This window comes from Scyliorhinus torazame, chromosome 25 (assembly GCF_047496885.1).
Source record: "Scyliorhinus torazame isolate Kashiwa2021f chromosome 25, sScyTor2.1, whole genome shotgun sequence".
NCBI lineage: Eukaryota > Metazoa > Chordata > Chondrichthyes > Carcharhiniformes > Scyliorhinidae > Scyliorhinus > Scyliorhinus torazame.
In genome coordinates this window covers 21,594,286-21,738,464 of record NC_092731.1, presented here as the reverse complement: position 1 = coordinate 21,738,464, position 144,179 = coordinate 21,594,286, and the positions used below count along the sequence as shown (strand labels likewise).

Below are 144,179 nucleotides of genomic sequence, written 5' to 3'. Positions count from 1 at the left end.
CCGCCCGCGGATCGGTGGGCCCCGATCGCGGGCCAGGCCACCGTGGGGGCACCCCCCGGGGTCAGATCGCCCCGCGCCCCCCCCCAGGACCCCGGAGCCCGCCCGCGCCGCCTGGTCCCGCCGGTAAATACCAGGTTTGATTTACGCCGGCGGGACAGGCAATTCCTGGGCGGGACTTCGGCCCATCCGGGCCGGAGAATCCAGCGGGGGGTCTCGCCAACCGGCGCGGCTGGATTCCCGCCCCCGCCCAATCTCCGGGAGCGGAGACTTCGGCGGGGGCGGGATTCACGGCGGCCAACGGCCATTCTCCGACCCGGCGGGGGGTCGGAGAATGACGCCCCATGTGTGCCCTGTCCTTTTATATGGGTAGCCCCCTTGTGGTAGTGTCACCTCTGGATGTCTTGACTGCCCATTGGTCATGTCCTATCTTACTGACCTATTGGTTGAATGTCTGTGTGTCATGATGTCTCTGGTGCTCCCTCTAGTGTTTATTTAGTCTTAGTGTATCTACATTAACCCCTTGTGAAATGAAATGAAAATCGCTTATTGTCACAAGTAGGCGTCAATGAAGTTACTGTGAAAAGCCCCTAGTCGCCACATTCCAGCGCCTGTTCGGGGAGGCTGGTGCAGGAATCGAACCGTGTTGCTGGCCTGCCTTGGTCTGCTTTAAAAGCCAGCGATTTAGCCCAGTGTGCTAAACCAGCCCCAGATCTGTATTTGCAGTGATGCACTGTATTTACAGTGATGCATATCACCACACTATCTGCCCTCATTGAGACGTATTAAAGGCCCCATGGATGGCACTGTTGAAGAAGAACAGCTCTTTCCCGTTTCCAGGCCAATATGTATTCCTCAACTAAAAAGAGATTATCTGCATCCAGAGTAATTCAAGATAGTGGACACATTCCCCACATATTCCTCCCCTTTCCCACTGTTTTCCCCCAAATTTTGCTCCATTGTTTTGGTCAGTGAAACCTTCAACAATCTCAAACATCAAACAACCAAATGACCAATAAAATAATGAGGGGCATGTCATGATATCCATATTAGCATATCATGGTGCAATCACACACACACACTGATGGACAGGTCGACGGACCAATCAACACACACACAACATCGCAGCCAATCACCAGTGAGAGCACACGCACCATAAAACAGGGAACACCACAGTTCCCGCTCTTTCTACCAGGAGATAGCTCAGAGCACAGAGCTCACAGCGTGCCACTCAGACATAGACCATGTGCTGAGTGCCTCTCTAAGATAGTGCTAGGGCTGGGTCCACAGGTTAGCTGGTGAAGTACGAACCACAGCCAGAAGTTAACAGTTGTTATTATACAGAATAATAAAACAGAGTTGTACCATCTACAACCGTGTTGGTTCGTTTGTCTATCGGAACACCCAACACGACAGGGCACAGATAAGGTAGATAGTCAACATCTTTTCCCAAAGGTAGGTGAGTCTAAAACTAGAGGGCATAGGTTTAAGGTGAGAGGGGAGAGATACAAAACGGTCCAGAGGGGTAATTTCTTCACAGAGTGGTGAGTGTCTGGAACGAGCTGTCAGAGGCAGTCGTAGAGGCGGGTACAATTTTGTCTTTTGAAAAGCATTTGTACAGCTATATGGGTAAGATGGGTATAGAGGGATGTGGACCAAATGCGGGCAAATGGGAATAGCTTAGTGGTTAAAACTGGGTGGCATGGACAAGCTGGGCTGAAGAGCTTGTTTCCATGGTGGATACCTCTATGACTCTATGCTCATTGTCAATTACTGTTTGTAAGGTCTGGCTGTGTGTCAATGAATAGCTGTGTTTTTTAAATAAATTTAGAATACCCAATTCATTTTTTCCAATTAAGGGGCAATTTAGCGTGGCCAATCCACCTAGCCTGCACATCTTTGGGTTGTGCGGGCGAAACCCACGCAAACACGGGGAGAATGTGCAAACTCCACACGGACAGTGACCCAGAGCCGGGGTCGAACCTGGGACCTCGGCACCGTGAGGCTGCAGGGGTAATCCACTGCGCCACCGTGCTGCCCTTGAATAGCTGTGTTTGCAATGGCAAGTGCATTTCAAAAGTACTTAGTTGGATGTGAAGCACTCTCTGACGATGCGAAAGGTGCTATATAAATGCAAGCCTTTTCTTTATGTGCCTCAATGATTTGAAGGTGGCATGCAAAGGAAGCACACTTTGGGCTCCTTGCTGTAGACTTGGGGTGGAGACCGGAGCTCTGCCTCTGGGTTGGTATCTAAAGGGGATACACTCTTGCTGTGCGGGTGTACCCCGCTCATGGTATGGGGTTGCGAGAGCCCATGTGACCTCGCAGCATGCACATAGGACCAACCACGCTTTCAGCTGGCTACAGTCACAGAAGGACAGTTCACATCCCGGCCTGTCCAGATTGATAATGGGCCTGAGAACTCCCTCACCGTGTTCTCCAAGAGGAGTGGGTGAAGATACTACAACAATATTGTGAATTTATCAGTAGTGGAATTTTGTTGAGCAGTTGGGTGCTTGGCCGGGAACAGGGACGTTTATTATACTCCCAAAGCGATATTTAGTCCGAGTGCGGTTTATTTTTTCAGTGACAGCGCTGTGTTGTATTTCTTTGTCTGAGTGGAATAATTGAAAGCATGCCAGGCTGGAATACTGAACCCTTTGTCCCATTCTTATAAACAGTCATTCAAGGTTCCTGCTCTGGCCTACACTTGCACACAGAGCCTCAGTGATGTGCAACCTGCTGCTATGACAACCTCTGGCTACAGCACCAGACGTGGCAACACTTGAAGCACTGCGACTGTTGAAAATGATGAACTATGACATTACTCTCCACCAATCGGTAAAGGCACTTCAACAATGCAAGAGGGCTGGGTCAAAGCATCGAGGTCAACGAGGCCTACCCACTCGGACCGCCTGACACTTCAGCAGCGCTCACCCGTGAGGTGAGGGAACTTTCCGAATGGCCCTCGTTGGAGACTTTGGTCTCCTCTGTTTAAATTTGCTGTGGTGTCCTTTTAATACAGACAAGCACAAACTGAATGATTCACTGGACTATGATCATTAATCCAGACACACTGGTTGTTTTGTGCAGAAATACTGTTCTCATCACTGCTGGGGAATAGTATGTGATGGGGGAAAAAACTCTTAAGTGGATCTATCAGAATAAAACAGCAAAACATTCATGGAGCCATGTGTGGTCCCTTTAAGAGTCCACCTGGTACAGTATAACTCGAAACATTCTCTAAAATCCTGCTGAAGACAATCAGATGATCTGTTCTATTTTATGTAGCAGTGTCAATGTGGAAATTCAGGGTGTTCCAATCACAATGTTAATTGGATTGGAAATTTGACTGAAGATCACGGTGGATTAGAATCCAGTAAACGTGATCCAAAGAGTGGATCCCTCCAATCAAGTTTCCACTCCTGTGTCAGCTGACAACGCTGCAGCTACTGGTGGGCTCTAAGATCAAGTGCAGGATCAAACCTGGTTTGTCTCTTTTGTGGGGACAATGAACTGGGTTCAATTTGAATTCGAAGTGGCTCTTGGCGCAAAAGCGAGGTGATGGATCGGGGCAGCGGTGGGCAACCTGTGGCCCGGGGGCGGGGGGGGGCACATGCGGCCCATCGGGGTTCTGAGTGCGGCCCCCACGAGACATTTTGTTGCCCACGGGCGGGGTCGCCACATTCCGCTGATTTCCGCCCGTGTCGTTTTTTTCCTGCCAGAATGGCTGAAGTGTTTCGCCCGTCAAGCGAGGGCGAGTGAAGCGAGGGCGAGTGAAGTGAGGGGCGTGCCGATTGCTCACAACATTGACTGTGAGAGCCGTGTGCTCCCTCTCTGTCCAAAGTGTAAACATTTCTTTCGTTTTTACTATTTGAAGTTGATGATAGCTCCATTAACATATAAATGGTTGAGCATTTTCTGCAACAAGTTATGAAATAGTCGGCGTGTTTAAACGTATTTAATATTATCCATGGAGTCATGGTGAGTGACCAAGCCCCAATTTCAATCTTGTGGCCCACTGAAATGAAGGAGGGACACTTGTGCGGCCCACTCACTAACCTAGGTGGCCCTTCACTGAATTAGGGGCTTGCCCCGTCCGTCCAGTCTGTGCATTGGCTCAGTAACTCTGAGAAAGGAATAAAAACTTTAAAAAATAAAAGGGCCTCCTGGACAAAAGGCAGCCACGTCTTTGCTGCCAAACTCCAGTTCCGGACTTCTACGACCCCTTCACCAGACGGCTACATGCTGACCGGCCTCCCACTTCTGTTGCAGCCTGTGTTGCTGGCCCAGCAAGTTCCCTCCTTTGTCCCACCCTCTCCTCTTGTTCCTGCGGTTGCAGGAATAGTGAGTGTGTGAGATTCAGAGGTATCCCTGCAATTGAACTGAGTGGGGAAGGCTGACGGCAATATGAGAACATGTGGATTTCACCCAATGAACTCCTTCTCCGGGTCCCAGGTCCTCAAAGTGATATCACTGAATCCTGATTGGCTTGCGGTCAGTTAGTCACTGCTTGGGTGGCTGGCTCAGCTGCCTGTCCAGGATTCTGAGTTACAAGAGTGGATGCAGGGTGTGCAGGAGGTACCCGGGGCACTTTTAACCACCGAGGATGCTTACACAGACATAGTTGGAAGGGTTAAAAAAAAAACTGAAGTATCCGCTTGGATTAGGCCTCGTGAAGTTGGGCCTGGATACACAACCTCAATGACAAGAGCGCAATAATTGAGTCAATTCTGACTCTTAAAGCGGACATTTACTGTATTAGATACACTTTAAAAAATAAATTCCAATTAAGGGGCAATTTAGCGTGGCCAATCCACCTGCCCTGCACATCTTTGGGCTGTGGGGGCGAAACCCACGCAAACACGGGGAGAATGTACAAACTCCACACGGACAGTGACCCAGAGCCGGGATCGAACCTGGGACCTCAGCACCGTGTGGAAGCAGTGCTAACCACTGTGCCGCCCAAATTAAGTATTTTTAACTGTATTCATTTGACGCGATCCAACGGCAACGCTGTGCTGGAAAAGCAGCTCACTGCGGCAGAATGTGGCTGATAAATGCTGGGAGACCCTGCCCACGGGATCCACCCGCTCGCACGCCTCGCGAGATCTAACACAATGGGCGGGATCAAGTTTTGGAAATCTGCATATCAGAACGAGGCAGTCAGCATCACTTTAACGTGCAGATTCCCGAGGTACCTGAGGCTTTGGGATTCAACCCCTTCCCCTCAGAGGCCTCAGCACTGGTCCCCACAAACAGGGACCAGACGGATTGGCACTCGTGGGGGTCTCCCAAGGGATTGGAAGCCCCCAGCTGCATGCCCTTTGGGCAGGGTGGTGCCCTGACAGTGCCACCTGGGTGCCAGCATGTCACTGACAGCTGGCCTGGGCACTTCCTGGTTGGCGGTGCCAAGCTGGCATTTATTGTGAGTGGGCCGGGATGCCTGGCATGGGGGGGGGGCAGGAACCTTCCCATAATGTGTTTGGGGGGGGGAGAGAGAGAGGTGGTGGGGGGGGAGGGGGGGTGGGGGGGAGGAGGGGGGGGGGTGGGGGGGGGGGAGGGGGGGGTCAGAGATCATTTTGGGGCCTCGGAGATCGGGACATCATTTTTAAATCTCTCGCTACACTGGGGAGTTCTGGCGAGCGGACCTCCCCGCTGTACAAAACTGACCCATTGTAATGTCGGAAATGTGGCAGCCATTTTGTGCATAGAGAGTTGTCACACACAGCAATGTGATCTTGACCGGAACCTGTAATGTGTTTTTGTGACGTTGGCTGAGGGACAAATATCAGTCAGGAGACTGGAGAAAACCGCTCCGCCTGTCTATAAAACAATCTTTCACACCACCTGAGGCAGCAGGTGGAGTCTCGTATTTCATCTGCAGGGCGGATTAGCTGCAGTTAATTCCAGCGATTATTAAACTGTTCAATAAACTACAGGTGGCTCTGTCTAAACTTTTTTTATTTGTTTACAGGATGTGGGGATCCCTAATTGCCCTGAATATTAACACATGAACCAAACTCAGCAAAGGCAGCGCTTACAAAGGCTGATCGTGACTTTTGAAATATAGACCAGCATCGCAGTGCCCCCTGCTGAGTGTCCAAATGAGGATAACTAGCATTCAGAGTGCGCAGGACAAATTCTGTGCCCAGGACCAGGTCATGTCATATGATCTTCATGTATTTTGCTACTTCCACCAGGCTGCCCACGAGAACCAGGCAGGAAGTGCAGGGGTCTCCTGAGGACCCACACATCAATCACTTTTCCATTTTGGGTGCTGGTAAGGGGGTTGGGTCCTCGGAGGAGTGCAGTCAGAGACTGGCACCATGGGCAGCTCAGCCGGGCAGGGGAGGGAGGGGAGGGGGTGTGTAGGAGTAATAGGTGAGGGCAGCACGGTGGCACAGTGGTTAGCATTGCTGCCTACGGCGCTGAGGACCCGGGTTTGAATCCCGGCCCTGGGTCACTGTCCGTGTGGAGTTTGCGCATTCTCCCCGTGTTTGCGTGGGTTTCGCCCCCACAACCCAAAAGATGTGCAGGGTAGGTGGATTGGCCACGCTAAATTGCCCCTTAATTGGAAAAAGAAATAATTGGGTGCTCTAAATTTATAAAAAGAAAACAAAAAAAGGAGTGATAGGGGGTTCATTAGTGAGGGGAGCAGAGAGTCGAGTCTGTGGCTCTCGCCGTAACTCCAGGATGGTATGTTGCTTCCCTGGTGCCAGGGTCAAGGATGTCATGCAGTGGCTGCAGGACATTCTTCTGCGGGAGGGCGAACAGCCAGAGGTCATGGTCCACATTGGTACCAATGACGTAGTTTGGAAGGGGATGAGGTCCTGAAAGCAGATCTCAGGGAGCAAGGGAAGAGATTGTAAAGCAGGACCTCTAATGCAGTAATCTCAATATTACTTCCAGTCCTCTAGGCTAGTGAGCATTAAAGAGGAGATTTGAGTGATTGAACACGTCTTTTCCGTATTCATTCATGTGATGTGGACATCGCTGGCTGGGCCAGCATTTCAAAATTATATATTTTTTATTAAAGATTTTCTATTTTTACAATACATTTTCCAACAAACCCATATTCCCCCCAGTAGATAATACACAAACCCCACAAGGCACACTCCCACTTTCGCTTTCTCTCTCTCTCTCATACACACTTACCAATCTGGCTCTCAATTTTTTCCAATTAAGGGGTAATTTAGCATGGCCAATCCACCTACTCTGCACATCTTTGGGTTGTGGGGGTGAAACCCACGCAGACACGGGGAGAATGTGCAAATTCCACACGGACAGTGATCCAGGGCTGGGATTGAACCCAGGTCCTCAGCGCCATGAGGCAGCAGTGCTAACCACTATGCCATTGTGCCGACACTCTCTCTCTCTCATTCACACTTTCCCACCTCTCTCTCTGTGCCCATGAGGCAGCCTCACCCTGGCTCCATGTTGGCCTCACCCCGGCCCTGAAGTTGACCTTCGCCCCGGCCCCCGAGTCACCTACCCCCACCAGCTCTGAGTGGCCTCCCCTCCCGTCCTGTGGCTGCGGCCTACCTCGCTCCGCCATCTGCTCGCTGATGCGACCATCAATTCACACGAGATGATTAGTAGAAGTGAACAGTGGCTTTAATAAGCTAGATCTGTGCCTGACTGCGACTGCACTGTACTGAGTGCCGCCTACAGGGTGCAGAACTATATACCACCCCCTAGGGGGCGGAGCCACAGGCGGAGCCCACAAGGGCATCAACATAATACAATACAGTGGTGAATTGTAGCAGCAATACGTTCACCAAATTCGCCTTCACTCGTGCCCTTGCCGGTGTCTTTCTGTCCTAACTTTGTCGCTGTTTCCAGGCTGTCCAATCAGAGGCCGGCCTTTCAGTGACCAGTCGCCCTACCAGCAGCCAAATCAGTGTGAAAGCTGCCTTCAATTGGACAGCTCAAAGGACAGCTTTTTTCAAATTTAAAATGGCTAGACCTCCTGCGGAGCCCCACGGAACCTAGTTTGGGAAATGCTGAAGTAGAGGTTTGGTGAGACCTCACCTGAAGTATTGTGCTCAGTTCTGGTCTCCTGAGGGCAGCACGGTGGCGCAGTGGTCGCACTGCAGTCTCACGGCACCGAGGTCCCAGGTTCGATCCCGGCTCTTGGTCACTATCCGTGTGGACTTTGCACATTCTCCCCGTGTTTGCATGGGTCTTACCCGCACAACCTAAAGATGTGCAGGGTAGGTGGATTGGTCACAATAAATTGTCCCTTAATTGGAAAAAATGAATTGGGTACTCTAAATTTATTTTTAAAAAGTTTTAGTCTCCTTATCTAAGGAAGGATATATCAGCCAAACGGGGAATGCAACTGGGAATGAATCCTGGGATGGAGAGAGTGTGGTCTGAAGCAAGATTGAGGACTCTGGGCCTGTATAATAATAATAACCTTTTATTGTCACAAGTATGAAGTTACTGTGAAAAGTCCCTAGTCGCCACATTCCGGCACCTGTTTAGGTAAGATGTTACGGGAATTGACCCCGTGCTGCTGGCCTTGTTCTGCATCACAAACCAGCAGTCTAGCCCACTGAGCTAAACCAGCCCTTGTTGCCCAGAGCTTCAAAGGATGAGGGGTGACTTAATTGAAACTTGCCAAATTCTCACAGGGCGGGTGTAGATGTTTCCTCTGGGTGGTGAGTTTAAAACCAGGGGACATGAACTCAGGATGTGGGGCAGGTGGAGTAAAACTGGGATGAGGAGGAACCTCTTTGCTCAAAGGGTGGTGAATCTTTGGAATTCTCAACCCCAGTGGGCTGTGGAAGATTAATCATCGCGCACGTTCAAGGTGGAGATCGAAGGGCGGCACGGTGCCGCAGTGGTTAGCACTGCTGCCTATGGCGTTGAGGACCCGGGTTCGATCCCGGTCCCGGGTCACTGTCTGTGTGGAGTCTGCACATTCTCCCTGTGTCTGCGTGGATCTCACCCCCACAATCCAAAGATGTGCAGGGGAGGTGGGTTGGCCACGCTAAATTACCCCTTAATTGGAAAAAAATGAATTGGGTACTCTAACTTTATTTTTAAAAAAGAGATCGCTAGATTTCTGGAGACTAATCCCGGGATATGGAGATAGAACGGGAAAGTGGAGCTGAGGTAGATGATCATCTGTGATCAAATTGAATGGCTGAATGGCCCCTCCTGATCCTGTGGATGGCTCTTTGTGGGAAATGTTAGTTACAGCGATACACTTCAATATGCAATTTCAACCTGGAACAGTACATCTTAGCGTCACAGTGATTCTCTCCTGTCTGTGTGGCATCCCTTAGTGTCATTGATTGCTGATGAAAAATGGAACATGTCACAGCGGGCGGCGAGGGGAAAGGACAGGGAGCAATCATCTCATTGGTTTTGTATCAACCATGATTTCACAAGAAAGGGAGAGAGAGCTGTTAATTACATTTCCTATCTGCCTGGGTAATCAAAGTAATTTGTATCGATTATTGTCCCGTTGAGAAAGAGGTCAGGATGTTCTCTAATGTTTGCCATTTGTGGATGGTCTATCCTTGATCAGAACGCGTATGGAAATTGGTTGAGGCCACATTATACTCTGGTTGGGCTTCCATATTCCAAAATGATACATAGGCACTGGTGAAGGAGCAAAAAAGACTAATCAGGACAATATACGTGTGATGATAAGCAGATTGTCATCTGTATTGTCACACGTATATAAATCATAATATATGCATAACTGTTGTAGTTCCAGCATCCAACCACCAGGTGGGGTGAGTACGCAGACACGTGACCATATGTTCCAGGAGAAGGTATGAGTAAGGAGTTGGTAGCAGTCAGAAATTGGAGTAGCTCTGTAGTATCTGAGTATAAGTTAGTGTTCAACCATTATTTCCAACTGTATTAATCTTAGACATTTTAGTAATCCATTAGTGTAGTGTTAGTAATAAATAACCGTGTTTATAAAAAAAAGTCTAATGTTCTTTGTTCAATACTACAATATCAAGATTCAACATCAACTCAAAGATCTCGGCAGCACGGTGGCGCAGTGGTTAGCACTGCAGTCTCACGGCGCCGAGGTCCCAGGTTCGATCCCGGCTCTGGGTCACTGTCCGTGCGGAGTTTGCACATTCTCCCCGTGTTTGTGTGGGTTTCGCCCCCACAACCCAACGATGTGCAGGGTAGGTGGATTGGCCACGCTAAATTGCCCCGTAATTGGAAAAAATGAATTGGGTACACTAAATTTTAAAAGAAAAAAAAACTCAATCCAAGATCATTACAATCTGAACTGAGAGGTTGTGAAGGCGAGGGGAGGGATTCATTGTTGCTAGTCCGCCCCGGAGAATTTGGGTGCCGTCCGCTGGCGGCCAGATTCTTTCATCCCGCCACTTGTCAATGGAACCACGCGGTCGTTGAACCCGCGGGTGAAGGTGCTTTGCTGGAGAAGTTTGGCCTAGATCTTTTTTTCTCTCGGAAAGAGGGGTGACCTGATAGAGGTCTTTGAGACTCTGAAAGGGTTTGGCAGAATCGGGGGCAGAGAGGTTGTCTCCAGATACAAACAGAAGATAGTCACGGATAAAAGCAATGGGGAGTTCGGAAGAAACTTCTTCATAGAATCCCTAGAGTGCAGAAGGAGGCCATTTGCCCCATCGAGTCTGCGCCGACCCTCTCTGAAAGAGCACCCGACCCAGGGCCACTCCCCCGCCTTATCCCCACAACTTCACTAACGGGCAATTTAGCATGGCCAATCCACTTAACCTGCACATCTTTGGACTGACCCTTAGAATGGTTAGATTGCAGAACTCATTTACGAATTTAAGGCAAAACATGTGAGGGAGAAGGAATACAAGGTCACGCTGGCAATGTGAGAGGAAGAGGGTTGAGGGGAAGCTTGTGTGTTGCATAAGTTACACCATGGACCTGGAGGGCTGAGTGACCCCCATTCCGTGCTGAGATATAACAATCTGTCCATGTTGTGGTATACTTGCTGAAGGTTTTCTCCCTACTTTCCTGCTCACTTAATCCAGTCACAGAATCACAAAAAAATACAGTGCAGAAACGGCCATTCGGCCCGTCCATCGATTCTGCAATGCCGCATGAAAGGCACCGGATCTGCCAATCCTAATCCCATTTGCCAGCACTGGGTCCTTAGCCTCGAATGTTGTGACGTGCCAAGTGCTCATCCAGGTACTTTTTGAAGGATGTGAGACAACTCGCCTCTACCACCCTCCCTTGCATGCGTTCCAGACCATCACCACCCTCGGGGTAAAAACGTTTTTCCTCAAATCCCCCCTGAACCTCTCGCCCCTCACCTTGAACTTGCGTCATGGTTTATGGCCTTCGGGCCCAGTTCCCAGGGACTTGGACAGCTTGTATTATATCGATCCAAGGTTCAGCTAAAGAGATGTGAAAAGAAACAGTGGCCAAGATAGCTGCTCCTAGCCGATTCAGAGAGTGGTTAAAGGTATCAGTTTAAGTTAAATATCAGCCCAGAAACTTCACGTAGGTTCACTTTGCGGTAACTCCCGCAAAATTCCACCGGCAACTAGGAGGCCTGAAAAGTCTTTCAGGGCCAGTGTCCAAATTTATCTGCCGATTTATCTTGGTATCATATATCTATTGTACACTGGTGTCCTAACCAATGAAAGTAAAGTCGACTTGGTCCCAGATGACCATAGGATGACCTTTGAGGGGGGAGAGCTGACTGGTGGTGATTTAACCTGAGGTTCACCACACCTCAGGTGAGGAGCGAGGTTGAGATAGAGGTTGTTGAATAACCTCAGCCAGTACGGGAATTGAACCCATGCCGTTGGCCTCGCTCTGCATCACCAACCAGATGTCCAGCCAACTGAGCTAAACCGGCCCCAATATCCTATAGTCAACATCACCAAAAACAGGTACAAAAATCAGCAAGCGCTTCTTCACCCAAGGGGTAGTGAAAATCTAGAGCTTTCCCAAAAGGAAAGTGGCTAAATGTGAGATTTAAGACTGAGATTAATACATTTTAGGGTGGCACAGTGGTAAGCACTGCTGCCTCACAGCGCCAGGGACCCGGGGTCCATTCCAACCTTGAGTGACTGTCTCTGTGGAGTTTGCACATCCTCCCCGTGTGTGCGTGGGTTTCCTCCGGGTGCTCTGGTTTCCTCCCACAGTCCAAAGATCTGCAGGTTAGGTGGATTGGCCATACTAAATTGCCCCTTAGTGTCCAAAAGGTGAGGTGGGGTTATGGAGTTACAGTGCTCTTTCAGAGGGTTGGTGCTGACTCGATGGGCCAAATGGCCTCCTTCTGATTTGATTTGATTTATTGTCACGTACCGAAGTACAGTGAAAAGTATTTTTCTGCGGCTGAGGAACGTACACAGAACGTGCATAGTAGACAAAAGAATAATCAACAGAGAACATTGACAAATGGTACATTGACAAAGTAGTGATTGGTTACAGTGCGGAACAAGGGGCCAAACAAGCAAACAAAGCAAATTCATGAGCAAGAGCCGCATAGGGCGTCGTGAATAGTGTTTTTACAGGGAACAGATCAGTCTGAGGGGGAGTCGTTGAGGAGTCTGGCAGCTGTGGGTAAGAAGCTGTTCCTATGCCTGGATGTGCGAGTCTTCAGACTTCTGTACCTTCTGCCTGACGGAAGGGTCTGGAAGAAGGCAATGCCTGGGTGGGAGGTGTCTCTGGTAATGCTGTCTGCCTTCCTGAGGCAGCGGGAGGTGTAGACAGAATCAATGTGGGGGTGGCAGGTTTGTGTGATGTGTTGATCTGAGTTCACCACACTCTGCATTTTCTTGCGATCTTAGACCGAGCAGTTGCCAAACCAGGCTGTGATGCAGCCGGATAGGATGCTCTCTATCGCACATCTGTAGACGTTTGTGAGAGTTGATGCAGACATACCAAATTTCTTTAGCTTCCGTAGGAAGTAAAGACATTGTTGGGCTTTCTTGACTGTTGCATCAACGTGAGTGGACCAGGCCAGACTGTTGGTGATCCCCAGGAACTTAAAGCTATCGACTATCTCCACTTCGGAGCCTTTGATGCAGACGGGAGCGTGTGTCGTGCAGCGCTTCCTGACGTCGATGATCAGTTCCTTGGTCTTTCCATCATTTAGAGAGAGGTTGTTTTCGGTACACCATGCAACCAAGTGATTTATCTCCCTCCTGCAGTCTGATTCGCCATTGTTTGAGATACGGCCCACCACAGTCGTATCATCCGCAAACTTACAAATTGAGTTGGAGTTAAATCTTGCCACACAGTCATGTCTGTATAGGGCGTACAATAGAGGACTGAGCACACATTCTTGCGGGGCTCCGTGTTGAGGACTATTGTGGAGGAGGTGCTGTTGCCTATCCTGACAGATTGCGGTCTGTTGGTGAGGAAGTCGAGGATCCAGCTGCACAGGGAGGGGTCAAGTTCAAGATTGCGGAGTTTGGTTATTAGTCTTGTTGGGATAATGGTGTTAAAGGCGGAGCTAGTAGTCTATGAACAGCAGTCTGACGTAGGTGTCCTTGTTGTCCAGGTGTTCGAGTGTTGATTGCAGAGCCAGTGAGATAGCGTCTGCTGTGGACTGTTTAGGGTGGTAGTCAAACTGCAGCGGATCGAGACCGTCTGGAAGGCTGGCAGTGATCCATCTTATGACTAGCCGCTCGAAGCATTTCATGATAACAGACGTTAGGGCCACCGGTCGGTAGTCGCTGAGGCACGCTACCTTGTTCTTCTTTGGTACTGGTATTATGGTGGTCTTCTTGAAGCAGGTGAGTGCCTCAGAGCGGAGGAGTGAGGTGGTGAAGACATCTGCAAATACACTCGCCAGCTGGTCTGCGCAGGCTCTGAGTGCTTGCCCAGGGACTCCGTCGGGGCCCGTCGCTTTCTGTGGATTCACTTTCAAGAAGGCAGCTCTTACCTCTGAAGTTGTAATAGTGGGTATGGGTGTGTCCTGGGCTATTGGGGCGGGTGGCACTGATACATTGGCTGACTGCTCAAAGCGGGCATAGAACTTGTTCAGATCATCGAGTAGGGACGCTCCAGCCCCAGATATTCCAACTGGCCTTGCTTTGTAGCCTGTGATCTTGTGTAGACCCTGCCATAGTCGTCGTGGGTTAGTGTCGTTGGCCTGGGACTCTAGTTTGATGCGATATTGTCTTTTTGCATCCCTGATGGCTTTCCGTACGTCGTTCCTGGATTGCATATAGAGGTCAGGGTCGTCAGACTTGGACGCTTCCGTCCGGAGCGTCAGCAGGGAGTGAACCTTTTGGTTGAGCCAGGGTTTCCGATTGGGGAATACCCGTATTGTCTTCTTTGGTACACAGTCCTCGACACACTTACTGATGAAGTCTGTGACGGTGGTTACGTATTCGTCCAGGTAAGTTGCTGCGGTCTTGAATGTGGACCAGTCCACAGTCTCCAAGCAGTCGCGGAGGATGTCCTCAGATTCCTCGGACCAGCACTGCACGGTTTTCTTGACTGGCTCAGCACGCTGGAGTTGCTGTTTGTAAGCCGGAAGTAGGAATACCGACTTTGTGATCGGATTTGCGAAAGTGAGGTCGGGGAATGGAGCGGTAGGCTCCTTTGATGCTCGTGTAGCAATGATCCAGGGTGTTTGCCTCTGATGGAGCAGGAGATATGTTGATGGAGTTTGGGTAGGACCTTCCTGAGGTTGGCCTGGTTGAAATCGCCAGCCACGATTGTCAGGGCTTCGGGGTGATTTGTTTCTTGGTTGTTGATGGTGGAATATAGTTTGTCAAGTGCTTTCTTCAGTTCCGCCTGGGGTGGGACGTAGACAGCTGTGATGAGTACAGAGGTGAATCCACGTGGGAGGTAGAAGGGGTGACACTTCACGGTTAGGTATTCTAGGCCTGGGGAGCAATGGCACGCTAGGGTTACCACATCCGCGCATCAGGGGGTGTTGGCCAGGAGGTAAACACCCCTGCCTTTCGGCTTGTCTGAGGCCTTCGTGCAATCCATTCGGTGGATTGAAAAACCTTCGGGTTGGATGGCGCAGTTGGTGTGGCTGGAGTGAGCCATGTCTCGGTGAAGCAGAGCACACAGCAGTGTCTCACTTCACTCTGGGAGGTGAGTCTAGCGTTGAGGTCGTTCAGCTTGTTCTCAATCGCTTGGACGTTCGCCAGGAGTACGCTGGGGAGAGGAGTCTTGAAGCCGCGTAATTTAAGTTTCACCTTCAGGCCGCCGGGTTTTCCCCTCTTCCTGGGTCGACGGCTGCTCTTGGATGGCAGGGCTGGCTTTGCGTAAGGTAGGTGATTGCATTCGGAGGGGTCGTGGATGGTGGCTGTGTCAGGGTCACTGCAGGGGGTTGTGCGTGGGCCGGTCTGGTCTCGTGGGGAGGTGAGGTTGTGTTCACCTTTCGGTGGGGACGGGCGGGTAACTGTCGCTCCAGGGTTGGCTCGGGCATTTTGGCTTCGCTGGCGAGGCCCTGCGCCCCCGCACTGTAAGGATTCTATGAAAAACAGAAAATGTTGGACAATCTCAGCAGGTCTGACAGCAACTGTGGAGAGAGAATGGAGTTAATGTTTCACATGTGGACAACCATTTATCCAATTGCTTTTTGTTAGAACTTGCTGTGCCCAAATGTCACCATGGCGATTACACTTCTAAAGCACATCATTAACTGCAAGGTGCCTTTTGGCATCTGACGATCATGAAGCAACCTTTTTGATAATATATTCCGTCGTCTACATTTAAAAAAAATCGTTCATGGGATGTGGGAGTCGCCGGTTGTGCCAGCATTTATTGCCCATCCCTAATTGCCCTTGAGGGGTAGTCAAGAATCAACCACATTGCTGTGGGTCTGGAGTCACGTGTAGGCCAGACCGGGTAAGGATGGCAGATTTCCTTCCCTGAAGGGGAACATTAGTGAACCAGATGGGTTTGTATAACAATCGATAATGTTTCTTTTGAAATCTTTCAATTCTAGATTTAAAAAAAAATTAATTTAGCGTATCCAATTCATTTGTTCCAATTAAGGGGAAATTTAGCGTGGCCAATCCACCTACCCTGCACATCTTTGGGTTGTGGGGGCGAAACCCAAGCAAACACAGGGAGAATGTGCAAACTCCACACGGACAGTGACCCAGAGCCGGGATTGAACCTGGGACCTTGGTGCCGTGAGACTGCAGTGCTACTGTAGCCACCTGGGTTGGCCACTCCCCGACTTAAAATGGAGATCCGCAAAGACTACAGGGAAATTCAGCCAACACAGGCAAAAACCAGCAAGTGCAAAAATCCTGTGTATTAGAACTTGCAGAAACCCAGACAGCACGGAAACTCACAGCCATCTGCATACTAATGAGCGATCCCCGGGAACAATTGAAACATGTAAGGTGAATAAGGCCAAGCCAGACTCCTCGGCGCCAGCAGGAGCCAAGACAAAGGAAGGCCATCGGACACTCAGGGACCGCCCAGCGATCAGGGAACAACTCCAGTATTGGAGAAATCGATCCAAGTGATCGGAACGCAGTCCAATCACTTGGAACCAGGTCAGGGGTCCGCCCAAAGGAGCAGGAAGCCCCTGGGGACTATAAAATAGAGTCACCAAGTTCAAATTGTCCTTCTTGGCAGGGTCACTCAGCAACTCGAATCAAAGACGCTCTTTGGTCTGCCCGAAACTTGCTGATCTTCCAGTGCAAAGAGCTGTCCTCGACCGAGTGTTGCAGACTGGCACATTCCAAGGTCCAGGACTACGTGCTGAGGGACGCACTCAAGCTTGGGGCAGCTGCCGCCAAGGCGCAATGGGGAAAGACCACTGTGTCAGGTCTTACCAGCAAATGTACACCGAGGGGCGGGTAACAGTGTAAACCCCCCTCGGTCTGGGCCACCAACACTCCAATGTATAAAACAAACACGACAATGTAAATGTTTAAGAAGGAATTGTAACGTAAAGAGCGATATGTGTGTAAGGTTATCAAAATTGAATGGAAGAAAGTCAAGGGAATGTGTAACTCTGATAGAAATGTACAGTCAAGACAATTCAAAATGTTCTGTAATGTTTATGATAGATTTTATGAATAAAGTATATTGTTTTGAAAAAAAAACCCTTGACAGTGACCTGTCTAAGCTGCCGCATCAACCAAGTAAGTCCCCAGTCAACGCTCGCTACGAGATAGGCGCTCCTAGCTACCAGTCTATACCAGCTTTTGAATCCCGCAGACTCAGATCGAACAAAAGGCCATTTGTTCCCCTGACCTGGTGGGCCAGTTCAAAGCTATGTATAGGCCTATAGTATAGAGATAGTCTAGTAAGTAGAGTTTATGCATGAGTAGTGATTTATAATAAATGTGTTTTGATTTGAATCTTACTAATTGGCGTGTTGAGTTATTGATCAGTACTTGAACTTGAACCTCATGGCGGTATCACAAAGATACCTGGTGACTCTAGAGCAAAGGTTATAGAAACAGAGCAAATTAAGTAAAGATACAACGGGCAACATTTAAGAGCCAACCAAAAGTTAGCAACACTACCACTGCGCCACCGTACTGCCCTTCAATTCCACATTTTTAATGAATTCAAATTGTGCTTTAAGAAAATAAAATGCACTTACGACCCCAAGAATTTCAAAGCTCTTTAAAGTCGACTTGGCATTTTCTGAAGGACTGGAACACAGGGAACAAGTAAGATCGCACAAACAGCGAATTGGGAATGCCTAAATAATCTGTCTTTAGTGGTCTTGGTTAAGGCATAAATCTTCACCGGGAAAACTCCCCTATTCGCCTTTAACGTAGTGTTGTTGGATCTTTGACATCAGTGAAGTGGAGTACAGGCCACTCAATCAGCAGGAGGGTAACCCAGCTCCCAGGGGGAAACGACAGGGTATCCACCAAGGCACAGAACTCGACCCATCCCCAAGCTCCCATGCACCAGGGAGACCAGAAAACAAAACCCAGTCTCTCATGAGGCCCATCCCAACACCCTTAAGAGAGGGACATCCCCCGCCGCAGGGGGCAACAGGATAACAGCCAGAGGACCGGGCCTGGCCTAGCCCAGCACCAAACGACACACAAGAAAGTATACCCCAAGGGTCTCCAGCACCCCCCCAAATCCCTGCACCCCCATTGAGCCCGCACCCTGCCAACCCCGTCCATGGCAATGCACCACAAGAGGATGATTATTCCAGTACCAGCCAAATGGGGGCCTCTACCCAAGAAGAAGAACCATCAAGGCACCCAACAATTAGGTGCCCTGGGATGGAGGGCTGATCCCTTCCCCCTGGCACGGGCACAGAAACAACCCCCCCCCCCCGCCACCACCACCACCACCACCAGGCCGGACAGAACCAATGCTCAATCAGATGAAAAGAACAAGAAGGGAACCTCCAAAGATGGGACATCCAGCCTAGCTCAAAACAACCACCGTCGCAGAAGGGATATCCAGAGCAATCCCCTTCCTCAACGACCCGGCCACCACAGTAGCCCCAAGAGAGGAACACCTAGAGAGACCCAAACAGAGGAAGGCAAAAAAACTTGGTCCTCCCCAGCAGACAACCTCTGCCCAATGCCAAATAAGGATAAAAACAGGGATTCTCATTTGAAAGAACGTTAAAAATGAAAAGAAAATACACAAATCCAAAAGAAAAGCCCGAAACAGATTAGTCGTAACTGGGGTGGGGAGTGGGGCTATCCTCCATCTCAGTGAGGACTGAACAAACCCTACCCACTGTGGTAGTATCAGGTATTGCAGTACCCGAGAGGCTGTAGACCATGGGGTAAGCCTAGCAGCTTACCATTGGCTGTTTGGTATGTGGCTCCGCCCTGACAGGCGGGGTATAAGAACAGGTGCCGTCCCAGCAGCCTTCATTCTGTACCGAAGCTGCTGGGGAACAGATCTAGTCTAGTAAAGCCTTCAGTTATGATACAACCTCGTCTTTGAGTTTAATTGATCGTGCATCACCATATCCACTCACCCCGCCCCAGTTCCACGCATCCTCTTCATAACCAAACGGAGTAAAACTGTGCACAAATCACACTTCGCATAACTGACTCAAAATGACACAGGATAAGGATAATCCAATCACAGGCCATCACGCTTACACTTCGCACTCCCCTACAGGACAAAAGACAGCAATAAAATGTCAGCATGATCACCAGGGAGTTGTGATCAGGTTTATCAAGAACTGCAGGGCAAATTGTAGGAAAAAGACATCTTCCGTGACACACGAGAAGGAAAAGGATCAGGCAGAATGAACAAGCACTCTCCAGGATTTCTCAAGGATTCTATTGATTTAAACGCTCGACACCATCACTTCCACCCTGCCGTCTCTCTGATGCCCAGGCTGTGTACAGCCGCGGCCCCGGCCGGGAGGAATGACCCGACCCACTGGGCCACCTCCAACCCGTCATAACAAGCATTGAGAGTAGGACGAAACAGGACCAGTGGTCAGTGGGCTCTACCGACCCCTGGCCTCGAAGATAGAATACGATGTGCTCCAGCGAATCTGATGCACCCAGACTCCAAATCAAGATTACCAAAGCATGCCGGCAGCCATAGAAATTAGCCACGAAACTGGGGATATCTCCCCACTTCACCTTCAAAATATTGCCACCAAATCTTTTACATCCTCCTAAACAGTCAGGTGGGGCCTCAGTTAAAAAAAAAAGAGGGCGGTGCGGTGGCACAATGGTTAGCACTGTGGCTTCACAGCTCCAGGCCCCAGATTCGATTCTTGGCTTTCGTCACTGTCCAGTCTGCACGTTCTCCCCGTGTCTGCGTGGGTTTCCTCCGGGTGCTCCGGTTTCCTCCCACAGTCCAAAGATATGCAGGTTGGGTGGATTGGCCATGCTAAATTGGCCTTGGTGTCCAAAAATGTTGGGTGGGGTTACTGGGATAAGGGGATAGGATGGAGGTGTGGGCTTTAGCAGGGTGCTCTTTCCAAGGGCTTCCGCAGACTCGATGGGCCAAATGGCCTCCTTCTGCACTGTAAATTCTGATTCTATGATATTTACTACATACCAGGGGTAGACAACATGAGGCACAGGGGCCTCATGCGACCCATCGGGGTTCTGAGTGGGCCCCCACGAGATTATTGTTAACCGTTGCCCACTCGCAGTGTTTCCACATTCCGCTGATTTACATCCGTGTAGTTTTTTTTTCTGCCGGTTTGGCTGAAGTGATTGGCCCGTAAAGCGACTGTGAGTGAAGTGAGGTGCGTGTTGATTGCTCACAACATTACTGTGAGGGCCGTGCTCTCCCTCTGCGTCCAAAGTGTAAATATTTCTTTTGTTTTTACCATTTGAAGTTGATGACAGTTGTTTTTTTTTAAAATATATTTTATTGAAATTTTTTTTCCCTGAGCAACATTTTTCCCGCTTACAAAACAAACGAAACGATAACAATAACAAAACAGAAATTTTAAACTTTTTAACAATAATAATAATAATAATACACAAGTAACAAAACCTCACACTCTATTGACCTATACTCAACTAAACCTCCTCCACCCCCCCCCCCCCCCTCCCCCCTGGGTTGCTGCTGCTGGTCATCTGTCTCCCCTCTAACGTTCCCCTAGGTAGTCGAGAAATGGCTGCCACCGCCTGGTGAACCCTTGAGCTGATCCTCTCAGGGCAAACTTTATCTGCTCCAGTTTAATAAACCCCGCCATATCGTTTACCCAGGCCTCCAGTCCGGGGGGTTTCGCCTCCTTCCACATGAGTAGGATCCTGCGCCGGGCTACGAGGGATGCAAAGGCCACGACATCGGCCTCTTTCGCCTCCTGCACTCCCGGCTCTTCCGCAACTCCAAATAGAGCTAACCCCCAGCCTGGTTTGACCCGGGCCTTCACCACCCGCGAAATCACTCCCGTCACTCCCTTCCAATACCCTTCCAGTGCCGGGCACGCCCAAAACATATGTGCGTGGTTTGCCGGGCTCCCGCCACACCTCCCACATTTGTCCTCCACTCCAAAGAACCTGCTCAATCTTGCCCCCGTTATGTGTGCTCTATGTAGCACTTTAAATTGAATCAGGCTAAGCCTGGCGCATGAGGAAGAGGAATTTACCCTGCTTAGGGCATCAGCCCACATACCCTCCTCTATCTCCTCCCCTAATTCTTCTTCCCACTTTCTTTTTAGTTCGCCCACCGACTCCTCCCCCTCTTCCCTCATCTCTCTATAAATCTCTGACTCCTTGCCCTCTCCGACCCACACCCCTGAAAGCACCCTGTCCTGTATCCCCTGTGTCGGGAGCCGCGGAAATTCCCTCACCTGTTGTCTAGTAAACGCCCTCACCTGCATATATCTCAAGAAAGTCCCCCGGGGTAACTTATACTTTTCCTCCAGTGCTCCCAAGCTCGCAAAAGTCCCATCTATGAATAAATCTCCCACCTTCCTAATTCCCAACTGGTACCAGCTCTGAAATCCTCCATCCATTCTTCCTGGGGCGAACCTATGGTTGTTCCTGATAGGGGACCCCACCAGGGCTCCCCGCACCCCTCTCTGTCGCCTCCACTGTCCCCATATGTTCAGTGTTGCCGCCACCACCGGGTTCGTGGTGTACTTTTTCGCTGAGAGCGGTAGCGGTGCCGTCACCAGCGCCTCTAGACTCGTCCCTTTACAGGACCTTCTCTCCAGCCTTTTCCACGCCGCTCCCTCACCCTCCATCATCCATCTACGTATCATTGCCACATTGGCGGCCCAATAATAATCTCCCAAGTTCGGTAGTGCCAGTCCTCCTCTGTCCCTACTGCGCTGAAGGAACCCCCTCCTTACTCTCGGAACTTTCCCTGCCCACACAAAGCTCGTAATGCTCCTATCTATTTTATTAAAAAAGGTCCTGGTGATTAAAATAGGGAGACATTGAAATACAAATAAGAACCTCGGGAGGACCATCATCTTAATTGCTTGCACCCTGCCCGCCAGCGATAAAGGCTGCATGTCCCACCTCTTAAAGTCCTCCTCCATTTGTTCTACCAGCCGTGTCAGATTAAGTCTGTGCAAGGTTCCCCAGCTCCTAGCGATCTGAATCTCCAAGTATCGGAAGTTTCTTTCCACTTTCCTTAGCGGTAAGCCTTCTATCTCTCTACTCTATTCCCCTGGATGTATCACATATAATTCACTCTTCCCCATGTTTAACCTATAATTCCCGAAAATTCCCCGAACCTCCTCAAAATTTGCATAACCTCTATCATCCCCCCCACTGGGTCCGACACGTATAACAATAGGTCATCCGCGTATAACGAGACTCGGTGTTCTTCTCCCCCTCTAGTCACCCCTCTCCATTTCCTGGAGTCTCTCAACGCCATGGCCAGAGGTTCAATTGCCAATGCAAACAACAATGGAGACAGCGGGCATCCCTGTCTTGTTCCCCTATATAATCGGAAATACTCCGATCTATGTCGACCTGTAACTACGCTTGCCGTTGGTGCCCCATAAAGTAGTCTAACCCAGCGAATAAACCCGTTCCCAAACCCAAACCTCCTTAACACTTCCCATAAATACTCCCACTCCACCCTATCAAATGCCTTCTCTGGGTCCATTGCCGCCACTATCTCTGCCTCCCCCTCCACTGAGGGCATCATTATCACCCCTAATAGTCGTCGCACGTTAACATTCAATTGTCTCCCTTTTACGAACCCTGTCTGGTCTTCGTGCACCACCCCCGGGACACAGTCCTCTATCCTCGATGCCAGCACCTTTGCTAGCAATTTGGCGTCCACGTTCAATAGTGAAATAGGTCTATAGGACCCGCACTGCAACGGATCTTTGTCCCTCTTCAAAATTAGTGATATCGTCGCCTCCGACATCGTTGGGGGGTAGAGTCCCCCCTTCCCTGGCCTCATTGAATGTCCTCGCCAACAACGGGGCCAACAAGTCCACATATTTTCTGTAGAATTCCACCGGGAACCCGTCCGGCCCCGGGGCCTTCCCTGCTTGCATGCTTCCCAGTCCCTTAATAACCTCGTCCACCTCAATCAGCGCCCCCAGGCCTGCCACCGCTTGCTCCTCCACTTTCGGGAACCTCAATTGGTCCAGGAACTGCCGCATCCCCTCCTCTCCCTCTGGGGGTTGAGACCTATACAGTTCCTCATAAAAGGTCTTAAACACCTCATTTATCTTTCCTGCCCTTTGCACAGTGTCTCCCCTTTCATCCCTAATTCCTCCTATCTCCCTCGCTGCTGCCCTCTTTCGCAGTTGGTGCGCCAACAGGCGACTAGCCTTTCCCCCATATTCATACCTCCTCCCCTGTGCCTTCCTCCACAGTACCTCCGCCTTTCTGGTGGTCAGAAGGTCAAACTTGGTCTGGAGTCGTCTCCTCTCCCTGTACAGCTCCTCCTCCGGGGTCTCTGCAAATTCCCTGTCCACCCTTAAAATCTCCCCCAGTAATCTATCCCTTTCCTTGGCCTCTGTTTTCCTTTTGTGGGCCCCAATAGAAATCAGCTCTCCTCTGACCACCGCTTTTAGTGCTTCCCAGACCACTCCCACAGGGACCTCGCCGTCGTCATTGACCTCCAGGTATCTCTCAATACACCCCCTCACTCTTGCACACACTCCCTCATCCGCCATCAGTCCCACATCTAATCGCCAGAGTGTTCTCTGCTCCCTGTCCTCTCCTACTTCCAGGTCCACCCAATGTGGGGCATGGTCCGAAACCGCTATGGCTGAGTATTCAGCTTCTTCCACCCTAGAGATCAACGACCTTCCTAAAACAAAAAAATCTATCCGGGAGTACACTTTATGGATGTGGGAGAAGAAGGAATACTCCCTAGCCCTGGGTTTAAGAAATCGCCATGGATCCACTCCCCCCATTTGGTCCATAAACCCCTTAAGTACCTTGGCCGCTGCCGGCCTTCTTCCAGTCCTTGAGCTGGATCTATCTAGCCCCGGGTCCAGCACCGTATTGAAGTCCCCTCCTAAAATCAAATTTCCTGCCTCCAGGTCCGGAATACGCCCCAGCATCCGTCTCATGAACCCCGCATCGTCCCAATTTGGGGCATACACATTAACCAACACGACCTCCATTCCCTCCAGCCTACCACTCACCATTACTTATCTACCTCCACTATCTGCTATGATGTTCTTTGCTTCAAATGCCACTCCGCTGTTCTTTGCGTCCAGTCCTGAGTGGAACACCTGTCCCACCCATCCTTTCCTTAGCCTAACTTGGTCCGCCACCTTTAGGTGCGTCTCTTGGAGCATAACCACGTCTGCCCTTAGTCCTTTCAAATGCGCGAGCGCTCGGGCCCTTTTTATCGGTCCATTCAGGCCTCTCACGTTCCACGTGATCAGCCTCACTGGGGGGCTACCTGCCCCCCTCCCGTGTCGACTAGCCATTACCTTCTCTAGGCCAGTCCCATATCCCGCCTCCGCGCTCCCGCTCGCTCCCCCAGCGTCGCATTCCGCCCCCGACCACCCACTCTTTAGCCATTTCCTTTTGGATTTCCGCAGCAGCAACCCAGTTGTCCCCCCCCCCCCCCGCTAGATCCCTATCTAGCTTGATTGCTCCCCCCATATCACTTCCGTAAGTCAGCTGACTTCAACTGACCCCGGCTACTCCTGCTCGCTCCTCGACCCCCCCGGTGTGAGGGAACTCCCATCCGCCTTGCGCCTGTTTTCCCGCCTTATTCTTTCTGGCGCGGGAACATCCCTTTAACTGACCCGCCTCTTATGGCGCAGCTCCCTTTCCCCTCCCCCTCTCTTTCCCCATTCTCCGACTATGTCCCGCCTTTCCCCCCTCACCGGCGCCCACATTTCCCCAGTGTCCCCCCCCCTTCCCTGTTTACTTCTCGATTAACTTTCACCATCACATTAACAAAAACAATAATAACAACAATAACAGTTCCCTGCAGCATCAGTCCCTCAGTTCCGATCCAGTTTCTCTTCATTGATGAAGGACCATGCTTCCTCCGCCGTCTCGAAATAATAGTGTCTCTCCTGATGCGTGACCCATAGTCTTGCCGGCTGCAGCATCCCAAACTTCACCTTCCTTTTGTGCAAAACCTCTTTGGCTCGGTTGAAGCTCGCCCTCCTTCTCGCCACCTCCTCACTCCAATCCTGGTAGATCCTTACCACAGCATTCTCCCATCTGCTACTCCGCACCTTTTTAGCCCATCTCAGGACCTCTTCTCTGTCCTTAAGGCGGTAGAATCGCATGATTATCGCCCTCGGTGGTTCTCCCGCTTTTGGTCTTCTCGCCGGAATCCGATTTGCCCACTCCACCTCCATGGGGCCCGCAGGGGCCTCAGCACCCATCAGTGAGCTCAGCATCTTACTTGCGTACGCTCCACAGTCCACTCCTTCCACACCGTCCGGGAGACCTAGTATCCTAAGGTTCTTCCTTTGCGCTCCATTTTCAAGGGCCTCAATCCTGTCAGCACACTTTTTATGAAGTGCCTCGTGCGTCTGAGTCTTAACCGCCAGGCCCAGGACCTTGTCCTCAATACCCGACACCTTCTGCTCCACCACGCGAAGCTCAGTCTCCTGGATCTTTAAAGTCTCCTTAAGCCCCTCAATTGCCTGTAACATCGGGGTCATTACCTCCTTCTTCAGCAGATCCACGCACCGTCTCACAACCTCGTCCTGCTCAGGCCCCCATGTCGCCTGCGATTTCTCCGCCGCCATTTTGTCCTCCACTCCCTCTGACCTTGTGGTTGAAGATTCTTCGGGCTGCAGCCGCCGCCGCCGGTTTTTCCTCCGTCGTTCGGGGGGGGACTCCCTTCCCACGCACCTCGCACCGGGTTTTTCGGCCGGCAAAGTCCCCGTGGGGCTCTTAAAAGAGCCCGAAGTTCCGTCGGAGCTGGAGCCGCCGAAACGTGCGGCTAGTTCATTCCCGCCGCAACCGGATGTCGATGACAGTTGTTTTGATATATAAATGATTAAGCATTTTCTATAACTCGTTATGAAATATTTGGAGTGTATTAAATGCATTTAATCTTATTCATGGGGTCATTTCAATCTAGCTGCCCACTGAGATGAAGGAGGACCACTTATGGGGCCCATTCACCAGCCTGGGTCAGTGGTTCCCAACAAGTGTGCCATTGCAAACTCCACACGGACAGTGACCCAGAGCCGGGATCGAACATGGGACCTCGGCGCCGTGAGGCAGCAGGCGGCACTGCGCCACCGTGCTGCCCTACCGTTGTGCTTTCTTGGTCGTAGCACCGACGTGGGTGGACCAGGACAGGTTGTTGGTGATGTACACACCTAGGAACTTGAAGCTTTCAACCATCTCCACCTCGCTGGAGAGTGCTCTTTTGGAGGAGGGTAGGTGCAGACTCGATGGGCCAAATGGCCTCCTTCTGCACCGCAGGGATTCTATCATCCCTGCTATATGCGTTCAACGTGCAACATGCAACCCAAGAGGGGCTCCAAGCCCTGGGTGCACACTGTGGCCCGTTACCCCATTCGTGCATTTTCACTCCAATGCATTGGCTGGGTCACAGCATTTCATGAATGAAATCGTGCTGGAGTGAGCGGGGCGAGAAATTATGAATGGCTTCCCTTCCAGCCAATCAGAGCGGAGGTCGCTGGCAGGCGTGGAGCCTGATCGGAGGAGGCGGGGCGAGCGGACGTCTGCCGGTGACGACAACGCGTGGCGGGCCGTCACGCTGGACGGCGGGAGGAGGCGGGAGCGGCGGCCATTTTTTGTTCCTCTTCAGCCCCTCAGTCGTCGTGCAAGGCTCACCGACGGCAGCAGCGGAGGATGGCGGGCAGACACCAGGCCAAGCGCTTCAGGTTCGATAGGGTGAGTGACCGCGAATCTGTAACCTCTTATCCGCTCCCGGCTTGGAAGCGCCTCCGCCAGCACGTTGTTGGAGGCGGATGGCGAGAGCTAACGGTCGCCATTCTCTGGCCTTCCCCAGGGAGGCTGAACAAAGGAGGCGTCCAGGCCCCTAGGCCGCGGCTGTGCACCCCTCACCAAGCCCAATGCAGCTGGGGAGTGGCCTGAGCACCGTTTTGAATAATCTTTATTATTGTCACAAGTAGGCTTACATTAACCCTGCAATGAAGTTACTGTGAAAATTCTGTAGTCACCACACTCTGTTCGTGTACATTGAGGGAGAATTCAGAATCTCCAAATTACCTAACAGCACCTCTTTTGAGACTTGTAGGAGGGGGAGAACGTGCAGACTCCGCACAGATAGTGACCCAAGTGGGAATCGAACCCGGGACCCTGAAGCTGCAGAGCAATAGTGCTAACCAATAAGTTTACAGTGAAAGCCCTATCACCACCTGAATGTCAAATGCATTCTTATGTCTCCTTTTAACTTTATTGCCCCTCTGCCTTCATCCCTTATTGGGAACATTTGTAATCTTTACTTCTCCCGGTTCGCTGTCTCGTTTCACCACTCCCCCTCAATCTCTCCATTTATTTCTCCCGGGCTTTTGTCCCTTTTTGTGTTTTTGCAAGATTTTGTCTTCAACTCTGGTGGGCATCTCCAAATCCCAAAGAACCTGGGATCTCTTGTGCATGTGTCAGCCAGGAGACAATCATAGAATCCCTACAATGCAGAAGGAGCCCTTTCGGCTCTTTGAAAGAGCACTCCGCCCAAGCCTACTCCCCTGCCTTATCCCAATAACCCCTTAACCTAACCTGCGCAACCTTGGACACTTAAAGAGAATTTAGCCTGGTTAATCTGTGCATCTTTTGACTGGGAGGAAACTGGAGCACCTGGGAGGAAACCCACGCAGACACTGGGGGTGGGGGTGGGGGGAGCGTGCAAACTCCACACACACACCCAGATCCCTGGTGCTGTGAAGCAGCAGTGCTAGCCACTGTGTTCGAGGGCTGCACATGCAAGGCTTGGAATCTGAAACATGAATGCGCCGGCTGGAAATGGCCATGCTTGTGCAATTCTGTTTTTTTTAACATTGGTCATGCGTGTGGGCCTACTAGATATTGAAAATTCCGAACTGCGTGTGTGCAGCCAGTTACCAGTCGGTGCATGAAATTTAAATTACTGGCATAAAACAATCTGAACCACGCATGTGCGGCCCACTCCCAGCCATGCATGCGTGGGAGGCCTGAGGTTCATCGGGGCTTGGAGATGCTGGCCACGGAGCTGAAAGCGAAGATTGAATTTAATTTATTTAGGTGAAGGTTGGCATTGTGGCAGTGGTTAGCGCTGCTGCCTCACGGCGGTGAGGACACTGGTTTGATCCCGGCTCCGGGTCACTGACCGGGTGGCGTTTGCACATTCCCTCTGTGTCTGTGTGAGATGTGCAGGTTGGGTGGATTGGCTACGCTAAATTGCCCCTTAATTGGGGGGGGGGGGGGAATAATTGGGAACACTAAATTTAAAGAAAAGTTTATTTACATGAATGTGTAATCATTTTGAACCTTATTTTGCAGCAAGCTTGTGGGACCTTTGCTGCGGCACACCAGTGCGCTGCGGTGGTTGTGAACCTCTGGCCTCTGAGTCCCAACAGTCCCGTTGATGTTTAGTAAATAGTGGTTAGTACTGTTGCTTCACAGCGTCATGGTCTGAGGTTCGATTCCCGGCTTGGGTCACTGTCTGTGCGGAGTCTGCACGTTCTCCCTGTATCTCTGGGTTTCCCCCCACGAGTGCCGAAAGACGCGCTTGTTAGGTGAATTGGACATTCTGAATTTTCCCTCAGTGTACCCAAACAGGTGCCGGACTGTGGCAACTAGGGGCTTTTCACAGTAACTTCATTGCAGTGTTAATGTAAGGCTACTTGTGACAATAAAGATAATTATATGCTCAAAGTGACCATTTCCTTTTATGCCTCTACATACCATTCTGTTTTAAACAATTTGTAATTTCAATTGCGTGGTTTATCCTTTTTCATGTTAAACACTCTGGTTTAAATGCAGGCTTTCAAAAATCTTGCCAAAGTAATTAGCCTCTTCTCCCCTGGGTGATGGAGGTGCAAAAATCAGATCTTGTCCCTGCTATTATCTCCATTTCTGGTAGTTGTGGTGCCACCTGTGGAAATTAATCGACAAGGACCGCGATTTGAACATGTCTGGTTATTTTGGAGAGGCATCATCCAAGAGGCAATGAGATAAGCACTTGACACACTACATCATAGGCTATGGAGCAAATGCGAGAAAATGGGAGACGATGGGCCGAAGAGCCTCTTGTGTTGTGAACCACTTAACTGTTAAATCCAATGCTATCCTTGCCTCCTGAAACATATGTTTCAGTGGTGTTGGATGTTCATTGTAAGTGGAAACTTGTGATTAGCACTGATGAATGAGCTTGAGGATAGCTTTTCCTCTTGATGTGAGTTTTGGTCTCTATTGGATACAATGCACTTGGAGAGGGTGTAACAAAGGTTCATTCATTTGATTCCTGGGATGAGAGGATTGCCTTGCATGAGGAGAAATTGATTAATGTGCACCTGGCATTTATGGAGCTTTAAAAGGCCAATTGAAACGCGATTCCGGTGGGCTGGACGGTGGCTGTTTTTCCTGGGTGGACAGTTTAGAGCTTGCGGCATAATCTCAGGACGTTTTAGCCTAAGGAAAGAGACGTTTCTGCATTCAGAAGTTATGAATTCTCTACACCAGAAGGCTCGTGGAAGGTCAGTCCTTGAATATATTCAAGGCTGAAGTCGATTGATTTTTTGACAGAAAGGGATTTGGGGAATATGGGGATTGGGTGGGAAGTTGGAGTTAGTTGGGAATGAGCCATGATCTTTTACAGTAGTGTCTCAGGCATAAGGCTGCTGAAAGGCCTTCTCTGATTTTTCCTTGCCCTTAACTTGAGGGGAAAATTTTTGCTCCTGATTAAGGCCTTAAATGCAAGCCCGACTACACAGGGCTACGTAATATGGATGGTTTCTTGCCTTCGCCCACCAGTTTTCCCACTGGCTAATACTGTGATGCTGTTTGGGTGCTACTTCGCTTTATACTCTTTTGTGGAAGTGGCCACTTGTAATGTGAGTTTAGGCAGTGAATGGTGGCTGATATTTGACACCGGAGTTATTTTTGGGTACTATGCCCAACTTGTACGCACAAATGTCAATCAGCGACAGGGTTGGAGAGTGGGAAAGTGGATCATTCTCTCTCTCTCTCTCTCTCTCCTTCCCCCCCCCCCCTCTCTCCTTCCCCCCCCCTCTCTCTCCTTCCCCCCCCCTCTCTCTCCTTCCCCCCCCTCTCTCTCCTTCCCCCCCCTCTCTCTCCTTCCCCCCCCTCTCTCTCCTTCCCCCCCTCTCTCCCCTTCCCTCCCTCTCTCCTTCCCTCCCTCTCTCTCCTTCCCTCCCTCTCTCCCTTCCCCCCTCTCTCTCCTTCCCCCTCTCTCTCCTTCCCCCTCTCTCTCCTTCCCCCTCTCTCTCCTTCCCCCTCTCTCTCCTTCCCCCTCTCTCTCTCCTTCCCCCTCTCTCTCCTTCCCCCCCTCTCTCCTTCCCCCCCTCTCTCCTTCCCCCCCTCTCTCCTTCCCCCCCTCTCTCCTTCCCCCCCTCTCTCCTTCCCCCCCTCTCTCCTTCCCCCCCTCTCTCCTTCCCCCCCTCTCTCCTTCCCCCCCCTCTCTCCTTCCCCCCCCTCTCTCCTTCCCCCCCTCTCTCCTTCCCCCCCCTCTCTCCTTCCCCCCCCTCTCTCCTTCCCCCCCCTCTCTCCTTCCCCCCCCTCTCTCCTTCCCCCCCCTCTCTCCTTCCCCCCCCTCTCTCCTTCCCCCCCTCTCTCCTTCCCCCCCTCTCTCCTTCCCCCCCTCTCTCCTTCCCCCCCTCTCTCCTTCCCCCCCTCTCTCCTTCCCCCCCTCTCTCCTTCCCCCCCTCTCTCCTTCCCCCCCTCTCTCCTTCCCCCCCTCTCTCCTTCCCCCCCTCTCTCCTTCCCCCCCTCTCTCCTTCCCCCCCTCTCTCCTTCCCCCCCTCTCTCCTTCCCCCCCTCTCTCCTTCCCCCCCTCTCTCCTTCCCCCCCTCTCTCCTTCCCCCCCTCTCTCCTTCCCCCCCTCTCTCCTTCCCCCCCTCTCTCCTTCCCCCCCTCTCTCCTTCCCCCCCTCTCTCCTTCCCCCCCTCTCTCCTTCCCCCCCTCTCTCCTTCCCCCCCTCTCTCCTTCCCCCCCTCTCTCCTTCCCCCCCTCTCTCCTTCCCCCCCTCTCTCCTTCCCCCCCTCTCTCCTTCCCCCCCCTCTCTCCTTCCCCCCCCTCTCTCCTTCCCCCCCTCTCTCCTTCCCCCCCTCTCTCCTTCCCCCCCTCTCTCCTTCCCCCCCTCTCTCCTTCCCCCCCTCTCTCCTTCCCCCCCTCTCTCCTTCCCCCCCTCTCTCCTTCCCCCCCTCTCTCCTTCCCCCCCTCTCTCCTTCCCCCCCTCTCTCCTTCCCCCCCCTCTCTCCTTCCCCCCCCTCTCTCCTTCCCCCCCTCTCTCCTTCCCCCCCCTCTCTCCTTCCCCCCCTCTCTCCTTCCCCCCCTCTCTCCTTCCCCCCCTCTCTCCTTCCCCCCCTCTCTCCTTCCCCCCCTCTCTCCTTCCCCCCCTCTCTCCTTCCCCCCCCTCTCTCCTTCCCCCCCCTCTCTCCTTCCCCCCCCTCTCTCCTTCCCCCATCCTCTCTCTCTCCTTCCCCCATCCTCTCTCTCTCCTTCCCCCATCCTCTCTCTCTCCTTCCCCCATCCTCTCTCTCTCCTTCCCCCATCCTCTCTCTCTCCTTCCCCCATCCTCTCTCTCTCCTTCCCCCATCCTCTCTCTCTCCTTCCCCCATCCTCTCTCTCTCCTTCCCCCATCCTCTCTCTCTCCTTCCCCCATCCTCTCTCTCTCCTTCCCCCATCCTCTCTCTCTCCTTCCCCCATCCTCTCTCTCTCCTTCCCCCATCCTCTCTCTCTCCTTCCCCCCCTCTCTCTCTCTCCTTCCCCCCCTCTCTCTCTCTCCTTCCCCCCCTCTCTCTCTCTCCTTCCCCCCCTCTCTCTCTCTCCTTCCCCCCCCTCTCTCTCTCCTTCCCCCCCCTCTCTCTCTCCTTCCCCCCCCTCTCTCTCTCCTTCCCCCCCCCCTCTCTCTCCTTCCCCCCCCTCTCTCTCTCCTTCCCCCCCCCTCTCTCTCTCCTTCCCCCCCCCTCTCTCTCTCCTTCCCCCCCCCCTCTCTCTCCTTCCCCCCCCCCCCCTCTCTCCTTCCCCCCCTCTCTCCTTCCCCCCCTCTCTCCTTCCCCCCCTCTCTCCTTCCCCCCCCTCTCTCCTTCCCCCCCCTCTCTCCTTCCCCCCCCTCTCTCCTTCCCCCATCCTCTCTCTCTCCTTCCCCCATCCTCTCTCTCTCCTTCCCCCATCCTCTCTCTCTCCTTCCCCCATCCTCTCTCTCTCCTTCCCCCATCCTCTCTCTCTCCTTCCCCCATCCTCTCTCTCTCCTTCCCCCATCCTCTCTCTCTCCTTCCCCCATCCTCTCTCTCTCCTTCCCCCATCCTCTCTCTCTCCTTCCCCCATCCTCTCTCTCTCCTTCCCCCATCCTCTCTCTCTCCTTCCCCCATCCTCTCTCTCTCCTTCCCCCATCCTCTCTCTCTCCTTCCCCCCTCTCTCTCTCTCCTTCCCCCCCTCTCTCTCTCTCCTTCCCCCCCTCTCTCTCTCTCCTTCCCCCCCTCTCTCTCTCTCCTTCCCCCCCCTCTCTCTCTCCTTCCCCCCCCTCTCTCTCTCCTTCCCCCCCCCCTCTCTCTCCTTCCCCCCCCTCTCTCTCTCCTTCCCCCCCCCCTCTCTCTCTCCTTCCCCCCCCCCCTCTCTCTCTCCTTCCCCCCCCCCTCTCTCTCTCCTTCCCCCCCCCCTCTCTCTCTCCTTCCCCCCCCCTCTCTCTCCTTCCCCCCCCCCCCTCTCTCTCTCCTTCCCCCCCCTCTCTCTCTCCTTCCCCCCCCCTCTCTCTCTCCTTCCCCCCCCCTCTCTCTCTCCTTCCCCCCCCCCTCTCTCTCTCCTTCCCCCCCCCTCTCTCTCTCCTCCCCCCCCCCTCTCTCTCTCCTTCCCCCCCCTCTCTCTCCTTCCCCCCCCCTCTCTCTCCTTCCCCCCCCTCTCTCTCTCCTTCCCCCCCCTCTCTCTCTCTCCTTCCCCCCCCTCTCTCTCTCTCCTTCCCCCCCCCCTCTCTCTCCTTCCCCCCCCTCTCTCTCCTTCCCCCCTCTCTCTCCTTCCCCCCTCTCTCTCCTTCCCCCCTCTCTCTCCTTCCCCCCCTCTCTCTCCTTCCCCCCCTCTCTCTCCTTCCCCCCCTCTCTCTCCTTCCCCCCCTCTCTCTCCTTCCCCCCCTCTCTCTCCTTCCCCCCCTCTCTCTCCTTCCCCCCCTCTCTCTCCTTCCCCCCCCTCTCTCTCCTTCCCCCCCCTCTCTCTCCTTCCCCCCCTCTCTCTCCTTCCCCCCCTCTCTCTCCTTCCCCCCCCTCTCTCTCCTTCCCCCCTCTCTCTCCTTCCCCCCCTCTCTCTCCTTCCCCCCCTCTCTCTCCTTCCCCCCCCTCTCTCTCCTTCCCCCCCCTCTCTCTCCTTCCCCCCCTCTCTCTCCTTCCCCCCCCCTCTCTCTCCTTCCCCCCCCCTCTCTCTCCTTCCCCCCCCCCTCTCCTCCTCCTCCCCCCCTCTCTCTCCTCCTCCTCCCCCCCTCTCTCTCCTCCTCCTCCCCCCCTCTCTCTCCTCCTCCTCCCCCCCTCTCTCTCCTCCTCCTCCCCCCCTCTCTCTCCTCCTCCTCCCCCCCTCTCTCTCCTCCTCCTCCCCCCCTCTCTCTCCTCCTCCTCCCCCCCTCTCTCTCCTCCTTCTCCCCCCCCCCCCCCCCCAATGTGAGCCAATTCAGCCAGTCCGTGGTTATCTGTGTGGCTACCCCACTGCAATTGTTTTAGCTAAGCCTTTGAAGGGGGCAGCATAGATCATAGAATTTACAGTGCAGAAGGAGGCCATTCAGCCCTTTGCGTCTGCACCGGCTCTTGGAAAGAGCACCCTACTTAAGCCCACACCTCCACCCTATCACCGTAACCCAGCAACCCCATCTAACCGAAGGGAAATTTAGCATGGCCAATCCACCTCACCTGCACATCTTTAGACTGGGAGGAAACCGGAGCACCCGGAGGAAACCCATGCAGACACGGGGAGAATGTGCAGACTCCGCACTGACAGTGACCCAAGCGGGAATCGAACCTGGGACCCTGGCGCTGTGAAGCCATAGTGCTAACCACTATGCTACCGTGCTGCATGACTGTAATCTGTGAGATGTTGCCTTTAATATTGCGATGATTGGCAAAACTGGAAAGGGCTGCATAACCACCGGTTGTAACGAGTGATCAGATTAACCATTTAATTGAAGAGAACATTTTCATTGAGTAACTGGATTACTGTGAAATACTACAATGATGAACTATTGACCCATTTTTGCTTCAGGATGGTGGGATTGATGACCTCAATAAGATTTCGCCTTCCGCAGTGATACATGTCCGTGGGCTGTTGGATGGGGTAGTGGAGGTTGATCTCATGGAGGCTCTGCAGGATTTCGGCAATATCGGGTATGTCAAAAGGACAATGTGAAGTGGAATACTGATCTGATGTAAAATATCTCCTGCTGAGACTTGAAATTCCTGCATCGACAATAGGAAGAACGGGCAGCCTTGATATTATATACAGGTGCTGTTACTTGAAATCTGGCAACTGCTGATTATAGCATTTTCTGAACTTGGAAAGGAACAGAGTGGCTGTTTTTCTCCTTTTTTGAGTGACCTTTCTGCTTAGCTAAGACCAGATATTAGAATTCTCAGCATTATGCTTTTTCTTTAAACGGTTATGGACGAGGTGTTTTCAGAACCTCAAAATGTATCATGGAGTTCAACCAACCTCTCCCTTTAATGTATTTGTTGTTTGGCCTAGCACACGACTTGTTCCCTAGGTGTGGGATTACAATTAGGAACGCGTGGGTTTTTAAACACAAAAGAATGTTTATTCTATGAACTCAACTTAACATCTTAAATAAACATTGGATCTCTTAACACCCCTTACTTCAAAGATAACTCAGAAAATATTGCAACAGTAAATAATTCCGTAAAATGTTCCTTCAAACTTCCAAGAGACTTAACACCTTTAAACAAAATCACATCAGGTTAAAAGCTTTACTATTATGAGTTTAAATCACCCAACTGATCCAGAGACAGTCTTTCATGGCAGAGATCCAGCTCACTGAAAAATACAGACACTCACAAGCTCTTTTCAAACTGCAAAAACAAAACTGTAAAATGGCTGACCTGAGCTCAGCCCCACCTACTCTCTGACATCACTGTCTTCGTAAAGGTACATTGCTTAAACATCCATGTCTTCAAGGTACTCTCACATTACACCTCCCCCCAAGAAAAAAAAAACCATCAACCATAAACCAAGATGGTTTCATTTTTCACTTTTGCACCATCCACTAAGAAATGCACATTGTAAATATACATTTTTATTTAAAGAAAACAACACACTCAAACAGGTATAATAATATAGTCCATTTTTCTTTGTTCTTCTTCCTCCAACCGAAATCCTTTTCGATTGACAGTCTCTTTGAACAAAGTCTCTGAACAATCCATCCATTCCTCTACATCTCGGCATTTCTCTTCAGAATCAGATAATTTAGTTCAATCTGACCACAGGGCCCCTTGCAATTCTCCAATACAGGAGCATTGGTGATCACAGCTTTAAGGCAGTCAAATGCCTGTTGAAAGTCCGCTGTCCATTGAAATTTTTTAGGTTTCTTTAGCAAGTCCATCAGTGGAGTAATCACGCCCACAACTCTCTTGCACAAAGGGTCGATCAAATTCATTCATGCTAAGAGATTGCATTATTTCCCTTCGTCTTGAAGGTATCGGAAACCCCGCAAGTAAAGTGATTTGGGCTTCTCCAAATTCACTTTCGGCTAGGTTCATCACCAAACCCGCCTCCTGAAGTCGACCGAAGAACTCCATACGATGTTTTAAATGTTCTTTCAATGTCTGGAAGTTGGAAATAAAAGCAGATTGTCCACTTTCTCAATGCAATCCTTCAATGGTGGGGCAGGATAAGAGTCCATTCTTGTAACTGCATTCACCTTTCGATAGTCCACACACAACCTTTGGGTACCGTCTGGTTTAGGTACCATCACTATGTGTGAGCTCCATTGGCTGCAACCCACTTCAATTATGCCATTCTTCAGCATACTCTCAATCTCTTTGTTAACCTGTGCCAATTTTAAAGGATTAAGTCTATATGGATGTTGTTTGATAGGAACAGCATTTCCCACATCTGCATCAGATACAGCCATTTTAGTACTTCCCAATTTATCTCTACATACTTGCCCATGTGATATCAATAACTCTTTGAGGTCAGTTCGTTTTTCCTCTGGAAGGTAACTTAACAATTCATCCCAATTTTTAAGAACATCCTCATTTTCCAATTTAATTTGAGGTATGTCAACTTCACAGTCATCTGGATTTGGTTCATCGCTGAGTTAGAATCATTAAAACCTCCTTTTTCTCTCCTTCCCTTTCAAAGTACCTTTTAAGCATATTCACATGACACACTCGGTGAGTCTTCCTTCTATCTGGTGTTTTTACCACATAATTCACCTCACTTAATTTCCTTTCAATCTGATACAGTCCACAAAACCTAGCTTTTAAAGGCTCACCGACCACTGGTAACAACACTAAAACTTTATCTCCACTGGCAAAACTACGAACTTTGGATTTCTTGTCCGCTACCCGTTTCATCACATTTTGTGCAACTTTCAAATGTTGTCTAGCCAATTCACCTGCTCTATTTAATCATTCCCTAAAATTTGACACGTAATCCAATAGTGTAATTTCCGATTTCTCACTCACCAATATTTCCTTAATCAATTTAAGTGGTCCTCTTACCTCATGACCAAAAATTAGTTCAAAATGACTAAATTTGGTAGACTCATTAGGTGCATCCCTAATTGCAAACAATACGAATGGGATTCTTTTATCCCAATCCTCTGGATAATCTTGACAATACGCCCTCAACATTGTCTTTAATGTCTGATGCCACCTTTCTAATGCTCCCTGCGATTCTGGATGGTACGCAGTTGATTTAAATTGTTTCATTCCTAAGCTATCCATAACTTCTTTGAATAACTTTGAAGGAAAATTTGATCCTTGATCCGATTGAATTTCTGTGGGTAGTCCATACCTAGTAAAGAATTTAAGTAACGCCTCCACAATTCTTTTAGCTGAAATATTACGTACTGGAATGGCCTCTGGAAACATAGTAGACGCATCCAATACAGTCAAAAGATATTGATTCCCACTTTTTGTTTTAGGAAGCGGTCCTACACAATCGATTAGGACTCTTGTAAAAGGTTCCTCAAATGCTGGAATGGTATTAAGGGCGCTGGTTTTATCACTGCTTGAGGTTTCCCTATCACTTGACATGTGTGACATGATTGACAAAATTTAACTACATCTTTTATGTAGTCCAGGCCAATAAAAATATTTCTGGATTTTAGCTTGAGTTTTCCTTATTCCCAAATGACCTCCCACTGGTACCTCATGTGCAACTCGCAGCACCTCCTTTCTATACCCTACCGGCAATATTACTTGATGAACTTCTGCCCACTTTTCATCCGCCTGCATATGTACAGGTCTCCATTTTCTCATCAAGACCTAATTTTTACGGTAATAACACTCTGGTATACTCTCAGATTCCTCTTCCGTATATGCTTTCTGATATATCCGTTTTATTTCTACATCTTTCTGTTGTAACTCCGCCAATTTTCCTGAACTAAAAATATCCGCCTCATCCTCCAGCTGTTCTTGTTCTTTTTCAACCATCTGATCAAAAATCGTTTCTGATAATTGCACTTCAACTTCATCTTCACTCTTTGATTTCTCCTCTTGTCTTAACCTGTGACTTTGCGACCTTGTTAATACACAATCCGGTAAAATCCCAGGATATTCGTCCTTCAACACTTCAGTTGACTGATTTTCCATTGGCTTATCAACCACAGCTGGCATCACTCCCACCTGCGATCCAGCTATATCATTACCCAAGATAAACTATCCTGTCCAGGAATACAGTTTATCTGTTACTCCTACTACCACTTCACTATTCACTGGACTTTCCAACCTTACCTTATATAATGGAACGCTACTCCTCTCATCCGGAATTCCACATATCACCACTTTTTCTGGCAACATTCTTCCCAAACTACATAATTCCTCATCTCTTACCATTAAAGATTGACCGGCCCCTGTGTCTCTTAAAATTGTGACTCCTTTACCTGCTCCTCCTGATACACACGAGTAAACTTTGCCCACACAAGTAAATTCTTTAAAGACATCTGGCACCTTCTTAACAATTACTTCTTGAACAGGCTGTACAATCATTTGCACCTCCTTCGCTTCACTGGGCTTTCCTTTACCACTCTAACAAACCCCACTGTCTTATCCTGTTTTACCACATCAGCCTTCCCAGTGCTTTTCTTCAACCACCAACATTGTGACTTTACGTGGCCTAGTTTATTACAGTGAAAACATTTGAAACTTTTCATTTCGTTTCCACCCTCCTGGATTTCTTTTTTAATCTGAGGTACACTCTTTATTGTCTCCCATCAGATCACCTTTACCTTTACCAATAGAGTATTTCTCATGTCCCCAGTTTCTATCCCTCACCGGCTGAAACTGATGTCGGAAACCAATCTTTGATTTATGAATTAATTCATAATCATCTGCCATTTCCACTGCTACTCTTGCAGTTTTAACCCTCTGTTCTTCCACATGAGTTCTCACTACATCAGGAATTGAATTTTTAAACTCCTCCAAAAGTATAATTTCTCTGAGAGCTTCATACGTTTGGTCTATTTTCAAAGCCCTTATCCACCTATCAAAATTACTCCATTTGAGCCTTTCAAACTCCATGTATGTTTGACCAAATTCATTCCTTAAATTTCTAAATCTTTGTAAGCTTCAGGCACCAGCTCATATGCACTTAAGATGGATTTCTTCACCTCCTCATACGTTCCAGATACCTCCTCCGGTAGTGATGCAAACACTTCACTAGCTCTACCTACCAGCTTTGTTTGAATCAGTAACACCCACATGTCCTGTGGCCATTTCATTTGTTTAGCTACCGTCTCAAATGAAATGAAAAAGGCTTCCACTTCCTTCTCGTCAAACCTTGGCAATGCTTGGACATATTTAAATAGATTCCCACCAAGCCTTCGACTATGACGCTCTTTCTCACTATCCTCATCACTATCATCCAACTGTACGTTTCCCTTTACGTCTGCCAATTTTAACTGATTGTCATGTTTCATGGCCATTTTCTGAAGTTCAAACTCCCTCTCTTTATCTTTTTCCCTGATCTGTGTTTCCCTTTTTCTTTTTGTTCTGCTCGGGCTATTCTTTTCTCCTTTCTTCTCTCTTTTTCTTCTTTCTCTTTTTCCCCTCTCACTCTCGTATTCAAGCCTCTTTAATTCTTTCTCATGTTCCATTTGTTTAATTTGCAACTGAATTTTTGCCATTTCCAACGAGTCAAACTCTATCTCAGGCAACTTAAATGCTTACCCACTGCCATAATTAGCTCATCTTTTCACATTTTGTCAGGTAATGTTAACTGCAATGTTTTTGCCAAATCTAACAGTCTGCTTTTCGTTTCTGTCCGTAAAGTATGTGTGACATTCTCCAGCCCCCAAAACTTCTGAGCCTCTGAAAGAGCCATTGTTCACAACACTCTCCCCACTTAAACTAAAATACCACACCAGAAAAGCAACAATCCTTCACTCTTTAAGTTCACAAAAGCCAATCCAATAGATAGACTTTTATCCCCCTCGAGCCCCCAATTGTTATGGGCGAGGCGTTTTCAGAACCCAAAAATGTATCATGGAGTTCAACCAACCTCTCCCTTTAATGTATTTGTTGCTTTTCCTAGCACACTGCTTGTTCCCTAGGTGTGGGATTACAATTATGGACACGTGGTTTTTTTAACACAAAACAATGTTTATTCCATGAACTCAACTTAACATCTTCAATAAACATTGGATCTCTTAACACCCCTTACTTCAAAGATAACTGACAATATTGCAATAAATAATTCCTTAAAATGTTCCTTCAAACTTCCAAGCGACTTAACACCTTTAAACAAAATCACATCAGGTTAAAAGCTTTATTATTATGAGTTTAAATCACCCAAATGATCCAGAGATAGTCTTTCATGGCAGAGATCCAGCTCACTGCAAAACACAGACACTCACAAGCTCTTTTCAAACTGCAAAATGGCTGACCTGAGCTCAGCCCCACCCACTCTCTGACATCACTGTTTTCTTAAAGGTACACTGCTTAAACATCCATGTCTTAAAGGCACTCTCACATGACAAAACCAAATGTTTTATTGAGTTCATCTGAGAACAATACAGCGCAGAAGGAGCCTATTTGGCTCATTGAATTTGCATCTGCTCTTCAAAGAGCAATTGAGTTATTCGCCCTCCCTCACTCTTTTCCCCATATCCCTGCATTTTGTTTCTCCTTTAATACTGAAGATTACACTTTTTAGTGTTGAGCTTGGTCCATTGGGAACACTCTTGCTCTGAGTAAGGAGGTCAGTAGTTCAGCCTCATTCCAGAGACTTGATTGCATACCTGAGACTGACAGTTGTCAGAGAACGCTGCACTGTTGGAGGAGATGCCATCTCACAGGTGAGACATGAAACCAAGGCTCTGTTGACCCCTTGGTTGTTTGCAAATGTTCCATGGCACAATTTGATGAACAGGGGGTTCTTTACAATGTCCAAGCCAGCATTTATACCTCAAACAACATCACTAAAGCAGATTATATAGAACATAGAACAATACAGCGCAGTACAGGCCCTTCGGCCCACGATGTTGCACCGAAACAAAAGCCATCTAACCTACACTATGCCATTATCATCCATATGTTTATCCAATAAACTTTTAAATGCCCTCAATGTTGGCGAGTTCACTACTGTAGCAGGTAGGGCATTCCACGGCCTCACTACTCTTTGCGTAAAGAACCTACCTCTGACCTCTGTCCTATATCTATTACCCCTCAGTTTAAAGTTATGTCCCCTCGTGCCAGCCATATCCATCCGCGGGAGAAGGCTCTCACTGTCCACCCTATCCAACCCCCTGATCATTTTGTATGCCTCTATTAAGTCTCCTCTTAACCTTCTTCTCTCCAACGAAAACAACCTCAAGTCCGTCAGCCTTTCCTCATAAGATTTTCCCTCCATACCAGGCAACATCCTGGTAAATCTCCTCTGCACCCGCTCCAAAGCCTCCACGTCCTTCCTATAATGCGGTGACCAGAACTGTACGCAATACTCCAAATGCGGCCGGACCAGAGTTCTGTACAGCTGCAACATGACCTCCCGACTCCGGAACTCAATCCCTCTACCAATAAAGGCCAACACTCCATAGGCCTTCTTCACAACCCTATCGACCTGGGTGGCAACTTTCAGGGATCTATGTACATGGACACCTAGATCCCTCTGCTCAGCCACACTTTCAAGAACTTTACCATTAGCCAAATATTCCGCATTCCTGTTATTCCTTCCAAAGTGAATCACCTCACACTTCTCTACATTAAACTCCATTTGCCACCTCTCAGCCCAGCTCTGCAGCTTATCTATATCCCTCTGTAACCTGCTACATCCTTCCACACTATCGACAACACCACCGACTTTAGTATCATCTGCAAATTTACTCACCCACCCTTCTGTGCCTTCCTCTAGGTCATTGATAAAAATGACAAACAGCAACGGCCCCAGAACAGATCCTTGTGGTACTCCACTTGTGACTGTACTCCATTCTGAACATTTCCCATCAACCACCACCCTCTGTCTTTCAGCTAGCCAATTTCTGATCCACATCTCTAAATCACCCTTAATCCCCAGCCTCCGTATTTTTTGCAATAGCCTACCGTGGGGAACCTTATCAAACGCTTTGCTGAAATCCATATACACCACATCAACTGCTCTACCCTCGTCTACCTGTTCAGTCACCTTCTCAAAGAACTCAATAAGGTTTGTGAGGCATGACCTACCCTTCACAAAGCCATGCTGACTATCCCTGATCATATCATTCCTATCTAGATGATTATAAATCTTGTCCCTTATAATCCCCTCCAAGACTTTACCCACTACAGACGTGAGGCTCACCGGTCTATAGTTGCCGGGGTTGTCTCTGCTCCCCTTTTTGAACAAAGGGACCACATTTGCTGTCCTCCAGTCCTCTGGCACTATTCCTGTAGCCAATGATGACATAAAAATCAAAGCCAAAGGTCCAGCAATCTCTTCCCTGGCCTCCCATAGAATCCTAGGATAAATCCCATCAGGTCCCGGGGACTTATCTATTTTCAGCCTGTCCAGAATTGCCAACACCTCTTCCCTACGTACCTCAATGCCATCTATTCTATTAGCCTGGGGCTCAGCATTCTCCTCCACAACATTATCTTTTTCCTGAGTGAATACTGACGAAAAATATTCATTTAGTATCTCGCCTATCTCTTCAGACTCCACACACAATTTCCCATCCCTGTCCTTGACTGGTCCTACTCTTTCCCTAGTCATTCGCTTATTCCTGACATACCTATAGAAAGCTTTTGGGTTTTCCTTGATCCTTCCTGCCAAATACTTCTCATGTCCCCTCGTTGCTCGTCTTAGCTCTCTCTTTAGATCCTTCCTCGCTACCTTGTAACTATCCATCGCCCCAACCGAAACTTCACACTTCATCTTCACATAGGCCTCCTTCTTCCTCTTAACAAGAGATTCCACTTCCCTGGTAAACCACGGTTCCCTCGCTCGACGCCTTCCTCCCTGTCTGACCGGTACATACTTATCAAGAACACGCAGTAGCTGATCCTTGAACAAGCCCCACTTATCCAGTGTGCCCAACACTTGCAGCCTACTTCTCCACCTTATCCCCCCCAAGTCACGTCTAATGGCATCATAATTGCCCTTCCCCCAGCTATAACTCTTGCCCTGCGGTGTATACTTATCCCTTTCCATCATTAACGTAAACGTCACCGAATTGTGGTCACTGTCCCCAAAGTGCTCTCCTACCTCCAAATCCAACACCTGGCCTGGTTCATTACCCAAAACCAAATCCAACGTGGCCTCGCCTCTTGTTGGCCTGTCAACATATTGTTTCAGGAAACCCTCCTGCACACACTGTACAAAAAACGACCCATCTATTGTACTCGAACTATATCTTTTCCAGTCAATATTTGGAAAGTTAAAGTCTCCCATAATAACTACCCTGTTACTTTCGCTCATATCTAGAATCATCTTCGCCATCCTTTCCTCTACATCCCTAGAACTATTAGGAGGCCTATAAAAAACTCCCAACAGGGTGACCTCTCCTTTCCTGTTTCTAACTTCAGCCAATACTACCTCGGAAGAAGAGTCCCCATCTAGCATCCTCTCCGCCACCGTAATACTGCTCTTGACTAGCAGCGCCACACCTCCCCCTCTTTTGCCTCCTTCTCTGAGCTTACTAAAACACCTAAACCCCGGAACCTGCAACATCCATTCCTGTCCCTGCTCTATCCATGTCTCCGAAATGGCCACAACATCGAAGTCCCAGGTACCAACCCACGCTGCCAGTTCCCCTACCTTGTTTCGTATACTCCTGGCATTGAAGTAGACACACTTCAAACCACCTACCTGAACGCTGGCCCCCTCCTGCGACGTCAAATCTGTGCTCCTGACCTCTATACTCTCATTCTCCCTTACCCTAAAACTACAATCCAGGTTCCCATGCCCCTGCTGCATTAGTTTAAACCCCCCCAAAGAGCACTAACAAATCTCCCCCCCAGGATATTTGTGCCCCTCAGGTTCAGATGTAGACCATCCTGTCTGTAGAGGTCCCACCTTCCCCAGAAAGAGCCCCAGTTATCCAAAAATCTGAAACCCTCCCGCCTGCACCATCCCTGTAGCCACGTGTTTAAATGCTCTCTCTCCCTATTCCTCATCTCACTATCACGTGGCACGGGCAACAACCCAGAGATAACAACTCTGTTTGTTCTAGTTCTGAGCTTCCATCCTAGCTCCCTGAAAGCCTGCCTGACATCCTTGTCCCCTTTCCTACCTATGTCGTTGGTGCCAATGTGGACCACGACTTGGGGCTGCTCCCCCTCCCCCCTAAGGACCCGGAAAACACGATCCGAGACATATCTAGTAGACATACCGAACAACTAGATTATCTAGTTGTTTATCACAATGCTGTTTATAGGGCCTCCCATGTACACAAACTGGTTGTTTCCCATGATACAATAGTTGATTGTAGCTTTAGGGAGACCCGAGTTCAGGTGGCAGTGGTACTGTCACTGGACTAGTAGACCAGAGACCCAGAGTAATGCTCTAGGGACCCAGGTTCAAATCCCACCACTGCAGATAGTGACATTTGAATTCAATAAAAGTCTAATGATGACATGCAGCCATTGTCGATGATCGTAAAAACCCACCTGGTTCACGCATATCCTTTAGGGAAGGAAATCTGCTGTCCTTATCTGGTCTACATGTGTCTCCAGACCCATAGCAATGTGGTTGACTCTTAACTGCCCCTTCAAGGGTAAATAGGGATGGGCAATAAATGCTGGCACAACCTGCAACACCCACGTCCATGAACAAATTTTTAAAAAAAAAGATGCTTTTATAGATGCAAATTTTCTTCTTTAGGCTACTGAAGACTTACATTATGCATTACAATACTGAATGCCAAATTAAAATTAGATGACATAGTTAGGATCAAAGCATCCTGTTTAACTCAGAATGGTAACTAGATAGAATTTTATGACAAATGCTTCTGAAGGAGGTTTTATTGTATCTCGCTTATTTAGGTGCCTTCATCACTGTATGACTGCTTGATGGCACAGTAAACATCAATTATTTGCGACCCCCTCTATCGCAATTTTGTTTACTCGCACAAATGTGTGTTTGCTTTGAACTGAGTTTCATGGTCCCAAAACTCTCTCATCTACGGTTTAGAATACTGTTCCCATGTTAATGTCATGTGGTGACTGCGTGTGGCGATACTATGCATGCTCAAGTTCACCGTTCACAATTTCGCGCAAAGCGGGAACGGAACCCCGCAAACGGCAGGAGTTTGCTTTACTCCTGTGCAAAAAAAATTTACATTGGTTTGATGCGTAAAGATGATGCTTGCACATTTCAGGGCGATGTTTAGCATCGGGACTTGATGCAGTGAGTTACCATAATGTCGATTCATCTTTGATCAATTTTGATTGCGATGAATATTACGCTAAATGCTGGGGCTTAACTGAGCCTAGGTTTCTCAACCCAGTTCCTAGTGAGTGGCAGCTAGCAATTAAAACATTTTAAGAGGATAAATGCTTGCTAAGGGAAATGGGAATGTTGGAGGATCAAGTAGATGGTTGGTGTCAGTGTCAGTTCACGTGCTCAGTACGGCATCGAATGAAAGCTAGTGCTTGAATAATTGGACAGGTTTTATTCCCTCAGTGATTGCTTACTTCGGATGCAGATTGGTGAGCTAACCTCATGCTCCACAAAGACAACCTAAATGTTTTTAAAGTTTCCAGAATCCAGCTGTTAAAAACCCTTGTGCTTGGTTTGCAGTTGCGTGATGCTGATGCCGAGGAGAAAGCAAGCATTGGTGGAGTTTGAGGATATCGATGGTGCGTGTAGCTGCGTGAACTATGCAGCGGATAACCCGATCTATGTTGCTGGACAGCTGGCCTACGTTTGTTTTTCCACAAGCCAGAAAATTGCCAGACCAGATGAAGATGATGACGACTCTAAGAGCAATAATGTCCTGTTGATCAATGTTGGCAACTCCATCTATCCCATCAATACAGTAAGTTTAGCAGACGCTAATAATGAGCTCTTATGATGAGCACTCCCAACATAGTGCTTTTGCGTAGCTTTCCAACAAGTGTTTGAACGTAAAGAAAATGACCTAAGGTGCTTCACTGGAGCATTATAAAACTAAACACTGAGCCAATAAAGGAGATTATTAGGTCAGATGGTGGAGCAATTATTTTTTTATAATCTAATTTATAACTTGGGGGACGCAAGGTCAGAATTAGAGAGTGCGGGTATCTGAAGGATTGTCGGGCTGGAAGGTACAGATATAGGGAGGGGCAAAACCATTGGATGGATTTGAAAACTGAACAAGCACGGGTGAAAGCGGAGAAGGTTTGTTGCAAGTTAAATGTACAAAAGGTAAGATGTAAGAGCTTGGCCGGGGCTTATTTTTTACTCGTTCGTGGGATGTGGGCATAGCTGATGAGGCCAGCAATTATTGTTCATCCCTAATTACCCACAAGGTCGTGCTGAGCTGCCATCGTGAACCGCTGCAGTCCCATGTGTTGTAGGAATGCCCGCAGTGCTGTTAGGAACGGACTTCCGGGATTTTGACCCAGCGACAGGGAAGGAACAGCGATTATAATTCCATGTCAGGATGGTGTGTGGTTTGCAGGGGAAGTTAGTTGGAAGTGACGCTGTTTCCATGCATCTGCTGCTCTTGTCCTAGATGGTCGAGGTTGTGGGTTTGGACGGTGCTGTCGAACAGTGTGTTGGAATTGTCAACAAGTAATGGCGGCTTCAGTGAGGGTCTCAGCAGCAGATTAACGAGACATGCAAAGTTGGACAATGTTACGTAGGTGTGGATGGACGGCCTTAGAGATGTGAAGTCAGATGCTCATTTCTGGATAAAATGTAACACCAAGTTTGGGAGCAGACTTGTTAATCTCAGGCTGTTGCCAATGAGAGAGGTGGAAGCAGTAGCTGGGGAGCAGAGTTTGGAACTGATAACCAAACAATGAACATAGAACATACAGTGCAGAAGGAGGCCATTCGGCCCATCGAGTCTGCACCGACCCACTTAAGCCCTCACTTCCACACTATCCTCGTAACCCAATAACCCCATCTAGCCTTTTTGGTCACTAAGGGCAATTTATCACGGCCAATCCACCCAACATGCACATCTTTGGACTGTGGGAGGAAACCGGAGCACCCGAAAGAAACCCATGCAGACACTGGGAGAAACTGCAGACTCCGTGCTGACAGTGACCCAGTGGGGAATCGAAGCTGGGACCCTGGCGCTGTGAAGCCACAGTGTTAGCCACTTGTGCACACGTGCTGCCCACAAATGGATTCAGTTTTCCAAATATTTACTTGGATGAGTAGAAATCTCCTCCAGTACTGGACATTGGATAAGCAGCTAACTTGGCAAAATGATGCTCTGGTTACAATTAGATAATTAAGAATGGATCCAATTAAGAGCAGTTCCACCCAGTTGGACAACAATGGAGAGGCATTGGAGGCAGATGGATTGAGAGGCGATAACATATTCAATGATTTTTGGTCTTTCCAAAGAATAAAGCTGAACAAGTAATGTCCCAGTTGGCCTTCTTTCCCTACCCCATTGCTGCTGATGCTACCCTGCTTTACGCCCCAGAATCTTGGTGCCACAGCTCCCAGTAAACTGGAATAATATGAGCAATAATGTTAGGCAAAACTTTACATTTGTCCCCGAAGACTCCCAAGGTAGGTGCCTATGAGGCTGATAAACCTTTTAAAGCTCTGGCCAGGCTACAGCAAGGGGATTGTTGGAAGTAATTTATATCACTCGCTTTAGGAAGGATGTGGAACTCCTTGAGGGTGCAGTGGAGATTTACCAGTTTGCTTCCAGGGAGTTGATAATTTTAGCTATTGCATTATGTTGGCAAAACTGATTCTCCTTGGAGCAAAGGAGATTACGGAGAGACTCGATAGAGGTGTGCAAGGCTTGATACAATAGACAAGACAAAAAGAGTTTTATTAGCTGACGATCAATGATTTCAAAAGAAAATTGGATCAGCGCTTGAAGCAAATAAACATGTGCGGCTACAGGGTCAGAGCAGGTGAATGGGACTTAATGGAATACGCAAGAGAGCCGGCGTGGACTTCATGGACCACATGGCCTCTTGTGCCGTAAATGACTGACCCTGTCCTGTTATAATTGCCGCCTTTTTATTTTCAACCTCAGCTCGCTAATTGTAGTGGTTTGTTTATTTGTCTGTTTTCTGGGAAGTGAGAACTGCTTTAATTGCAGCCCTGTGAAAACTGAAAATGGTACAGCGCGTTTTAAACATTCACCCCTTGTTTTTCAGGATGTTCTGTACACAATTTGCAACCCATGTGGGCCTGTTCAAAGGATTGTGATCTTCAGAAAGAATGGAATTCAAGCAATGGTGGAATATCCTTTAAATTCGGCTTTGAAGCAGAATGTTCGGGGGTGGGGGGAGAATAGAAATAGGTAGACTAGCTGCAAATGTAAAAAACGGATTGTAAAAGCGTTTACAAGTACATGAAAAGAGTGACTAAAGTAAGTGCTGGTCCCTTAGAGGCAAAGACAGGAAGAATTTTCATAGATGCGGAGATGGCAGACATGTTAAACAAATATCATGCGACTATCTTTACAGTAACAGACAAATTTACCGATCGGAGCCGGAGGTTAACCCAGGGGCTGATGTGTGAGGAACCTAAACTAATTCATCAGCAGAAAAAGCAGCGTAAGCGATTAAAAGCCAACAAATCCCAAGACTTCATGGTCACGTCCTAGGATTCTAGGGTTGGTGGATGCACTGGTTAATTATTTTCCAAAGTTCCCTAGATTCTCGAATAATCCCAGAGGGTAGAGTTGGTGAATACAACACCGCCTTTCAAGAAGAGAGGGATAGACAAAAAACCCAGGGGGCTACAGGCCAGTTGCCCTGATAGTAATCTTTTGAGAAAATGCTAGAACCTATTATCAAGGAGTTGCAACAATGCGCTTGGTATGCCAGAAAAGGAGCTCAGACGCTGAGACCAGTTGTTTGCTCCCGTTGCACCAGTATTGACCTGGAACACAGCAGGAATTTCAGCATCTGCTTGGGACACTCTTATGGTGCATTTACCCACAAAACCATGGAGGGGAGCTGTTGAGCTTCTGAGTTATGGCTGAAAATGTTAATTGTGTCACTTTTTTGTTGTTGAATGTATACGTGTGTATTTTCCTTCATTCACCATACGTTTGACACTGTTCAAAGTGCGCAGAAGGCTAAAGCATCTCTCAATGGTGCTGATATTTATTCTGGATGTTGCACTTTGAAAATAGAATATGCGAAGGTACGTGTATATGGTAGAATACAGCCTGCGTACGCGAAAAGATTGCGTTGGGTAAACCGCATTAGAGCCTTCAAGTGCTTGGTTTATTCTAATTGCTGTGGATTACTGGAATCTGTTCTGTTATTGAACTGCTTCCTCCATGTCCCCATTCGTTCATTTTCCCTTACTCCTCCACTTCTTTCCTGAAGCTGGTGAGTCCTTGGATCTGGTTTTAAGGGCAAGTCTCCAACTGCTTTCCCCAAATGGATATTCTGTAGGGCATGTCGCAGCTACTTGAACTTTATCCTGCCCTCTGGCACATGCTTTCCAACAGGTTGATGTACAATGCCAATGAACAGCATGTTGCCTGTTTTTAAACTCTGTACTGAGGCCAACTGCAGTGCCAGTTTTTATTCTTTGGGGCGTGGATGTCGTTGACAGGGTCAGCATTTGTTGTCCAATCCTAATTGCCCTTGAATTGAGTCGCTTGCTCGGCCATTTAAGAATTAAGAGTCGGTCGCCTTGCTGAGAATCAAGAGTCACATATAGGCCAGACCAGGTAAGAATGGCAGATTTCCAGGAGGGGGAACATCACGCGGCGCAGTGGTTAGCACTGGGTTTACAGCGCTGAGGACCTGGGATCGATCCCGGCTTTGGTCACTGTATGGAGTTTGCACATTCTCCCCATGTCTGCGTGGGTTCCACCCCCACAAACCCAAAGATGTGCAGGTTAGGTGAATTGGCCATGCTAAATTGCCCCTTAATTGGAAAAAAATAATTGGATACTCTAAATTTATACTTGGGTTGATGATTACTGTGATTGCTAATTGGGCTGATTGCTAGTCCAGTGACTTTACCACTGTGCCACCATCTCACCAGTTTCTGTTTCAAAACAATCTACGAATTCAGCACATACCAGAAATTGGTTCTGGGACTTTATGGCTGTGTAGTATGGTACTGTTCTGTGCTTTTACCGCAGATATTGGTATGTTAGATTAACCTCTGTTCTGGGGTTACCTGTTTCGGTGGCTAATTCATTTGGTAGGCTGAAATGGTAATTAATCTCAACTCTGGATGGCAGCAGCCCTGTTCAATGAGTTGCATAGCTAATTGTGTGGATTAAATTCTTGGGCAATTGGTGATCTCTCAATTGACTAATTTTCTTTGTGCCCCTAATAAGACACTTTACAAAATATTTTGAAAAATAAATTTAGAGTACCCAATTCACTTTTTCCAATTAAGGGGCAATCTCACTCGTGCCTGACACTGTGTTGCTCCTCACCCCCTCCGGGGGACTCCTGGAATCCGACACATCATAATTGAAGGTTCTTTTGTTTTTCTGCCTCTGTGTAGATAGTTCAAGCAGTGCCCTATTTGGCCCCCCTTCACCAGCACTCCGATTACCCCCCCCCCCCCCCCACACACAACCACCACCACCCTCCTTTCCTCTCTCTCCCCGCCACCCCGTCCTTTCCCATCTGTTGATACAGATGCCAGGGTATCTGGTCTCTCCAGCACAAAGTTTAGTGCTTGTACCATTTATTTTTTGTAGAAATGTGTTGTGAACTGTTTTAATAATCAAGAGTACCCTCCCCTCCCCTCCCTGTACATTGGTACTGAGGGGAGGGTACCCTGTTTCTCCAACACAAAATTAGTGTTTGTACCGTTTGGCCTTGTATATATTTTTTACTGCTTTAATAAAAAGATATGGCCAATCCACCTGACCTGCACATTTTTGGGTTGTGGGGGTGAAATCCACGCAAACACGGGCAGAACGTGCAAACTCCACACAGACAGTGACCCAGAGCCGGGATCGAACCTGGGACCTCAGTGCCGTGAGGCAGCAGTGCTAACCACTGCGCCACCTTGCTGCCCCCACTTTACAAAATATTATACGGTTATCACCGCCCCACATGTTGCTCAGGGCGGTGTTCATGCCCAACCATGTTTGGCTGCTTCATCAATGACGTTCCCTCCAGCATAAGATCAGAAGTGGGTCTGTTTGCTGATTGTTGCAATGTTTAATGCCATTCGCAATTTCTTGTATACTTGAGAAGTTTGTGCCCACATAGGGCAAGAAGGGTTGTCCAAAAAGAGAATCTAATCATCTCCCCATGTCATTCAGTGGCATTACCATTGCTGCATTCCCCCATCTTCAACATCCTTGGGGTTACTGTTGCGCATAACTTTTTAAAAACATAAATTGAGTATTCAATTTTTTTTCTTTCAATTAAGGGAACACTTAGCGTGGTCAATCCACCTAGCCTGTACATCTTTTGGGTGAGACCCACGGAGAATGTGCAAATTCCACACTGACGGGCCAGGGTGCTAAATTGCCTCTTAATTGGGAAAATTAAAATATATATATTATATTTCTTACAAATACACTTCAGAGACTGGGAATTCAGCAGTGAGTAACTCAGCTCCTGGCTCTCAAAAGCCAGACTGCCAGTTAGGAGGATGATGGAACATTTTCCTGTTTCCTGGATGTGTTCAACTCCCAACAATATGTAAGAAGCCAACATCATCCAAGATACAGCAACCTGCTTGATCGGGAACTAGCAACGAGCCCTATTAGTAATCACCGTAATCATCAACCCAGACTAATGCTCTGGGGTCACAGGTTCAAATCCCACCATGGCAGCTAGCTGGTGGAATTTAAATTGGATGAATGAAAAGAATCATAGAATCCCGACAGTGCAGAAAGAGGCCATTTGGCCCATCAAATCTGTGCCGACCCTCTGAAAGAGCATTCTAACCGAGGCAAACTCCCTGGTCCTAGCCCCATAACCCTAACCTAACCTGCCCATTTCTGGACAGTGGGAGGAAACTGGAGCACATGAGGAAACAGGGAGAACATGCAAACTCCACACAGTCACCCTAGCCCGGAATTGAACGCGGGTCTCTGGCGCTGTGAGGCAGCAGTGCTAACAAGCTAGTATCAGTAATGGTGGCTATCAATGATCATTATTGGCAAGATACTTGCATTTCAAACATGACTTTTAAAAAAAAATCTTGTTTTACTAAAGTAAAATTCACCTGGTTTGGTCTCATTGAATTCACTAAAAACTGGAAACGGGTATGTAAATCTAATAGCTCGAATTTTGCTCGGAGTTGCTTTCTTTTTTTTAAATATAAAATTTAGAGTACCCAATTAATTGGAAAAAATTAAGGGGCAATTTAGCGTGGCCAATCCACCTAGCCAGCACATCTTTGGGTTGTGGGTGCTAAACCCATGAAGCACTGGCCGAATGTGCAAACTCCACACGGACAGTGGCCCAGAGCCGGGATCAAACCTGGGACCCCGATGCCGTGATGCAGTAGTGTTAACCACTGTGCCACCGTGCTGCCCTAAGAGTTGCTTCCTAAGGGAACTGTATTGCGCTTGTACCTCCCTGCTGGAACCACTCTTATGAGGGGTGTTGATTTCATTACCATTTCATAAATGTAACCATTTTGCGAAATTGATCAGGAGCAGATTTCTGCTATTTTAGAGCCACCTTCTACAAATTAGATTTGTTAGTCCAGACAATTCTATTTTCTGTTGCAGCCGACTCGTTTGAATGTCTTTAAGAATGATGGTGACACCTGGGATTACGTAAACCCTAACCCTGGTAGACCAGGTAAGGTCATAATTAGTCTCATTGCTTTTCTCTCTTGTATACTTGCTGTTGCTTTCTGCTTTTATTCAGTTTTATTTCTTGTTTGCAAACATGTGCCAGAACCTCTGACCTTCAGCCACACTTAATTGGCAGGCTGTGCTAAAAATACCGTGCGCAGTGTCTTTGTATATGTGGAATGCAGGATTGCAAGCATCTGAAGTAGGCTTGGTCCAATAAAATGGCAAACCTGAGATTTTTGAGCAAGGTTTTCGGTTGACTTTTTGTAACTTTGTCACCTTAGTTCCTCACTTTAAGACAGCCTTCTGTTTTGCTAAGGTTGAGGTGACTTTGTGGTTGTCTCCCATTCCTGATGGTCAGATGAAGAGAGGTCTGTCCTTGATAAACCTCTCACCCTTGTGTTAAAATCTCTTCTTCACCTCGCTTTAAAAATCTGCTACACACCTATACGAGGTCTGCACTCCACTGATTTTGGCCTCTTGTGCTTCTTCCATCTCCTTCATCCCACTTTTGGATGCCCTGCCTTCGTAGCTCTGAAATTCCTTCCATAAATCCCTAAGTCTTGCATAGGAACCCTTTCTGGCTCAGTCTTTTGTTCCTTTCAACATCTGTTCCTTGGTGTGCTGTGAATGTCTATCTGAGTATTTGTGAATTGCCTCAGGACCGCGTTTTTTACATTTGAGGCACAAAAGTGTCACACCAGGGTTAAATTTGACTGAGAAGCTGAATGCAGGAAGGAAAAAATTCTCTTCTCTGTCCCTTTCCTTTCTGCGGGCATCGACTCGTGTGTTTCCAGGACGTTTTGGTGTCATTTTGAAGCGACCCTTTCTTGGTGTGTATTTGTGGCTATGACGCGCTAGCTGAGCTGGTTCCATTTCTTCTTGCATAACTTGGCTTCGATAATTGGGCAGCACGGAAGCACAGTGGTTAGCACAGCTGCTTCACAGCTCCTGGGTCTCTGGTTCGATTCCCGGCTTGGTTCACTCTGTGCAGAGTCTGCACGTTCTCCCCGTGCATGTGTGGGTTTCCTCCGGGTGCTCTGGTTTCCTCCACAGTCCAAAGATGTGCAGGTTAGGTGGGGTGGGATTTGAACCCAAAACCGTCTGAATGAGGAGAGCACTGCAAACTGAGCCACAGGTGATAGTTTTGTGTACAAGTGTTTCCTAATTTCATCCTGAAAGACCTGGCTACATTTTTTTTTCCCGACAGTGGCCACAGACCTGGATCTCCTCCCAGCTAAAATACTTCCTCTGCCTGCTCTTTCCCCATAACTATCTAAATTCCAGGGAGTACAATCCTAGTTTGTGTGCGCTCCCTTCTTAATTCTTTTTCCTGAGACAGCAGGAAGAGCCTGACTGATTGCCGTACTTCATTATCGTCAGTCCTGGAGTAGAATACTATAATTTAGATTCATTCTGTTTAGTTGCAGTATTCAAATGAGTAGCAAGCAATGCCGCATCTTTGTTCCACATGCACAATCAATTCAATTGTTCTGTGGCCCTGTTTTGAAGTTTAATATCTAATTGCTAATGCATCAACCTGGGCCCTAAAGTCATTAATAGTGGTTGGAGGTCAAAGGTTACACCTTGAATCTGCACTCAGCTAAGCTTCCAGCACCCTGGTTTAAGAGTAATAGTGGTGGTCTGTTCAATGTTGGGAATGGAGTTACCCAATCTTGCCACATTTAGGGTACTTAGTTTAGGATTGGTGTGAGCAAGGTGATAACATTGCTAACATTCGTGCACTCCCCATAACTGCAATTTAAGTCTCCTTTCAACTTTTTGTGCATAAATATACTTGTCCTCATCTATTCACAGCAATCTTCTGCTACATATATCTGTAAACCGGGTTCCAAGTGAATTTAATGAAGTTATACTGACATAGACTTTAAGGTACTTGTATAGCATTTAAAGTGGTGCACCCAGCAATGAACCATATGTTAATACATTGCTGTCACCCAATTGTACACAAACCATTATACTTTGATATTGTACTGAAAGGCTTGTTGCGTGACACTTTATTCATAACTTCCATGTTCCTCTAGTCTCTACAGCTACCAGTGAGACTTGCAACCACCAGTGCTTCATACTAATGTGCAGTGTGAAATATTCAGTAAACAAAACCCAAATTCGGCCAGGCCGACTTTTGGTGGGTGCTTGTCCATGTTTCAATGGATTGTACAAACATTTCACGCTTGTTATTGGCTCAACTGATGACCTTTGTTACAACGCTGCAGGATGCTGCTATTGAAGGGTGGGATGGTGGTAAAATAGATGCCGACTGACCACCGAGTCGGTCTGGTTTACATTCTACAATGAAGTGCCTTGTGCCCTGCAATTCTAGCGCATGTTAATTAATACACCTCACTGGGCTCATGCTTCTGACAATCTTGAAGCAAGTCAATACCTGTGATGAAGTTGCGAACTCATGTAAACGTAAATATTTTCATGTATGGGAATGCATAGCAAAATACTAATCGATTTGCTCTTTTATTCCCAGTAAATGGTCGATGTAACCTTTGATTAACAAATTTACACTTCAAATCATTGCATTGACTATTAACCTTACCATTAATTTTAACAGACTCTGCAAATCCCTGCCACTCAATTAAGTTTGACATATTACATTTATTTCAAGACTTATAAATTCAAAAGCCTGGTGGCTTGTTCTTGCTGTGCGCCTGTGTCAGATATCTGGCTGATGACCATTCCCCTACATGCTCTATTGCAAAGCTATTTGTTAAATTATTGCAATCCTAAAATAATAACCAGGAACTGTTGTGGTGTTTCTTCTACATTTGTAATTTCCACAGGACTGAGATCACTGACAAATGTGCTGATCTGAGACTAATTAATAAGCTTTTTCGTAATCTGCAAGTGATTGTTGCACCATAAAAAAAACCTACAATATCTAACTCCGCTCAATGTGATTATTATATGTAGAGGTATTTAATGACTAGCAATCTGGCGAGCATCTGTTCCTTTCTTCCTATCAGTTCACTTGTACTGTGAAGTCAGGAAGCTCATTTTGTGAGTATGTGAATACTCTTATCTCAGTTTTTCCTAAGCTTCCTTTCACCAAATCGGAGCTGCAATTTCCTCATGGATTCCGGGTTCTCATTCAAAACCTGTCAGCGCATTAACCAGTCACCTCATTGCTATTCTGGGTGTAAATACTCTGCACTCTGTTTCAATATTATTATTACTGTATTCACATCTAACCCATAAACAGTCATTTTCAAGAATCTTGCACTGAAAATATAACTTATAAATTAATGTATGTATGATGCTATTTTCATGTCTTTCCTTTACTATGTACAAGCTGAGATGTTACAGAAGCATCTTTTGATTTTACATGAATTTTGTCTCCGGAAATGAATAACAAGCTTCAGTTCACATTTTTTCCCCTGACCCCTCTCTCTCTCTCTCTCTCTCCTGTTCCCACAATAGTACTGATTGTACAGTGATGTTTAATTAATCTTTTTAAAAAATAATTTCCTCTAGATTGATTCTTTCATGAACAAAACCATCTCAGTGCCACAGGAACACTGAACGCTTCTCTCCATAGACGAGTATGCCACGTATTCTAGGGTTGAATCACCTTGTTTACGCTGCTCTTTCATTTCAGTCAACTGGCATTTCTGTCCATATAGAGATTGGGAAGACTGATAAACGGGGATTAAACAGCTACTGTGTTCTGTTTGATGTTAGCTTTATTTAGCTGCTATAAACTAAGGTGGTAGATGTTTGTGGCATAGCAGTAGTGTCCCTTTAATATTGTAAGTCCTATAATCCCTTTACTGAAAACTTGCCTGCAATTGGAAACAAGATCCTAATATGGTTTCTGGTTTATGTTGATTGTTGTGCTGAATCTTGGATTTAAAAAAAAAAAATGAGCCAGCCATTCCCAGTGTGTTAACCAGAAATCGAAGGTTGCTGGGAGCTTACCCTTTTCATACAGCGAGCCTTCAGCTTTTTCTCAACAGTCTCAATTCACTGACTACAACACAAGATGTTCACTTCTATACACCATTATAATGATGATCGTTACCATCGCTGGACGTGGACTGCACGCACAAGTTGTCACGTAGCTAGTACTGTGCTAAAGGAGAGGGACAATCCACCTGATCACCATTGTACTCACAAGAAAACACAATGAATGAGGAGGCTCGTCAAGTTGTCGAAACCATGAAACACCTGAATAATTTCACCTCAAATATGCCCTGTTTTACTTAATCTTGCTCACCAACCTCTAACAAGGTGAAGACACTGAAATCATTCCTCTCCCAAGCCTTTTCTGCCCGTTAGCTTCAACAACAACAACAAAACAATTGACACTTTTTCGCTCTGCCTGGTGTGCACTGAAAGTCCACATTCTGTCTTCCACTAAGTACTCCAAACTTACAGAATCTATGAAAGATACCAGTTCCTTCCACTGGGCAAACCAATCACCTCGGCAGGAGAAGTTACCTATGACCTGGTACAGACAGTGTTAAGGGTACACGAAGAGCTGGAGGGTACTTAAATATTAAAAACCGGAATAATCAAAACTTTTAAGCAACTCTGGCTGCTTTATCATTGGATTGAATTTTTTTTGGTAAATTTTCTGTCTGACACAAAAGGGGAACATGTTGCTCTATTTATACAATATCGTTTGAGAACAACGGTTTGAAAGTCCTATTTAAATATCCACGTGAAAGGAGGTTATATTAAACAACAATTCTTTCATTACCTCAGCTGGTTGCTATTTTTGGAAATAATTTCTTAGCTGGTGTGTAGGCACTTTCATGTGCTAATCTGAAATGTGTGAAATAAGTACCACAACGCCCATTTAATTATCACAGGATGTATCTGTGTACAAAACAAACCACTTTTGTTTTTCAACCTTTCACTCTTTCGCAGAGGACTAGCATTTAAGGAGACATAATGGGGCCCGAACACTGACCCACACAAGGTTTATATGCAAAATGGGTCACAGCTATATGCCTGAAGTGGTTTAAACATGGGGTAGTGGGAGACATAATGAAATAAATCAAAAAATTGGGAATAGTTAAAAGGCATGGAGAGAGAGATACGTGGCAGAGTAGTATAAAACAGCAGAGCAGATTGTAGTAGTCCAGGATCTTGGTGGGGGGCAGGTGGGAAAAGCAGGCCGACACCAAGAGTGCTCACCCTGCCAAAGCACTATTTCAATGGTTCCCGACCCAGGCATTGACCTGCTTTGCCCTCCTGCACACCAATATCAATGCTGGTACACCATTCCACACCTCTAGCCAGAGAGGGAGCTCTACTTAAAGTCTGAAGCTGCTCTTCATAGGAGTGGGATGCCCACATATCGAGATATGGAGCTGTTTCTTGAGCTTTTGTGACCTTCATTGGAAGCAAGGAGGTGGCCATGGATAAGAATGGGATAATAAGTTTAGTTGTACCCGCAGACAGCAGGATTGTTCAAGTACTCGCTACACCCAGTTTCCCTTGGTGCAGAGAAGCAAATGCATAATGTTGACTTGGATGAAGTACATGTATATTGTTGTTTCACCAGGTGCAGTGTTTGGGATCTTGATCAGTGGGAGGGTGTTGCGCCTCCTGTGCTTGCATGGGACAGGTGCCAGAAGAAAGGCAACTTGTGTTGGGGGTGATGGGGGAAATGAATCACCCCTATATTAGTCCAAAGATGTGCAGGTTAGGTGGATTGGCCATGCTAAATTGCCCTTAGTGTCCAAAATTGCCCATAGTGTTGGGTGGGGTTGCGGGGACAGGGTGGCGGTGTGGACCTTGGGTAGGTTGCTCTTTCCAAGAGCCGGTGCAGACTCGATGGGCCAAATGGCCTCCTGCACTGTAAATTCGATGAAATCTATGAAATTAATGTTTGTGCCCCTGTCTCAGCAGTACTACTGACTGAGAAGATGAAAGATTTGTGCTCTTTGCTGAATTAAGTAACGGGCAGTCGTGGGAGTTGTTACAGTCCAGTGTCGCATGCGCTGGAGTGAGGAAAGCTGCTGTGGGCCGGTTTAAACATGGTCCCACAGAATTAGATGAACTTCATTTCATGGTGGCACTAGTGGGTTTTACATTGCATTTCTGTTTCCACTCTATACACGCCTTGAATGATGACTGTCACGTCAAATCCCAAATACTTTGCCAGATTGTTTACTAAACTGTTCTCATCTATGAGCCTCCTTGGCTTTATACAATACAAATTCAACCACCATGGCTCATTTATAATGTGGTCACGTGTGTACAACAGGGGTGAACCTTTTTTCTTGATTCTGCATTTCTCTGGTGGCATTTGCACCTAATGAGCTGTTTTTTTTTCTCCTACATTAACACTGATCTCCAGGATCAATTCCCTCTGCATTAAAAAAAAAAAAACAACAAGTTTGTTTTCGAGCATTTAGGTGCCCGTATTATTTTACTTGGAGCTACGTCGTGTTCAAGTGTTTTGCAAGGCCAAGTGGGGGGTGGAATGTGTCAAATACTTTGAGTTCCATCCCTGAGATAGCAGCCAGTTAGTGATTCTTATGCATTTGTAATAATTTCTGTCTTGAGGTGCTTTTTTGAGATTATGTAGCTTCTTTTAAGGTACACAGACTAAGTGTTCACAGTGACCTTTAATGCCTAAACTGAATTATATAACAGTACGAAGTCTTGCAACACCAGGTTAAAGTCCAACTGGTTTGTTTCGATGTCACTAGCTTTCGGAGCGCTGCTCCTTCCTCGGGTGAATTTGGGATTCACCTGAGGAAGGAGCAGCGCTCCGAAAGCTAGTGACATCGAAACAAACCAGTTGGACTTTAACCTGGTGTTGTAAGACTTCGTACTGTGCTCACCCCAGTCCAACGCCGGCATCTCCACATCATGAATTATATAATTCAGCCAAACAGTTCTGGGCTGTGGGCCTCCAATATGGAATGGTTTGACAGATATGTGCTTCTTGAGCCCTGTAGTGGAGCACATAGGCGTAACTGAGCAAACGTGTTAAGTTATCTAAAGGGTATTGGGAGGGGGGGGGTAAAGGCATACTTAAACCCATTTTAATAACCCACCTTCATGTTATTGTTGGCTTATTGATGTGATGGGATTTGTCACTTCAATATTTTACCTTTTTTTTCTGCAGCTATATGCAAGATATTTGGATATTTTGAGTGTAGGAGGGAAATACTTGAGGCATATGTTTCTCCTTCCACTTCTGTTTCCCAGTTCTGAATTAGCCTCGGATACACCCTGGAGTATATTTGTTTATCTTGCCCAAGTAGCTATTTGCCTTTGAGCCTTGATAGCTACCATGAATGTCAGCAGGCAACTCAACTGCATCACAGCCAAGCCTCAACTTGCCCTTGCCCAACGCCCAGTCATTTCAAACGGAGGTTGCGGGGAAAAAGTGGTGAGTGAGACCCCTGACCAATATCCTTCCTGCTCCTGTGCAGGTGCTGAAGCTCAAGTGTCAGACCATCTGGTGCTGTCCCAACTAAAATAAACTGATTACAGACAGGGCATTTACTATGTGGAATCGGCTCATCCATTTGAAATCTTGCAATTTTGGTTTGGCTGAACTTGAATTCAACAACATTCTTCAGATATGGTCACTGGCCATGTTTAATCACTGTTGGACCTGTTCATGATTAGTCATCTAGCAACATAGATACATTATCAAGTTTCTAATTCTATTATACTTTCTGGAAACTGTTCTGAATCATGGCCCACAGTGCCTGTTGTCTACTGAATGGGAGCATTTGCATTTGCATAAGCTATCGTCACTAGTTAGTTTAAAAGGAATATGTAGACACGGCTCACTTTGTATACAACGGACACCACTGCGGAAAATGTATACACAAACTTCCAAATGAACCAACAGCGTGTTGGGAATGCTGCTACCTGAGGGCTCAAACACAGAAGAACAGCTTTTCTTAAGTCACTTCTCACACTCTCTGACCTGCAGTCTTTCAGTGTTGAAATGTGTTTCTTCTGTAATTTCATCTGTGTGCTGTAAGCTTTTAAAGTGCAAATAAAGAACTATGATGTGTAGAGAATTCTTTCTAATTGTGATCCTTTGCTTCTATGGTGTTCATTTACTGTAAAATGTATGATGCAGGATTGAAGTTTCAAGCCTGTGTCGAATCAGCTTGCAACCGTATGTTTGATGGAGAACCATCTTTCAAACTGCCATTTGTTGCTGTTGAGGCATAAAAGTGGTAAGATAATGTTCACTTGGACCTTGTGCCCTAGCACTGCTGTAAGTAGATTCATTTATGTATTAGTTCTGTCTTCCTTTGTGCAAACTATGGTCTTGATGTATATACTTTTTAAATGACTTTGAATAACTATTTAGTATTACATGCTTGGGGAAATCTATTTAATCTAGTTCTGAAAGTGGGACCTCGTGGAACAATTTTTTAGTATTTTATTTGTGCCAAATGCGATTTGCTTGTTAAGATTTTTTTTCTATTTATGTTCCAGAGCCTTCAAATAAACGTTCAAGATTGCCCGCCTTGCTAGGCGATGCTCCATCTAGCTTTGGTGAGTATAGGTGCATGAAAAAAATCCCACCGTTTCCCATTTTTCTTTAAAGAGCCTTAATAAACCTTAAAAAGAAATGTAGTGCCTTATCCGCTATGATGTATTTTCTCGTCTTGTTTATTATGTGCCTAAGCCAGTGGCTGACCAAACTTGCCCCACTGCAGGTTCCCAGGCAAAATGCTTGATTTGGTCTCGAATCGATGCCTACGTGAAAACGTTGCCTCCATCCTTGTTAAAGTTTCTTAATTTTTAGGGAAGCACGGTTAGCATTGCTGCCTCATGGCGCCGAGGTCCCAGGTTCGATCCCGGCTCTGGGTCACTGTCCATGTGGAGTTTGCACATTCTCCTCGTTTGTGTGGGTTTCGCCCCCCCCAACCCAAAGATGTGCAGGGTAGGTGGATTGGCCACGCTAAATTGCCCCTTAATTGGAAAAAATGAATTGGGTACTCAATTTATAAAACAAAAAGTTTCTTAATTTTCCATTATGCTGCATAAAAGGGTCTTTTAAAACAAATTAGATATTGGTGTTGATTTGTAGACCAATTAAATAACTGTCGGGGTCCTTCGAGATACTTTGTCGCAGGCTTGTGCAGAGCCTAAAGCTTAGCCAATTGGTTGAGTCTAATACTTAGTTAAAACATCAGTTGGAATCCAAATTTTTAATTGTTTGTCGATGTCTCAGACTTTTACTTAAAACTTTAAATGGTTAGCTATATTAATCTACGTGCCTGATTTTTGATGTGGGGTTATGATGGCCCCATTCTGTTGTGGATTGTGGCGCTCTAACCCAATTGATGTGGCATGTGCTTGGATTTGGCAACCGGTCAGAAGAGGATACAGATGATCGGTTGGACCTCCGATGTAAAAGAAAGGATGTGTTTTTATTGGGTCCTCCAATCACCCCAAATGTCCCAGATTTTGTTTTCTATTTTGTATATGTGGTGTGTATTTTCTTGGCCGTCAGAGTAATTTGTTCTAATTTAAATCACTTCAGCAAGCTTTTGTGAGTTTTAAAAATTGGGCAGGCCATTCAGCCCATTGAAACTGTCCCACCATTCAGTCAGATCATGGCCAAAGGTGTTATGGTATGCTGCAGCCACCGTAACAGCTTTTGTATTCGCCGTATAAAATAAAACTTAAAAATGTTTAAAGGATGTCTGTATTGGGTGTGGCATAAGACAACCATTGTATGCATCATATCCTACAAATAGCAAGATCAATAACCAGTTAATTGGTCACGTAAATGTTGCCCATGAGAGCATCCTGCTTTTCTTTAAAAGAAGAAAGTATCATGGGATCTTCTACCTGCTCATGCTTAAACACCTCCTGACAATGTAGCACTTCCTCAGTACTTGGTGTCAGTACAGTTATGTACTCCTTATCTAATTTAGATACAGCCACTGACCCAAGCTTGACTCATAATTATGACCATGTGGTTCCAAAGAACCAACGTACAAGGTCAAGGCCAGCTCTTTTTGTCTTAAATTGGCACATTCCTTTATTTCAGTAGTTTTCCTGAACGTGCTTTTGTTTTGCATTAAAAACAGGTCATGGCTACCCTCCTTCATCGTACCATGGCTTTTATGACGATGATGACTATGCTCCACCACATCATTTCGAAGGCAGGGGAATGGGTGCTCCACCGCCACCGCCTCCAGTAGGAGGTCCTCGTAGGGGTCCACCTTCACGGCGCTACTCATCTCCTCAGTATGGTGCTCCAGCTCCTCCACCTCCTCCACCTCTACCACATGCCGATTATGGTCCTCTGGCTGATAGTCCAGTGCTGATTGTTTATGGGCTAGATATTAAGAGAATGAACCCAGACAGAGTGTTCAATGTCTTCTGTCTTTATGGCAATGTGCATAAGGTATGTTTGCACTGACGTTGATGTATGATTTTTTTTTCAAAGCCAGAAATTGTTGTTTGCTCTTAAGCTTGCAGTCTCTTATTTCCCACTTTTTTTGAGGCTTTAAAATCTTAAAACTGCACTGTCATTTCTGTTGGACTGCTGTGACATCTCGCATTTATCAGTGAAGAAAGCTGCCATAAATTATGTAATATATTCTGTATATTATTGATCCCGATTATGTGTGTGACCGTGGGCAAGTTTGTGATAGATGTACTTAGAAGTGTAGTTATTGTTGATTGAGTTTAGGGAAATGTTGCAGCCAGTTTAAGACCATAAGATGTAGGAGCAGATGGAGGCCACTCGACCCATCGAGTCTGCTCTGCCATTCAATGAGATCATGACTGATTTGACATAATCCTCACCTCCACTTTCCTGCCTCAGCCTCATAACACTTGATTCCCTTACTGATTACAAATCTATCTATCTCAGCCTTGAACATATTTAACAATTCATCTCTACGTCTCTGGTCAAGAATTCCACGGATTTGTTACCCTCCTGAGAGAGGAAATTCCTCCTCATCTCTGTCTTAAATGGGCGACCCCTTTACTCTGGAGATCATACCCTCTGGCCCTAGGCTCCACCAAGCCCACCGACTCCCACAGCTGCCTCGACTACAGCTCTTCACATCCTGTAAGGACTCCATCCCATTCTACCAGCTCCTTCTCCGCCATTGCATCTGTTTATCCGATGGCAGTTTCTAAAACTGCTGCTGACATGTCTTCCTTCTTCCACTTCAACTACCCTGTGTGATGGGGCTCTCAACCATGTCTGACCTATCTCCCGCATCTCTGCTCTCACCCCTTCCCTTCCCTCCCATAACCAGGATAGTGTCCCCATTAGCCTCACTTTACACCCCACCAGCCTCCGCATTCAAAGTTCATCCTCCTCCATTTACGCCAATTCCGGCATGATGCCATCACCAAACACATCTTCCCCTCATTCCCCCTGAATACAAGAAAAATATTTCTCCCGCGGTAACCAAACAATGTTGCTTCAACCACAAAAGTAATATCTTAGTCGTTTTAGAGTGAAATTTAGGCTGGGGGCTCCAAAGTGTTTCCGTTTGTGCAATGCACAGGGACCGTTCCCTCCAAGATACCCTGGTTTACTCTTTCATCCCCAACACCTCCCCCTATTCCCACGCAATCGCAGAATGTGCAGCTCCTGGCCCTTTACCTCCTCTTTGCTCACCATCCGAGGGCCTAAACACTATATTCAGGTGAAGCACCTCTTTCAATCTGAACTATTGCATTCGCTACTCTCAATGTAGTATCCTCTACGTTGGAGATACTAAATGCAGACTGGGTGGCACTTTGCAGAATACCTTCTTTAATAATAATGATCTTTATTGTCACAAGTAGGCTTACACTGCAATGAAGTTACTGTGAAAAGCCCCTAGTCACCACATTCCAGCACCTGTTCGGGGGGACACAGGGCGAATTACCTAACAGCACGTCTTTCGGGACTAGTGGGAGGAAAACGGAGCACCTGGACGAAACCCACGCAGACACGGGGAAAAAGTGCAGACTCCGAAACAGATAGTGACCCAGCCGAGAATCGAACCTGGGACCCCAGCGCTGTGAACCCACAGTGCTAGCTACTGTGCAGCTCATACCTTCAGTCCGTCTGCAAGCAGGACCCAGACTTTCCTGTCACTTGCCATTTAATAATTAAAAATTTTAAAAAAATTAAAAAAAATTTTTAGTGTACCCAATTCATTTTTTCCAACTAAGGGGCAATTTAGCGTGGCCAATCCACCTAACCTGTACATCTTTTGGGTTGTGGGGGCGAAACCCACGCAAGCACGGAGAGAATGTGCAAACTCCACATAGACAGTGACCCAGAGCTGGGATCGAACCTGGGACTTTGGCGCTGTGAAGCAGCAATGCTAACCACTGTGCCATCGTGCTGCCCATTGCCGTTTAATCATCTTTATTGTCTCAAGTAGGCTTACATTAACACTGCAATTAAGTTCTGTGTAAAGCCCCTAGTCGCCACATTCCAGCGCCTGTTCGGGTACACCGGGAGAATTCAAAATGTCCAAATTACCAAATTTCAACTCCCCGTTCTGCTCTCATTGTCCACATGTCCGTGTTTGCCCAGCTGCAATGTCCCAGTGAAGTCCAACACTGGGGCTGTTTAGCACAGGGCTAAATCGCTGGCTTTGAAAGCAGACCCAGGCAGGCCAGCAGCACGGTTCAATTCCCGTAACAGCCTCCCCGAACAGGCGCCGGAATGTGGCGACTCGGGGCTTTTCACAGTAACTTCATTTGAAGGCTACTTGTGACAATAAGCGATTTTCATTTCATTTCATTTTCACAAACCGGAGGAACAGCACCTCATCTACCAATTAGGCAGGTTATTGCCCTCTGGAATTAGCATTGAGTTCAACAACTTCAAACTGTGAACTCCTCTCACCTTCACCCTATTTTTGTTTCCATCAATTTATTTTCATTTCTTCCATCGATTTATTTTTTTCCCCTCACCATTGCCTTCCCACCCCACCCACCCGACTAGGGCCATCTATTCCAAGTTGTCGTTTGACACACTGCTCAACTTTGTTCTGCCATTAACACATTCCGAGCTCTGAATGTGCCACTATCGGTACCCTTCTCAGTCATTATCACCACCATTTACATTCCTTTTGTTTTATTGTCCACAACATCGTTGTCATTCTCCACCTATTGCTGGCTCTCTAACCCCACTGCTCCACGACCCCTTCCCACCACAGTATAAATCTCATCCTATTTTCAGTGCTCTCTAGCTTTGACAAAGAATCATCCAGACTCAAAATGTTAGCTCCGTTCTCTCTCTGTAGATGTCGAAGTCAGACCTGCTTAGATTGTCCAGCGATTTCTGTTTTTTCCCTCAAGAAATTCCCTCCATACTTGGGATCAACCTAGTGAACCTTCTCTGGACTGCTTCCAATGCCAGTATATATTTCTTAGATACGGGGGCCAGCGCTGTTCACAGTATTCCAGGTGTGGCCTTGTACAGTTTTGGCAGGGCTTTCCTATTTTTATACTCTATTCCCTTTGCCTTCCCAATTACCTGCTGAACTTGCACACTAGCTTTTTGTGATTTATACATGAGGACTCCCACTACCCTCTGTGCCTTTCTCCATTTAAATAATATTCAGCTCCTTTATTCTTACCGAATTGCATAACTTCATTTTCCTGCATTACATTCCATCTGCCAAGTTTTTGCCCACTCTCCTCACCTGCCTGTATCCCTTTGTAAACTCTGTGTCATCGTCACCACTTGCCTTCCCACCTATTTTTGTGTCATTTGCACTCAGCAAGACACTTAAAGACTGAAATGAGTTACACGACCACGGAGCCTGTTGGTTGATAAATATTGGCCAAATGTTGAGAGAGCCCAGAAATCAGCTTTTACGCTCAAATTCCTTAGTCTTTTTCTCGCCCCTCGAGGTGTGGGGTAGTGTGGCATTAATGTACCAGCAGCAAAGTTCCCTCTTAAGATGTGTGTGGCCGTACAGCGAGCTGGAAGTTATTGCGCGCAAGTCCTCTCCTTTTGAGGTACTGCACAATTGCATTTAAAGGTGGTGTGTTTAATAGCACACAACGCAAAGACGACATGTTTGATGCTGACTACCACCAGAGTTCCAGTTGTAGGCTTTTCCTTTCGAAATATTCACCCGTGCATTAAACATTCTCAAATCTATCTCTGTAGGTTAAATTCTTAAAAAGTAAATCTGGAGCGGCCATGGTGGAGATGGGGGATGGATTTGCTGTAGACCGAGCCCTCACATGTCTCAACACCGAAAACTTTCTGTTTGACCAGCACATAAACGTGTGGTAAGAGAACAGTGCTCTCTGTGGTTTCTGGACGGAGTAATTTTGACTGGTGTTTGAGAGTGTTTTGCTGAGGTTTGTTTTTGCCCCTTTCCGTAGTGTATCAAAACAGAAGGTTATCGTTCCTGGCCAGTCATTTGAGTTAGAAGATGGCTCTTGTAGTTTCAAGGACTACTCAACCAACCGAAACAACCGGTTCACAAATATGAAACAAGCTGCCAAAAATCGAATCCAAAAGCCCAACAACATGCTACATTTTTTCAGTGCTCCTCCAGCCATTAAAGAAGAGACATTCTATCAGGTTAGTATTTATTTTGTTTTTTTTTTGGAGGTGTTGCGGTTCTCCTGTGGTGGCAGCAGGCATCCACTTAGTGATCTCATCTCTTCAAATCTGCAGAAGCCATGCAGCACATGACTGAAGGTGCCTGATCCCCGCTGCGGTGTAACAATGCGCTGGGCCATTGTGCTGCTTCCTGAGGCTTAAGAACACACACAATAGAAGCAGGGGTAGCTGCACTGCCCCCGAGCCAGCTCTGGAATTCAGTAGGACCGTGGCCAATCTTCTGAACCAACTCCACTTGCCAAGGCTATCAATACATAGCTCTTTGTTTGCCCTAATTCCCAAAAAATCTACTCTACTCGTCTCAGTCTTGAGCATCCTTGATGACTGAACACTTTCAGTCCTCTGGAAAATTCTTGAGATTCACAACCCTAGTTTCCCCTTTGGTGTACTTCCACGTTTTGGTGTATTTATTGGCTTCTAAAACATCTGTTATCGCAAAACTAATCTTGGGGAATGATCTTTCAGTGTTTGAAGCTGGGGAAGGATATTTTTACTTTTATAATGAATAATAAATGGCTTATAGAATAGAGACTATGATTTGTACCCCATAAGATAGGAAATAGACCCCGAGAACATTTTATGCTGTTCTCTCAGACGTTCAACATGGAGACAAGCGGTAGATAGTTATCAGCAGGGGATTTTCCTGGCCTTGTTTGACCTGAAGCAATGTGAATTTATGGGCTCTGGAGTCCATGTTGTAGGCCACGTTCTTACAACTGCTGAGTCTTCACCTACTTTTGATGCTCTGACTTTCCAATTTGGTGGAACTCTTGCGTTCACCCTTCTACAATCCATGCGCTGTTGGGAGGTAAATCCTTCTCTTCCTCTCCCGCATCATAAAATGGACTGATTGCTGCTCCAGGAGCGTAATTGGAGTACAGAGGTGACTGGCATTTAGCAAGTGATTCTTTTACTGATGTACTATGCTCTGCATTTTCTGTTTGCTCTGCACGTCTGATTTCTTGGTTGATGTGCGGGCGAAGATCAGGCCGGTAAATTTTCATTTTATTTCCAGATATCTGACAAACTTGATGTGAAGAGGCCCAAAAGTGTTATATTTTTCAGCGGGAAAGGTAAATGGCTTATTCTAAGAATTACTCTATATAGCTCGGGTTAATTTTAGAGCCATTTATCACTCTAATTTCAAAATGTGAGGAATGATGGTGGGTGTATGAAATTCTCACAATGCATTGTTAGTTAGTGCTCTAACATTCTGTGGAAAGCTTTTAAATTATGTAATGTCAAACATGGGTTCTAATTTTCCTGCCACACTCTGATATCTGTGAGAATATTTTGTGATGGACTTAAAAGCATTGGTGTAGCATTTGAAGGTATTGGCTTATTTCTCTTCTCTTCTTCTCTTTCTCCCCCCCCCCCCCGCCCCCCCAAAAAAAGCAGGGTACCAACCTGCTGTATAAGCTGGTGTCAGCATTATAGACCTGGTAGCAGTACTCTTATTATCTTACTTTATTACCGTCAGGCCTGAGTGGGATACTTATTGCATTGATGTACATACTGGCTGCTATATAATAGCTTAGGTGGACTCCAGATCACATCCCAACGCCAAGCTTGGAGACTGATGTTTTCCAGTTTCATTACTTTTTTTTGATTTGCTATTTGAACCAGGAGGGAGGAATGCTTCTACATTATAATTGAGCGGATCAGAAAGGACTTTTGAGATTTTCCGTTAATGAATGTACCTGTGTGGATAAACTTATTGTTTAATTGTGTGTGCTCTCTTTTATGGTCTGTGGCACTTTCCAACCCACTCCATCCAGCTGGATCAAAAGGAAATCAAAGTAAGACCTGACTTCAATTCACTTTGCTAATTACTGTTTGTTTTCCTTTGGTAATACTTGAATTTTGAATTGTTGACTGGGGGCAGAAGGTTGTGTTGGAATACTGATGACAGCTAGTCAAATAGATTTAATCCAGTTAGCTCAGAATTTTATTAACAAATTACTGTTCGTAAGCCATTTGATCCGTGCTGCTGGAAAATTGTGGGTAGACTAGAGGGTGTGTGCCCCAGCATTTACATGCAATGCTGGGGATGGTATCATACATTCTGAAATGGGCGTTTCTGACAATAGTTATACAAATGCAGCAAAACCAGGGCTACAGTAATTTCAACCGGATTGTGTTAGGACACAGTGGTTAGCACTGTTGCTTCATAGCCGCAGGGACCCGGGTTCGATTTCCGCTTGGGTCACTGTGCGGAGTCTGCGTGGGTTTCCTCCGGGTGCTCCGGTTTCCTCCCACGAGTCCCGAAAGACATGCTTGTTAGGTGAATTGGACATTCTGAACATCTCCCTCAGTGTACCTGAACAGGCGCCGGAGTGAGGTGAGTAGGGGCTTTTCACAGTAACTTCATTGCAGTGCTAATGTAAGCCTACTTGTGACACTAATAAAGATTATTATAATAAATTAGTTGCAGTTATGCTGTTCTGGATAGAGTGGTTCACCTACCTCTATCATCAAATCAGAAAGTGGAGTTTCAAGTTTATTGAAATCACCAAAGATGGCGATTCCAGCTGGATCCAATCTGTCATCGAGTTATGATGATTTGCTTGTCAGCGATTGGACACCTCCGAAGCAAGAGACAGTGGCAGTGGCCATAATTGCTATCGAGCATGGCAGATGTGGACTTTGGGTCCTCGCTTGATTCACTTCCAGATTGATGGGGACTGAAACCATGAAGAGTAGCATTGAGGTGATGCTTGGTGTAAAAATATGACACAAGAAATGGGAGCAGCGGTAAGACATTCAGCCCTTCGAGCCCCCTCTGCCATTAAGTGAAGTCATGGCCAACACCATTTTCCTGCACTTTCCCCGTTTCCCTTGATGTTTTTAATATGTAGAAATCTATCACTCTCAGTCTTGAACACACTCGTCACCTGAGCCTCCATAGCCCTCTGGGGCAGAGAGTTCCAAACATTTGCCACTCTTGAGTGAAGAAATTCCTCTTGCCTCTGTCCAAAATGGCCAGCCCATTATTGTGAAACTTTGTCCCTGGTTCGAAATTACATTGCAGCCCGCGCTTTGCACGAGAACAAGTCAAAGTCTGGAATACTAAAGGAACCTGCAGGCCCATCAGGGGAAACCAAAATTCAGCAATCTAAATTGCAGCTCATAATCGAGCTTAGTCCATTGGCCTTGTTATTAAGGGACTGGGCTTGCACAACAACATTGAAGGTAGACACGGATGGTAGTAATGTCTGTTCAAACTCACTATTATGTTTGTAATGTTTTCATGCCAATGCCACCTGAAGAAAATGGGGTAGAGGGTGCTTCCCAGTGATGGTCAATATGGCTCAATGTGGCTTCCACCTCTGCACCTTCGCTTTTGTTTACAGTCTTGTTTTTGTTTTGGCACATAGCACAATATATGGCAGTAAAGCATAAAAGGATCAGTTCTTCTGTTTTTGGCAAAGTCGACCATAAAGTCCCAACAGTGCAGAAGGAGGCCATTCGGCCCATTAAATCTACACTGACCCTCTGAAAGACTACCTATAATAATAATCGCTTATTGTCACAAGTAGGCTTCAATGAAGTTACTGTGAAAAGCCCCTAGTCGCCATATTCCAGCGCCTGTTTGGGGAGGCTGGTACGGGAATTGAACCTGCGCTGCTGGCCTTGTTCTGCATTACAAGCCAGCTGTTTAGCCCACTGTGCTAAACCTGTTCCCCCCCCCCCCCTCTCCATATACCCAGCAGCCCTGCCTAACCTTTGGGCCCTAAGGGGCGATTTAGCATGGCTAATCTACCTAATTTAAACATCTTTAGTCTGGGGGAGAAAACCGGAGCACCCGGAGGAAACCCATGCAGACTCGTGGAGAATGTGCAAACGCCACACAGTCACCCAAGGGCGGATTCGAACCTGGGTCCTTGGCCCTGTGAGGCAGTAGTGCTAACCACAATTGCTTTTCCTTAATTAGTGCTGAGTGATCTGGAGTCCACCTAAACTATTAGAATCGGCAGGCATGGCCTCTGTTTAATCCAAATGTATGAATTAGGAACCCCTCCCTGGGTAATGCAGTGGAGTCTCACTCATCCTTGATAACGCAGTTCCATGCATCAATTTTAATTGAGTAAAATTTAAAATAATAACATCAGAGCAATTTGGTTAGGAGCTATATTGGCACAGTGTGACTCCAGACTATTATTGGCTTCATGCACTGCTTTATCTTTTGCTCCAAGGAGCCCTTAACTCCACCCAACCTGCCTTGACATGAGCTGTCCACGGCTCAAACCACCCAACCCGAAATCCGACACAACGTCAGCCCGAGGGTGCCGGATTTGAGGGACTTGACCTGTACTTCTAAACCCACATGATATGGAGATGCCGGCGTTGGACTGGGGTGAGCCCAGTAAGAAGTCTTACAACACCAGGTTAAAGTCCAACAGGATTGTTTCGATATCACTAGCTTTCGGAGCGCTGCTCCTTCCTCAGGTGACTGAAGAGGTATGTTCCAGAAACATATATATAGACAGATTCAAAGATGCCAGACAATGCTTGGAATGTGACCAGTAGCAGGTGATTAAATCTTTACAGATCCAGAGCTGGAGTAACCCCAGGTTAAAGAGGTGTAAATTCTGTCAAGCCATGACAGTTGGTAGGATTTCGCAGGCCAGATGGTGGGGGATGAATGTAATGCGACATGAATCCCAGGTCCCGGTTGAGGCCGCACTCATGTGTGCGGAACTTGGCTATAAGTTTCTGCTCGGCGATTCTGCGTTGTCGCGCGTCCTGAAGGCCGCCTTGGAGAACGCTTACCCGGAGATGAGAGGCTGAATGTGGGGTTACTGGGTTATGGGGATAGGGTGGTGTGGGCTTGGGTATGGTGCTCTTTCCAAGAGCCGGTGCAGACTCGATGGACCGAATGGCCTCCTTCTGCACTGTAAATTCTATGAAATCTTTGAATGCCCTTGACTGCTGAAGTGTTCCCCGACTGGAAGGGAACATTCCTGCCTGGTGATTGTCGCGCGATGTCCGTTCATTCGTTGTCGCAGCGTCTGCATGGTCTCGCCAATGTACCATGCTTCGGGACATCCTTTCCTGCAGCGTATGAGCGAAGCGTGGTACATTGGCGAGACCATGCAGACGCTGCGACAACGCATGAACGGACATCGCGTGACAATCACCATGCAGGAATGTTCCCGTCCAGTCGGGGAACACTTCAGCAGTCAAGGGCATTCAACCTCTGATCTCCGGGTAAGCGTTCTTCAAGGCGGCCTTCAGGACGCGCGACAACGCAGAATCGCTGAGCAGAAACTTATAGCCAAGTTCCGCACACATGAGTGCGGCCTCAACCGGGACCTGGTATTCATGTCGCATTACATTCATCCCCCCCCCCCCCCACCCCCCACCACCATCTGGCCTGCGAAATCCTACTAACTGTCCTGGCTTGACACAATTCACACCTCTTTAACCTGGGGTTACCCCATCTCTGGATCTGTAAAGATTTAATCACCTGCTAATGCTTGCATTCCAAGCATTGTCTGACATCTTTGAATTTGTCTATATATATATATATATATGTTTCTGGAACATACCTCTTCATTCACTTGAGGAAGGAGCAGCGCTCCGAAAGCTAGTGATATCGAAACAAACCTGTTGGACTTTAACCTGGTGTTGTAAGACTTCTTACTCTACTCTAAACCCACAAGCAGTGCTTGTAGAAAGCCATCAGATTTTGAGACTTTGACCCTTTCCGTGGAGAACCGCCGTGGCCCGGATGAACCCTGCCCGCTTCTTGGCCAGCTCTGCACTCTAGTCCTGATAGATGCGGATTTTGGCATTCTCCCACCTACTGCTCCGCTCCTCCTTCGCCCATCGCAGGACACACTCCCTGTTGGTGAAGCGGTGGAACCTCACCACCACGGCTCTTGGCGGCTCATTTGCCCGTGGCCTCCTTGCCAGGACACTGTGCGCCCCGTCCAGCTCCAGGGGCCTCGGGAAGGCTCCCGCACTCCTCAGTGTACTCAGCATCATAGCCACATACACCCCAGCATCTGACCCCTCCACGCCCTCCGGGAGACCCAGAATCCGCAGGTTCTTCGGGTGTATGTAGCTGTTACAAGGGGGCATAACTATAAGATTTGGGGTGGAAGATATAGGAGGGATGTCCGAGGTAGGTTCTTTACTCAGAGAGTGGTTAGGGTGTGGAATGGACTGCCTGCTGTGATAGTGGAGTCGGACACTTTAGGAACTTTCAAGCGGTTATTGGATAGGCACATGGAGCACACCAGAATGACAGGGAGTGGGATAGCTTGATCTTGGTTTCGGACAATGCTGGGCACAACATCGAGGGCCGAAGGGCCTGTTCTGTACTGTGCTGTTCTATGTTCTATTGCTGGGTGTTTAATTGTAGACATGGCCCGTGATGAAATTTCACATTTTAAAAAATCAGCAGATTGTTAGGAAGTGTCTTAAGCGCAGATATACTTCGATAGTCGCGTGTGGTTGTTCCACTATTTGACTTTTATTTATACTGAAAGAATGTAACATTACATCCCTGGTGTCCAGCTTCAATACTCTCATCTGATTTATTTTGCTGGACCTTTTCTACAGCTTTCTAGCAACAGTTACTTTCCTAGTGTTCAAGGAAGATTCATATAAACAACCATTTTATTTGCTGTATGGGGTTTCCTCTGGTGATTGTACTCTGTAAACTTGTCTTTTGGTGGGGTACAGTTGGTTGGCCATGAAGTCTGTAATGTATTTTTTTTACTGGGATGTGGGAGGCAGTAACAAGGTTGCCTGTCCCTAAAAGCACTAAACAATCTGTAATATGGCATAACTTCATGTAATTTCACTGACATCTTTTTATTGTGAATAGCTACAAATGGCACTAGTTGAAAACTGTTCCAGGACTTGGTTGCCAGCAAGCTTAATCAAGAGTTCTGGCTATTTTTATAGCTGCCTTTGTACTGCGTTTGAGGCGAGAGTGGGAGAGAATAATATGCTCTTTGCAACCCGGTGTGAATGTGCGTTTTCATTGAGGCGGGGTTTCTAAAACAAATTGGTGTTGCTAGCATGAGTGAATCCAGTAAATCCACTCCAGATTTGCGACTTGAGATCTATGAGGAATCAGCACTTGAATCCTGCTGAAAAGAAAAATCAAAGCAGCCAGTGGCCACCTCCCTGTCCTAGTTTAAAGAAAGAAGGCAATATAGATGGTCTGGAATGCATGTGTTCAATCCAGATGGAAAAACAATGACTTTACATTGTGACAGTAACTCTCTTTTGTTCTCTTAGAAGGTCATGCGTCTGTGGAACTCTTACCCAGAGAGCGATTGAGTCAGAGTCATTGAGTATTTGTACGGCAGGGGTAGATATATTCTTGCCTAACTGGGAGCCAAAGGGGTATCTGTGGTAGGTGGGGGATATTGGTGTTGAGGCCATTAATTCGATCAGCTATGATCTTATTGAATGATGTGGAGATGCCGGCGTTGGACTGGGGTGAGCACAGTAAGAAGTCTTACAACAGGTTAAAGTCCAACAGGTTTGTTTTGATATCACTAACTTTCCTCAGGTGAATGAAGAGGTATGTTCCAGAAACACATATATAGACAAATTCAAAGATGCCAGACAATGCTTGGAATGCGAGAATTAGCAGGTGAATAAATCTTTACAGATCCAGAGATGGGGTAACCCCAGGTTAAAGAGGTGTGAATTGTGTCAAGCCAGGACAGTTGGTAGGATTTCGTAGGCCAGATGGTGGGGGATGAATGTAATGTGACATGAATCCCAGGTCCCGGTTGAGGCCGCACTCGTGTGCGGAACTTGGCTATAAGTTTCTGCTCGGCGATTCTGCGTTGTCGCGCGTCCTGAAGGCCGCCTTGGAGAACGCTTACCCGGAGATCAGAGGCTGAATGCCCTTGACTGCTGAAGTGTTCCCCGGCTGGAAGGGGACATTCCTGTCTGGTGATTGTCGCGCAATGTCCGTTCATTCGTTGTCGCAGCGTTTGCATGATCTCGCCAATGTACCACGCTTCGGGACATCCTTTCCTGCAGCGTATGAGGTAGACAACGTTGGCCGAGTCGCACGAGTATGTACCGCGTACCTGGTGGGTGGTGTTCTCGCGTGTAATGGTGGTATCCATGTCGATGATCTGGCACGTCTTGCAGAGGTTGCCATGGCAGGGTTGTGTGGTGTCGTGGTCACTTATTGAATGGCAGAGCAGGCTTGAGGGGTGAAATGGTCTACTCCTCCCAATCCTAATTCGTGTGATCTTCAAAAGAAGTCACAGCTGTTATGTACGTTAAGGATTTGATTCCAGTATGAATTCTATTGTGGCAACTCATGGCTGGAAGGTTGGTACTACTTCATGCATATAATACTTTGGAGTTGTGCGGAGTCAAGTAGGCTTGAATAATAAAAAGCAAACTAATATTGACTTTTCAAATTCTGACCAAGATTGCAACAAAATAAACCTTGATTTATTCCTATTCATTTCAATTCTAGTTCATTATGACTGACTGGGCCGAGCAGAGTAAACTATTAGTTGTAATAATGAGTTAATAGGGACAAAGCTGCATTAATCTATATCCAAATATTAGTCCTGTACCATTCTGTTCTTATGACAAAGCTGAAACATCAACTCTGTTTTTGTTTTTGTCTCTGTCTCTACAGAGGCTGCATGTCCTGCTGGGTTTATCCAGCTTTTTATTTCCGCTTTCCAGCATCCACCGTATTTTCCTTTTGAATGATTAAATACTGAGAACAGAAATGAAATCCAGTTTCACAGCTGTGTATGAAGAAGCTTCTTTTGTGTTTCATGTGGGTTGCTGAGCGAGATAGTAGGGTAAATCTCCCCCTTTCTCCACATCTCTCTATTGTCTGCAACAAGATGTGTGTTTTTAGAGGGAGTGTTATGATTTTCAACAATAAAGCAGAAGAAAAGATCCTGTTTACTCACCCCCTCAGGAATGGAAACACAATGAAACTCGCTCCCTCACGCACATGGGCACACAAGTAAAGATAGATTCTGGAAGCAAAGCATGCATTTATGTTTTCGGCAGATACACAAGAAGTGTATCATGTGTTCTGACTTTCGGTCCATTTGCGATGCACAGATTACAGACTGGATGGCTGCACTCTTGTGGTTTTGGATCAAAGGAAGTTGGAAGCCTCTGGTTTTCCAGAAGACGTCATGGCCAAGTTTCTGCAGTCAAATCTTTGCCGGTGAAGACCAGTTGGTCTCTTTGACTGACCCTCACACTGCCTGGGTGATTGGTTGTTCAGGCATGCTTGTGTTCCTACTGGACGAATGGTCCTATAGGTTTCCAGGCTGACTGGCCTCTGGCTAGTTCTTGGAATAATAAGATTTGTCATCTGAAGTTGGTTTTGATTATGTGACCACATGGTCGATTCTTCTATTGCCCGCACAATACGTTAGAAGCAGTGATACAGCAGACCAAGGCAGGCCAGCAGCACGGTTCGATTCCCGTATCAGCCACCCCGAACAGGTGTCGGAATGTGGCGACTAGGGGCGTTTCACAGTAACTTCATTCGAAGCCGACTTGTGATAAGCGATTTTCATTTCATTTCACAACGGGGAATGAACAGTGACAGTTCTCACCTACTTATGATAAACTGGTTACTTCAACTCTTTGTTACGGGTCTGGTCTTGCAGACATTGAAAATGAATGAAAATCGCTTATTGTCACAAGTAGGCTTCAATGAAGTTACTGTGAAAAGCCCCTAGTTGCCACATTCCGGCGCCTGTTCGGGGAGGCCAGTACGGAAATTGAACCGTGCTGCTGGCCTGCCTGGGTCTGCTTTAAAAGCCAGCTATTTAGCCCAATGTGCTAAACCTTCCTACATTGTGGGGCTGTTGATTTTGAGTTTAGGTAAACACCCAATCGATGCTGTAAATTTCAATTTCATTTCTTTTTCTATTGGTTATGCATTTTTAATGTTTTTTCAAAAGAGAGTATTCCACCCCCCCACCCCCCCCAGTCATTTGCATTTCAAGACTTTCCAGTGACCTGTAATTACAAAAGGTAACCTGACCAGCAGCCATCTTTGTAGCACATTGTTGTCCAAGTCAATTTCAAAAAGACGACATTGCATCAAGTCAGTGTCTTGAAGGTTAGAAATATGACCGACTGGATTCTCCGGTTGCCGACGCCGAGATCGCATTCGGTGACCGGCCGGAGAATCCAAGTTTCCGATGAAGTCGGGGGCAGTGCCGCTTTCGCAAAGCTCCGCCCCTTAAAGCAGACCCTCCAAAGCAGCGTACTCTGAGTACGCTGCGCCATGTATCCTCAGGACAGCGACCCGGTACGCTCGACCGCGCAGACCCATTTTCCGAGGCAGGAACTGCAAGCAAGGCAACAAATCCTCCATACACACACCGACCAGAGTGAATAACTTAATTGGACACAACTATTCCCTTAACACTGCATACTGTCACCGTCTCCCAGGCTTGAAAAGAAGCAGTCACTCCAGGAAGCATGGAAACCGTGCAGGTCTGCAGGTGAGAATGAAACAACGCGGCCCCAAAGCCCCTCGCTTACTGCCTAGCTAACGTCCAATCTCCAGAAAACAAGCTAGACGAACTTAAAGCCAGACTCACTTTTCAAAGAGAACTGAGGGACTGCTGTGTGCTCTGTTTCAGGGAGACATGGCTCACCCCTGCTTCACCGAACTGTGCCCTACAACCAGAGGGTTTCTCAATCCACCGTACGGCGGCCTCAGGCAAGGCAAGGAGGGTGGGGTCTGCCTCCTAATCAACACCTCCTGGTGCCTAGAAGTAGCAACACTGGCGAGTTTCTGCTCCCCAGAACTAGAATACCTGACTCTAAAATGCCACCACTACTACCTTCCGCGGGAGTTCAGCTCCATCATCCTGACGGCAGTTTACATCCCACCCCATGCGAACGTGAAAATCGCACTGGACGAAATATTCACCACAAATAGCCTTGAAACATCCTGGACCACTGCTACACAAATATCAAACATGCCTACCGCTCTATTGCCCACCCACACTTTGGCAAATCTGACCACAAGGCTGTGCTGCTCCCGGCGTATGAGCAAAAACTGAAGCGGGAGAATCCGTCAAAGAAAGTTGTGCATTGTTGGTCTGAGGAGTCGGATGATCTACGGGATTGCTTAGAGTCAGTGGACTGGTCATTATTTAAAAACTGCGACCAGCCTGAACGAGTACGCTACTACAGTAACTGGCTATTTGTAAGTGTGTAGAAGACCGTGTGCCAAAGAAACAAATCTGCGTGTTTCCCAACCGGAAACCCTGGATGAACAGGGATGCCTACTGCTTGCTGAAGTCTAGGTCTCAGGCATTCAAGTCAGGCGACCCTGACCTATACAAGAAAGCCAGATATGATCTAAGGAGATCCATCAAAGATGCCAAAAGACAGTACCGGACTCGACTCGAGTCCCAGGCTAGCCACACGGACCCCCGCCGACTATGGCAAGGTCTGCAAGACATAACAGGCTACAAGATGAAGGCGTGTAAAATCGCCGGCTCCAACGCACCCCTCCCTGATGAGCTCAACGCATTCTATGCACCATTTGAGCAAGAGGTCAGCGAGAGCAAGCCCTCCACCCCAGAAGCCTCAGATGAACTTGTACCTGAGATCACCACTGCAGACATCAGAGCAGCCTTATCTAAGAAGGTCAACCCACGGAAAGCCACTGGCCCGGATGTGGTACCCGGACCGGCACTCGGGTCTTGCGTGGATCAGCTGGCACGGGTATTCGCGGACATCTTCAACCTCTCTTTACAACAATCCGAGGTCCCTATCTGCTTCAAGAAGACGACCATCATCCCTGTACCAAGAAAAAGCCAAGCAGCGTGCCTTAATGACTAACTTCCAGTGACTGACATCCATCATCATGAAGTGCTTTGAAAGGTTAGTCATGGCACGAATCAACTCCAGCCTCCCGGATTGCCTTGATCCACTACAGTTTGCCTACCGCTGCAACAGGTCCTCAGCAGACACCATCTCCATGGCCCTGCACTCTACCCTGGAACACCTAGATAACAAAGACACCTATGTCAGACTCCTATTTATCGACTAGGCTCAGCCTTCAACACCATCATTCCTATGAAAATCATCTCCAAACTCCGTGGCCTTGGCCTCGGCTCCTCCCTCTGCGACTGGATCCTGAACTTTCTAACCCACAGGCCACAATCAGTAAGGATAGGCAACAACACCACCTCCTCGATCATCCTCAACACCGGTGCCCCACAAGGCTGTGTCCTCAGTCCCCTACTACTCTTTGTACACCTATGACTGTGGCCAAATTCCCCTCCAACTAGATTTTCAAATTTGCTGATCACCACAGTAGTGGGTCGGATTTCAAACAATGACAAGACAGTACAGGAATGAGAGAGAATCTGGTGAACTGGTGCGACGACAGTAATCTCTCCCTCAATATCAACAAAATGAAGGAGATTGTCATCGACTTCAGGAAGCGTAGTGGAGAACATGCCCTTGTCTACATCAATGGAAACGAAGTAGAAAGGGTCGAGAGCTTCAAGTTTTTAGGTGTCCAGATCATCACCAACCTGTCCTGGTCCCCCCATGCCGACACTATAGTTAAGAAAGCCCACCAACGACTACTTTCTCAGAAGGCTAAGGAAATTTGGCATGTCACCTACGACACTCACCAACTTCTACAGATGCACCATAGAAAGCATTCTTTCTGGTTGTATCACAGCTTGGTATGGAGCCTGCTCTGCCCAAGACCACAGGAAACTACACAGGTCGTGAATGTAGCCCAGTCCATCACGCAAACCAGCCTCCCATCCATCGACTCTGTCTAAACTTCCCGCTGCCTCGGAAAGGCAGCCAGCATAATTAAGGACCCCACGCACCCCGGACATACTGTCTTCCACCACCTTCCGTCAGGAAAAAGATACCAAAGTTTGAGGTCACGTACCAACCGTCTCAAGAACAGCTTCTTCCCTACTGCCATCAGACTTTTGAATGGACCTACCTCGTATTAAGTTGATCTTTTCTCTACACCTTGCTATAACTGTAACATATTCTGCAGTCTGACCTTCCTTCCCTATGTACGGTATGCATTGTTTGTACAGCATGCAAGGAACAATACTTTTCACTGTATACCAATACATGTGACAATAATCAAATCAAAGGACACTGCCTGAGGCCCCCCCCCCCCCGCTCCGCCCCGACTTGCCAAATTCCTGATGAGGTGGGTCTCTCATGATCTCACCCGTCCCCGATTGGAACTCTGCGTGGCGGCTGCGGACTCGATCCAGCACCGCCACAGTCGGGGGATTCCTTAGTAATCTGCTTTTTGTCATTCTCACGTGGGCAGGCAGGATTGTTTAAGGCATGTGTTTTGACTGCCTTTATCTCTGCTAAGTCACTTGATGTTCCTGATGTTGGGAGGTGTGCGTTGAAACCACTTACACACATACACCTGTCCTGCTTTCGGTTATTCCTGTTAGTGACAAACTATTAACTGTTTGCAGCTCCTGCCTTCCTCACTGCATAATTGCCTACTGCTTCCTCCATTTGCTCAAACCTCTTTACCCCTCTCTCTCTCTCTCTCTCTCTCTCTCTCTCTCTCTCTCTCTCTCTCTCTTTCCCTCCCCCCAAAAAAAAACAATGATTCCTGCACAGGGAGGGTTCCTGGGGCTCATCGCAAATGATCATTCTTCATCTCAGAATGTTGAATTTCAGCAAGCTATTCAACAGTGGCCAGCATCCTGGCCACATTGTCCACACTGCACACCTTCCATCAGGATTCTCCAGATGATAATATGGAATGGGGAACGATAATCGATTTATTCAGGCACACAGCCTGTTATCACTCCACCTGAGATTAGTTGACTTTGCACAAACCAGCGGCATGCTTTTTGAGCTGCTAGGGAATTGGCAATGTGAGCCTTGAATTAGATGGTAAAAAGTGGGGGTCAGATTGGATTGTTAATCAAAATTTAAATAAATCAGTGAGCTCTACTCTAGATTGACATCTGCACAGAACGTTTCAGTGTTTATAGCAAAGTCTGTTTACCATTCCTCCAACTGCTGTCTCATAGCTACCTTGGAGTTCAGAGCCTGATTAGAATCAGACCCTTGTTGCAGGCTGTTTGGCTAATTCAGAACATGTCAGTGCAACCTAAAAGCAGATCATATCCCCTGCCCTCTTTTAAGCTAGTGTGCTTTTTTGTGTAAACACATTAACACTTACTGTGATTCAATCAGTGTTTCTGATGCTGATTGACTATGGGGGGCACCACTGCAGTGCTTCACTTCCCCTCTAATGTCCACACGAGTGCTCTCCAGAAGCGTTCACTGGCAATCAAGTCTTAATTTCTGCCCTACTCGGGCTGAGGTTCTAAGGCTAAAAGTGTAAAAGCGAATTACTGCGCATGCTGGATCTGAAACCAAAGAGAAAATGCTGGAAAATCTCAGCAGCTCTGGCAGCATCTGTAGGGAAAGATAACGTTTCGAGTCCAGGTGATCCTTTGTCAAGGCTAGAAGTAGCTCTTTAACACAAAAGCAAAATACTGGCAATGCTGGAAATCTGAAATAAAAACAGAAAATGCTGGATAAACTCAGGTCTGGCAGCATTGGTGGAGCGAGAGAAATAGAGTTAAAGAGTCAAAAATAGAGACTCTGGATCATATGGACTTGAAATGTTAGCTCCGTTTAAGATCGCAGAAAGGGTCCAAGAAGGAAATCAAGCCTCCCAGTATTGCAGTTATAGAACAATAGAACATTACTGCGCAGTACAGGCCCTTCGGCCCTCAGTGTTGTGCCGACCTGTGAAACCACTCTAAAGCCCATCTACACTAATCCATTATCGTCCATATGTTTATCCAATGACAATTTAAATGCCCTTAATGTTGGCGAGTCCACTACTGTTGCAGGCAGGGCATTCCACGCCCGTACTACTCTGAGTAAAGAATCTACCTCTGACATCTGTCCTATATCTATCTCCCCTCAATTTAAAGCTATGTCCCCTCGTGCTAGACATCACCATCCGAGGAAAAAGGCTCTCACTTTCTGCCATCTTAAATATTCTGTCAGACCTGTTGAGTTTACCCAGCATTTTTTGTTTTTATTTTCACGCTTTGAATCTGTAAACCAGCAGAGACCCATTTATTATAATCTTTTTATAATGATCTTTATCGGCTTACATTAACACTGCAATGATGTTACTGTGAAAAGTCCCTAGTCGCCACACTCCGGCGCCTGTTCGGGTACACGGAGAATTCAGAATGCCCACATTACGGGACTTGTGGGAGGAAACCGGAGCGCCCGGAGGAAACCCACGCAGACACGGGGAGAACGTGCAGACTCCGCACAGTGACCCAAGCCGGGAATCGAACCTGGGACCCAGGCGCTGTGAAGCAACAGTGCTAACCACTGTGTTACCGTGCCGCCTACTCATTCGTTAACTGGAATTCGAACTGTATGCTCCATTCTTGATATGCGGATATGAACTCCTGCATATCTTGTCGAGCTATTAGTTTAGCTGCTGTTGATTTATGTCTGAGAGGAATAACCTTCAGCTCAGGAGCAAAAAGGGAGGCATTAGATTATTTTACTGTCTGGGAGAGAGACTGGTTCAAATGTGAAGAAAAAGTAGCAGTTGCTAATGTTGGTTCCTTATGTTTGAATCTGGATTAAGTTCCCAAATGCCACATTTCCAAGTGCTTAGTTCGTGTTAGTGGTGAATTGTAAGTGTGATGATAAGTGTGGACCTTCATCCATAATTGCTTTGTGTAGCAAAATGGAGAAACAACTAACGTTTCTAGTTCATATATTATAAGCAGTGAGAGAAAAGAAAGAACAAATGGGGCAGTCTTAAGTGGGATAGAGGGTAGGGACTGCTGGAAATGCTCAGCAATGGTTATTGGCCCAATAGGTTATGGTTGAGTCTCTCCACAGATGCTGACCGACCTGCTGAGCATTTTCATCATTTATTGTTTTTCTTTCTGATGTTTTATTGGAGGGTAGAAATGATTAAATAAACAGAAGGATGATGGTCCGGGACAAAAGGGGTGCTGATGGTTCGGACAAGGTGTTGAGTGGATATAGCACCAAAACTGATAAGAGGTAAAGGTTTCCATGACCTTGAATTGTGCTGGAGAAATGTGGGTAGACCTCAGGGGTGCAGACCACCTCACTGGCCTTTCTGCCCCTTCCACCAGCTCAAACCACCTGCAATCAAGGTGGCATGACTGCCACCAACCTCCATAAGCAGCACCAGCTGTCTGAGAAAATTACAACGGTGACTAAGATCTAAAATTATTAACCTCTGTCAAGGCCTGAAGAGTATAAAACATCTGGCAGAAATATAGCTGCTGGTACTTGCATTGAGCAACTTTGGTTCCATATAAGAGGCCAGGGATAGAGTTCAAAGTGGGATGGGGAATTAAGGAATTGGCATCATGTTTGGGGACTAATAGATATTCAGCAACATAGAGGAGACCATATTTGTAAGCAGTGTCAAAGTATGTGAGAAGTATGAATAACTTTCTGCAACCAGAAGGATTTTTGGGGGCCCTGGTTGGTGATAAATCAGCCATGATTGAATGGTGGAGTGGACTCGATGGGCCGAATGGCCTTCCACTCCTATGTCTTATGGTCTTATAAGGGAGGAGATGGAAGAGTGAGCCAGTGTACCACAGTCCAACCTGTTCCTTTTGCTTTGCTAAAAGGGAAGGGGGAAGATGTGTTTGCTTGTAACATAATGCTGGAGATTCCAAAGGATGTTCATTAAATATAGAGCCTCTTGAGTGGAAGATAATCCTGTCATGGTTTTTTGGGAGAGGAAGGATGTGGTTGGGTGTAGTGCAGTCCACAAAATGGGACAGATATGATTGAAGGTCAGGTTGGCCACAGTGGTAGGGAATCCTCAGCTGCAGAAGCAGGAACGTGTTTTGGAAGTACTCGTGTGGATGAAGGTGCATTGTCTGAACAGATCTGATTGAGAAACAGGGAGAATAGAAACCTTACAGAAAGCGAGGAAGTATTATTCAAGGTAGTTGTGGTAGCCAGCGGCTCATAGACCGCCCACCAAAGTCTTCCATAAATGGAAGGAGAGAGAGTTTGAAGAAGGGATGAGTCCGAGATGGACCATTGTGAGGGAGGGGATGCAAATTAGAGGAAAATGTAATGAAATTTTCCAGTTCAGAGAACAAGAGAGAGCATGAAGTGGCGCAGAACTAATCACCAATGTGCTGGAATAAGAAGCTATGGAGAGAACCTGAGGAGGACTGGTTTATAAAAAAAAAAAAAAGAATGTCCTATGTCCTATAAAAAGGCAGGCATTGCTTGAACCCATCCAGGTTCCCAATCATAAGTTGAGCATCATTTCCTCTTTCTCACATTTTCCCATGGCGACCTAAATTGAAAGTATTGAAACCCTAAAGCTTGTAAATTGCCTAATCTTGAAATAATTCAGTTGTGCTATTTTACGGTTACCGGCCACTTGCATGGAGCCCATCACTGATTAATAAGGATTGGGCTGTTTTGGTGCAGCGGTGTGTTCAGTGGGCTGCTATTTGTTCGGATTGCGCTCAATTTTAGATTTAAAATCAGGAGGTTTTGTTTGGCAGCATCAGTTTTTTTTTTTAAAATGCTATTGTTCAAACAAGGTGCCAGAAATGAAGTTTAAACCTAACCAACTTGCACACAAAAGAAAAACGTTGATAACTTTCCCAAATTCTCAATTTGTAGACGAGAAGAGTTCTTCCGGTCTCCTGGAATACGAATTGAAAAGTGATGCTTTTGAGGCACTGGTTATGCTTAATCACTACAGGCTAAAGAATCCAGGTATGTTTCTTTAAATGAAGTGTGAAACTGGTGCAGCAGTGTTTAACCTAAAGGTTCTGTTTCGCAAATATTAATTCCGGGACATGCTGCTTTGTCGTAGCTAAGCTGTTGCTAACATTGGGCTAATAACCTTATTCCTATCCTACATATTTTTAACCTTTGGCTCAATGACCCGCTACAGATTGTGGGCAGTGGAAGATGTGAGACGTGCGTATTGGTACTTAAGCACGAAAAATGGATGCATTTAAAGGGAAGCTAGGTCAATTATTATGGAAAAAGAGAAAGGATCTGCTATTGGGATGAGATGGAGAGTAGGAGAAGCCTAATGTGAAACGTGAATGGGCTTTTTGAGCTGAGTGGCCTGTTTCTGTATATATCCTGTATAGAAGTTCGACTATGAAATTTACCATCCAAAAATAAATGGAATCGCATTCTCTTCTATTCTCTTGTGTACACCAGTGCTGGGCTTGGCTTCTTCTTGTTGTATCTCACTTGCATTTGAGAAATCAAAGTATTTGGGAAGTTAATTGTATAAATTAAGGATAATAATAAACGGGTGAAGCGCATTCATCATTCCAGCACATGGAGCGATGCATTTATTGACATGGGTGGCGAGTAGGGTCAGGAGCACAAACATTCACTCCCTCCACCACCCCCACACAGTAGCAGCAGCGGGTGACACTGCAAGATCTCACCAAGGCACCTTAGGCAGCACCTTCCAAACCCACAATCATTACTATCTAGAAGGACATGGGCAGCAAATACATGGGTACACCACCACCTGGAAATTCCCCTCCCAAGTCGCTCACCATCCTGACTTTGGAAATATATCGGCTGTTCCTTCACTGTCGTTGGGTCAAAATGCTAGAACTCCTAATAGCACAGTGGGTGTACCTGCACTATGTGGACTGCAGGGATCAAGAAGGCAACTCACCACCACCTTCTCGAGAGCCATTCTCGGGGGCAGCACAATAGTTAACCCTGCCTCACAGTGCCAGGGACCTGGGTTTATTTCCGAACTTGGGTGGCTGTGTGGAGTTTGCACGTTCTCTGCATGGGTTTCCTCCTGGTGCTCCGTTCTCTTCCCACAGTACAAAAGATGTGCCGGTTAGGTGGATTGGCTGTGCTAAATTGCCCCTTAGTATCCAGGGGTGTGTAGGTTAGGTTAAGGTACTATTGGGGTAGGGCGGGGAAGCGGGCTTGCTGTTTCAGACGCTCGGTGGAGACTCGATGGGCGGAATGGCCTCCTGTTGCACTGTAGGGATTCTGTGATAATTACGATGGGCAACAAATGCTGGCCTAGCTAGCGAAGCCCACGTCCCGTAAAAATGAATTTATAAAAAAAGTTTCACTTTGCAAATAAATGTAACAGAGTTAAGATTGATTTCTGGTTGTTATCCTTCAGCAAAGGTTGTGGTTGCGGGGGGTCAGGCATTTGAGGGACCTGGTGGTTTCCATAGAATGTACCCTAGTGCATTTGTTAAGTCTCTTCAGCTGAGAAACATGCATATCCCTGGTTCGGGAACTGCACTGACTCTTGCGCTAGTGAGATATAGGTGGATTGGGCTTTGAGCCATGATCCATTGTTACTAACCAGAGCCCCAACAAGTTTGGAGATTTATTGCAAGGGGAGTGGAGTATAAGCATAGGCAAATTGTGCTTGAAATTGTTGCTGAAACCACATCTGGAGTACTGCATACAGTTTTGGACTTTTTATTTAAAGGGGTGGTCGGGGGGTATCTCCTTATTTAAGGAGGGGATAGATTTGCATTTCAGAAAAGGTTAACGAGTTGATTCCTGGGTTGAAGAGGTTGCCTTATGAGGAAAGATTTGGAAGATTCAGTTTAGATATATTTAAAATTTAATTATCTTATTGATAACCTGTGAAATTCTGAGGGCCACGGCAGGGTAGATGTTGAGAGAATGTTTCCCCTCTTGGGGAATCCAGAACTGGGGACAATTTTTGAATGAAGGGTTCCTCGTTTAAAATATGAGAGAATTTCTTAGCATCCTGAATCTTTACAATTTTTTACCCTAGCGAGATATGGAGGTGTGGTCATTGAATATATATCCATGGCTGAGCTGCACAGATGTTTTAACTATATGGGAGTTGAGGGTTGCGGGGAGTAGACAGGAAATTGGAGTTTTGATTGAATGGCAGAACAGGCTCGTGGGGTTGTGGAGCCTACTCTTTCCTGTTTTCTTATTCTCTCACATCTTGGTTGGGCTGGAGAGGGCGCAATGGATCACAGGAGGTCTGGGTGGTAGTCCTTTGGTAAAGTTTAGATGCATGCTAGAGGGGTAGTTAACAGCTTGGGATTGGGCCCTGTGGCTAAATACTTGGCCACAAAGATGTCTATCAAACCGGCAGTTAAGCGTGTAGAGGGGAATAAAGATAGCCAAAAGACGCGGTTTGTTTGGAATTTCACTTCCAAACCTGAAACCAGCCAATCGGCTGTGTTTGCCCGCACTGTTATCTGCACTCACTAGTTAACTGGTGTGGCCTTCGGTAATGCATTTACACACCTGCTTTGTTATGGAAACAGAACACCTGTTTAATTTAATGGCTGCCCTCTTTACTAATGCTGAGTGACTTTTTTCTCCCCCGGTTGAATTTTCTGAAAATTCAACATTTAAACAGATGGACCTGACCTGTTCACGCTGAAGCTGTGTTTCTCGACTGCTTAACAGGACCCTGAGCTGGGAACAGACACAACGAGGCTGATCATTGCTTTTGATGTATCTGGTTTTGTTACAGTGGTTTCTTTTTGTGTTGCTTTTGTTTCCTTTTAACGCTGTAAAGTGTGGTGACCCATGGAATGGAATTGGTATGTTTTCCATTACAAGGGCATTTTATTTTTTAGCTTTCCCCAAGAATGAATGGTTAGTGAAATGTGGAACGTGACCGTGTTAGTGGTTAGTGTATACAAGCATTTGTTTGGACTTGTTTAATTATTGGAAGATTCCTGCACTGCATAGAACTGTACACGATTGTGTTACAGCTACAAAGTATTAATAAAAACAATTATTTTAGTCTTTGTGAATCCTTGTTTCTTCAAATATACCATAGAATAGTATATGTTCATAGCTTTTCCAACAGCCTACTCGACGTGCGTACATTCTTCTTGGAAATGCAGGACAGTAGAAATCTGTATTAAATAAATAAATAAAAGCTTACTGTGACATTCTGGATACAAGCCTTTTCCTTCAAACTGAAGGCAGAAAAATTGAGAGGTTAGACTCCATGGTGTGAAACCATTGGGGAAGAAGGTAGCACACCGGACTAGTACTCCAGAGGCCCAGACTAACCCTCTAGGAACAAAGGTGCAAATCCCACCAAAGGCATTTGGTAAAATTTAAATTCAGTAAATCTGGAATCGAAAGCGAGTCTCTCCGTAACGGCAACCATGAAACTCATCGATTGTCGGAACTGGGTCACTAATGCCCTTTAGAAGAGGAAATCTGCCATCCTTACCCAGTCTGGTCTACACGTGACTTCAAACCCTCACCAGTGTGGTTGACTCTTGATGGCCCTCTGAAACGACCAAGCAAGCCACTCTGTTCAAGGGCATTTGGAGGTGAGCAAAGAATGTTGGCCTCGCTAAATAAAAGTGGCGGAGAATATATTCTGATGCAGTCACAAAGAAGGCCCTGTGATGATAAGATCAGTCAAGTGGGTAAGACGTGATAATTAAATAATTGAAAGAGAAAGCTCCAAACTGCAATTGAAACCCTGTGAATCTGTCAGACTCTGGTCCCATGAAGGTTTGCCATCTCTGCAGTCTACCCTCTCCTTTGGGAGCAAAATACTCCATATCCAGGAGCTCCAAAGTATCCAGTGGAAAGATGAGAGATATTCTTGAAGTTTGTGCTGAGCCCTGTTGGGATGTTGAATGAGACCATGGCGGGCGGGGGGGGGGGGGGGGGGGGGGGGGCAGCAGCAGCAATGTCGGAGTGGGAACGGCAGTAAGAATTGAAAGTAGCAAGTGCAGGGGATCAAGGTCACGTTTGCAGAGACGAGTTATTCAGCAAAGTGGTCAACAAATCCATTTGGCCTCCTGATTTGGAAATAGCTGCACCATGAACAATGGAACCCTGTATTGGTTTGGAGAAAATTGTTCCTAATTGCTGTTACGTGGGAAGGGTTTGTTACCCTAGGTGGTCATGTGGGAAATGGGCAAGTATTCATCTTCTGTTTGGAAGGTGCCAGTGAATGAGTGAGGGTGGGGAGAGTCGAAAATGCTTGGGGGGCGGGGGAGGGGGGTGGGGAGGAAAGAGACTTGCATGCAGAGATTCTTAAATTTATAAAATAGAAGCAAGAGGTTATCTTGGTGGCCTTTGAGACATCTGGCAGCAGATGAAAAATAAAAGCTGGTACGAATGTTGATTGTCATGACCCATCTGGCTCACTAATGTCTGTAGGGGAGTAAATCTATTATTCTTAACTTGCCTGGCCTGCATGTGAATCCCAGACCTACAGCAATATGGTTGACTCCTATTTGACAAAAGGTCATCTGGACTTGAAACATTAGCTCTTTTCTCTCCCTACAGGTGCTGCCAGACCTGCTGAGATTTTTCAGCATTTTCTTTTTGGTTGACTCGTGTATGCCCCCTGAAATGGCCCAGCCAGTGATGTCCACATCCTAGGAATGAATTTAAAAAAAAAAAAAAATTGAACAAATATCCCTTAGCCACCCCATGTGGAACAGGCATGTGAAGCAAGGAACTAAAGATTCCACCCTAACTCAGGCGGGACCACACTAATGTGGTAGATATCCACCTCCAGGCAGTCATGAGACTTCTGGAACATGAAACCAACATAACCTGAGTGACTACCTGTATGACTGCGTACTGATTCTCTTGATATCTGCTCAAAAAAACACCAGTGGCTAACAGTTAACCCAGTCACTCCAGTTGACATAGGACCACAAATGGGGGGGGAAAAATGAATTTGCCTGAAATCCCATTGTCCCAACTGAAATGCATTTCACAGTCTACAAACTGACCTCTCGATGACTCATCTCATGGTTGACTGCAAACATCACCACACTGTAACCTGGTAACTGACCCAAGGGTTGAGGCCCCAGGTTTCGACCTTGCATGGAAAATCTGGATAACCCTCAACTGCTGAGCCAGGGAAGGTGTGGCCGTGTCTGCCACAAGTGGAACATGAAGAACGGCTCAAATGGTGACTGCAGCTATCCAAGTCAGATAAATGGTGACAGCAGCTATCCCAAGTCAGATAATTGTCCATGTACTGAACCTCTACCCTGAGATTTATTCATGGTTGTACCACAACTATGTGTCACACTACGAAGTCTTACAACACCAGGTTAAAGTCCAACAGGTTTGTTTCGATGTCACTAGCTTTCGGAGCGCTGCTCCTTCCTCAGATTCACCTGAGGAAGGAGCAGCGCTCCGAAAGCTAGTGACATCGAAACAAACCTGTTGGACTTTAACCTGGTGTTGTAAGATTTCGTACTGTGCTCACCCCAGTCCAACGCCGGCATCTCCACATCCTGTGTCACACTGTCAGCGGCAGTTGTTGCATGGATTGTTAACCCCGACCGTTAATTATAACTACTTCCCCATCCGTACAAAAAAAAATTACTCCAGTGTGCCACCTTCAATTTAAGACCTATGCTCTAGAACTTTGTCACCAAATGCCTATGTTGCTCCTATCTCTCTTTATATTTGACCAGGCTTTTGGTCACATCCCCGAATATTGATGTAACTAGGTATCATTATTTTGTCTGAAAGCACTCCTTGGGATTTAAAGAAAAAACTGCTCATTGATAAGTTAATATTGAAGTGATTTGGGAATGACAAAGCATCATTAATTACAGACGGTCTGCTTTTAAAGGACATTAAGAGGGATCTGGGTATCCTAGTACAGGAATCACAAAGATAGTATGCTGGTGATTAAGCAGGCAATTAGGATGTTGGGGCTTAATTAAAGGGAAAGTTTTACGACAACTGTATAGGTCCTTGGTGAGACCACATCTAGAGTACAGTGTACAGTTTTGGTCTCATTTTTTATTCCAAGAGATCTAAATAGCATTTAAAGAGGAAACCGGAGACGATTCACTCCACTCATTCCTGGAATGAAGGGGCTCATCTTATGAAGAAAAGTTGATGTTTGTGCCTAAACCCAGCGGAGTTTAGAAGATTTAGAGGTGATCTTATTGAAACATAAGCTTCTGAGGGGACTTGGTAGGATGGATATTGTGGGGGAGACTAGAACTAGGGGTCACAGTTTAAGAATTACGTGTCCCCCTTTTAAGCTGGGGGTGGGGAGAATCTTTTTCTCTGCGTGTTGTTAGTCTGTGGTGTTCTCTTCCCCATAGAGCAGCGGATGCTGGGTCCACGTATTCCTTTCTGATTTAAAAATAAATAAATTGAAGTACCCAATTCATTTATTTCCCGATTAAGGGCCAGTCCACCTACCCTGCACATCTTTGGGTTGTTGGGGTGAGACTCTCGCAGACATGGGGAGCACGGTAGCACTGTGGCTTCACAGCTCCAGGGTCCCAGGTTCGATTCCCTGCTGGATCATTGTCTGTGTGGAGTCTGTACGTTCTCCCCGTGTCTGCGTGGGTTTCCTCCGGGTGCTCCGGTTTCCTCCCAAAGTCCAAAGATGTGCAAATTAGGTGGATTGGCCGTGCTAAATTTCCCTTAGTGTCCAAAAAGGCTAGATGGGGTTATTGGGTTACGGGGATAGGGTGGATTGGACACGGGGCTGTGAGGCAGCAGTGCTAACCGTCACCTATCTCTACCATCTATCTCCTTGAAATCATTCATTGCGATCACAACCACCATCTTATTGAATGGTGGTGCAGGCTCAAGAGGGCTGAACGACCTCCTGCGTCCCTCAAGGCCCCAGCACCCAAGGGGCCACGTGGGGAACAGGTGGGGCGCAGAGAGTCCCTTTGTCCCCTTGTGTGACGGGCCGCCCACCAATCGGCGCGCGGGGCGGAGGCGCGCGCCTTCCTTTGCGGCAGCCAAGACCCAATCGGATGGCGGAGGGAGGCGGGATCGCGGTCAGCGACGTCCAATCGCAGCGTCGCCCTTTGTTCCCGAGCGCAAATCGGGTGTGACAGCCGGGGCGGAGCCTACTTCGCAATTCACCAATGAGAAGCCGGAGGGGGCGGGGCCCGGTCGTCGGCGCGCGCCTATTTATGGCGGGCGCCATGTTGTCTCCTTGCAGCGGTGGCGGTGAAGACAAGATGGCGAACAGGCAGCAGGCGTACGACGGGCGTGCGGCGAAGCGCCAGCGAACCGAAAACGACGGCAACCGAGTAAGCGGAGCCGGAAGCCGGGTACCGACCTCGAGGATGCGGAGGGGTCGAGAAAAAAAAAAATGAGTCGGGTTTTTTTTTGGGGGGGGGGGTGGATGGGAGAGATTCCTTTCAGTAACACGGGTTCTGGTCGATTCCGCCATTTTGGGGCGCGGGCCTCGGGTGATAGGCCGGCGGCCGCGATCTTCGGATCCGTGTGGGGGTTTATTTTTGAGGCGCCGATCGGAGCCTGCGGCCTAGTCCCAACCGCCATTGTTTCTCCTCGAAGAGGCGGCGGCGGCGGCTCCGAGGGTGGGGTGGGACCTTTCACGGACGCCTCCGGGCCGGCGAGGTGGCTCTTGGATTGCGGGGACCGTCTGCGGGCAGCGCGAGCCGCCGCCGGTAGTGACCACGCAATCTGCTGACTTCTGATGGCGGGCTGGAAATGTGGGCCCGGCCGCTCCCTTGGCCCTTCCCTTTGAAGGCTCCGCCATTGTGCGCGCCAGGCAGCCGCATGGGGCCTCTCGACATTTCGGCAGCCCAGCCCTGGTGCTGTACTGTGGGTGAGTGTAATTTTGCTCGACCACACCCCACACCAAAGATTAGACCGCCTGTGCCCTCTCCGGATTCTCCCTCGCTAAATTTATGGGACCAGCGATGCTATGTGTGGCCCGACCGCGAATCGGGCCGACGTGGGGTGTTTTTTTTTTCGAAGGGTGGGCTGAATGGCCTCATTCTCATAGAATTTACAGCGCAGAAGGAGGCCATTCTGCCCATCGAGTCTGCACCGGCTCTTGGAAAGAGCACCCTACCCAAGGTCAACACCTCCATCCTATCCCCATAACACAGTAACCCCACCCGACACTAAGGGCAAATTTGGACACTTAAAGGCAACTTAGCATGGCCAAAACCCCTAACCCGCACATCTTTGGACTGGGGGAGGAAACCAGAGCACCCGGAGGAAACCTACAGACAGCGACCCAAGCCGGGAATCGAACCTGAGACCCTGGAGCTGTGAAGCAATTGTGCTATCCACAATGCTACCGCACTGCCCATTCTGCACTGTAGGATCATCGCAGACTCTGGGCTGAATGGCCTCTTTCCGCATGTAGAATCGCCGCAGACTCAGTGGGCTGAATGGCCTCCTTCTGCAGTGTAGCGTCAGTGCAGACTTGGTGGGCTGAATGGCATCCTTCTGCAGTGTAGGGCCAGCGCTCTCTCGGTGGGCTGAACGGCCTCCTGCAGTGTAGAGTAAGCCCCGACTCGGTGGGCTGAATGGCCTCCACTGTAGGGAATACCATGGACAGGTTTGGCTCCTCTTCCCTGCTTTTGTGTTCAGCCCCTCTATTTTTGAAGCCCTGGATCCTTTTGTTTTTCCCGATTAAGGGTCAATTTGGCATGATAGCATGGCCATTTACCCAGCACATCTTTTGGGTTGTGGGGGCGAATCACATACAAACATGGCGAGAACGTGCAAACTTCACACGGACGGTGACCCGCAGCTGGGACTGAACCCGTGAGGCAGCAGTGCTAACCATTGCTCTCGATGTGTCTTGACATCCGTCAAACATCTATGCACGTGAAGCTCTGCAGGCCCTTGCGTTCCTGCACATTCTTAATAATAATATAATTGCTTACTGTCACAAGTAGGCATCACTGAAATTACTGTGAAAAGCCCCTATCTTTTGAACGATTGTTAATTCTAAAGTCAAAACAGAGATGCGCTTTACGTTGCAGCCATGCCAGAAGGAAGCCGTTCCGCCTTTTGAGTCTGCACTGACCCTCTGAAAGAGCACCATACTTTGGCCCCCACCCTATTCTGTAACCCCACCTGATCTTTTGGAGACGAAAGGGCAATTTGGCATGGTCGATCCATCTAACCCTGGACTGGGAGGAAACTGGAGCACAAGGAGGAAATCCACAGCCACCCAAGGCCAGGTTGAACCCGGGTCCCTTGTGTTAACCACTGTGCCACCCCTTAAGTTTAGCGTTTTCCATTTTGAAAAATTTGCAAAGAGATGTTGGTCGTGGAAGAGAACTTCCGAAGATGACAAACTTCTGTGCTAACCACTGTGCCACCCTAAAGATCTGAACTCCGTATTTACTGGGTTAGTTGTATCATTGCTTGTATCTAAATTTCTGAATTATTTTCCTATACTCATTCGACGCAATGGGTGGACATTTAAGAATGACTGATTTTTTTGCATGGTATCTGACCGGTTTTGAGATTATAATAATCTTTTATTGTCACAAGCATGAAGTTACTGTGAAAAGCCCCTTTCCCTTTGTCCCATCTCTCCCTGCCTTTCCAGATACTTCTCTGACTTGTGGCCAATGAGGTCTTGGGAGGGGGGTTCCACTACTCAGTGGGTTTCCTGATGTCTGCCTGACAGGACACTGAGACCTGCCCACAGGTGTCCCATATCCATGGTGTTGCTTAAGTGCAACCTGTTGCCATATAATAAGGTAATGGTAGGAACTCTAGGTGACCGAAAGTCTGGCACAATCTGGGCTTCTAACGATAGGCCAGTGCATTTCAATGGGGTGCGATGATCTGCTGGGTCTCAGTAGAGTGCGCTGATCTTTGATAGGCGATTGATGGGACAGGCACAGACATGTTCTGGCAGCTAGTCCGTTGGTTGAGTATTTGACTTTGGTCATGCCTGAATTCCAACAGCCTGCCTGAGGTTTGACTGCAGTATGATTTTAAAATGCTACGTTACTACACCACTCCATCTAATACCTTTTGTGTTGCCAGAACTTCTGGTGAGCAATGTGTATTATCTACAAGCTGCATTGCAGCAGCTCTTTCAAAAGCACCTTCAAAACATGTGACAGCAAGCACATGGGATCAACGTCAGTTATGAGTCACCATCCAAGCCACACGCTATTCTTTTTTAAATAAATTTATAGAGTTTTTTTTCAATTAAGGGGAAAAAATTTAGCGGGACCAGTCCACCTACCCTGCACATCTTTTGGGTTGTGGGGGTGAAACCCATGCAAACACTGGGAGAATGCAAGCTCCACGCAGACAGTGACCCAGAGCCGGGATCAAACCTGGGACCTCGCGCCATGAGGCAACAGTCTAACCCACTGCGCTACCGTGCTCCCCTGCCACACTATTCTGACTTCGAAATGGATTGCTGTTGCTTCACTGGAAATCCATCTGTAAGAGCAGTGTGTGGGTGTATCTATACCACATGGACCGAAGTGGCCCACCCCACCCAGCAGATAATTGCACAACCAAACAATTCTACTTTGGTATTGAGACTGCAGCACTGTTTGTTTGGAATGTGTTGAGGGGCAGGTGGGCTCTCTTGCCTTTAATTTGTAAGATCCCAACCACCTAAAATCAGAAAATATCCCATGGCTAATTGCTAAACAAACATCAGAGCCCCAGCCAACAGTGCTGAACTCATTAAAAATGCCCATTAAAGTTGCACACATGCTTCCGTGATGCTCATGTTTTTATTTGGGATGTTTCATCATATCAAAAATGCTGGATATGCTCGTTATTGTTTTGGGGCGTGAAGCCAATAAGCTGAACAACCCCTACCTTGCTGCTTGGTTTCTGGCTCTTATACTGTGAATCATTTTTCTCACTGAATCCAATCTATTAACTAACACTTTCTTTCCAGCATTTAGTACCGAAGAATATTTTCTTACAAGACCTACTTCCTGCTTAGCTCTTCTTGATGATAAAATGGTCACTGCTAATTTGCATAACTTTCTCGGGCGAGCAGACTTGTCGCTTCAATATTTTCTGATGTCTTGGAAATTTTGCAGGAGGAACTTGAGTTGCTGACCTCTTAGTCTTTACATCTTCCCCAGCCAAACTGTATATTTATGTTGGCTTTGGATCACTGCTGGTTCCAGCTGTTGAATAGTTAACATTTGTCTACTTGGAAAGCTTGTAATTAGATTTCTTAAACCAGAACCACCATATCTTTTCACTAGTTTCACTTCCTCCTTGAATGTTAAACCAGTTGTGCACCTGACTTGTATGTTCCATGAAAAATTGGCAATTGTGACCAACTACCTCAAGCTTCTGCCACCTCTGCCTCTTAGAATTACACCCCATGCTCATCCCACTTCCTCACTGTTCTCTCCCAAACACCCAAGGGCGTCAGTCATACTGGGTATTATTATGAATTGGAAGAATAATCACAGCAAAGCTATATCTGGGAATCAAAGAAATTAATGGCAAAAGCTCATTTCTATTTTGAATATGTTTATAGAGTACCCAATTTTTTCCCCAATTAGCGGCAATTTAGCGTGGCCAATCCACCCACCCTGCACATTTGTGGGACACGGGAAAATGCAAAGACAGTGACCCAGGGCCGGGATCAGCTTGCCTCTTGCCGAATAAGTTTTGAATGTAGGTTTGCATTCCTGCTGACGATGAGGAAAATACATTACATAAATGGCACATTTTCTTTGCAGCAGCAGGATGGCAGCTATCTTGAAGATCCTCACAAACCATCCCCATCCCCTGTGGTACATGTCAGAGGACTGTCAGATGGAGCGATGGAGGCAGACCTTGTTGAGGCACTGCAGGAGTTTGGTGCCATCAGGTAAGCTAATTTGAGTTGAGACACAGTGGCAGTTAGCCTGATGAGATCAGCTGCAAACCTTCTTGACGGGTATTGCTTTTGGGCTTATTGAAAATGGATTCTCAGCAAGTTCTATGAAAAGGGATAGCAAGAGGCTCCTTTGACATCAATGAAACAGCAGAATTGATTTAGCTTAAGGAATTGGGAGACAATTTAATTGCCCTTCTTGACGGTAGCTGGTTTTAACCAATCCTTGACAGTTTGTCCTCATTGTACTAATGACTAATCTATTTTCCTGCGTAGCCTTCCTGGTGTACATCTGTTCCCTCAAGTAGAATTGACTTTTTCCGTTCTGATGTGGATTTGGGTAATTGCTCCAAAGCATAGCTGGATGTGGCTAGTTTCATATGTCAGATAACAATTCATTTTAAAAAGTCAAATAGCGCATTACTTAGTCCGGTTAAAGGGTGATCTTTTTGTATCCATGTGTAGATTGTAGGGGGTCATTGATGATGGCAGTATTTATTGTCCATCCTTAGTGATGGTGAATTGCTGCCTCACACCGCAGTGGTCTGGGTGAAGGAACTCCTGTAGTACTGTTGGGAGAATTCCATATTTTTGACCAACTGATAATGAAAGAACAGAGATGCATTTCCAAGATGGTTTGTAATTTTGAGGGGTGCATGCAGTTGTGATCTCATCCTCGATATTGCGATTGTGGGAGGTGCTGCTGAAGCCTGGGTGTTTGCTGCAGTTCTTGTAGCTAGAGTATTATGTTCAATTCCAGGTTTAGAAAGGTTGAGAGGGTGTTGTGGAGAGTGCAGGAAAGAGTCACACGGGTGAGGAACTTCAGTTATGAAGAGAGATCGGCGGATCCATTTCCCTTGGGAGAAAAGGAAGACTGAAAGGAAACTTGATTAGGTATTCAAAATCATATAAAGGATCTCTACAAAATAAGGAGAATGTGTCAGGAACAAGAGTACAGATTTTAAAGTAATTAGTAAAAAAAAAAGCAATAGCGATGAGGAAAATACTTCACGCAGCGAGTGGTCAGGGTCTGGAAGGTCCTGCTGTGTGTGTGGTGGAGACTGGTACAATTGAAGCATTCGGAAAGGGAATTAGTGTTAACTGAAAGAAAATGTGCAGGAGACTGGAACTAAACAAGTTGCTCATCTGGAGAGTCAGTGTGTACATGATGGCCTCCTGTGTAATGGTGTCTGCACTGCAGACATGGTGCATTGATGGTATAGGGCAGGAATGAATGTTTTAGTTTGTGGATATGCCAATCAAGCTGGCCACTTTCTGTTTGTTGGGCTTGCAGCCATTAAGGCAACTTAGTGTCCCAACACACTCCTGACTTGTACATGATGGAATGGCTTTGGGAAGTTGGTAGATAGGTCACTTGCCAAACCTCCAATTGTTATTTTAGCCACAGTAGTTGTGACTGGTCTAATTAAGGTTTTTTTTTTGTCAGTAGTAACTTCAGGCTGTTTGAGATTTGGCAGTTGATGACACTTGCCAGCTGTAAGCAAACAAAAGTAGAAATGATCGACATGTTTGTTAACTTTCCCTACAGGGAAAGTATCTCTTGCTGGTCTGTTTCAGGTACGCATAAGTAAATTGTGAGCTGTGACTCGTATTGAATTTCGGTAGTACACCCAGATTCTTTAAAAACTAAGAATACAAAAATCACATGGAAGTATGTGACTGGACAGAAATTGCTTATTGCACATCACCAATCTTGGTGACGTGTTTAACTAAATATTTGGAGCATTGCTTATCAGCCAACATGTTCTTCAATTTTCTTTACTGGCTTAAGTTGTTTCCTGTTTCTTCGACAGCATTTGTGGCATTCAGGAAGATAGATGGATACATAATTGACCTTTTTGAGGAATGCTATGTAAGCTAGGAACTGATGTTGCATGTCTAATGTTCAAATTTGTTGATCTGGAGTGGCATATTTTGCTTAAGCAGCTCTTTGTCCTAGATCTTTTGGCCATCTGCAATGGGGATGTGCAAACATTTTTCTCTCTCTTTTTAAATTTGGAGTACCCAATTATTTTTTCCAATTAAGGGGCAATTTAGCGTAGCCAATCCACCTAACCAACACGTCTTTGGGTTGTGGGGGTGAGATCCACAGACACTGGGAGAATGTACAAGCTCCACACAGACGGTGACCCAGGGCCAGGAACAAACCTGGGTCCTCCGTGCCGTGAGGCAGCAGTGTTAGCCAATGTGCCACCCCAAGTGGGATGTGCAGAAAACAAATTCTGAGCATTTTGCTGATTTTGGAAAATGTCTACAGTCACTCAGTTGGTTCCTGCTCTGTATTGTAGTTTCTGAAGCTGCATTACTTTTGTACTTTTTCTTTAAAGACTATGCTGGTGTAAACTTTGGTTCTGCTGCCATCTTGGGCTTGCATAGATCACAGGCTTAATGCTGAGATAAGAGGTTAAGCTATTTGAGAACACTGAACTCTGGCAATGCAAAGTGCTCATTGATTTAAAAATGCAAATACCACAAATTTATTCACACCTAAAAAGCTGACATGTTTGGATTTTCAGCTATGTAGTGATGATGCCCAAGAAGAGACAGGCATTAGTGGAGTTCGAGGATCTGAATGGGGCATGTGCTTGTGTCAACTTTGCAGTTGAAAGCCAGATCTATGTGGGTGCTCAACCTGCTTTTGTGAACTACTCCACTAGTCAGAAAATTTCCCGACCTGGTGATTCTGATGATTCCAGAAATGTGAACAACATACTGCTCTTCACAGTGATGAACCCAATCTATCCAATTACAACGGTGAGTTATTTAACTCTCTTACAGCATTCTGTGGTGTGTACAATACAGAGCAAGGTGAAGTGCAGATTCTAAACAAGTGAAATCTTCCTGAAGATGACTGTTTTGGGGCCTTGTGTACACATGTACATAATGTATGATTTAGCAGCTGGAGTAGACCATTCAGCCCCTCGGCCTGCTCTGTCATTTGGTATGGTCATCGCTGATGTGATTTTAGTCTCTACTTTGGTCTACCCTTTACAACTGTAGATTCTTGATTGGGAAGAGAGTCAAACTAACTTGGGCTGAAAAATATTCAGTGACCCAGTCTCCACATAGTGTGTATTTTAGTCTAATCTGATCAATGTCTTCATCGTTGGAGGTATATAATAAAGGAAACTGGTAGTGGGGGCGAGCAAAGTTGTGAATGTGTAATAGTAACTCATTGTGACAGATTTTTTTTATTTTTCAGGATGTTTTGTACACCATTTGCAACCCATGCGGACCTGTGCAAAGGATTGTAATATTTAGGAAGAATGGAGTCCAGGCGATGGTGGAATATCCTTTTCAGTGCTAACATTGAGCATGAGATGTTCCATTCTGCTTTTTAACAAATTGTTAATGGGCTCTTCGGCATTGGCTGTGCTGCCTGTGTTTGTATTTGATTGCAGTCAAAACTGGGAGAGGGGATTTTGTTGGACCTAAAGTGTTTTCTCTCCCCGGCCGCCACCACACGTTTTGACCCACTCACTGTCTTGTGTAGAACAAGGTGCTTGCTAACTTGGCAACTCTGACTCCCATATCTCCCCCTCAACTCCCTTCCCTATTCCTCTGACTGCATTTGTGCATCCTCTTTAATCCACTACTGGAAAGGTCAGCTTTTTCACCAAGCTTTTGGGTCACTCCTTTTGGCTCTGAAGCACTTGGGATCTTTTGCAAAGCGTGTTTGACTGAAACTGCTGTTGATGGAACTCCATTTCTTTCCACAGTACAACCATTCTTAGTTGAGTAGAAAAGGGAGGGTTAACTTGACTGTAGCAGCTATAGTGTTTTGGTGGCTGCATTGGTAGAATACCAGTGATTGGTAGGCAACTGTTGTACTTTTTAATCTTGTATATTGTACTTTTTACTCTTGTATATTTGCCTTAACGCTGGGCACATTTGACTCTGTACAAAGTGCACAGAGAGCAAAAGCATCTCTCAATGGAGCAGACATTTATTCTGGATGTTGTACTTTGAAGATTGAGTATGCAAAAGTAAGTTGCTTGCCAAGTCCCATGTGCTGACTAACGGGGAGTGATAAAGAAGATGATGGTTGAAATGTTGAGGCTGAAATTCACCTAATGGGCTAAAAATATATTTTCTGAAGTCTTCAGGGATTGTCAAGAGCAATGTGGCTACATCTAAATGTGTACGCAGGCTCCAAATTGACTTGATACTTAGCTTGGGTTATGTCGCATATGGGAGACTAGGGTTTGGCCTGGTAACTGGAAGGTACAAGTTCACTCTATCTGTTTATTGATCAAACATAACTTGAATTCCACTTTCTCTAGCCTACTCGTTTGAATGTCTTCAAAAATGATCAAGACACTTGGGACTATACGAATCCTACTTTGGGAGGACAAGGTAACATTTTGTATAAGTATATGCATATTCAGTGTAATGCAAAATTAATTTAAATGTGTTGAAATTATACACATTCCCCTTGTTTGCAACTTACACTCCTCTAATCCCACACCATATTTTACAGTTATAACTTTGGTGCTGTCAGTTAATGAAATTTAGAAAAGCTTCCAGCAACATTGGAATACCGCACCATTTGGATACTTAACTGGTTTGCCTTATGGTGATGGGCACTTGCTTTATCCCCTCAGTGATTTGATGGCTGAGACTTAGCTCAATGGGCAAATGCTCTGGCAAGACTTGAGTGCATTGTTGACTAATTTAATAGTGCATTGGGCTACTGGCAAATTTTAACGTGAGTGGGGTAGTTTTGCATTGCACAATGTTTTTGTTTTTAATCTGATTATGTTTCAGCTCATTTAAATATCAAGTCCTATTTTTGGCTGGGGAGGCATGGCAGAACTTGAGTTAGACAGGGCGTCTGGATACAGACCTACTTAACAATGAGAGCTCAAATTTGAACCAATGCTGTGAATTCCAGTTTCTTCACTCGTCAATTGCACTGTCTCTTAAGTACTTGGTCTACTTCAATTCATTCATCATGGCAAGATTATTCACAGCAACAGAAGCAAAATATTGCGAATGCTGGAAATACTTCAGTCTGGCAGTATTTATAGAGAGAGAATGTTTCGGGTTTCTCTCCCCACAGATACTGTCAGACCTGCCGAGTATTTTCTGTTTTTAACTCTGGATGATTCACCACTTTGCTTTTATCCCCAGCAGCTCCATTCATTGAGTCCAGGATGGTGTGACTGTTTTTCCTATGGTCATTACCAGTGGCATAATACAGCTCCCTTTCTCCAAAATTAAACTGTTGGAGCTGGAAGTGATTTCCAGATATGTTGCGGCATCCAAAATTCTGGTTGGAAGGCCATTGGCGATCTTTAGATTTAGCGTTGGGTAACAGCAGCATGGTACTCCTAGTTTCTGAAACTTTGATTTTTGAAGAACTGAGGTTTTCCACTTGCACCTCTTTCTTCCCCCCCCCCCCCCCCCCCCCCCCCCAATATACTTCAATGGATGTTTTTTACTTTTCACAGTGGAGCTGATCCAGCTGTCCTTTTCCACAACGGGGTGATCACATCCGGATAATTATTTGACCCGGTCTTGGGTTTCTTTGTATAAACTCTTTCTCTACCACTTGTCATTGCTGCATCTCGTTATTCAATTATTATGGGGGCATTGCTTCCCTTTTCTCCAAATGTCTTGGTCTGTCGAGAACTCTGAATTTGCCTCCTCACTAAGTTTACTCGTGTCCCATGACATTTAGCTTAAATCCTAGATTTTTGTCTTCCATGCTTTTTTTTAAGCCCCTCTAAAGAATCTCTACAATTCAACTCGAGGCCTTCGCATCTCTGTCAATCTCAGTTGCATAATTGATGCACACACTTGTTTCCTGAGCAATTTTTGTTTTAGAAAGGGAAACTATTTTGACAATTTTCCAATGCTACAGCTGGTTCCAGGACTTGAGTCAAGAGAGTTGTATGGGTTAAGATCTCTTGTATCGTTGCAAGTTCATGTGTGGGCTGGTGCTGGTTTAAAATTTCACCTTTTTAAATGTCAAAAGAAATTAGTTGGAACCAGTGGCCTGAATGACGAAATAAAGGCCGGATGCTAAATGAAATGAAAATCGCTTATTGTCACAAGTAGGCTTCAAATGAAGTTACTGTGAAAAGCCCCTAGTCGCCACATTCCGGCGCCTGTTCGGGGAAGCTGGTACGGGAATTGAACAGTGTTGCTGGCCTGCCTTGGTCTGCTTTAAAAGCCAGCGATTTAGCCCAGTGTGCTAAACCAGCCCCAAATCTTCCAATATCCCCTGGCATAAGTAACCTTATGGTTTTTGGACTAAAATAGCTCATGATGCACGATTCTAGTCTCAGGTTAGTAAGGAATGAACAATAATTGGTAACTTGATGAGTATCTCTGATGTCTGAGGGACAAGGCATAGCATGTAGCTGCTGAACAGTTTTGCCCATATGTAGTGCTGATTTACAGGTCTTGCTATGATTCCATTTTAATCTGCATAATTGGGAAAGGATGATTCCTGGTAGAATAGTAAATGTGCACATGAAGTAACATTCATTCCATTAAAGCTTTGACCTCCAGCCCATTTACTACAAAGCTCCCCTTTTTATCTGATTTGCAGAAGACGTTTTCAAATGAAATCCAGATTAAGAGACAGTGCAGCTTTTTAATCTAGTGCTTTGCTCCAACCTTCAGCTCTCTGCATTGTGTAGAACTGCATGGTCCGTATGTTCTGAACTGGTGCCTTGTTTCACCTCACAGGATATGAAGCAGCCAGCAGTGTTTTTCTGTGCGAGCACTTCAATTTTTTTATGATGAAATGCAGCTTTAGGTATAACGTGCTTACTGAGTGAGGAGCCTGTTGCTAAAATGTTTCTGACTGAAAGCTGACTTTCATTGCTCTGTGAATGAACTCATCTCAAAGTAGAATGTTGCTGGAAGCTTTTTCATCTTTTGCACACCCCATAACAAGGTTTGACTTTCCTGGTGATCCCTTTCTGTATTCCACTTGGTGTACTGGGGCTGTATGTAGTGATTGCAACCAATGTAATAACTGACTTTTATTTTCTGTGGACTGTGCACCCATTAGTGTAGACCGTGAACCACCTTGCAAAATGGAAATAAAATCTGAATTTAGATGTTGGCACTGACATTTCTCCTATAAAAGTAAAACTCTGCTGGCTGCCGATAATTGCAAACTTGGTTAGTACTACTGTATATACTCAACTAAAATGCAAACACATTCTCTGCAGCCAGATATAGTCAACACCGCTTCTAGTAATCTTTTGTCCTTAGTGGCCTTTTTCTCAGGTGTGTTTTCTGTAGAGTACTGAACGTCGTTTTGTAAAAGCCTTCCATTAACTTATCAGAATGTCTGGAAACCTTCACCTGTACTCTCCACAAGGATAAAAATGACTTTAAAAAAAAAAAAAAAAAAAAACATTTTAACGATCTGGCATTTGTACACGTTTGAGCAAAATTATTTTTTTTCAGTGTCTGACTAAGCTTCAATGCTGGGTTGTAAATGGAGTAAGACCATTTATACTCTGCTACTCTCAGTAATTACTGGGAGGTGATTTTTGGGGTGAGGTTTTCAAATTTGTTTACCAAGTATGTAACTTGGTGTCTAACTATATCTTGACTTTTTCTTTGTAGTTTTATTTTTATTTCTAAAGTTGAATTGTTTTAATGTCTGGTTTTTGGATCTACCCTGATCCTCTGTTGCTGACCATAATGCCAGTTGCAGAGTACATTTTAATGGCTACTCGCCCAGTGTACTACCTGATATGCATGTTGAAATCACCATTAAATGAAGCTGGGAGATGTGCTGATAGTTTGCATCATGGCAAGGTGGCTTTAACACCAATGCAGCAGCATCGTATAATCACAGTAGCCACACGCATGGGTATAAGCAGTTAAAATGAGTATGTTTCCAATCAGTGCCGTAAATGGAATTCTTAATTGTGTTGAATAAAGTGGAAAGTCAAACCTGAGGTTTTGGCAGCCCAAATGCTGACTGTAAATTGTGACGACATGTAGTTTTAATGAGCCTTGTATACTTAATTGGATTCCTTCACTTAATGCACAGTTGAATTATGTTCCGTTTGTTTTGAGGGCTAATCCTGAAATGCACTATTCACTTATATTGAGCACATTGCTATTTTATAATGCCATTGAGGTGTACATGTGTGACCATTGGAGAAACCAAATATGCATAGTTTAAAATTAACAGGAACTTCTAGGAAGTTTGCAAAAAGCTTTTATGTAAACATGGGGAACATGAGCTGATTTATTTAATAAAACAAATATTCAACTGTGACTATCTGTGCATGATCAAAATAAAACAAACTGTGATTGCGAAGTGCTGTGAACTGTGCTAGTAAGTCAGTTAATTTTAAACTCTGCTCTCATTATATAATCAAACCATTTGCTGGGTAAGGGCGCACACAGTGCAGCAGTAATAGGCAAATCTTTCTGGAGAAGCCAGCAGAATTCTTTCATTGAACAAGAACAATACATCGAGTGTCATACATTGGCCCAAGATTACCCTGCAGCCACAACGATACGACATGCCATGATTTACATACTGTGAGGCAAACCATCATTTTCCTAGACTTCTGAAGTGAAGGTAATGAAGGCAGACTGAGGCATATTCGCAAGAGATGTAACTGTTTCATTTTCAAGATTTCTTCAGATACAAGTCAAAAACACTGCCTCATGTGAACTGATACAGCATTGTCTCAGGGGTTTTCCCTCACTGCTTAGAGGAGTTTTCGTCATAAGACAAGTGCATTCATACAGCGCTCTTGAAGTACATGCCGAGTTCCTTCCACCAGTCAACCCAACCTGCCGAAACACCAGTTTTCTACATTCCTACATTTCAGAGAACATTCAGACATCTGCCATAAACAACTGATACTCGGCAACATGCAACTTCAACAGGAGGGATAAGAGACACATTGTGTGAGGCACATCAGTACAGCCATTTTGCTGCATAAATGATACATTACCAGTGGTACACTACTTCATTTTGGACACCCATGTGGGAGATGTACACAGATCCTTCCCAAGTAAGCCTTGCTACCACAAAGCCCAAGACCAACACATCCAACACTACTTTCAGGAGAACGACATGGAGGAACACTGGGTTTTCATTATTCACAACTTTTTACTGAACCATTTGACACCTGTGAAGAATCTTTTACCTGAACTGTGAACGTGAAATTGTTGCTAGATGCAATTGTTAGAAGCTAGTACTACCTTTTGTATAAAATCTCTATTCATTGCTGTAAAACGTGTAATGCAGGGTTGAAGCATATGTTTGGGGCGCCATCTTTCAAAACTGCAATAAGTTGCTGTTGAAGCATTGGGTGGTAAGAAAAAAAAATGCAGACATTTTGTGCACATGGACGTTATTCTCTAACTCTGGCTGTAAGTAGACCTTTTTATGCTTGAACCTTTGTGGTAATAGATCTGTTAAGACTACACTGTATAAATACCAAAGTCTTAAATATGTATCTCTGTATTGTGGAAAATATTGTAATTAATGTACTGACTGATTTTCCTCTTCAATATTTGCTTTTGTGTTGTAATTTATTTTGGGTAATTTGTTTTGGGTGCCATTGACAGCTTGCGAATTGCATTTAACACACTACTTTTGCCCCTCCCCCTCGCATTCTCATTTTTGTAGGAGATCCTAACAAGCGACAGCGCCAGCCAGCCTTGCTTGGAGATCATCCATCTGAGTACGGTGAGAATTGGAGCTGGTGGGGGTGGGGTGGTGTAGTACCTGGCTGACAACTTTTTTTCTCCCTCCCCCCGCCCCCCCCCTGAAAAGGACTTTATGAAAAAGTACTTTTTAAAAAAAAAAAAGTACTAAAAAGCACCTTTTTACGGTGTGTTGGGCACTTCTTGTTACTGGTTTACCATGTTACTTGCTACCCATCACTGTTGTAGACTTGCCTAGTGAATGTGATCCTGCCCTTCGGGTACAATGCCTTTTTCCATTGTCGTTAGATAGCCACTAAAAGGTGTAAGTTGACTGGCAATTAGTTTTGATTTTGGCATCTCCATTTTGTTGTTGTGACCAGGAATTCTAATGTGGTATGGAATGATTCAGCACAGCCAATTCCCTCAATAACTGAAGGATTGCCACTGACCTGCTGGCACCGTTCTTGTCAGCTGAATAGTAGGATAGCTACCATACTGCATGATAAGAATGCCCTCCGAGTTCACGCAAACCTGCTCTTCCATTGTAGCTTATTGGGATATTGTGTGGGGCGCGGAGTTGTCTTTGATCGAGCATGCCTTCTAAATCTACTTTCGTTGCCTCCTAAGGAGCCCCACAAGGAGGATACAGTCACTATCCAGATGATGATTATGGTCCACCCGCCCACTATGAGCGTCGACGGATGGGCGGCCCACCCCCAGTGGGGGGTCCTCACAGAGGACCACCCAGTCAGCGCTATGGGCCTCAGTATGGACCACCACCTCCACCGCCACCACCAGAATATGGTCCTCAAGCAGAAAGTCCAGTGCTGATGGTTTATGGGTTGGATCCTTCAAGGATGAATTGTGATCGGGTGTTCAACATCTTCTGCTTGTATGGAAATGTGGAAAAGGTATTTATTTGGACGAGGAAGGGGTTCTAAGTGGTTCCTTGGATTTTCAGATCAGGCTGTGTAATGGATAAACTATTTTTCTTTTTGAAAAGTGATAATTACCTGACTGGGTGAAAGTACACCAATGCAACTTTTACCGTGGCAAAAACAAACAACGGTGACTGACCAGATTGTTGTGAAGTTATCCAATCTTTCCGTACCTTATTTTTATAGGTTAAATTCATGAAGAGCAAGCCAGGAGCTGCCATGGTAGAAATGGGAGATGGATTTGCTGTGGATCGTGCCATCAGTCACTTGAATAATACATACATGTTTGACCAAAAATTAAATGTTTGGTAGGTGCCAACTTTTTTGAAATTGTGCATTGGAGTAGGAGTTGAGGAAATTTGCAAGATTAAGATAACTGGCATTGAACCCATGCTCTGCCTGCCAAGGCCCTTTGGGGTTTTGTAGAAGTTGAGCCTGGCATTAATCTTTGAAATACATCCATGGCTAAGTCTGTTGCATAATTACAATGTACAAATTGGAACTGCCACTGGTTAGGAGTGGTCCTAGTTCGATCCATTTTTTGTTCTGTTATAAAGGGCCGGTCATCTTAAATTGGTTTTGCATATAATGCATTAGAAGTAATACAAGACCATGAGACATAGCAGCACAATAAGGCTGGTCCATTGAGTTTGCTTCTCCATTCAATCATGACTTATGTTTCTCATCACATTCCCCTGCCTTCTCCCCATAACTCCTGATTCCCTTATTAATCAAGAACCTGTCTTAAGACATGGCCTACACCGTCTTCTGCGGCAAGGAGTTCCACAGATTCACCACCCTTTGGCTGAAGAAATATCTCCTCATCTAAAGGATCGTCCCTTCGGTCTGAGGCTGCACCCTCCGGTTCTAGTTTTCCGTGGCAACATCTCTCCACGTTCACTCCTATCTCGATCTGTGTTCCTGTATTCTGTAACCCCACCCCTCAAATCCTTCAGTCCTCAACCACTTCTCAGGGGATCATTCTTATGAATCTCCTTTTGGATTCCCACCAGCACATTCTTCCTTGGGTACGGGGCCCAAAGCTGCTCACAATATTCCAAACGGTGTCGGTACAGCCTCGGCTGTACATCCCTGCACTTGTATTCTAGCTCTCCCGACATTGCATTTGCCTTCCTAACTGCCAACTGAACCTGCATGTTAACCTTGAGAGAATCCTGAACTAGGGCTCCCAGGTCCCTTTTTGTGCTTCTGATTTCTGAAGCATTTCCCCATTTAGAAAACAGTCTATGCCTCTATTCTTCCTACCAAAGTGCACAATCTCTCACGCTTTTTCCACATTGTAATCCATCTGCCACTTCTTTGCCCACTCCCCTAGCTTGTCCAAGTCCTTCTGCAGACTCTACTTCCTCAACACAACCTGTCCATCTACATAGAAACGGGATAGCTAAGCACCAAACCATGCGCTGACCAATGGTGAATCCCTGTGTCTGCGACGGACATCTTGTCAGCTCTAGGGAAAATCATTGTCTTCAGTGTGGAGGGCCTGGAGTGAGAGTGTCTCTTCCACATTGGCTGGGTGGATTGATTGAAATGTAGATATTTAAGATCTTTTTATGGCTTTCATTCTAATTCCCAGCAAAGTCTCTCTGGAGTTTGCTAAAATCCATTCACTGTGTATAATATTTGTAACCAGGGCATGGAAATACCGCATCTGTTAATTTTTACTTTTTGCCTATTGGGCCAAGTACAGAATTGCTGATGACCTGAATGGCAAGTCATCAATGATGGTAAAACATTACAACTGTTGTGTGTGGGAGGGGAGATTTTTGACGGAAGTAATTGTGTAGAGCATGAGGACTTTGAGTTTGGAATGTTTGTGCTTACTGGTATGTTTTTTTTAAATCAAGTGTGTCCAAACAACAGGCCATTATGGCTGGTCAGTCATATGAGCTTGAAGATGGCTCTTGCAGTTTTAAGGATTTCTCTGGCTCCAGAAACAATCGCTTCACCACCCCAGAACAAGCCAGTAAGAATCGAATCCAGCACCCAAGCAATGTTCTACATTACTTCAATGCGCCTCCGGAGGTGACAGAGGAAGCCTTCTGTGAGGTACTATGTTTTTCAGTAAGGGTTTATGGGGTTGCTTACCTTTGCTACTAGCTCATCTCTGTTCTAAGCACTAACATCATTACGTAGGGACACAAGACGACCCGACTGCTGTTTCGAACATGTGACATTGAATAAAAGATTTGACATTTGGTAGTTTTGCCGTAATAGTGAAATCGAAGTTGGCAGTAGGACTATAATTAAACTTTACCTTAAATTTCTGCTGCTCATTGATATCCGTGCTACTGAACTGTAGGGGTTCTCGGTAGTGACTGGCAAAGGTCCAGATGTAACTATATAACATACCTGACTGCAATCCCTCCCATCAGAATGCAAGAGCTCATTCCAGTTTAAAGTTGTGTGGTTGCTCCATTTGGATTGGACAGTAAAAGGAGTATGACTTCAGAACAAGGATTCTTATAGCTTTCTTTTTCTTTCAGGTCTGTGATGAGTTGGGTTTGAAGCGGCCATCTGCCTTCAAGTTATTCTCTGGAAAGAGTAAGTTCCTGATATTTCTGCTTGGAGACCAGTGAGTTTCCCCTCAATTGTAGCTGGCTCTGATTAGCAGTTGGTTATTTAAGAGAGAACATTACTGCCATGAATCTACTGAGCAACCTGCTTTCTCCTATTTCATTGGGTGTTGGGATTCTTTTTCCAATCTGCCCACTTGGGTAATTCAGCACAAACAAGCAAATCAATTTAATGTCCGTCATGCTTTTGTCAACTGAAATCCTGTCATTTTATTAACTCCGTGAAATCATCTGTGGGTCAGTTTATTCCTGTCCTGATCTTGACCATCTTTTAAAAATAAATGTATAAATTGAGTACCCAATGTTTTTTTTCAGTTGTTTAGTGTGGCCAATTCACCTAGCCTGCACATCTTTTTGGGTTGTGGGGGTGAGACCCACGTAGACACGGAGAATGTGCAAACTCCACACGGACAGTGGGCTGGGATTGAACCTGGGTCCATGGTGCCGTGAGGCAGGAGTGCTAACCACACCGCCGCCCTGGCCATCTGTTTTTTAATGTATTTTTCTCTTGGCTAAGGAACGACTTCACTGTTGGCTAAACAATCCATAGATCTTCGATCTTTTGGCTATCCTTTTGTCTCCTGCTCTTGTTGTCACAGCTAGTCCCAGACACAGCCTCTTGGGCATTTTCATATTTTGGCATGTAGGATTTGAATCAAATTTATTTGTTGTTGTAGGTGAGAGAAGTTCCTCCGGCTTGATTGAATGGGACTCCAAGAACGATGCCATGGAATCGCTGTCCCTGCTGAATCACTATCAGATGAAAAATCCAAGTATGTCTTGCTAATAATATAGACCAGTGGGGAGCGGGCGGCAATGAGACTAGTTTTGCAGTGCCTATGATTATCTCTCTTTTCTTCGCAGGTGGCCCTTACCCATACACTCTGAAACTCTGCTTTTCCACAGTGCAACATGCAGCATAAAGCTCAAACACCAGACAAAATGGACTGCTAACCATTCTCCATTATTGTGACTGTTGTATTTTGGTATTTTGTGCAAAGTTGATGACCTGCAGTAATTTTTCATTCGTGCAAAAAAAGGCATGAGCCTCAGTTTTGACACTTATTCCAGTTTTTTTTATTTCGGTAGATTTCAGTTTGTAATCTGTATTGTAGAAGTGAAATGCCCCTTCGTTTTTATTAGCTGTGATTTAAACAATCCAGCAAAATTCAATAAATGATATAAACAGTTTAACTTGACACAACTGTTCCGTTTTGATTTATAAAAAAAAAAAGAGTACCCAATTAGCGTGGGGCAATTTAGCGTGGCCGATTTCACCTACCCTGCACATCTTTTTGGGTTGTGGGGGTGAAACCCACGCAGACGTGGGATGAATGTGCAAACTCCACATGGTCGGGGCCAGGAGCAAACCTGGGACCTCGGTGGTGTGAGGCAGCAGTGCTTGCCATTGTGCTGCCCTCTGACTTTTGACTTTCAGGTGGATCTAAAAATGACCACCAGCTTATGTCCTTCACTGGTACAAGATCAGGGGATACTGGAAAAACTGCATGTCTTCTGGTATCTATTAGCAGACTCGTGTTTGAGTCCATAGACTTTTCAGAACTGAGGGAGAACATTTGAGCAGTAGAAACTGGCAATAAAAAGCAAAGACCGATGTGGGGGGTGGGGTGCGGTTTGCTTTGAAGCAATTCATGTATGTGATATATTTGTTAAAGGGGGGGGGGGGTGGTTGCTGTTAAAATGAAGGGAGAAGTTGCCGAACCAACTTTCGGCATGTTACAGGACTCCCATCAGACGATGAGGTGCTGCTCCTCCAGTTTGCACCGGGTTTCGATGGGATGTGAAATGAAACTCAACGGGAAAGTTAGTGTTCTGCTTGGGGACTGAGACACAGGTGTCACCCGGTCTGCGTTTAGTCTCAAATGTACAGGAGACACCAATAGGAGCAGCGAATACAGTAAACAAATCGAATCGGGTGCAAGTGAAACGCTGCCTATCCAGACGGAGTGTTTGCGGCCTTGAACAGTGAGGAGGTGAGTAGGTGTTGCACCTTCTGCGATTGCAAGGGAAAGTGCTGTGGCAAGGTGATGGGAGGAGTGGTCCCTGTGGGATGCTGACTGAGGGGGTGGATGGGAGGGGAGGTGAGGAGGGGAAGCTATCTTGGCATTGTGCTGGAGCTGGTGGAGTATGATCCTTTGAATGCAGAGGCTAGTTGGGTTAAAAAGTGAAGATAAGGGTTCAGGGAGGGGAAGTGCATGTGCAGGAAATGGGTCAAACCTGGTTGTCTAATTAACCTCTGATTGGGGGAATCCTCTGAAGGGGGAAAAAGGCAGACATGTCAGCAGCACTTTCTGATCCAAACAGATTCGAGAGTTGGGGAAACTGGGCAACTGGGTTAGTTTCTCTGGGAGCTGGGGTCGGTAGCTGGTTTAGATGGGTGGACTAGTTTTCCTTTCTACTGCCTGTGGAACATGCAATGTTGAGTAACTGGGAGGGTTTCTTTGAGTATAGACAGAGCATGAATCTGTCACACTCTACCATTAATTATGGGGCCACTAAATAGAAAGGGCGGGGGTGGACTGGGTAGAGAGCCGTTCTGTTTGTAGCAAGTGATCCATGCATCGTATCTGGCATGATGTGTAAATTGTACTTCTGGGCGATCGGTTGTTGAAGCCTTTTCAGTTGACTGGTCTAAACTGGTGAGAATCTCTGCTACATTTGGGGGCGGGGGGGGGGGAGAAGAAAGAGAATTGTGCCTGGATGGACTATACCATGGATATGGATTACACCGCACTGAAGCACAAACCAGCTGCGCTGTCTGTACAAGAAACTAGCTAGGTTTCAAGAACACTCGACTGGTCTGAAAGGTTAGGTTGCACTGCTGACTGTTCGATTGATAGGGGCCATTACCGTGGCAGATGTGACTGATACATCAGATAGGGACAGGAGGAGGCAGTGTGCCCCTTGAGCCTGTCGCCCTTGATCATGGCTGATATGGAAGGGAGTTTCAAATTTCTACCTCTGAGGGTGGCATGTGGGGCACTGGGATTGCGGCGCTGAGGACCAGGGTTCGAATCCCAGCCCCGAGTCACTGTCCGTGTGGAGTTTGCACATTCTCCCCATATCTGGGTTTCACCCCCACAACCCAAAGATGTGCAGGTTAAGTGGATTGGCCATGCTAAATTCCCTTAATTGGGAAAAAAAACACATTTCTACCTCTTCTTCTAATTACATGTTCAACGATTTGGAAACTTCACTTCAAACCAATTACCCATCGCATCAATTCTCGGGAATGGTTTAATATTTTTTTGTAGCTGGACTCTCCATCCAGTTACCATGACAAATTACACTGCACACCTTTCGTGACGGATATACTTCCTACCCAGAACTGCAGGTCGCAGTAGGCTTTGTAAAGCCGAAGCTTGATCTTCTACCTCCTTGTATTCTGTTCTAGATCCAGAATTGCCTTTAGTCTTGTTTATTTTCTGGATGTGCGTGACATTTAACGATCTCTGTCACTATTGATAACTTTTGTTCCGGCCCCAAGTAGATGATATCACATTTGCTCAAGTTAAAATCCACTGTTTGGCCCATTTCGCTTAATGAATTTAATAGATCACACTTCATGTCGACAGTGACAGATTGGCATGCTCACTCATACAGAGAATGGTGGAGGCTCGGAGCTTGCACATGGTCACGTGTTGCCAATGGAAGGACCTGTTCATTGCCCCTGCTCTTCTGCTTGGTCAGTTTCTCAACGAAGTAAATAATTTGACGAGCTTTACTTTGGCACTCTATGATATGCAAGTGCCTTAGGAAGTCTACATTGCTAACATACACACGACGTTCCCCTGCCTGCTGCTCCCGTCGAGGAAATCCAACCCGACTCATCGGTCATGATCAACCTGTCTCAAATCTGTACCGGTGTCCTGATCAGTTGAACGAAGACCACTGTGTTTAAGTCTCCCTATCCTTAATTAAGACTTGGCTGCTTCCTAACAAGGCAAAACATGCTGGAAACACTTGGCAGGTCAGGTAGAGGTGGGGGAAGAGAGGAAAGGGTTAATGTCTCCAGTCACAACTTTAATCAGAATAGATCCGGATGTCTTGCATGCTGTGACACTCTCCCTCTACTGTAAATGCACAATTACACACCTGATTTTCAGTCAACAATACTTTCACATAATGGCAGCACGGTAGCGCAGTGGTCAGCACTGCTGTCTTGGCGCTGAGGTCCCAGGTTCGATCCCGGCTCTGGGTCACTGTGTCCGTGTGGAATTTGCGCATTCTCCCCGTGTTTGCGTGGGTTTTGCCCCCACAACCCAAAGATGTGCAGGGTAGGTGTATTGGCTGAGCTAAATTGCCCCTTCATTGGGAAAAATTAATTGGGCACTCTAAATATTTTTCACATTGCTTCTAGTATGTTTTTGATAACCCTTGCAAGTTTCATTGTACCTTTTTTTGTCACCCTTTGCTGCTCTTTGTATATTTTTCATTGTTGTGCCTTTTAAAAATTTTTGTACGCCTGTTGTCTCATTCTCCTTTCATTGGCCATTATAGTCTAACTGGTTTGGCGTTACAAATTGTTTTTGAGCATCTGTCCCCACACTAACTGCTCTTGTTTCACCCATTAACAGATTTCCCTTGTTAGGTATGGAAAGTCCTGTCTCTTTATTTAAAGCTAGCCTTTCCTAAATCTTGACCATTGATTGACCTGGCTCGAGCACTGTTGGTCTTGAGCGACCACATGATTGCTGTTGGATAAATAGTCACGCATCGTTGGGCTATTAACAAAATCTAACATAGCCTTTGCTACTTTCCTAGTTTGCTTCATCCCATTCTATATGAGAACCTAGTGGAGTGGTGTCACAACACTCCTCCTCAATGTCAGTAAAACTAAAGAGCTGGTCATTGACTTCAGGAAGCAAAGAATCATACACATCCCTGTCTGCATCAACGGGGTGGAGGTGGTTGACAGTTTCAAATTCCTAGGTGTGCACGACGACCAATGAAGCACAACAGTGCCTATACTCCCTCAGGCAACTAAGGAAATTAAGCATCCTATCTGGCTGCATCACAGCCTGGTATGGCAACTGCTCGCCCCAAGACCGTAAGAAACTACAGGGAGTCGTGAACACTGATCAATCCATCACACGAACCCACCTCCCATCTATTGACCGTCTACACCTCCCACTGCCTTGGTAAAGCGGGTAGTATGATAACCTTTATAATTGTCACAAGTAGGTTTACATTAACACTGCAATGAAGTTACTGAGAAAATCCCCTAGTCCCCACACTCTGGCGCCTGTATAGGTACCCAGGGAGACTTCAGAATGTCTTAAACTTATTTGTAGGAAGTGAATGTTGTGTTGGGTCTGATCGTTGGCCATTTAACCAGCGGGAACGTTTCATGATTTTAATGATTTGAGCCATTCTGCCATTGCAAAAATGAATCTAAATGCTGAGGGTCACACACCCTGCAGGGTTCATGTGTGTATGTCTGTTTTTATAGACAATTTGGTCAATCCAGTGTAATGACTTCATTGAATAAAGTCATTTATGGCCATGCTGGATATGAGTCACAGAATTTTACATCATAGAACGAGGCTCTTCGGCCCATCATGTCTGTGCCGGCCATCAAGCACCTATCTATTGTAGCCACCTAAATTGGCCAACTCCCGATTTAAAATGGCGAACGGCAAAGGCTGATGGGAAAGTCAGCCAACAAGACCGAACCCAGTGGCTGCAGGTTTGCTGTGTATTTACCTCTGCAAAAACCAGACATCGATACCAGCGACCATCAGCATAACAAAGTAACAGCCATCTGCATACTGATGAGCAATCCCCGGGAACAATAAGTAACATTTTGGACACACACAGCAAAGCCAGACTCGGTGCCAGCAGGAGCCAACACGAAGTAGGGGAATGAGCACCTCAAGACCGCCCATCGATCAGGGAACCGCTCCAGTATTGGAGAAAATCGAACCAAGCGATTGGGACAAAGTCCAATCACTTGGGACCAGGTACAGGGTCCGCCCCGAAAGGCGGGAAGCCCCTGGGGACTATAAGAGTTGAGCTCCCAAGTTCAAATCTCTCTCTTCCTGCCTGGGTCACCCAGCAACACAAACCAACATTGACCGTGACCGGTGCAGTGACTCCAGTGATCACCAATCAGTAAGTCTTAATTCAACGCTCGCTACGAGATAGGGGCTCCTAGCTATCAATCCGTATCAACTTCGAATCCCGCAGTCTCAGAACCCGAAAGAAAGACCATTTGTTCCCCTGACCTGGTGGGCCAGTCCAAAGTTAAGTATAGGCCTGTTAGTTGTAGAAGTAGCTTAGACGTAGAATTTGTGCATGAGTAGCGATTACTGTGCATAATAAATGTGCTTGATTTAAATCTTACTAATCGGTGTATTGGGTTATTGATCATTACTCGGACTTTAACCTCGTGGCGGTATAAAGATACCTGGCGACTCGAGAGCAAAGGTAATAAAACAGCAATTGAACCAAGGAGAAAATCAGCAACACTATTCTAAACCCATTATCCATCACCTGGTCTGTAACATTGGACGCCGCAGTGTTTCAAGTGCTCATCAAAATGCTTCTTAAATGTTGTGAGGGTTCCCGCCTCTACCACCCTTTCAGGCAGCGAGTTCCAGATTCCCACCACCCACTGGGTGAAACGGTTTTTCCTAAATCTCCAGCCCCTTACATTAAATCTTTGTAGAGGAATAAATTGTTCCTCATAATTTATCTAATACCACATAATTATCACAATCATATGGAGAGGCTGAGAACGCCTCGTGTCCGGTCCGGTGATCACGGAATGTGTTTGCTGGGAAGCTGCCAAGTAACGGTGTGGCAGGCTGCACCTTAACCAGCCAGGTAAGGATAGATTCATTAGAAAAACATGGATATGCAAGAGATGGCAGTGTGCCATTTAACAGAAACCAATTGTAGCTTTCATAAGGACTTGTTGGAGGCCAATTAGGTGAACCACAGTTCGAAATGATTGGACTGCATTTGGATCGATTTCTCCAATACTGGAGTTGTTCCCTGATCGCTGGGCGGTCCCTAAATGGCCGTTGGCCTTCCTTTGTCTTGGCTCCTGCTGGCGCCGAGGAGTCTGGCTTGGCTTTATTCACCTTAACTGTTGCAATTGTGCCTTGGAATTGCTCATTACTATGCAGATGGCTGCTGGTTTCAGTGCTGTCTGGTTTTTTACAGTTTTCAATACACATGATTTCTGTACTTGCTAGTCTTTGCCTGTGTTGGCTGAATTTCCCTTCAGTCTTTGCGGTTCTCCATTTTAAGTCGGGAAGTGGCAAACCCAGGTGGCTACAGTGGTCAGCCTGCTCATCCTCCCTGCAGCCCTCATTCTTGTCCACACAGGCTGCAAAAACTTCCAATCTCTTGGACAAGTGCAAGGGCTGAGTGTCTTCCATTACTACCGGCTGGATCCTCACATGTAATCCTACTGCCTCTTGAGTGGAAAGTGTCCAGCTATTCGACTATAGTGTACTTACCTCAGGCTCATGAGAGACCAGACAAAGACTCTTGCAGTTATAAACAAGGTGTTCATTGCAGTTATAACTGGGCTGGTGGCGTTCACAGCTAGCACACAGACAGCCCTGATTCCAGCATTGTACAGACAGTTATACTTCAGATTAAGTTACAGGAAATTAGCACATATCAATGATTTGTTACTAGTTATCTGCTCAATCATGACTGTTGATTAGGTTAACATTATGCATAGTATAAGAGAATGACTAACCAATTATAAGAGGTGCATACCTATTTAAGGATAATATCCAATCAGTGCAGAGACTCACATGCTATCTCCTAATATTTGTATCTGGCTCACCGCTATCAAGAATCTGCTAGGAATCACCTGTCCTGTTTAAGTATAATGTTCTTCCAAAGGTAAATGGCCCACTGCAATAATAATTCTTGATGATTATGGGCGTGATTTAATGGAAAAGAAACAGAGTTCCGTTTTGGGTGCGTCTAGCCAGGTGTTTCCTGGCGAGAATGTCCCCACTATTAAACGGGACTCTGCTTCTACATCACCAACCAGATGTGTCCTTGGGCATGCTTCCTGCAGCTACAACTTCAGCTGTGTGTGGAACACAGATCGATGCAGAAGAGCTTTAACCCCTTCAGAACTTACTGGATAGCTAAAGTTTTTAAAACTAATTTCAATATAATATTTTCCCACATCACTGTCTGTCCCTGATCATGGACCCAATGGAGTAGCTAAGCTAAGGGGTGTGACAAAGTGTCCAGGGAACATTATCTCTCCCTGATGCCATTAGAACATAGAACGATACAGCGCAGTACAGGCCCTTCGGCCCACGATGTTGCACCGACATGGGAAGTCAAAAAACAAAAGCCATCTAACCTACACTATGCCATTATCATCCATATGCTTATCCAATAAACTTTTAAATGCCCTCAATGTTGGCGAGTTCACTACTGTTGCAGGTAGGGCATTCCACGGCCTCACCACTCTTTGCGTAAAGAACCTACCTCTCACCTCTGTCCTATATCTATTACCCCTCAGTTTAAGGCTATGTCCCCTCGTGCTAGCCATCTCCATCCGCGGGAGAAGGCTCTCACTGTCCACCCTATCTAACCCCCTGATCATTTTGTATGCCTCTATTAAGTCTCCTCTTAACCTTCTCTCTAACGAAAACAACCTCAAGTCCATCAGCCTTTCCTCATAAGATTTTCCCTCCATACCAGGCAACATCCTGGTAAATCTCCTCTGCACTCGTTCCAAAGCTTCCACGTCCTTCCTATAATGAGGTGACCAGAACTGTACGCAATACTCCAAATGTGGCCGTACCAGAGTTTTGTACAGCTGCAACATGACCTCATGACTCCGGGGCTCAATCCCTCTACCAATAAAGGCCAACACACCATAGGCCTTCTTCACAACCCTATCAACCTGGGTGGCAACTTTCAGGGATCTATGCACATGGACACCGAGATCCCTCTGCTCATCCACACTTCCAAGAATTTTACCATTAGCCAAATATTCCGCATTCCTGTTATTCCTTCCAAAGTGAATCACCTCACACTTCTCTACATTAAACTCCATTTGCCACCTCTCAGCCCAGCTCTGCAGCTTATCTATGTCCCTCTGTAACCTGCGACATCCTTCCGCACTATCGACAACACCACCGACTTTATGTCGTCTGCAAATTTACTCACCCACCCTTCTGCGCCCTCTAGGTCATTTATAAAAATTACAAACAGCAACGGCCCCAGAACAGATCCTTGTGGTACGCCACTTGTAACTGAACTCCATTCTGAACATTTCCCATCAACCACCACCCTGTCTTCTTTCAGCTAGCCAATTTCTGATCCACATCTCTAAATCACCCTCAATCCCCAGCCTCCGTATTTTCTGCAATAGCCTACCGTGGGGAACCTTATCAAACGCTTTACTGAAATCCATATACACCACATCAACTGCTCTATCCTCGTCTACCTGTTCAGTCACCTTCTCAAAGAACTCGATAAGGTTTGTGAGGCATGACCTACCCTTCACAAAGCTATGCTGACTATCCCTAATCATATTATTCCTATCCAGATGATTATAAATCTTGTCTCTTATAATCCCCTCCAAGACTTTACCCACAACAGACGTGAGGCTCACCGGTCTATAGTTGCCGGGGTTGTCTCTACTCCCCTTCTTGAACAAAGGGACCACATTTGCTATCCTCCAGTCCTCTGGCACTATTCCTGTAGCCAATGATGACATAAAAATCAAAGCCAAAGGCTCAGCAATCTCTTCCCTGGCTTCCCAGAGAATCCTAGGATAAATCCCATCAGGCCCGGGGACTTATCTATTTTCAGCCTGTCCAGAATTGCCAACACCTCTTCCCTACGTACCACAATGCCATCTATTCTAATAGCCTGGGTCTCAGCATTCTCCTCCTGAGTGAATACTGACGAAAAATTATCTTTTTCCTGAGTGAATACTGACGAAAAATATTCATTTAGTATCTCGCCTATCTCTTCAGACTCCACACACAACTTCCCATCCCTGTCCTTGACTGGCCCTACTCTTACCCTAGTCATTCTTTTATTCCTGACATACCTATAGCAAGCTTTTGGGTTTTCTTTGATCCTACCTGCAAAATACTTGTCATGTCCCCTCCTTGCTCGTCTTAGCTCTCTCTTTAGATCCTTCCTCGCTATCTTGTAACTATCAAGCGCCCCAACTGAAACTTTACACCTCATCTTCACACAGGCCTCCTTCTTCCTCTTAACAAGAGATTCCACTTCTTTGGTAAACCACGGTTCCCTCGCTCGACGCCTTCCTCCCTGCCTGACCGGTACGTACTTATCAAGAACACGCAGTAGCTGTTCCTTGAACAAGCTCCACATATCCAGTGTGCCCAACACTTGCAGCCTACTTCTCCAACCTACCCCTCCCAAGTCATGTCTAATGGCATCATAATTGCCCTTCCCCCAGCTATAACTCTTGCCCTGCGGGGTATACTTATCCCTTTCCATCACTAACGTAAACGTCACTGAATTGTGGTCACTGTCCTCAAAGTGCTCACCTACCTCCAAATCTAACACCTGGCCTGGTTCATTACCCAAAACCAAATCCAACGTGGCCTCGCCTCTTGTTGGCCTGTCAACATATTGTGTCAGGAAACCCTCCTGCACACATTGTACAAAAAACGACCCATCTAATGTACTCGAACTATATCTTTTCCAGTCAATATTTGGAAAGTTAAGGTCTCCCATAATAACTACCCTGTTACTTTCGCTCTTATCCAGAATCATCTTCGCCATCCTTTCCTCTACATCCCTAGAACTATTAGGAGGCCTATAGAAAACTCCCAACAGGGTGACCTCTCCTTTCCTGTTTCTAACCTCAGCCCATACTACCTCGGAAGAAGAGTCCCCATCTAGCATCCTCTCCGCCACCGTAATACTGTTCTTGACTAGCAGCGCCACACCTCCCCCTCTTTTGCCTCCTTCTCTAAGCTTACTAAAACACCTAAACCCCGGAACCTGCAACAACCATTCCTGTCCCTGCTCTATCCATGTCTCCGAAATGGCCACAACATCGAAGTCCCAGGTACCAACCCATGCTGCCAGTTCCCCTACCTTATTTCGTATACTCCTGGCATTGAAGTAGACACACTTCAAACCACCTACCTGAACACTGGCCTCCTCCTGCGAAGTCAAATCTGTGCTCCTGACCTCTATACTCTCAATCTCCCGTACCCTAAAACTACAATCCAGGTTCCCATGGCCCTGCTGCATTAGTTTAAACCCCCCCAAAGAGCACTAACAAATCTCCCCCCCAGGATATGTGTGCCCCTCAGGTTCAGATGTAGACCATCCTGTCTGTAGAGGTCCCACCTTCCCCAGAAAGAGCCCCAGTTATCCAGAAATCTGAATCCCTCCTGCCTGCACCATCCCTGTAGCCACGTGTTTAATTGCTCTCTCTCCCTATTCCTCATCTCATTATCACGTGGCACGGGCAACAACCCAGAGATAACAACTCTGTTCTTGTTCTGAGCTTCCATCCTAGCTCCCTGAAAGCCTGCCTGACATCCTTGTCCCCTTTCTTACCGATGTCGTTAGTGCCAATGTGGACCACGACTTGGGGCTGCTCCCCCTCCCCCTTAAGGACCCGGAAAACACGATCCGAGACATCACGTACCCTTGCACCTGGGAGGCAACATAACAAACGTGAGTTTCTCTCGCTCCCACAAAATCTCCTATCTGTGCCCCTGACTATCGAGTCCCCAATTACTAATGCTCTGCTCCTCTCCCCCCTTTCCTTCTGAGCAACAGGGACAGACTCCGTGCCAGAGGCCCATACCCCATGGCTTACCCCTGGTAAGTCGCCCCCCCCCCACAAGTATCCAAAGCGGTATACTTGTTACTCAGGGGAACGACCGCAGGGGATCCCTGCACTGACTGCTTCTTCCCAGTCCCTCTTACAGTTACCCATCTATCTCCAATCTTTGGTGTAACTAATTCCCTGAAGCTATGACCCCCTCTGCCTCCCGAATGATCCGAAGTTCATCCAACTCCAGCTCCAGTTCCCTAACTCGGTCTTGGAGGAGCTGGAGATGGCTGCACTTCCTGCAGGTAAAATCAGCAGGGACACTAACGGCATCCCTCACCTCAAACATCCTGCAGGAGGAACATTGCACTACCTTCCCTGCCATCCCTCTAACTTCCAACCAAGTTCTGGTTAATAAATAAATGTTTTAAAAATATATATAATATGGCACTTACCTCACACCAATGGGTCTTATTATTAGGTTAGAGGAGGAGGGCGGGTGGGAGACACTACACGTGTAGTGTCTCGGGTTTCCTCTCCGCCAGAATTTATTGGTTTGGGGGGGGGGGGCGGGGGGCGGGGGGACACCTTCCCAGAAGTCCGCGGGTCGAACTTCTGGTTCCCGCCTTATATTTAAAAAATAATAAATAAAACAGAAAAGAAGAACAGAATCGGGACCAGGTAAGTGTTTTTAAATCAAAAACTCACCTCCCGACAGGCCCCTGCACTCTGCTCCCGCCGAAATTCTGAGGACTGCTCCTGTAAGTTAAGTGTTTTTAAATCAAAAACTCACCTCCCGACAGGCCCCTGCACTCTGCTCCCGCCGAAATTCTGAGGACTGACTTCCGGGTGCGGCAATGACCAGCTGAGTCGCACGTTTCGGCACCTCCCGTTGGAACGGACTTTTGGGCTCTTGATAGGAGCCCCAACGGCAACTTAAATGGCCAAAATCACTGTGCGGTAAACTAGAAGGGAATCCCCCCCGGATACACATGGAAAAAGGAGAGGATAGCGGCCGGATTGCAGAAGATCCTCTGGAGCAGCGGCAAGGAAGGAAGCTCGAAGCAAGATGGCGTCGGAAGGTGGCCGTTTGTTATGGGGCCCGGAGCAACAAGAGTTCCTGCGGCGCTGTGTGGAAGAGCTGAAGAAGGAGTTGAAGAAGGAGGTACTGGCCCCGCTATTACAGGCGATTGAAGGGCTAAAGGAGGAGCAGAGGACCCAGGAGCTGGAGCTTCGGGTCGTGAAGGCAAAGACTGCTGAAAACGAAGATGAAATACAGGACCTGGTGGTGAAGACAGAGACGCACGAGGCACAGCACAAATGGTGTGTGGAGAGGTTGGAAGCACTGGAGAATAATTCGAGGAGGAAGAATTTAAGAGTCCTGGGTCTTCCCGAAGGCGCAGAGGGGGCGGACGTCGGGGCATATGTAAGCACGATGCTTCACTCGCTAATGGGATCGGAGGCCCCGACGGGCCCCTTGGAGGTGGAGGGAGCCTATCGAGTTCTGGCGCGAAGACCAAAGGCTGGAGAAATACCTCTAGCTATAGTGGTGAGGTTTCTCCGCTACAACGACAGAGGGACGGTCCTCAGATGGGCGAAGAAAACTCGGAGCTGTAGGTGGGAGAACGCGGTGATCCGTGTATACCAGGATTGGAGTGCGGAGGTGGCGAAAAGGAGGGCAAGTTTCAATTGGGCTAAGGCGGTGCTTCACAAAAAGAAGGTTCAATTTGGAATGTTGCAACCGGCGAGACTGTGGGTCACACATCAAGGGAAGCACCACTACTTTGAGACGGCAGAAGAGGCGTGGACATTCATTGTGGACGAGAAGCTGGAATAGTCTGGCGAGAGAAAGAGCTTCTGGGATAAAGTGGTGGGGTGACTATGTGGGGCGAGGAAGGGGATGATTTTTCAATTTGTTAATTCTTCGACCCTGTAGCTTTTCTCTCTTCCCCTCGTTGTGGGGGGGGGGGGAAGCATGAGGAACTGTGGGTGCCGGTGGGAAGGAAAGGGGAAGGAGAAGGGAAAGGCGCCATTAGGGGCGGGGCCGAGTGGGAAACGCAGGCTTTGCTCCCGCGTTATGGTAATTGTGGCGGGAACAGGGACTCAGGAGTGAGGGGGCCTCGCACAGTGAGGAGCCGAAGGCAAAGGGGGAAGCCGAGGTCAGCCAGAGTTCGCTGACTTCTGGGAGCAACATGGGGGGTGCAACTACGCTAGAGGGGAATTTGCGGAGGGGAGGGGGGGGGTAGTTAACTGGGTTGCTGCTGCTAAGGAGAAGGGGGAGCTGTTATGGGACGGGGTGGTCGAGACCGGGGGGGGGGCACCGTCGGTGGGATATACAGGTACGTGGGAACCGGGTGAGGAGCTGGGTTAAAAAAGGGGATGACTAGTCGACAAGGGGGGCGGTAAAGAGCCCCCAAACCCGGCTGATCAGGTGGAACGTGAGAGGGCTGAACGGGCCAATTAAAAGGGCACGGGTACTCGCACACCTAAAGAAATTAAAGGCAGATGTGGTTATGTTGGAGGAGACGCACTTGAAACTGATAGACCAGGTCAGACTACGTAAAGGATGGGTGGGGCAGGTGTTTCATTCGGGTTTAGATGCGAAGAATAGGGGGGTGGCTATCTTAGTGGGGAAACGGGTACTGTTTGAGGCAAAGACCATAGTGGCGGATAGTGGGGGTAGATATGTGATGGTGAGTGGCAGATTGCAAGGGGAGGCAGTGGTTCTGGTGAACGTATACGCCCCGAACTGGGATGATGCAAACTTCATGAAGCGTATGCTGGGGCGTATCCCGGACCTGGAGGCGGGAAAGTTGATAATGGGGGGAGACTTCAATACGGTGCTTGATCCAGGGCTGGACCGGTCGAGGTCCAGGACCGGGAGGAGGCCGGCAGCGGCCAGGGTGCTTAAGGACTTCATGGAGCAGATGGGAGGAGTAGACCCCTGGAGATTTATTAGGCCGAGGAGTAAGGAGTTCTCATTTTTCTCCCATGTTCACAAGGTATATTCACGGATAGACTTTTTTGTCTTGGGAAGGGCACTGATTACGAAGGTGACAGGGACGGAGTATACGGCCATAGCCATTTCGGACCACGCTCCACATTGGGTAGACCTGGAGGTAGGAGAGGAAAAAGAACAGCACCCACTCTGGAGAATGGATATGGGCTTATTGGCGGATGAGGGGGTATGTCTAAGGGTGACGGGGTGTATCGAAAGGTACTTGGAGCTTAATGACAACGGAGAGGTTCGGGTGGGAGTGGTCTGGGAGGCGTTGAAGGCGGTGGTTAGAGGGGAACTGATAGCCACAAGGGCACATAAAGGGAAGCAAGAGGGTAAAGAAAGGGAGCGATTGTTGAGAGAACTTCTGAGGGTGGACAGGCAATATGCAGAGGCACCGGAGGAGGGACTGTACAGGGAAAGACAAAGGTTACATGTGGAATTTGACCTGCTGACCACGGGTAAGGCAGAGGCACAGTGGAGGAGGGCACAGGGTGTACAGTATGAGTATGGAGAGAAGGCGAGTCGGCTACTGGCCCACCAATTGAGGAAGAGGGGAGCGGCGAGGGGGATAGGTGGGATGAGAGATGAGGAGGGAGAGATGGAACGGGGAGCGGAGAGAGTGAACGGGGTGTTCAAGGCATTCTATGAGAGGTTATATAAGGCTCAGCCCCCGGAAGGGAAGGAGGGAATGATGTGTTTCCTGGATCAGCTGGAATTTCCGAAGGTGGAGGAGCAGGAGAGGGCGGGACTGGGAGCACAGATTGAGATGGAGGAGGTGGTAAAGGGGATTGGGAGCATGCAGGCGGGGAAGGCCCCGGGACCGGATGGGTTCCCGGTGGAATTTTATAGGAAATATATGGACCTACTGGCCCCGCTTTTGACGAGAACCTTTAATGAGGCCAGGGAAAGGGGGAAGTTGCCCCCGACTATGTCAGAGGCGACGATATCGCTACTTTTGAAGAAGGAAAAAATCCCGCTGCAGTGTGGGTCCTGCAGGCCCATTTCCCTTTTGAACCTAGATGCTAAGCTCCTGGCCAAGGTGATGGCGACGAGGAAACAGGATTGTGTCCCGGGGGTGGTCCATGAGGATCAAACTGGGTTTGTTAAGGGGAGACAGCTGAACATGAACATACGGAGGCTGCTAGGAGTGATGATGATGCCCCCACCAGAGGGGGAGGTGGAGATAGTGGTGGCGATGGACGCCGAGAAAGCATTCGACAGAGTGGAGTGGGATTATCTGTGGGAAGTGTTGAGGAGATTTGGCTTTGGAGAAGGGTTTATTGGATGGGTACAGCTGCTATATAGGGCCCCGGTGGCAAGTGTGGTCACGAACAGGCAGAGGTCTGACTACTTCCGTCTTTATAGAGGGACGAGGCAGGGGTGTCCCCTGTCTCCATTACTGTTTGCATTGGCAATTGAGCCCCTGGCCATAGCACTGAGGGGCTCCAGGAAGTGGAGAGGAGTACTCAGGGGAGGAGAAGAACACCGGGTATCATTGTCTGCAGATGATTTATTGCTGTATGTTGCGGACCCGGTGGAGGGGATGCCTGAGATAATGTGGACACTCAGGGAGTTTGGGGAATTTTCGGGGTACAAATTGAATATGGGGAAGAGTGAGTTGTTTGTGGTGCATCCGGGGGAGCAGAGCAGGGGAATAGATGATTTACCGCTGAGGAAGGTAACAAGAGATTTCCGGTACTTAGGGATTCAGATAGCCAGGAGTTGGGGAGCCTTACATAGGCTTAATCTAACACGATTGGTGGAACAGATGGAGGAGGATTTTAAGAGATGGGACATGGTGCCCCTGTCACTGGTGGGTAGGGTGCAGGCGGTCAAAATGGTAGTCCTCCCGAGATTCCTTTTTGTGTTTCAGTGCCTCCCGGTGATGGTCACGAAGGCTTTTCTCAAGAAAATCGAGAAAAGTGTTATGAGTTTTGTGTGGGCTGGGAAGACCCCGAGAGTGAGGAGGGGGTTTTTGCAGTGTAGCAGGGATAGAGGGAGGCTGGCACTACCGAGCTTAAGTGAGTACTATTGGGCCGCCAATATCTCAATGGTGTGTAAGTGGATGGGAGAAGGGGAGGGAGCGGCGTGGAAGCGATTGGAGATGGCGTCCTGCAAAGGAACCAGCCTACAAGCACTGGCGACGGCGCCGTTGCCGTTCTCCCCGAAGAAATACACCACAAGTCCAGTGGTGGTGGCAACGCTGAAAATTTGGGGGCAGTGGAGACGGCATAGGGGAATGACGGGAGCCTCGGTGCGGTCCCCGATAAGAAATAATCATAGGTTTGTCCCGGGGAGAATAGATGGGGGATTTAGAGCATGGCAGAGAGCTGGGATTGTGCAACTGAGGGATCTGTTCTTAGACGGGACGATTGCGAGTCTGTGAGCGCTGACGGAAAAATATGGGTTGCCCCAAGGGAATGCATTTCGGTACATGCAACTGAGGGCTTTTGCGAGGCAACAGGTGAGGGAATTCCCGCAGCTCCCGACGCAGGAGATTCAGGATAGAGTGATCTCAGGGACATGGGTGGGGGATGGTAGGGTGTCGGATATATACAGGGAAATGAGAGACGAGGCGGAGATCATGGTGGATGAGCTGAAGGGAAAATGGGAAGAAGAGCTGGGGGAAGAGATTGAAGAGGGGCTGTGGGCAGATGCCCTACGTAGGGTAAACTCTTCGTCCTCGTGCGCCAGGCTTAGCCTGATACAATTCAAGGTTTTGCACAGGGCGCATATGACCGGAGCAAGGCTCAGTAAATTTTTCGGGGTAGAGGATAGGTGTGGGAGATGCTCGAGGAGCCCAGCAAACCACACCCACATGTTTTGGTCATGCCCGGCACTGCAGGGGTTCTGGGTGGGGGTGGCGAATGTGCTTTCGAAGGTGGTGGGGGTCCGGGTCGAGCCAAGCTGGGGGTTGGCTATATTTGGGGTTGCAGAAGAGCCGGGAGTACAGGAGGCGAGAGAGGCTGATGTTTTGGCCTTTGCGTCCCTAGTAGCCCGGTGAAGGATATTGCTTATGTGGAAGGAAGCCAAACCCCTGGGCGTGGAGACCTGGATAAACGACATGGCAGGGTTTATAAAACTAGAACGGATAAAGTTTGCACTAAGGGGTTCGGCTCAGGGGTTCACCAGGCGGTGGCAACCGTTCATTAACTACCTTGCAGACCGATAAAGGAAATGGGAAGGTGACAGCAGCAACCCGGGGGGGGGGGGGGGGGGGGGGGGGGGAGGAGGGCTAAGGTGGGTCCTCAGGGGTGTTTTTGTATAGATATTTGTACTTGGTTATGTATATTGGATTGTTTGATTTTATTATTTGGGAGAGCTATTATTTTTGTTGTGGCAGTTGCCATTTAGTTTATATATTATTTATCTATTTGTTAAAAAACGGTCACTGTTATTTATATTGTTTTATTGTTGTAAAAAGGGAAAAACCTTTGTACGGTTTTGTTTGGCCGAAAAATTTGAATAAAATATATTTAAAAAAAAAGAAATTCTGGGGACTGCTCCTATAAGGTAAGTGTTTTTAAATCAAAAACTCACCTCCCGACAGGCCCCTGCACTCTGCTCCCGCCGAAATTCTGAGGACTGCTCCTGTAAGGTAAGTGTTTTTAAATCAAAAACTCACCTCCCGACAGGCCCCTGCACTCTGCTCCCGCCGAAATTCTGAGGACTGCTACTGTAAGGTAAGTGTTTTTAAATCAAAAACTCACCTCCCGACCGGCCCCTGCACTCTGCTCCCGCCGAAATTCTGAGGACTGCTCCTGTAAGTTAAGTGTTTTTAAATCAAAAACTCACCTCCCGACAGGCCCCTGCACTCTGCTCCCGCCGAAATTCCCATTGCCCTGTCTGAAGCTCCGAATCCAGCTCATTCACTCTGAGCCGCAGTTCCTTGAGCTGTGGTCACCTGCCTTGCAGTGAATTTTGTTTAACTAAATCGGGTTTCAAGTTTAGAAATATCGCTCAGTGAGATTTCACAATCCCTCAGATTCGAGGTGGGGAACATTTTTGGCGATATCGAGGTTGTAATTGAAAATATGGAAAGATATGTCATTTGAAAAATGAAAGTCTGGCAATACTTGATCTAAGAGTGCATGAGAGAATGTAGGGGAAAATCCCAAGAAGGGTTAACAGCAGCTGCAGGAGAGGATTGTAAAATGCAGATAGCCTTAGTCAAGCAGGCTTAGCAAACAAAACAAGCAGGTCTTTCAAGACACAATCAAGTGAATTTTAGTATATAGCTAAAAGCAATGTTTCGCACCTCCTTTTGAAGTTAGGTAAGCAGATGGAAAAAAGTTTTCAGTTGAGTTAGGTGACAAATGTTTACTTGTGAGGCAAGTCTTTTAACTCACAACCGATTGAATTTTTAGTATAAAGCGAAAAGCAATATTTCACACCTTCATTGAAGTTAAGTAAGCAGATGGAAAAGAATGGATGAGGTTTTCAGTTGAATTAGGTGACAAATGTATAGGTGCGAAGTTCTGCTGACATCAGGTAAATTAAAGAAAGCTGGAGACAACCTGTCTACGAGAACACAAATTAGACCCAAATCAAAGTCATAATTATGAGCTGGGGACACAATTTGATAATAATAAAACTATAGAAATGACAGGAATCAAACGTAACACCCCTCTGGGATCAAAGCACTTTTGAATATCACAAAGGATACAATGTAATCAGAGATCTATGAGATGAGGTCATGCTCAAAATGAATACTTAGTTGTGTTAGAAAAATTTAGATTAAAGGTACCTTTTACAATCCAAGTGAAATAAAAATTACTTTACAATGTCAGAACTTTATTTTAAATAATAATTTTTATTAAAGTTTTCACAAAATATCAACAACAAAATGTAAAAGGAACCCAATAGAATTAAATACCAACCAAAACAAAACCCAGTGCTCCCTCCCGCCTATACATAAATAATAAATTAACACCCGCCGAAACACATAGCAAATATATACACCCAGTATAGACAAACAAAAATAAAATAGAACCCCCCCCCCCCCCCCCCCACCCCGGCTGCTGCTGCTGACCATTGTATACCGTTCTGCCAGGAAGTCTAAGAACGGGTGCCACCGCCTGAAAAACCCTTGCACCGATCCCCTTAAGGCAAATTTCACCCTCTCCAATTTAATGAATCCCGCCATATCGTTGATCCAGGATTCTACGCTTGGGGGCCTCGCATCTTTCCACTGAAGAAGAATCCTTCGCTGGGCTACCAGGGACGCAAAGGCCAGAATACCGGCCTCTTTCGCCTCCTGCACTCCCGGCTCCTCTGCAACCCCAAATATTGCGAGCCCCCAGCCCGGTTTGACCCTGGATCCTACCACCCTCGACACCGTCCTTGCTACTCCCTTCCAAAATTCCTCCTGCGCTGGGCATGCCCAGCACATATGGGTGTGGTTTGCTGGGCTCCCTGAGCACCTAACACACCTGACCTCACCCCCAAAAAATCGGCTCATCCTTGTCCCGGTCATGTGTGCCCTGTGCAGCACCCTAAACTGTATGAGGCTGAGCCTCACGCACGAAGAGGAAGAGTTCACCCTCCCTAGGGCATCTGCCCACGTCCCCTCCTCGATCTCCTCCTCCCACTTACCTTTCAGCTCCTCCACTGAGGCCTCCTCCTCCTGCATCACCTGGTACGCTGCCGAGATCTTCCCCTCTCCAACCCACACCCCCGAGAGCACCCTGTCCTGTATCGTGCGTGGCGGCAGCAGCAGCAGCAGGAATTCTACCACTTGCCGCCTGGCAAACGCCCTTACCTGCAGATACCTAAAGGTGTTTCCCGGGGGGAGCCCATACTTCTCCTCCAGCTCACCCAGGCTCGCGAACTTCCCATCCACAAACAGGTCCCCCAACCTTCTTATCCCTGCCCTGTGCCACCCCAAAAACCCTCCAACTATTCTCCCTGGGACAAACCGGTGGTTCCCCCGTATCGGGGTCCACACCGAGGTCCCCACTTCCCCCCCTGTGCCGCCTCCATTGCCCCCAAATTTTGAGGTTAGCTGCCACCACCGGGCTCGTGGTATACCTCATTGGGGAGAGCGGCAGCGGCGCCGTTGACAGCGCCTCCAGACTCGTACCCTCACAAGACGCCATTTCCAGCCTCTTCCATGCCGCCCCCTCCCCCTCCATCACCCACTTGCGCACCATCGGCGCATTGGCGGCCCAGTAGTACCCACAGAGATTGGGTAGCGCCAGCCCCACCCGGCTCCAGGAACACCCTTCTCATCCTCGGGAGTCCCTCGCGCCCACACAAACCTCGTTATGCTCCTGTTGCCCCGCCTAAAGAAGGCCTTTGGGATAAGAATGGGGAGGCACTGTAACAGGAACAAAATCCTTGGGAGCACCGTCATCTTGACTGACTGCACCCTACCCGCCAGGGACAGCGGTAACGCGACCCACCTCTTAAACTCCTCCTCCATTTGCTCCACCAGCCTCATGAAATTAAGTCTATGCAGGCCCCCCCAGCTCCTGGCCACCTCGACCCCCAAATACCTGAAGCTCCTCCCCGCCCTTTTTCGTGGGAGTTCGCCAAACCCCTCTCCTGAGGGGCAGCACGGTAGCATAGTGGTTAGCACAATTGCTTCACAGCTCCAGGGTCCCAGGTTCGATTCCCGGCTTGGGTCACTGTCTGTGTGGAGTCTGCACGTTCTCCCCGTGTGTGCGTGGGTTTCCTCCGGGTACTCCGGTTTCCTCCCACAGTCCAAAGATGTGCAGGTTAGGTGGATTGGCCATGCTAAATTGCCCTTAGTGTCCAAATTTGCCCTTAGTGTTGGGTGGGGTTACTGGGTTATGGGGATGGGGTGGAGGTGTTAACCTTGGGTAGGGTGCTTTTTCCAAGAGCCGGTGCAGACTCGATGGGCCGAATGGCCTCCTTCGGCACTGTAAATTCTATGATCTATGGTCCCCTGGGTGAACCACGAACAACTCGCTCTTCCCCACGTTGAGCTTGTACCCTGAGAAATCCCCGAACTCCCTGAGGATCCTCATTACCTCTGGCATTCCCCCCACCGGGTCTGCCACATATAGCAAGTCATCCGCATAGAGCGACACCCTATGCTCCTCCCCACACCGCACCAGCCCTCTCCAGTTCCTCGACTCCCTCAGTGCCATAGCCAGGGGTTCAATCGCCAGTGCGAAGAGCAGGGGGGACAGGGGACTCGTCCCTCGATGCAACCGAAAGTACTCAGACCTCCTCTTGTTCGTGGCCACACTCGCCATCGGCACCTCGTACAACAGGTCCACATATCTCTTGTAAAACTCGACCGGGAACCTTCTGGCCCCGGTGCCTTCCCCGCCTGCATGCTCCCTATTCCTTTGGCCAGCTCCTCCAGCCCAATCGGGGCCCCTAATCCCGCCACCAGTCCCTCCTCCACCTTTGGGAACCTCAGTTGGTCCAGAAAGCGGCCCATCCCTCACTCCTCCAGTGGGGGTTCGGACCGATACAATCCTCATAAAAGTACCTGACGACACCATTGATGCCAACCCCATTGATGCACCACACTTCCCCACCACCCCCCCAATCCTTAATTCTCCCAATCTCCTTTGCTGCGTCCCGCTTCCGAAGCTGATGAGCCAGCATCCGACTTGCCTTATCCCCATATTCATAAATCGCCCCCTGGGCTTTCCTCCACTGCGCCTTCGTCTTCCTGGTGGTCAACAGGTCAAATTCGGCCTGGAGGCAATGCCTCTCCCTCAATAGTCCCTCCTCCGGCACCTCCGCATGCCTCCTGTCTACCCTCACCATCTCCACAACCAGCCTCTCCCTCTCCCTCTGCTCTCTCCTCGCCTTGTGGGTCCTAATGGAGTTCAGCTCTCCCCTAACCACCGCCTTCAGCGCCTCCCAGACCATCCCCACTCGGACCTCCCCGTTATCGTTGGCTTCCAGGTATCTCTCTATGCGCCCTCGGACCCGCTCTCTCACCTCCTCGTCCGCCAACAGCCCCACCTCCAAGCGCCACAACGGGCGGTGGTCCTTCTCCTCCCCCAGCTCTAGGTCTACACAATGCGGGGCGTGATCCGAAATGGCTATTGCCGAGTACTCGGTATCCTCTACTCTCGCAATCAGCGCCCTGCTCATAACAAAAAAGTCGATCCGGGAATAGGCCTTATGAACGTGCGAGAAGAATGAAAATTCCCCAGCCCCCGGCCTTGCAAATCTCCAAGGGTCCACCCCTCCCATCTGGTCCATAAACCCCCTCAGCACTTTAGCCGCTGCCGGCATCCTACCCTGTAGCCACCTAAAATGGCTGATTCCCGAGTAAAATGGCCAAACCCCAATGTAAAATGGCGAATTAAAGAGGCTGATGGGAAAATCAGCCAACAGGACTCAAATGGACAGCTGCAGGCAGAACAGTGTATTCGGCTCTGGGGAAGTCGGCCCAGACCGATACCTGCAATCATTAACAGCACATCAACCCAGCCATCTGCATTTTAATCGGCCATCCCCGGGAACAATTGCTACAAATTAGCAATTGAAAGCCGATCCAGACCTCTCGGCGCCAGCAGTGGCTGAGACAAAGAAAGGTGGACGACCACCCCCCGATCAAGGAATCGCCCCATTATTGGAGCATATCGAACCCAGTGATTGGGACCAAGTCCAATCACTTGGGACCAGGGTCAAAGTCCGCCCCGAGAGGCGGGAAGCCCCTGGGAACTATAAGAATAGGGGCCAAGTTCAGATCGACCCTTCTTCTCCTACTCGCAACCTTCGAGACCCTTCGACGAAAGAACAAGTAAGTCTTACTCCAGCGATCGCTACCAGATAGGTGTTCCAGACTATCGACCCGTACCAGCCTTTTTGAATCCCGCAGGCCAGACCTAATTCGATAGACCATTCGTTTCCCTGACCTTGTGGGCCATCACCAAAGTTAAGTATTGGCCTTTAGAGGTAGGTAATAGTCTAGAAGTAGGATTATTGTATAAGTATTTATTGCTGTATATAATAAATGATCGTTGATTTAACATTTACTAAGTGGTGTGCTGCATTATTAATCATTACTTGAGCTTGAACCCTTGGCGGTATCAGAAAGATACCTGGCGACTCGTGAGCAAAGGTGACAGAATTAGAGCTAATAAAACTAAGGCTAATAAGAGCAACATTTTGGCGACATCCTGACGGGACCCGATCTAGAAGTGGAAAACCACTCCAGGAGAACCCAAGAAATTTGAATAGAATCCAATTGGAAACAAAAAAACCCCACAAGTGTTCAAGCGGTTCTGATTAATAATTCACAATTCGGAAGTGTGTGTACGCATGCGAAACTAACAGGGCTATAAGGTAAAACTGATAGATTTTTTGTTGCGTCAAAACTGTCGGAATTCTGTATTTTCGGAAATTAGCGCAAGCCGTACCCGCATCTACGACACCACCTTAGCCCCCTATTCCAAATTTAACCGAAGCAAGCAGATAGGAGAGATGGCCATGCAGGCAATGCAACGCCTCATGAACCCCGAGGAATTTGCGGTCGCAGCAACCAGCAGCAGTAGAGTGGGACAGTGCCCCATTTGGGAAGAGGAAATTCGGAAATATCTCAAGGGCAAAGGATGGCCCATGTGGAATGATTTCTGTAATAATGATGACTCAGGTCCCGGAAGTATAGGGCATACTTGGTGGGAGAACATGAGTGAAATCCACAAAAAGAACTTAGCAAAGGCTCGCAAGCTGATGGCAATTGTGTCCTGTCTGGCACAATTGCGAGGCACAGAGGAGGTCATCAGGACGCTCCGCAAAGAAGTAGAGGGCATACGTCGTATGAGTAAAGTCGATGTATGCGAGGTGGAGAAAGAGAATCTGGAATTAAGGCGGAAATTAGCAGCAAAGGACGAAGAGGTGGCTGACGCCAAACGGGGTCACCAGTCTTGTCTGGCGCATTTGAGTAGTTTCCAGTCCCAGTACGAAAAGGCTTATCAGGACACGCAGTGTGCAGTCCTGGTAAAGAAAGAGACAGAGAAGCAGGTGGAGACGCTACAGAAACAATGTAGTGATCTCAAGGCAGCCTTGAGAGCGCTCCACGCTGCAACCACGGAACAAAGACAGAGCACCATAGACCATGTGAAGTGCTGGAAGCAAATTGCAGACCTGCAATCACTGCTTTCTGTCCAAAAGGGATTCCAAGAAACCTTTGGGGAACATTTAGACCAGGAAGACGGCCCTGATTGGGAAGAATTACAGGAAACAGCGCAGAGATATGTTCAGGGAACATGTGCGCAGGGAAAGCCCCAAAGGAGAAATGCACCCCCACCGCCCACACAGCAGGTAGTTCAGGCTCCCATGAACCCTGTAACAACCCACCGCACAGCCACATCAGACGAGGCGGAATTCCTATATTCCACCCCCCTCACAGTGACCCAATTACGGGACGCGTGTGCAAAAATCACACCGTTCCTCCCCGCTTCAGACCCACACCATTTCTTTGCCACCGTCAAACATCAGGCGACCATGTACGGCCTGGATGAGAGCGAGCATGTAAAGCTCATGGTTCTAAGTCTAGATCCATCGGTAGCAGCAGCCCTTCCCGACCCACAGAACGTAAGAGGAGGCACCCTTGCAGAAATGCATACCGCGATCCTGGATGCGATCGGTGTATAACCGGGGTGACCCCGTAGATGGCCTAAATAAGTGTAGGCAGAAGAATTCTGAGCACCCACAGCGTTCGCAGGACGCCTGTGGATTCACTTCGAAGCCGTTTTTGGAGACGTAGACCGTGCCCATTTGTCCCCAGACAATATGGCCAAATGGACCTGCACCCTTATCTCCCATGCCACCGAGGCAGGACAGAATGCCTGTAGTAGTTATGATCCCTTGGAGGAGGCTCATAACGAGAAGTGGGTGGTTAAAAGATTGTCCCGCGTTTGGGAGCAGTCTATTCACAATAGACCCGCCGCTAAAACCACAGAGGAAAAGCAAGCCGCCGCAGACATGCAGGCAGTAAAAGCCACACCTCAGAACCCCGCCTGGGTAAATGAGGGAAAGAACAGCACCCCAACAAAACCGCAAGAATGTTACAACTGCGGACAGTTGGGACATTTTGCAGAAGAGTGCAATGCCCCTAAAAAGCCACCGAGAGCCCAGCAAACAGGCACTCTGAGTAAGAAAAAGGCAGAGCCCATCCATAGCGTTAGCACCCGTTCGGATCAGGCGGACTTGACCGAAACGGACTGACGGTGTACGGTCTCCCCCAGTTGGGTCTGTGATACTCTTTGGGATAGGTCAGGACGACCCGTAGTCGCAGCAAAAATTCGGGGACAGCCTATCGAGTTTCTTTGGGACACAGGAGGGTCCCGCACCACCATAAATTCCTCCACCCTTTGTCAGGACATGTGGCCCACTACAGTCACTATCACCCTCAGCGACTTTACAGGCCACTCACAGCAGGGACACATTATAGCCCCTGTACCCATTCAAATAGGAAACATTACTACAAAACACCCCGTAGTTTTAGTAGACCTGCCCCACACAGCAGAACACATTCTGGGAATCGACTTTATGAATTCCCACCACCTATCCTTCGATCCAGTCAACCAGTGTGTCTGGAAGATGGCGAAATCCGCTAGAGCCCCCGCAACGCTCAACATAGGGGACTATATGAACAAAATTAGCGCAGTAGGCGAGTTTTGGTTCAACCCCACCACACTCAGCACGGACTGGCAGGTTAGGGCAGTCCTGCAAAAGAACAGGGCAGCATTCGCAACCCACAAGCACGACTGTGGACGGATGACTGGCTCCGTACAAGTAACAGGACTGGACCCTAGACCCCCAAAACAGTACGGATTCCCCCTAGAAGCAGAGGGAGAAATCCTAAAAGTTATAGAGAGCTTATTAGAGCAGGGCGTACTAAGACCGGTAGCCTCTACTAATAATGCCCCGATTTGGCCAGTGAGAAAGCCCGACGGATCATGGTGCTTGACCATTGATTATTGGGAACTCAATAAAGTCACCCCCGCAGCAGCCCCCACCGTAGCAACAAGTCCCGAGACCATGCTCAAGCAGGGACTCAATTCCCGATGATTCACGGTTTTGGACGTCAGTAATGGATTCTGGTCCATTCCATTGGCAAAGGCGTGCCAGTATAAATTTGCCTTCACTTTCAGAGCGCAGCAGTACATGTGGACATGCCTGCCACAAGGCTTCCACAACTCCCCCTCCATTTTCCACTGACAGCTGGCAAATGGACTAGCAAAATGTTCTCGCCCCGAATGTCTGGTACAGTATGTAGATGATCTACTACTGCAGACAGACACAAAGGAAGAGCACATTGAGCTTCTGTCCGAACTCCTGGAATTGTTACATTCCATTGGCTGTAAAGTAAACCCCAAAAAGGCCCAGATATTGGAAGAAAAAGTGGTATATTTGGGTACAATTATCACACACGGCAAATGCGAGATCGAGCATAAAAGAATTGACTCGATCGCTAAATTGCCCCTTCCCCAGAACGTTTCAGCCCTCCGGTCGTTTTTAGGACTGGTTGGCTACTGCCGAAACCACATCGACGGTTTCGCCAGCAAGGCAGCGCCCCTCTCGGACCTCCTAAAGAAAGGAGCCCCCTGGGTGTGGCTTCCGCAGCATACGGATGCTGTGGAATCATTAAAACAGGCAATCATAGCCGCCCCCGCACTACAAGTTCCAGAACCGCTTTCCACTTACGCCATAGAGGTAGCGACCACAGACCGCACCCTTTCAGCCGTGCTCCTGCAGGAACGGCACGACCAGTTAAGACCCGTGGCTTATGCTTCCCGAATTTTAGATGCCGTGGAGCAGGGATTTTCAGCCTGTGAGAGGCACCTGCTCGCAGTTTTCTGGTCAGTCCAGTACTTTTCCTACATTACCGGACTGAACCCCATCACCATTTTGACCGAACACACCCCCACCCAACTTTTACTGGACGGACAACTTAAGGACGGTACCGTCAGCCAAATACGCGCAGCTAGGTGGACCCTTCTCTTGCAAGGACGGGACATCACAGTAAAATGGACAAAGACCCATACATGCTTAGCGGACAATTTACAGTACCCCGGAACCCCCCATGAGTGTGAAATCATCTCTCCACACCATAATACAGGCCCCTTTATAGCTAAAACACCCCCCAGAAAATTAGCAAATCCATCTCAGAGCCCCCCTCACCCGGACACGTGTGACCCCATTAAGATTTATGTGGATGGATCTTCCACAGTCTTAGATGGGCAACGCATAACAGGTTGCGGGATTTATGTTGAGGACGCGCAGGGGCGCACCCTCAAGGAGATAGCATTAAAACTCCCCGTACACTTAGGCGCGCAGGCAGCAGAGCTTGCGGCCATCGCGTACGTTGCAGAGCACCCAGATTCCTTCCCCAGCCCAGCAGACATATACTCAGACAGCCTATACGTCTGTAACAGCCTCACAGAATTTCTGCCCCTGTGGGAAACAAGAGGATTTGTTTCCGCGGATGGGAAACTCCTCCCCTCAGCCCCAATACTCCTCCATATTCTACAAAAAGCCCAGAACAGGACTTTTGGCACTTTAAAAGTCCGCAGCCACCATCGTTCCTCCCCCCCTGGAAATGTAAAAGCCGACGCACTGGCTAAAGCAGGATCCAGGCATGGGTATTTCTGGAAACCCACCGAAAGCGCGCCAGTGAGTGCAGTTCAGGTCACGCAGACTAGAATTGAGGATCTAGTTTAGGCCCAGAAGCAGGATAGCGCTCTCACTGAGATTGTGAAAGGGAAGTTTCCAGCCTCCTACGAGAGGTTCAGAAATACACTGACCACACATGACGGTGTGGTGTTAAAGGACACCCTTTATATAGTTCCTGAGCAGGATAGGAACCAATTAATTTGTTTATTCCATGGTGGTCATGGACACCAGGGAATCGATCCCACCACAGCCCACCTCAAACAGCTTTGTTGGTGGCCAAATCTCAAGGAAGATGTAAGTCATTACATTGAGAATTGCCTCATCTGTGCACAAAACAACCCCGATAGATATGCCAAAAAGGCCCAACTCAGCCACACCCGACCCGTTAACGGCCCCTGGACTAACCTCCAGATTGATTTTATAGGTCCATTGCCCCCTTGTAGGAATGGCTATAAATATGTTCTGGTGGTCATAGACACTTTTACAAAGTGGGTGGAAGCATTTCCAGCCCACACCAACACCGCGAAAACCACAGCCAAGATCCTAACCCACCACATCTTTACAAGATGGGGACTCCCCCGCAGTATTGAAACGGACCAAGGTTCTCACTTTACGGGACGGGTCATGCAGAAGATCCTCACGATATTTGGCATTACCCAAAAATTCCACATTGCGTACCACCCACAGTCGAGTGGTATAGTGGAGCGCATGAATCGAACCCTAAAAACCACCCTCCGAAAAATGGTCCAGCAGAACACCACTTGGGACTCAGTCCTCCCTTTTGCGCTGATGTTTTTGTGTAACACACTATTTCCAGCTCCACAGGTTACACCCCACACACTCTTATAACCGGACGCCCCATGAAAGGGACAGAATACTTGTTAGGTTTAGACCTGACCAGCCCTGAAGTTACGGCCCTCACCCATGAGAAAGCTGTGGAGCAATTAGTTGCTAATGTAAAAATGGCTCAGTTAGCAGCCGCAGTTAAATTGGGCACCAAAAAGAAACAGAGCAAGGCCTGTTTTGATAAGGCAGTGCATGCAACGGAGTATGATATAGGACAACAAGTGATAAGGCAGTGCATGCAACGGAGTATGATATAGGACAACAAGTGATGTTGTCTGTATATAATCCCAGCACATTCCCGTCTCCAAAGTACTCGGGTCCGTACTCCATTACGGATAAAGTAAGCCCATCGGTATATAAAATAAAATACCCAAATGGTAAGACTGCGTGGTTTCATATCAACCAGTTGAAGGTTTATGGAGCACAGTCAAACCACGCCCACCACGTCATGCTTGACGCAGCAGACCACACCCCGCCCACAGCCAACGTAACCAGACCAACCCCCACCACGTCCAGCCCAGCCACAGACTCGCCCTCGACTCCACCCCCAAAATCTACACTCCGCCCCGGAACGCCCACAGATTGCAGCAGCAGAGACAGCGACTGTGACTCGGACGATAGCCACAGCACGCCTCCCTACTATCCCCATACAACCGGACCCACACCCAGCGACTCCGACTTCGACTCCAGTGATCCCTTCATGATCACTTTTCTAAACAAATCCCACCACCGACCACCGAACCACACGGACGACCCTGACTTTGTCCCCACACAACTAGACACAACTCATTGGCACCGCGACAACTCCTACAGACTCGTCCGCAACGACGAAAGCAACCCCAACTCACACCAAGCAGCCCTTTCAGCCCTAATTCACTCCAGAGTTTGGCACCCGGGAGAAGGGGGATGACTTCGAGTCTGACTCCCAAACCGCCAACCCCTTTGCGACCCTGTTCGCAACAGAGAACTGAGGTGTCCACATGATGGTTAAAGGAAACGCTTGGGAGAAGTGTTGTCCTTCCTGATGGAACCTGCAGGATGTTTTATGTTGGTCGTACGTTTGTTTTGTGTTGTTCGTCCTACAGTAAAAAAATTTCCAGACGCTTGTTCAGCGGTACCGACTTGTCTACAGACACTGGTCAACAGACCAGACGCTTGTTCAATGGAACTAGCTTGTCTGCAGGCACCTCAGCTGATACCGTTCGGGTATCAGACGCCCGATCGTAACTGCTCTTCTGATTCAAGGATAGAATCACTGTAGCAACCACACCACGATGACTACATATTAGCCCGTTCTTGTCGGTTGCTCAGGCAGTGGAGAAACGGCGTGAGACCCGCCCTGCCTGGGGACCCCCCCCCCCGTTGGTCAAACATGCTCGGGTAGGGAAGATACGGCATTGGTAGCCGTCCTACCCGGGGACTCCATCCAAATCTTACCCGTCGCGGCCCATACGCACCTCATTGGGCATTTTTCATTTCAAAAAGTTTTTATTTGTTTAGGCGACCTTTAGGTTGCTGCCATATGCTATTTACATTATGGAACATTTGGATGGTAAATCAGCAATGGTCCGTCATTGGGAAGTGTGCCGTGTCATAAAATTTGTTTTGAAAAAAAATGAGGGAGTCACACATAGTGACCAATTATAAGGGTATAATTGGCCCCAAAAGGACAGACACACGAACACACCAGATATTAAACCAAGGTAGTTACAGATACTATGCTTGTTTTCACAGAACTCCAGAGGCTCCAGGACCGGAGAAAACAAAAGAACACAAGAAGGAAAAGGAAAGAGGACAGCCAGGACAGCCATGAGGACTTCTTTCATCGTACTCAACACTCTTTTTATGAGCATTTGGTTGCGCGGGAACGCGGACCCCATTACTTCAAACCCCCCTGCCGTTAATGTTTCACTGCCCCGCAGGACCCAGAGCCCAGTCACCAGCGACACTGCATCTTCCTGGTGTGCCAGGTTCATAACCTGGTACTCCCTGTCCTACGTGATTGAAGCACTGTTAGCGTTGGTGATACTCTGCTGTGTAGTGCAGGCTATGCGCCTCCGCAAATGGAGAGCGTACCGCGCTCGAACCCCGGTATATCGGATCCGATCCCCTATATTTGGATATGACCAGACCCCCGTGACCTATAACAAAATAATAAAGAACATGCACTTGCGTTTTTACTGTAAATAAAAAGATGTACAAAACTTTTCATGAACAAAAAAAAAATGTATGATCCTGAGCTTGACTGCCAAGCCAGGAAAGAGTATATTAAATGTTGTGATTGTTGTTGTATGTTTTATGAAGATAGGATAATGCAATGTTTAGTGAGTATAGTGTATTTTGGTAAAATTAGAGGTTCCATGTTTTTATTTTGTAAATGCATGCCCCTGCCTGACATAGCGCCCTTAGAATTGTTTAGGTAAAACATTTTTGTGCATAGCTAGGGTCAGAGCAGTGGCCATGTAGGAGGTGTCCCCCCCGGTCAGGGAATGGAAAGAACAAATTTATGTGATCCTTCACGCTTCGCGTTAGGATCACAAGGAGGGAATGTAGCCACCTAAAATGGCTGATTCCCAAGTAAAATGGCCAAACCCCGATGTAAAATGGCGAACGAAAGAGGCTGATGGGAAAATCAGCCAACAGGACTCAAACGGACAGCTGCAGGCAGAACAGTGTATTCGGCTCTGGGGAAGTCGGCCCAGACCGATACCTGCAACCATTAACAGCACATCAACCCAGCCATCTGCATTTTAATCGGCCATCCCTGGGAACAATTGCTACAAATTAGCAATTGAAAGCCGATCCAGACCTCTCGGCGCCAGCAGTGGCTGAGACAAAGAAAGGTGGACGACCACCCCCCGATCAAGGAATCGCCCCATTATTGGAGCATATCGAACCCAGTGATTGGGACCAGGGTCAAAGTCCGCCCCGAGAGGCGGGAAGCCACTGGGAACTATAAGAATAGGGGCCAAGTTCAGATCGACCCTTCTTCTCCTACTCGCAACCTTCGAGACCCTTCGACGAAAGAACAAGTCTCACTCCAGCGATCGTTACCAGATAGGTGTTCCAGACTATCGACCCGTACCAGCCTTTTTGAATCCCGCAGGCCAGACCTAATTCGATAGACCATTTGTTTCCCTGACCTGGTGGGCCATCACCAAAGTTAAGTATTGGCCTTTAGTGGTAGGTAATAGTCTAGAAGTAGGATTATTGTAGAAGTATTTATTGCTGTATATAATAAATGATCGTTGATTTAACATTTACTAAGTGGTGTGCTGCATTATTAATCAATACTTGAGCTTGAACCACGTGGCGGTATCAGAAAGATACCTGGCGACTCGTGAGCAAAGGTGACAGAATTAGAGCAAATAAAACTAAGGCTAATAAGAGCAACAACCCGTCCTAGACCTGGAGCGATCCAGTGTCGGATCCAACACCGTGTTAAAGTCCCCCCCCATTATCAGGCCCCCCACTTCCAAGTCCGGGATCCGACGCAACATCCGCCGCATAAAACCCGTATCGTCCCAGTTCGGGGCATACACGTTGACCAGCACCACCCTCTCCCCTTGCAGCTTACCACTTACCAATACGTACCTGCCGCCATCGTCTGTCACAATGCTCGACGCCTCGAACGACACCCTCTTTCCCACCAAGATCGCCACCCCCGATTTTTGGCATCCAGCCCCAAATGAAACACCTGGCCTACCCACCCCTTTCTCAATCTTACAATCTGAAGGTCTGTCACCTTCAGGTGTGTCTCCTGGTGCATGACCACATCCGCCTTGAGCCCCTTCAGGTGCGCGAACACTCGGGCCTGCTTAACCGGCTGGTTCAGTCCCCTTACGTTCCAGGTTATCAGCCGGATCAGGGGGCTACCCGCCCCCCTCCCCCGCCGACTAGCAGCCATACCCCCCCTCGGCCAGCCACCGCCCCACACCCGGCCCCCACAGCGGCAGACCCCCATCCCAACCCCCTCTACTCGCTCCAGCTCCCCCTTGACCAGGCCAGCAGCAACCTGGTTCCCCACCCCCAGCTAGGACCCCTCCTAGCTGCATTGCTCCCTCCATTGCACTCCCCCAAGTCAGCTGACTCCTGCTGACCCTGGCCGCTCCCGCCTCTCATTCAACTCCTCCCATTGTGGGACTACCCCATCTCCTCCATTACCCACCAGCAGGCTCTCCGCCTCCCCCTTCCATCCAAAACACGGGAAAAAACCCGCACTTCCCCGCCCCGACCTCCTCCTGCCTTCAGCGTGGGAAAAAGCCCGCGCTTTCCAGCTGCCTGGCCCCGCCTACTCTGGTGCAGCTCCTTTTACAGGCCCCTCACCCCCGAATGGGGCCTCACCCTCGCCGGCAGGGCCCCATCACCCCTACCGGCCACTCCGTTTACTTGCCCCCCTCCAAGAGCCCACCCGACAGACCCAACCAAAACAGTGCCCAACCCACCCTAACCACCCACGCCGAATCAAAAATAAACAAGAACAAAGAACCCCACCTCAAAATGTAACACAACAACAACAATCCCCGACCATCCCCAGGCCAGACCCCCCATCCCGACCCTCAATTTGTGTCCAGCTTCTCGGCCTGAACAAAGGCCCACGCCTCCTCCGGGAACTCAAAATAATGGTGCCGGTCCTTGTAAGTGACCCACAGACGCGCCGGCTGCAGCATGCCAAACTTCACCCCCTTCCTGTGCAGCACCGCCTTCGCCCGGTTGTACCCGGCCCTCTTCTTCGCCAGCTCCGCGCTCCAGTCCTGATATATTCGAACCTCCACGTTCTCCCACCTGCTGCTCCTCTCTTTCTTGGCCCACCTGAGTACGCACTCGCGATCACCGAACCGATGAAACCGCACCAGCACCGCCCGCGGCGGCTCGTTAGCCTTGGGCCTCCTCGCCAGCACTCTATGGGCCCCTTCCAGCTCTAGGGGCCCCTGGAAGGACCCCGCTCCCATCAGCGAGTTTAACATGGTGACCACATAGGCCCCCACG

At 47.3% G+C, this 144,179-nt stretch overlaps 2 protein-coding genes across 3 annotated transcripts; both read left to right on the top strand.

The window, feature by feature from the left end:
- The first annotated feature begins 26,514 nt into the window (after window positions 1-26,514).
- LOC140402399 (heterogeneous nuclear ribonucleoprotein L-like) lies at window positions 26,515-87,910 on the top strand. Its single transcript, XM_072490152.1, has 14 exons — window positions 26,515-26,657; window positions 34,182-34,303; window positions 45,372-45,609; window positions 47,909-47,994; window positions 48,809-48,905; window positions 52,435-52,507; window positions 60,961-61,020; window positions 62,568-62,887; window positions 66,623-66,747; window positions 66,844-67,045; window positions 68,103-68,160; window positions 68,866-68,886; window positions 84,782-84,877; window positions 87,519-87,910. Exons 1-14 carry the CDS (start codon window positions 26,616-26,618, stop codon window positions 87,563-87,565), a joined length of 1,587 nt encoding a protein of 528 aa, XP_072346253.1. The 5' UTR covers window positions 26,515-26,615; the 3' UTR covers window positions 87,566-87,910.
- Window positions 87,911-92,026: 4,116 nt separating this feature from the next.
- On the top strand, window positions 92,027-111,142 carry LOC140402398 (heterogeneous nuclear ribonucleoprotein L-like). 2 transcript variants are annotated; one of them, XM_072490150.1, is made up of 13 exons: window positions 92,027-92,175; window positions 96,598-96,728; window positions 99,272-99,509; window positions 99,958-100,045; window positions 100,647-100,741; window positions 101,039-101,111; window positions 106,384-106,443; window positions 107,031-107,314; window positions 107,528-107,649; window positions 109,210-109,411; window positions 109,849-109,906; window positions 110,616-110,711; window positions 110,803-111,142. In XM_072490150.1, exons 1-13 carry the CDS (start codon window positions 92,056-92,058, stop codon window positions 110,859-110,861), a joined length of 1,626 nt encoding a protein of 541 aa, XP_072346251.1. In that variant the 5' UTR covers window positions 92,027-92,055; the 3' UTR covers window positions 110,862-111,142. The 2 variants fall into 2 exon arrangements, with proteins under 2 accessions (XP_072346251.1, XP_072346252.1); XM_072490151.1 differs by lacking the exon at window positions 106,384-106,443.
- The last annotated feature ends 33,037 nt before the right edge of the window (window positions 111,143-144,179 follow it).

Coding starts and splice junctions, on each gene's coding strand:
- LOC140402399 (XM_072490152.1), top strand. CDS start 26,616: ATGGCGGGCAGACACCAGGCCAAGCGCTTCAGGTTCGATAGG. Junction 45,610..47,908: donor CCATCTATCCCATCAATACA/GTAAGTTTAGCA, acceptor CTTGTTTTTCAG/GATGTTCTGTACACAATTTG. Junction 67,046..68,102: donor AAGAAGAGACATTCTATCAG/GTTAGTATTTAT, acceptor TTTTATTTCCAG/ATATCTGACAAACTTGATGT.
- LOC140402398 (XM_072490150.1), top strand. CDS start 92,056: ATGGCGGGCGCCATGTTGTCTCCTTGCAGCGGTGGCGGTGAAGACAAG. Junction 107,315..107,527: donor TGTATGGAAATGTGGAAAAG/GTATTTATTTGG, acceptor TTATTTTTATAG/GTTAAATTCATGAAGAGCAA. Junction 107,650..109,209: donor GACCAAAAATTAAATGTTTG/GTAGGTGCCAAC, acceptor TTTTAAATCAAG/TGTGTCCAAACAACAGGCCA.